At 37.5% G+C, this 144179-nt stretch overlaps 1 long non-coding RNA gene across 3 annotated transcripts; it reads left to right on the forward strand.

Moving 5' to 3' along the window:
- The first annotated feature begins 558 nt into the window (after nucleotides 1-558).
- Nucleotides 559-104439, forward strand: LOC135407844 (uncharacterized). 3 transcript variants are annotated; one of them, XR_010427044.1, is made up of 6 exons: nucleotides 559-765; nucleotides 891-1012; nucleotides 15379-15431; nucleotides 21601-21778; nucleotides 29827-29945; nucleotides 99385-104439. It is a non-coding gene; the product is annotated as an uncharacterized LOC135407844 (long non-coding RNA). The 3 variants fall into 3 exon arrangements; XR_010427045.1 differs by lacking the exon at nucleotides 29827-29945 and having other exon boundaries at nucleotides 21577-21778; XR_010427043.1 differs by lacking the exon at nucleotides 29827-29945.
- The last annotated feature ends 39740 nt before the right edge of the window (nucleotides 104440-144179 follow it).

Below are 144179 nucleotides of genomic sequence, written 5' to 3' on the forward strand. Positions count from 1 at the left end.
ACCCTCATCACATCTGTATTTAATATTGACATGCTCTGTGCTCCCATGACACCACGAAGGAGAAAATGCGATCCTGGATAAAGGCTCCACTTGGTTGCAAAGTAAGAATTATGTGGCAAATCTGGTCACAGAAAAGGAGGTAGAAGCGCACACTACACCTCCGGAAACAGAGGGTGTGGATGCGTTACTCTGGCCCCTCGTTTTCTCCCTTTTGTTCTCATTACTGCCTGGAAGGCCACTCTCTAAACGAGCCAGGCAGACTTCAAGAACCCTGCCACAGCCCGGTAAAATCACGCCCCACTTTAGGGCCGAGCTCAGGGTGTCAGCGGACGCACCCGTCACCAGGCCCCGCGTGGGTAGCCGTCGGGGGCGCGCAGCCTGCGCGGAGGCGGTCTCGGCCCGGCGGCGGCTCGGTGGCACTCGGAGGCGGCCCGCCAGGTGGCAGCAGGACCCCGCGGGACGGTCTGTGCCGGGAGGAACCCGGGCTGTGCCCGCCGCCGCCGCGGGGCCGCGCTGCTGCTCCGCCTCTGCCCGCCTGGGGAAGGGGCCGCTGGAGCGCCCGCCCGGGGCACGGCGCTCCCCCCGCGGGGGCAGCGCAGCCGCCGCGGTACAGCCCGACCTCGGGGGGTTCCGCCGGCCCGGAGTTGGGGGGTCTGCGGGGATGCGGCTCCGGGTTTAAACTGCGCTCGAGAGCGATGTGCTCATCAGTTTGCTGCAATTAGCGCTATAACCCGTGCCAGCGCAACCCGCGGTAAAGACAAAGCTGTACGCAAATCTCCTTCCCCTTGCCCATCCCCTGCTCCCGGGCTCTGGCGCCGTTCCCCAGCCTGTTTTTAATGATACGGTGCGCGGAGTAACTTGAAATTGATTACAAGTTTCTTGACTAAAAGGCAGGGGGAGGCGGTGTCATCCGGCGGGTTCGGCACTCGGAGCCGTGGCCACCTGCGCGTGGCCGTCACGGGACAGGGGAACCCGGCTGCCGCCGCGGGCAGGGCTGCGGAGCCCGGCGAAGGTACGAACCGGGGCGAGGGCTCGGGGACGGAGGGCTGCGGGCTGAGGAGGACCCGGGCGGGGGCGGTCTCTGCCTGCCTCCAGGTGGAGGAGTGCTTTTTGGGGTGGAGTGCGTGTGTATGTGTGTGTCCGCCTGTGTCTATGGGGAGTTTGTAGGTCTCCTGCCTAGGGCTCCGAATTTCCGTCTGCATGCTCTACTTTTTTTGAAGATCTACATGATTTCTTCTCCTAGAAGCTGGCTTGTTGCTTTCTGGCATATAGTTATCTAACTCCCATCCCCGAAGATAAGTGTTTCAAAATACTGAGAGGACTTGACTACAAAACGTGCTGTACTGTGAGGAGGATAGAAGGAAGGATGTGAGGGTAGTGCAATTCTTAAAAATACAGTAACTAGTTATTGTATTAGGTTATATATATGCATATGTTATATACATATATAATAGAGAATTCTGTGTAATCCAATCACAGGAAAAATAATAAGGGGTCTTTTCGACAGGACTTTCATCTGCATATCTCCTTTTCTGTCTCACGCACGTCTTTCTGTTTGCCTCCTCTATATTCTGCTTTTATTGTGAGAAGTTTATTAATGCGACATGTCAACGTTGCTGGCTTCAGACTGCACCACTTTTTTACAAAACTAGACTGAAAAAATTTCCCCAAACCTCCACTTAATGGCACAACTGGTATGTATAAATAAAATCTTCATTTTTTAAAGTGACGTGGATGTGGTTTACTCTGTAGCCTCAGTAATTTAAACAGCACCTATCTGCTGCAGATAGAGTTGCTATGCATCTCTCTACTAGTGAGTTTGAAAATTCGAACTAGGCTTTGATTTATTTCCTCTCTATCAGTGATTAATGCGCCGTAATTAGCTAATCTCAAAGCCATTATTTACAACTGGGACAGACAAAGGGGAAAAACTGATGATACAGCACTTAACTCTATTTGAAATTATGAAACGGAAAATAATGTTTAGGTCTCGTCTCGGAACCGGATAGCCAGCCCAATAACAACAACAATAATAATAACAACAACAACAGCAAGAACAACAACTTAATCCATTAATTATGGCTGATTTTTTTTTCGGCCGAGAATGTACTCACATCATCTCTGAGTTAAAAAAAAAAAAAAAATGAAAAAAGAAAAAAAGAAAATAAGCGTCTGCTGTGAGCCTCCTCTCTCCCCCTTTGTTGAGGAGGGAAACTAAATTCGTGTCGGCCAAATGCGCGGGTGGTGGGTGCGCGGGTGGATAGAAAGCCCACGGCTACACGCGCAGTGGGGCTCAACCCACGCGTTCCCGCTGGGGGGATCCGCTGGCGTTCGCCATTCCCGCCGCCCCCAGCCCCGCCCGACCCGGGGTGCCGGGTAACCCGAGTGCGGCGGGGGTTGGTGGGCGCTGTGAAATTGGCCGGGGGGCGGCGGACCCCCCGGGACAGTGGCCGTCCGTGGGCCGCCCGTGGAGACCGAAGTCGCCGTGCGGCGGCGGAGGCTGCCGGCCGGTGTCCCCCGGTTTTCCTCAAGGTTTTGCCGGAAGAGTACCGGCTCCGTTAAATACTGAGATTTTTTCCCCTTTCTCTTCCTTTTTGACTGTGGGAATATGGCTTTCTAATATCTTAATCCCCTCGGCCCTCACCATCCCCAGGAAGATAGACGAGTTTCGTTTGATCTGGAAATGAGAGGGAAAGAAGGAAAAAAATCTTTGAAAATAGCAGGGAGGGAAAGAAGAAATTCGATTAGGAAATTTAAATATTAAGAAAAAAAAAAAGGAAGAGAAAAGAAGAGAAGAAGAGAAGAGAAGAGAAGAGAAGAGAAGAGAAGAGAAGAGAAGAGAAGAGAAGAGAAGAGAAGAGAAGAGAAGAGAAGAGAAGAGAAGAGAAGAGAAGAGAAGAGAAGAGAAGAGAAGAGAAGAGAAGAGAAGAGAAGAGAAGAGAAGAGAAGAGAAGAGAGAGAAGAGAAGAGAAGAGAAGAGAAGAGAAGAGAAGAGAAGAGAAAGAGAAGAGAAGAGAAGAGAAGAGAAGAAGAGAAGAGAGAGAGAATAACAAAACCCGAGGGGCGCTGGGGATAGTCGGCAGACCAAAGGCTGCATGGTTGTGAGCAGGCGCTGATTGTCCAAAGAGAAGTGCAAATGTTCTTTGTTCCGAGTTGCCTTGTCAGGGGCGTACAAACAGTCATCCTATATAGTAAAAAAAATACTAGCACTCTGAGGAATAGGAAAAAAAAAAAAAAAAGAAAAGGAAGAAAAAGAAGGAAAAAGAGAATCTATCAAAGCCTCCCCACTCTGTGTATCAATCCTGGGGTAAAAAGAAAATCCCGAAACAACATAATCTGCAACCTTTCCAGTTGCTATTCTCTCTCCCCTTCGCTCCCTCCCCCTTGCTCCCTCCCAAACAAACAATGAATTACAGATGATCGCCCCGTGCTCGTTGTAACGCGGCGACATGGAACAAACTGGGAGGGACCAGGCACGGTAGGGAAGTGAAGAGCTGCAGGGATGGATACCCAGGGCAGTGTGGGACTAGCCCAATTTGACAGGGCCAAAATCTCCTAGCCCTTCCTTCTTCTTCTTTCTTTCCTCCCCTCCTTCTTGTCTAATGAAGGATTGATTGAGACATGACGCTTACTGATTGAGACATGACGCATTGAGTAATGCCTGATGCTACTTAGCTCTTGAAAAAAAGAATCCAGGCTCTAAACTCCAAAGAATTTTGCATGGGATTTTGGTGCTGAGAAATGCTTCTGTTTTGTCCTAAATCCATCCACAAGGGAGGGGGTTGGGTAGGTGGACATATGTTTAATTTGAAGCAATAAATACACGGATCTGTGGCTGTTTGGGGCTTTACATTTTTAAAGATTATTAATCCCACCTTCACCCCCACCTTTCCAATTCGACTGTAAAGAAATGGATTAGGAATGGTATCAAGAAGGATTATTCATTTATATGAGGCAGATGGAGCTGTACAGTAGGATTTCAAAGAAACAAAGAAAATGGTTCTCTAAATGGTTGTTTGGCATGAATTATTTGGTGGATTTGCAAACAAGCAAGACGAAGCACTGTACAGCGAGATGTAGAGGAAACCCATCTGGCACCTTCTGCATCCCTGTCTGGGGTCTGCAGATGTTTCCAGACAGGTAGCGTCGGAGTCCCTGAGCAGAGCTGGCCAGAAAGGCCAGGGGAGCATCAGGCTGCTCTTCTTTCGGCACTGAGAGCCTCCCGCATGCCCGAGCTGAGGGGCTCCACGGCCCCGCCGGGGCATGGGGCTGGCCTGGGGATTGCTGATGCCTGCACCTGCGGGACGGGCCGCAGGCGGGACTCTGCACAGATGGAACACTATAGGCTCTGTGGGACACATGCCACAGGGCATGGACCTGGTGGGGTCCTGCCTGCTCTCCCTTGCTCCTCACCCAGCTCTCCTCCTTCCCATCAACCGTTGGCAAAGTTCAGGGCTGAGAGGGCAAACAACGTAGAAGTGACAAACTTTCTGAAGTGTTTTCATCCCGATCCACCCCCCCCCTTGCATTTCTGTTTGTCCCGGAATTTTTCAAGTCAGCCCGGCGCTGAAATCTCCGGCCATTTCAAGCAGTTACAAATGTGATTGACGTGTATGTTAATGGTTTGTTTTTGTGCAAAGCAGCTCTGCAAATTTCCAACACAAACACATTGTGCAGATCAGATGTTAGGTATAAAAATGGTTTATTGATTGAAATAATAGAAGCATTATTTTGATTTGTCCTGACATGCTGACTGATTTATAGATTCCTACCCCATTGATTTCTTCTTGTCCGGGCAGAGGGAAATGATCAAATCTCATGAAAATGCCCTTTTGTGCTAATTAGGAACCTGAGGTGTACATTTCTTTCTTTCTCTCTTTCTTTCTCTCTCTTTCTTTCTCTCTTTGTTTCTCTCTTTCTTTCTTTCTTCTCTCTTTCTTTCTTTCTTTCTTTCTTTCTTTCTTTCTTTCTTTCTTTCTTTCTTTCTTTCTTCTTTCTTTCTTTCTTTCTTTCTTTCTTTCTTTCTTTCTTTCTTTCTTTCTTTCTTTCTTTCTTTCTTTCTTTCTTTCTTTTCTTTCTTTCTTCTTCTTTCTTTCTTCTTTCTTTCTTTCTTTCTTTCTTTCTTTCTTTCTCTTCTTTCTCTCCTCTCTCTCTCTCTCTCTCTCTCTTCTCTTTCTTTCTTTCTTTCTTCTTTCTTTCTTTCTCTCTCTTCTCTCTTTCTCTCTTTCTCTCTTTCTCTCTTTCTTTCTCTCTTTCTCTCTTTCCTTCTTTCTCTTTCCTTCTTTTCTTTCTTTCTTTCTTTCTTTCTTTCTTTCTCTCTCTCTCTTTCTTTCTTTCTTTCTTTCTTTCTTTCTTTCTTTCTTTCTTCTTCTTTCTTCTTTCTTTCTTCTTCTTTCTTTCTTTCTTTCTTTCTTTCTTTCTTTCTTTCTTTTCTTTTTTCTTTCTTTTTTCTTTCTTTCTTTCTTTCTTCTTTCTTTCTTTCTTTCTTTCTTTCTTTCTTTCTTTCTTCTTTCTCTTTCTTTCTCTCTTTCTTTCTTTCTTTCTTTCTTTCTTTCTTTCTTTCTTTCTTTCTTTCTTTCTTTCTTTCTTTCTTCTTTCTTTCTTTCTTCTTTCTTCTTTCTTTCTTTCTTTTCTTCTTTCCTTCTTTCCTTCTTTCCTTCTTTCCTTCTTTCCTTCTTTCTTTCCTTCTTTCCTTCTTTCCTTCTCTCTTTCTCTCTTTCTCTCTCTCTCTCTCTTTTTCTCTCTCTCTTTCTCTCTCTCTCTTTCTCTCTCTCTCTCTCTCCCTTTCTCCTTTCTCTCTTTCTCTCTTCTTTCTCCTTTCTCTCTTTCTTTCTCCTTTCTCTCTCTTTCTCTCTGATGGGATTTACCAGATTTATTCTCTCCTCCCTGGACTCGGTGCGTGTATATATATATTTTATCTTCTTTACATCTGTTTTCACTTTGCACTTTCGATAAGCTGTAGCAGACAATAGTGAGAGAAACATCTGAAAATGCAAGGAGACAGAGTTGCATATGTGTTTCTTTTATGTGGGTTAGTCGGAGAAAACAACAAAAGGACAGCTGGAGGGGGGGTGTGTGGAATAAAACACACAGTTACAAAGGGAGTTGTGACCCTGTAAGAGGGAAAGGCGGGTACAACGAAAAACGAAAGCAAAAAGTAAGGAAGAACAGTAAAAGTAAAGCGGGAAAAAGTGTCAAAGAAAACTGATCGACAGCAAGAATAAGAAGTTAAAAGCCAGTTCGGCTGGATGTTCCTTAGCCTTTTTTTGAAGAAGAGTTAGGGAAAAGATATCTCGGTAAGGATAAACAAACTGGGAAGACGCACCTGCCGAAAATACGTATCTGATCTCTCTACACAGATGTGTGTGTGTGTTTATCCATCCATAAATTTATGTAGGGATATCTAGAGCATCCCAACACTAATTGCAATCCTACGTCGAAGAGGTAAATCTCGCAATTCTCTCTTTTATGAACAGAGAATCGAATCTACTGAGTAGCCAGAAACAGTGACATCCCAGGCAGTATTAGTTTTTCTGAACTTTCTGTGTGGTTGTTTGTTTGGTTGGGTTTTTTTTGTTTGGTTGGTTTTTTTGTTGTTTTTTTTTTTGGTGTTGGAGGAGACAGGGTTCAGTGGGAGACAACCAGATGGGGAGGGAGGGTAATCCCATTGTCTGTTCGCCAGAAGATCTCGTTTTGCCCTGGAAAAGACGATCAAACGCAGCCAGGGTCCACTCAGGAAAGTAAAAGGAATGGCGGTGGGGGGGGGGGAGGAGGGGTAGCGGGGGGGAGGGAATAAGAGTGGGTGCATGTGGATTTAATAGCAGTGAAAGTATTACAGGAGGATCAGATTTAGCGAGCGAGCGAGAGGGAGCTTTCGAACATCTGTCTAATGCAGCCAATAGAAGTGACATTAGTGATATTGGAAAGAGAGAGACATCGCCGCCGATCGGGCTGGGATTACGGAAGCCTTTTCCAATCCGATTAGCCGCTGCCCCTCTCCTGCCAGAGGCAGAGTTCAAACCCTAGCCCGGGCCAGCACCACCCCCCCGCCGGGAGCCGTCCCGCTCCGAGACCCCAGCGCCTCTCGGCCTCGGCTCTGCCCAGGCCCTCCTGTCGCTGTTCTCCCTCTTCCCACCACCTCCGGCAGCCCCGGCTCAGCCCCTCCGCAAAACGACTCCGGTGGGGTAGAGCCGCAGCCCGGCGGTGCCGAACAAGCCTCTCGGGTTTAATATTCATCGATACACCGCGATGAAATTCCACCCCAATCCCGGGGAAACCATTATTCTCCAGCTAATTGTAATTTACAATTACGCGTTACACCTCATCACGTAGGAGGTTAGGAAACAAGATTCTTCCATATAATTATTGTCCCTCCTAATCCTATTCCACCGCATATCACCTCGCACCCCAAAGTCCTATTGTTCCCTTCTACCCATTGTACTAGTCATTTAAACTAAAAAAAAAAAAAAAAAAAATCCCAGTCTGCATAATTTTAGATATCACACCCACGCTCCTAAACGCTCAGCAAAACGTATCAATGGGTTATAACTCCGGTAGAAGGGCTGCACCGGGCAGGGTTCGTACAGCACCGAGTTCCCCTCTCCGGGCCGGCGGGCGGCTGCCGGGGCTTCCGTGTCGGGGTGCCCTCTGCTTTTTGATGGCTTGACAGGTATTTTCCCCTCTAATTTGCTTATCTAGTCGAATAGTTTAAAAGCTTTTCTTAATTAATGGCAGGGAAGTTACACAGAAACATACATTTATAAGCTCCTTGCACCGAAGTAAACATCTGCCCACACGTACCATATAACTTACAATCCTTGCTTAACTGTAGCTGTAGCCTTTAAAGCAAAGAGCATCTCTCTAGCTCTCCAGTGCGGGGAAAATGCCTGCAGTTTGTACCTCCAGGCACTACAACATGCCTCAGCCCAACTGAAAGCAACACTGCAGCTGGAGTGCAGCCGTCCACAGAGGAGTGTCACTGCCTGCAGCTCTGCCAGGGACGCTGTCAGGGGCTGCCGTGGGGCTCTCGAGTACTATCAGGTTCAACCTTGTGCCTGACTCTTCACAAGCTGTTTCACCACCCGGTAGGAGCTACTCGAAGCATGACTCAAAGGCTGACTAGCATTCACCTCATGAATTACAGAAAATTGATGCCCTGCTTAAAATTCACAGCAGTGAATTTCTAACGTTCACGTTTCTATGTGACAGTCATCTTACAGGGAGATAACATCTAACGGCTCCTGAGTTTCCCCCTTGTAACACTGTGGGAATAACATGGCAAAGGCCAAAAAGTCTCTCCGTCACTCATTCACACACAGAGCACACACCAGAGTATTGTGCAGTTTCACTATTTGTAACACATCAGTATAATATCTATATCTGAGAAGCTACACTGGTGGTATTTTGTTGTTGTTGTTTGATTGTTTGGTACTTTTTTTTTAATGGACATTAAAATCTTTCTTCTTATAGTCCCAGGTGGGCTAATTTTACTAATCTTTCATCTCTACGTATCAGACACCAAAGTGATTATGCACTAAAAAATTCCAAATTTTAATAATAACAACAATCTAGTCTGTATCAGCCTCTTAATTAAATATAGCTGGGGCAAACAGCTGATGTTAGAATTAGGAGATATCACCGTTGAAGAGGGTGTATTATGAGGCCTATATAAAGTCTTCTTGGTTTGCCACCCTTTGATCTCTGAACCTTCATCATTCAAACAAACAGGTAGGCAAGCAAGGAGTTTATGCAAATTGCTCATAACAATTCTTCTTTTCCACAGTCTTCAGCATTTATTTTCAAATCAAAAGTTCATAAACTTATCCTGGGAATTCAAATAGTCTTAAGAAGAACAAATCCTATCCTACCATCAAGGCCTATGCTCATTTTGTTCCTGTATTTCTCTTTATTGTATAGTTGTGCTTCTTTTAAATGATACACTTTGGAGCTATTATTTTCATATTAACTCTCTAGTGTTCTTAATAAAGCAAATAGTTTGCATCATTCTTTGTTCTGAAATAGAGGGTTTTACACTATGTGAATATTTTCAGAGGCCGGCCAGTAGGAGACAGCGACAGTTTGGGGATCATAGCGTCTCTCTACTATGTACATGTGCCATTCAGAACACTAGAGAATTTCAGCACAAATTTGTGCTTCTGGAGAGAGCAAGACAATCAATATCTTGAATCTTTTTTCTGTATCCCCAAATTTCGTATGAAATATGTTCATAGGTTAACATGGAGTGCCCTAAACTGGTTTCTTCTATTTAATGTTTCCTAATTTTTCATTGGAGCTTTTTACCATACATATTTTTAAATTTTAACACATATCTAAAGTAACAAAATTAAAGTAAAATTAAAGTTACAACAGATTCAGTTTGTAGGAATTGAAAGGTAAAAATACATATCTCTACTATTTAATAAAATTATGGATTTTACCCTGCAGTGGGCAGTAAGTATTTTTTTCCAAAATTTTCCATTATTTTTATTGAGTTTTATTTATATGTTGCAATTTTTGAAAAACTTATCTGAGATACTCCATATGGGCATGCAGTGGATTCCAAAATGCACACACTCTGATGTGGAATAATACCCATTTTAAAGCTCTCTTCTGCCATCAGTGAAATGCTCAAATTCCTCCTTACATCCATGACACTTCAGAATGGCACGTGCCTTGTATTGGGAACTCTGGGACTGAGAAAATGAATATGATATTGAATATAAAAATATCAAGATCAGAAACCACTGCTCTATAAGAGTAATTTTTTGCCAACACGGAGAATATCTAGGTGCAATTGTCTGTAGATGAGACCAAGTCAGGTTGCAGGATCCTCTACTGAGATGAATTTTCTCATCATGAAAGAAGAGCTATTTTTACTTGTGTTAGCTGAACACCAGTGTCATACAGCACATGTATTCCAGAGTAGTCATGGACAAGTGGAGTGACTTTTAGAGAATAATTAATTAGCAGACTGTGTTTTGGATATTATTGCAGCTGTTCCTGCTGATTCTGTCAGAGGCCAAACCCTCTTGGGCCACACATTATGCAACCCTGGAACCAGAAAGCTGGTCCCTGCTTGGTGTTTCTTTTGGAAGCAGGAAACCCTGCCTTCTGTTTGGTTTGTTTGCTAGTGACTCTGGTGCTAAGAGCACCACAGCACCTGAACTTCAAGTGCAGTAGAATTAGCTGAAACTTCACAGATTAGATAAAATATCTGAGGTAACTCTCAGGACAAAAAAAAAAAAAAATAAGAGAGAAATGTGAAAGAAAAGACAGAGAGAAAAAAATATGTGTTAGAGGAAAGAAGTGCATGGTGAAAAATACTGATGAAAAACAAGGCAGCGGAACTTCACATAACATGTTTTTCTTTTACCATGCAGTATTTTCCAGTAGTTCTTTGGAAGAGATAATTCTTTGTCCCACAATCTCCTCTTCTCCCTTAGATATTTATGGATTCCCCAGACTGCCATGGTCAATTACACCAAGGAAGAATGGGACTGGGAGAACTAAGAAAGTCTCAGCACACAGAGGGAAGAGTACATATTCAAGAAATCGTGAACTGGCCCACAGTCTTACCTCTGCAAAATCATCTTTGAATCTCACCTGTGTATTGACGCATGCACACACATGCACATCACACACGTCCTTTGAACTGCTTCTCAGCAAATATTGATTGAACAGCCTGTTGTGCCAACATATCATATTAGGAGCTTTACTAGAGAAAAGAAGAAAGAGTGAAGGACTGAGATGGAAGGGTATTATCGATGTCTACATTTGACTGCCTATAAATGAGCCAGGTAAACCTCAACAGTGGTGTCTTTACACTCCACAAAGTGTACCGTGTTTTTGATCAGGACTGGAGAGGGTTAGAAAGGGATGGATTCTTAATGGTACTCTTTTGCACCCATTTTAAAGTGTGCTTTGAAGACTTGGGAAGAATACAAAACATATAGCATTGGCACTGTTTAGCACTGCTGTGGGCAGGGCACCCTCAGACAGCTGATGCATCCTTTCTCATATTGCTCTGTCAGGGCAACCCCTAACTTGGAAAGTAACTGAGAAAACTGTTTCCTGTTTTACACTGGAGTAAATCAAATATACCTCAGTAAAAGTCCATGTAGCTTTACTGATGCAAGTCTGTTTTGTAAGCAAAGTGAGAGTCAAGCCCTATTTCACCAGTCAATGCAAAGCGATAATTTGTAATTTGGGCTGTTCAACTGCTGCCACAATTTTTGAGCCTGGGCCCAGTGGTGCTTAGGAACTAGTACATGCAGAGATGAGAAGAGGGCTGGTGTGGGGTGTGGTATTCCTGTTCACACCAGGAAGTGAGTGGGCATTTCTCGTGTATCCTGACATGGGACAAGTGGAGAACAGCTCAGAGGCTGGAGCAGTAGTCTGGGATGCTAGGTAGTGTTTCTCCACCCCTTACTAGGTAGACTGTGTGAAACACTGTGAATACCAAGATTTCTAATATTTACCAAGTGAAAAAATGTATCAATGCTTTGTGATGGCCAGATTAACTGAAAACATTATTTCTCCTGTCTAGTCTGAACTCCCTTTCTCTGCTTACTATCACTTGTCATCAGGGACAGCTTTTCAGTTCTGTTTCCTGGGAGTGATCATTGTTTGGATATATCTTTTTGAATATTTGCAGGAGATTGTAACCTGATTGACTAAAAAGATAAATAAATAAAAAAGCAAGAAGCTTGCTTTGCCAAGCAATATAATTCTGGAAATAAGTCTGGTTCTGTGTGCATGGGTCTGAATGCAGTTTTCATTTCACCATGTGTCCAAATGGGGAAAGGATGAATAGAGGATGTGACATCATACGTAGCAGTAGGACACAGCCATTCACTTGGAACATCATGAGCTGTGCTAAAAGGAAGAACCTGTTTATAAATAAATTGTGTTTTAGGTGTTCCTCAATTTTAGCAGTAGAATGAGGTGCACCCAAGTGAGATCATTGTAAGTTTCCCATCCTTCCCCTGGCCTGGAATTCACTCATCAGCAAATAGAAACCAAGTCTCCATTGTGGCAGCACTGCAGATAAGTAACTGCTTGGCCATCTATTGCAGAAAATGGTGTCCTATACTTTCTGTTGGTTTTATTCCCACAAATTTCAACCCACACAATTGAGGGGAATTATCTGTTTCTAACAAAAGCCCAAGCATTTGGTAAAACAAAAAGTCCCATTTAATCAGGTGTATTTTTATTCTCACTACCTTTTTGTTCTCTAAAATTGTTCTCTGTTCAGCACTAGTGCTATTATTCAACTATGAAATAGCAGGGCTTTGTTTGTTATTTCCTGCAAATGTTAGTATCCTGAGTGCTTGTATCTCAGATCTACTCAGGGGTAGACTTTGCCTGTTGTGCTTTCAAAATTCAGGAGATTAGCATTAAGCTTTGGCAATGATTTATGCTGTTACCAAAAATCTTTGGACAAATGTGGAATGTAAAAAAACCTAACCTGATGCTAATGACATTTCTGGGCCAAATTCATCTGTCATAAATGGCAGAACAAGTTGCATGCAGGATGTGTGTTGATCAGAGACAGATCGATGAGGCATGTATATCTATAACAGGGTAATTTGTCTGAAGCTGGCTTTGAAAGTGTAAAATGAGGATAGATCAAGCTGGTGGAACAACTGTGTGAGCCTATGCGGTGTGTGAGTGTGTGCATATCGGGGAAAGTAAAGCTTTATCCCACACTGGCAGTAGGAAAAAGCCTTAATCCGGATTTATTTGCATTTCATTTCAGAGTGACGTAAAACAGTCTTAGGGCCTATCTGTAGTGCACGAGGGAATCGGTTTGAGACATTCGTGTGCTGAGAGACAGAGAGCTCAGAAAGCAAGTCAGCCCTGTGAAGTGGTAGCACCATGTGGGGGGAGACCCTTGGCTCCAGTACTGCAGAGGAGCTTGGCTGCTTGGTGGAGCCACCACAGGCTGTGAGGAGGGGCTCCAGTGCCACCCACACACCAGTCCTTCCACACACACCTACACACTGTCATCCCTTCTTCCCCTTGCCATCAGTGCTTCAGTACTTCAGTCCCTTGACCAGTTTCATTTTTTTACACTCAACCTCTAATTATAGCCTTCAGATGCTCATTTGCTATATACTCTTCCTGGATTGTTGTAACCCTCCTAACCCATCTATAACACAAGCCTGCCCCAGCTGCCCAATGTTTCCAGCGCTTCCCTGTTCCTATGTGTGCAATCCTGGTGTGGAGCATGCACAAGACAGTTCCCATTTTGTGACTGCAGTCTGAGGCTTACAAAACAGAAGCGAGATGTGTTAGATGTTGTCTCCTGATACCTTAAGATCGGCTGAGACAATGAAACACATATTTCTTTAGTTGAAAGCAACTTCTCCATTTGCTGTAGAGCTTTTGCATTGCTGCCCTAGCAGTGATTAAGGCAGCCACCATGTGAACCTTTGAACTGTGGACAAACTACAGAATACGTTACAACTAATGAATGCATTAAAGCTCTCTAGTTCTGGTGAAATGAAAGGCACAATTCAGCGTCTAGTTGTGAAATAGCTGGAGACAATAGAAGTCACATCTGGAGGTATATAGACCTGAGCAAAGTATTGTTCAAGAAAGATTGAATGAGCCTGTAAAGGGATGCAAACTGAAGTTACCCCTCCATTCTTCCAGCCTCTTCTCCTCACCTTTGTACCTCTCCTCTGCGCTGGTACATGTGTTAGTGTAATGCACCAGCAACTGGAACAGGGAATAGTGTGGCTAAAAACCACCTAGTGAAAAAATCACCTAAAATATACAATAGTTCAGTAGCATAAAGTCACTGAATAGCTAGCACTATGAAGCCATAGCTAGCAAGATCCCTGGCACCAGTCTAAAATCCAGAGGAATGAGTAGTCATTTGACATGCTGTGTGGAAAAGAGAAAGTGTGAGAGGAATATGACTCTGGGTAGAAGCAAGGGAAAGACATTTTCAGAAGTAGAGTTGACTAAGAAAACACACAGTTGGGAAAATGAAAAGGCTTTATGCTTCTAAGCCATGTGATGCCCTGACAGCTCACACTCAGTCATGAACATGGTTGCAGCAATGAAACGTTTGTTTGGTAGAACACATTTCCATCAGAAACTATTCTATAAAAACTTTATATTGTGTAACTGCTCATGTCCTGGCATTCAGGCTAGGTTGCACATTTTTAAAGCCCACAATCTTCCAACATATGTGTTGCCACAGAGGATGTCCTGAAAGCTGGTATCAGAGTAGAGACCTTTAAATGACCCCAATGACATCTGCCTTTGTATGACTTGAGAATTGACCTGAGACCTAGGATAGAAATGCCTCCGAGACTGTACTTCCCTCTGCACACAATGCTTAATATAAGATGATATTTATTCTGTTTCAGTATAAATTTAAATAATATAAATTTCTTAATGCTAGTATAAAAAATACAGAAAAGTAAATATGCACGCTTTGACAAATATCAGGTACATATAAATGTACCAGGACACTTAATATTTCCAGAAGCAATAAAATTCTAGTATGCCTTACGAATCCTGAAATGAGATAAAGCAAGTGTCATTATGAAATGATCGTGGGGGTGATGCTGTTTTCTAATGAACTATAGTCAAAATCATCTGGCTATTCTTATTTTTAATCATGTTCTGCTGTGGATTGTTTTCCATAAGCTTTCTGGAAGACACTTTCCCCCTTAATAAAATAAATTAATATTCATTTATCATAATGAAATTCAAAGTAACTTTCAGTTTAGGGTTTTAGCTTCTGATAACAATTTCTTATGTAAAGCAGATGATATTTTAAGTCTCCCTCTCTTGCTTGCTCAAAGAAGAGTGTAAAGGGCTTTAGTTGGCTATCTAGAATGTTTGACTTTTTTATTTTAGCAAGCTGTAATTTAATTAATTTATAATATTTAAGATGTTAGCACCAAAGTCCATTTGATAAAATTAAATTTATGTGTTATTGATGAGGAAGACACTTAAGGATTTCAGTGATTCTTAAAAATATTTACATTTTTCTTCTGACGTTTTGTTTTACATTGTATTTTATAGGTCTTCATTTTTACTTGATGTAGGTTTTGAACTTCAGATTTATGTCTCAACACCTCGCAACAAATTTTGTAAATATTCTGTGGGAGCTTGGTCCTGAAACATAAACACTTCTTCTTATTGAGGCACTGAGGAAAAACAGACCCCCTTATTTATTATGTGATATCCAGAAGGCTAAGGAGATTTTGATCTCTTTTTTCAGGAACATCTTCTTCAGTAAGAATAATGAAATGCCATCATGCTAAGGTGAATCATAATAAATGTTATGTCTTGGCTGACACCAAAAAATAAATCAAGGAAAGTTGTGAGAAATATTGGTGATTTTTTTTTCCACAGAGATTTGGACTGGCTTTATAAATTAAACAGTATGCGATGACAGCTTTGGAGAGGTAAGTAAACCATTCGGTAGATAATCCCCATAGTAACAAAAAAAGGTTTAACCATCTCAAACCAAAATAGCACATCTGGACTTGGCTGTGTCACATGGCAATAGGGAACATTTTATTGTTGTCAAAATTCACAGCACACAAGAAAACTGTGCACAGTTTAATACTTGTTAGCAGAAATCAGTGAAGTGCAAGCAATGTGTTCAGGAGGATTCTGATTCTGTAAATCATTATCTATTTACTCACCTTTATGCTGTGTAAGGGTCCTGTTGCGATTCATCTGCTCTTTGCAACTTAGGAAAAAAAAGCAGGCTTTCACTTAATGAGTATGGAGTCCAATCCTGAAAATTCTTGCTCATGACAACAGTCCTAAATCATTAGCAGAATTCATTTGAGTAATAGCTGATGCACTGCATTCCTAATTAGCAGTATTTAGTTTTAATTGCACTAAACTTCAAAGCTGAAGACCTATTTTACAAGACAAATTCTTTAGAGTGCTAAATCAAAGATGAAATTATTTAATCTGTGTGGGTGCTGAAACTCAGAGATAAAGAGTGAACTGCTGAAGAGAATGCAAAATTTTCTTCAGTATGGACAAGGCTGTGTGTGACACTCCATATCTCCCCCTGAGAACAAAAAGGAGTGGTGGCTCTACTTTGCATCTTGTTCAAGCTGCATGAACTCTGGGTCAAGCCTTGCTAAACTGAGTGTGTAGCTGACAGCGGAAGGTATCCCCAGGGTGGTTTTTAAAAGCTGTGTGGGGTCCAGCTGCTGCCTTATCACAAAACTCACTTTTGGCTTCACTATAGGGTATAAATTTGCCCTTGTCTAAGGCTGCAAATACTTAGGGAAGGAAACAGGTATAATCTTCATTCTGTCTTTATCCTGAAATTGTCATTCCAGCCAGGTCATTGGCATAGAGGGATATAGCAATTTTTAGGTATGGGCTGTGGCATAAATTGTGTCTCACTGAGAAACTGTTTCAGGGTTTGTGCTTCCTGAGGCTTTTCCTGGACTGGGATCTTAATGTATCTCTTTTTGCTCAGACCTGAGATCAGAGACATAATTTGGGTCTCCAGAGCTATGAAATCCTGTGTCACTGGTCAGTTCTCTGGGACTCTCTGAGATCTTTGTACACAGTCTAAATATCCTGAAGGCAGTCAACTCTGACAGACTTTGCTAGTATGATTTCATCTCATCTTCATCTGTACCTCAATACTGCTAAAGCTACAACACTCAGGAGTTAGCTCAGTCTACTTGGTCAGTTCAATCCTTTTCATTCTTTAGAATGTACCAGGAGAGTTAAAAGGGCCAACATGGGTTCCAGAATTGGAACTAGATAGATCTCTAGATTTATGTCAATAATAGTAACAGACAGCAAATTTCACACAGCATCATTTCTGGCACCACCTCCTTCCTCATTGTGCCACAGCATGATGATGCTAACCTATTTCTCTTAAGCTCTACTACTTTCCTTTTAGCTCCAGGACAGGTCCCTGGACATATCTAGCACCATAAAATCCTGTGGATGGGGATGCTCTTGTGTGAATGGGTTCTTCTTCTCCTTCCCATGATTTTAAAGGAAGGACTTTGCCCATAGCAAACTCTCCCAGTGCAAAAATCTTTAACCATGATTCAGACCTCTCTAAAGAATTCTACTATGAAGGAAGAATCACAAACTCACAGAATCACAGAATATGCTGTGTTGGAAGGGACCCATAAGGATCATTGAGTCCAACCCTTAATCCTTCACAAGACAGTCCTCAAGATTCACACCATGTGCCTGAGAATATCATCCAAACACTTCTTGAACTCTGTCAGGCTTGGTGCTGTGACTACTTCCCTGGGGAGCCTGTTCCAGTACCCAAACACTCTGTGGGTGAAGAACCCTTTTCTAATATCCAAAACAAACCTCCCCAACACAATTTCAGGCCATTCCTTTGAGTTCTGTCACTGGTCATCAAAGAGGAGAGATCAGTGTCTCCTTCTCATGAGGAAGTTGTAGACTGCAGTGAGGTCTCCCCTCAGTCTCCTCTTCTCCAGCTGAACAGACCAAGTGCCCTCAGCAGCTCCTCATATGGCTTCCCCTCAAAGTCCTTCAGCATCTTCACAGCCCTCCTTTGGACACTCTCTAACAGCTTTATAACTTTTTTATATTGTGGTGCCCCAAATTGCACACAATGTTCAAGGTGAGGCCACACCAGTGCAGAGTAGAGTGAGGCAATCCCCTCCCTCAACCCGCTGGTGATGCTTTGCCTGATGCCCCCCCAGGACATGGTTGGCCCTCCTGGCTGCCAGGGCTCTGCTGACTCGTATTCAACTTGCCATCAACCAGGACCCCCAGGTCCCTTTCCATGGCACTGCTTTCCATCATCTCATTCCCCAGTCTGTACGAACATTGAGGGTTGCTTCTCCCAGGTGAAAAATCCAGCACTTTCCCTTGTTCAACTTCATACAACTGGTGATTGCCCAGTGCTCTAATTAGCTGAGGTCTCTCTGCAGGGCCTCCCTGCCTTTGAGGGAGTCAACAGCTCCTCCCAGTTTTGTATCATCTGCAAACTTGCTTACTGTCCCTTCAAGTCCTGTGTCCAAGTCATTTATGAAGATGTTGAAGAGCACAGGGCCTAAGATGGAGCCCTGTGGAACCCCACTGGTGACAGGTTGCCAATCTGATGTCACCCCATTCACTAGAACTCTCTGTGCTCCCTGTGAGCCCATTGCTCACCCACCACATGATGTGTTTATCCAGCTGTGTACTGGACATTTTGTCCAGAAGGATCCTGGGAGAGACAGTATCAAAAGCTTTTACTGAAATGCAAAAAGATTACATCAACTGGCTTCCCTTGATCAACTGTGTGGCCTACCTTGTAATAAAAGCAAATCAGGTTGGATAAGCAGGACTTTCCTCTCATGAAGCTGTGCTGTCTGTGACCAGTGACTGCATTGTCCTCCAGGTGTTTTTCAATACCTCCCAGAATAATCTTCTCCATAACTTTACCAGGCACTGAAGTGAGACTGACAAGCCTGTAGTTTCCAGAGTCCTCCTTCTTGCCTTTCTTGAAAATCAGGACAATGTTCACCAGCTTCCAGTCAGCTGGTGCCTCTCTGGATTCCCAAGACCGTTCAAAAACCACCTAGAGAGGTTTTATGATGACGTCAGCAGCAATCTGAGGATTCTGGAATGAATCCTGTCAGGCCCCATAGTTTGTAGGGACCCAGCTGAAGCAGCAAATCCCACACAATTTCGGGGTTGGCTGGGAATTGATCATTCTCGCAGTCATGGTCCTCCAGCTCCAGGCACTGACACTCCCTTGGTCTGTCATTCATGTTGAAGACAGAGTCAAAGAATGAGTTAAACACTTCTGCCTCATTTCTGTTCCTGTTTGGAAGGTGACCATCCTCATCCTATAACAGGTTGATGATATTTCTATACTGCCTATTGCCATTAATGTATTTGAAAAAACTCTTTTTATTGTGCCTCACATTTCTGGCCAGCTGCAACTCCAGTTGAGCTTTGGCCAGACAAATTTTCTCCCTATAACAGCAAGCAGCATCTCTGAATTCTTCCCACGTCACTTGAGCTTGCTTCCACTGGACATATACCTTCCTTTTTTGCCTTATTTCCAAGAGAAGATTCCTGTTCACTCAAGCTGGCCTTGTGCTTTGCATGCTGGACTTGTCTGTTTCCATTAAATGCACCAAAAATGTTCCCTAATCCTGACCTAAAGGGATGGCTGCAGTCAGAAGCCAGGATTTGTAAAGTCTTTGCACAACAATGTATGCGATAACAAATGATTTGACATAAATCCTTCCAAAACAAAAAAGGCATGCATGGTAGAGACAGGTTTATAAAGCTGGGTGAGGAAGCAAGGTCAGTACCTCTAATCTAAATGCAGCAATCCTTGCGTTGCAGCGCAAGAAGCCTTCTAAGCAATCTTTCCACAGCTTGCTGAAATTATGCACTTCGCAATCTTTGCTTTCATGCTTCCTTTGTTAAATAATTCAGTGGGGATATTTTGGATGTGATTCTCATTGGCACATGTTTATCTTTTAACACAAATGTTTCCACCATCTCTTGTGCCTCCCTTCGGCTGTGTGAGTGTGCCAGGCATTGTTTGTGGCTGGAGTGGAGAGCACTTGTGTAATTACTTCTATTACACTGCACAACAACATCCTTTACAATTTAAGGTTGCCAGTGCTTTGGCAGCTCTGAGATCGCAACTCAGACTTTAATAATGTGTTGCTAAAAAAGGGGATTAAATGTTGTTTATACATTACATTTCTGGACACTGCAAATTTCACTTGCACCTGCAAATGGCTTACTGATAAATATATACTGGTAGAACTTCAACAGCAGCAGGCCAGTGAGTTAGATAAATACAACAAACACCATAAGCATTGAAGGTTAGTTTTTTCCTGGCTCTCACACTCCAGTACATATCAACTCCTTTCTTAAAACAGATTAAAAATAAATAAATCCTCTTTGCAAGGTAAAAAAAAAAAAAAAGGCATATTCAAAACACAAAATAAATTTATGTTGGAGTCTATCACAGTTATCTACTAGGTTTCCTGCCTCTTGGATGTTAATTATGATTGACTCAAAATTTGTGGTCAATTTTTAAGTATAAAAGCATCTCATATGACTGGTTGCCAATTCTGAAATCTAAAGGCCTTGCTTTATGTTGCTGTAGTAGAACTGAAAATATAATTAAAGTTTGACCTTCAACTTTAATCCTATAAACAGAGAATTTGCTTACTTTACCTTGGAAACGGATGTGATTCATCACAGTAGCCCATAAATAACACCTCAAATTGTTAGACCAATCAATGAAAATAAGTTATTGTAAAATAATGTGACTGTAAAGTCTCTATGTAAACTACTTTAATGTTATTTTAGAATGAGGAGGGCTTAAAGCTTGAGGTAAATATTTTTAAGGAGAATAGTTACTATGTAATAAATGCAGTAAACATCAAACATATTTGGTCTAAACAAGCTTTTTTTTCATGAAAAGTACCTTAAGGTAAATAAGCATTAAAGTTACAGAGGAAGAATTGGGCTCCGCTTAGATCAAGACTGCAAATGGCAGGTTAACTAAATTGTCTGTTGCTTATCACCATGGCTGAAATAAAAACAGAGGGTGAACTCTTGTCCACATGGGAGCCCACAGGAACAGTGCAGTCATGAAAATGCTATGTTTCAGACCTCAAAGCTGAAAGCAGAAGTTCTGAGATCTGAAAGGAATTAATTAAGTCTCCACTTTTTATTTGTGGATACTGACTCTGCAGTCTGACAACAACAATTTAAATAGAAGCTGCTGTTTCATGGCTTAGGTTTTTAACAGAAATACCCAGATAATGGAGCATTTCACAAAAGATGTCTTTTTGGCTGTAAAAATTCTTATTTTAAAATTCTTTCATGTAGCAGCATAGTACTCATTCAAACAATATTTAACACTCATTTAAACAGACTATACGGGGATATTGAAATGAATGGAATATCAAAATAAATAACCTAACTTTGGTTCATGTGTATTGTTGGATTTTACTGTCCACTTAACCAAAAAGCTATTTTACTGAAGAGAAGGCTGAAGTTGATTTTAGCCTGCTATATCAGAATCAGAGCTTGTCTGTCCAACATTTAGGTCTACCAGCTAAAGTTTTTGCACTCCTTATGTCAGTGACAGTGGAGATGACAAAATACAAACAACATTTTTCATCCTATTTTAGTAAAAACTTTTTGTTTGTACATGATGGAGTCTTTAAAGATAAATAATTAATGTGTGAATAAACTGTACTGTTGTTCAGTAACACTTGGAGGTGGTGGAGTTATATCTAACGACAGGTGTGTACCTTCCTTTTTACCTTTCATTGGTGCCATAAAAATAATAGAAAAATAATTTCTTTTTACCCTATACAGGAATCACTCTGCTGAGATTATATTGTAAATATGTAGAGAAAGAATGTAATATAAACAATTATTGTTGTGTAAATAATTTTCTGACAGAGCAGCTCTTTAGTATTGTTTGCACAAATGTGACTGTGTTTTCATTTGTTAATATAAATGGAATATAGCTGGAGTCAAAAGCATTCTGGATTTGCATGATGACAGCCAGCACCCTCTCCTGGCCTTTCTCTTTGTCATTTATAGTTTATTTATTTACTTGAACCTCAGATCTCGTGGGAGGAAATGAGGAAATGTCAGGAATCCCACGTGGACTCAGTGAATCTCTGCCAATAACAAGGACCCCAAGAGCTACTCCCTGGAAGCCTCTGCCCCCAAGGAAACACCACCTTCCTCATCGATCACAATATCTCAGTCCATGTGCAGCCATTGCAGTCTTGTGCCACAGGTATGGATCCACCAGTGTTACAAGTGGGACCCCCAGTGCTGGAGGGGTGAGTGGCCTCCCACCGAGCACAGGGTGCTGCTTTCAAAGAGGTCTGGCCTTGTAGCAATAGCAAAGCCAAGAGGACACCTTTGTTTGAATACGAATTATTACTAGAGGGCGAAGAACTGCGGCTGAGGTCTAAGCATGCAGGACTCTAAAGATAAAAGCCCATCCCAAGTAACTCAGCTTAAGTAGAAAACTAAAGATGGCACAAGGGTGGAGCAGAGGGGTGACTCTGTGCTGCACATCTAACCAAAGCAGCTACCTTTTCATCCAAGTCTAGCCACTCTTGGCAGATGGAGAGGCTCCTGTGGGGTAAGAGGAGTAAGACCCATCTCATATGCAGAGGGAGGGTGCTGTGACCCTGTGCCATTCATCTCCTCTGATCAACAGTCCCACGGTCAGGGTAGCCCAAGGGAACAGCAGCTTGACTTACATGATGTCCTATGGAGGGAGTGTAGCTGTTTTGAGAAGGTTTGAGGAATGATAATGAAACAATTTCCAAACTGTTTATGTATAACTTCCTGCAAATCTGCAACACAGAAAGAGAGAAAGCACAGAGGTGCCTTCCTGATGATTTTACAAATGGCTTTGCCATTCCCATCTGCCTGGGATCTACACTTCCAGCTCTCATGTCTTGGCTGTAAAATGAACTTACTACTGCAGTCAGTATTTGAAGACATACTTCAATATATTATAATTGAAAGGACCTTTTAAAGAGTGATCTCCATAGACAACAAAGCTTACTTCCTATTTCCCTTTTATGGACTATCACATTAGACAACTGAATGTTAAAAATCATCTCTACGCTCACAAAACTTTTTAATGGCATCCCTACTGAAGTGTCACTTAAAGCAACCAGCACATAATTTTCTGTGGTCTGCTTTAATACTGTTTCTGGTTTTACACATATTTATTTTGTGTTTGAAGATTTATTTGGGAAAAGAGAGACTTCTGATATGAGTACTGTAGTATTGATTCTTCAATAAGTGACAGGCAGATTAAAACAAGTAAATTCTACTTAAAGTAGAGTGAAAATTTAAATTACTGAGTTTGGGAATGGAGAAGAGACTTCTTTAGAATGTTTTAATTTACCTTTCATCTGATGAAAAAAATATTTTTTTTAAGAAAATAATGAACACTCAACAACTTTTTGTTGTTGTTATTGCTATTTTTGTTTTCTTAAAAGAAACATCTCTTTTAAGACAGAATAGCAGTATCATGTCATTACTGCTTTCTCTTGCATCTCTCTCTTCTCATCCAGACATATGTTATGGGTCAGAAAACTTTTTTGTCATTTATACTGATAATGTAACTAATTCACCTATGCATGCTGTACTGGTGTCATAAAACATGCCAGTTTATCTCACACATTACCCATCATGTTGTGGAAAACAGAGCCTGAAATATCAGAAAGAAATTTGAAGAACAGACAACTGTGATTGAGCCAAGAGGAGTGGTGCTGGGGTTTATAGATGTAGTTAATACTACTGTGAGCAGTGCTATTGCTGGTAATCCTGACAGTCAAAAAAAAAAAAAAAGTCACTTACCAAGTTCCTTGTGTTGGGTTGAGCAACTCACTAAAAATAAATCATCCATTCCTTTCTACTGCCATGAAATAGAGGAGAAATATAAGTAGTTAACAGAAAGGTTGACCTTAGAGATTCTGTTGCCCCAGAACTGACGAGATTATAGGGAAGGGAGAGTTTATAGCAGAGATTTTAGAAACAAATGCTTTAAGATTTCATTATACATTTTGTAAAAAAAACCCTGAAAAACATTCAGTCCTCTGGGACATGTTTCATGACTGGTATATAACCTTCCGTCAAGCTCAGCTCTCATAAAATCTCACGCTGTGTTTGTATTGCTTTATGGTAAGCTCTTGCTATTTTGCAGCAAAACTGCAAACAACTGGTACTGGAGTAAGCTTGCTACCTGAACATTTAATTTTTCACAAAGAAGCAGAAGAAAAATAGGTATACACTCCATGGGACAGCAGACAAGATCGCTGCTCATGCTGACACCAAGAGACCAATAAATTAATTAACTTATTTATAAAATCTAATTATTATTAATCATCTCTATGGTATTTTTTATGCAGATTGTGGATGGAAGATGGAATAGTACAAACCAGCCATCACTCTTTCATGAGAAAGATGACACTTAAATCCCAGGCACAATACTTTAAAGGGGGTGTTAGAAAACCATATATTTCTACTGTAAAGGTGAATTCCTACCATCTCTGAATATACACACAGCTGTGAAGTACCACAGTTTGGTCTTTTAAGTTGTGTTGAGTAGTCTCTATATAGTTATTCTAGCTTTTTTCAGACTTGAGTTAATGAAATTATTTCCATGTTGAATTAAAACTAAATTTTTCAGGGAATTCACAACCAAATTGGTATTCAGCAGGTCTCTCTCACCAATCCTAGCATGTCTGCTAAAGGAAATTACCTACTTTATTGATACAGCTGAAGCAGAAGTGTATATAACATACGGTGTAAGTTTTAAAACACTTCAAAAACTACATCATGAAAAGGCATCATAACACATATTCACTTCATACTTGATGGTAGAAGTAAGATCAAACTCCATGGAATTTAACAATACTTGATATTCCTCTAAAAATGACTTAATTTGCATCCAGGTTTTTGTCATGTTTCAGGCCTTCACTAATGTTACTGTTTTCCAAAAAGTCTGGATTCTTTTAGATGAAGAGGCAGAATTGGCCTTCAGCAATTTATTTGATAGAAAATAATTCAAAAGTATATGAGAGGTAATAAATAAAACTGAACTTTCATTCCCTTTTTCAGCTTTGCTGTGATATATTTTTGGAATAGATTTACATTTATGACTAAGGATAGTGTCATCAATAATTCACCCTTCAGCAAAATGCATTATGTTATAAATTTAATAGCACAGCAGATCAGACTATTCTAATTTTAAGATTGTGGCATTAAAAAAAAAAACTTTTTACTGAGAGAGATGTGATACTTGTCTGTGAGAAGTGTCTTGTCACTTATCCTCCAAGAGTTATTTCAACAGGTCAATATCCAGATAAAATACTAAAGTAATTTTTCTCTTGTTAGAAAATGTTTTGAAGTTGTGTTACTTTCTGTCCTTTTAATTGAAAGATATAGAGATCAATAACTTTTGGGTGCATCTCAGAATTTTGATTTTTTAAGGTGGACATAAAAATATACCCTCTAGGACTTTGTAACTCTTTTGACAGATGGAAAAAAATTAATTGACATTAAAATAACCAAAATATTTTAAATTGAAAGAATGACATAATTTAATAATTAGCAGGAAAAAAAAAATCACTTCCATTAATTTATAAAGAGACTGCTATCTGGTAAATTTGATGTTATAATTTGAAAATGATTATATAAAGTTCAAACTTTTAAATTGTATTATACAATTTACATTTGAAAATATTTTAATGCAGTTTCATGACTTTAAAATAATGAAGCAGAAATGGATTATTACCCTTTTCGCTCTGTAGTAACAGAGGACTTCTCTCAATATTTTTGTATTTCTATCATTTCAAACATCAATGATGACAGAAGAGAATATGTCTTTTTCAATCAATTCTTTAATTGTTTCTCCACTTCTAGGAAGAATGAATACATCAATGTCAATATAGAAAACTTTAATATGATGAGCCATTTTAGCTACAGGGGAAATTTGTGAAACAAAACTTTAACGTGCTGTTGTAGTCAATGAGTAGTGCTGTTCTGTTCCTTCCACAGAAGCCATCTTGCAGATCTCTGAATTCCTTAGCAATTAAAACAGTCAACAAAACAATTACACATTAAAAATAATTCAGTACACTTGCTCTTAGATGCTATGATAGAATTATATTTATGACTAATTCCATTTTCATGTTGCCTTTCATCTGATGAAGTGACAAGTATATTTGAGTAATTTATTTTGCCTAAACTCGAGTCAGCCTTATGGTAATTATCTATATGAAAATTTTGTTCACTCATTTTGGAAAATGTAAAACCTCTTCTGCAGTACAAAACTTGTTTATAGACTGCTATCATGGGAATTTTTGTCACCATTATGATTTACATGGGACTGCAGCTTAATCATGCCTGTATCATGATCACTGCTTGGCACTTGTATGCTGGTATGTATTTCCCAAGTCTGTTTCCTATGTAATCCATTATCAAAATGAAGAGAAACATGGAATAAAACAATATTTAAACACCAGATGACTGCATATGAAGAGAAATCCTCACTGAAATACTTTTAGGTAGTCTATAAAAAATTTTCAGGATTATACTGATTATTTCATTCATACTTTAACAAAATTCTGTGAAAAGTCAATCCCTCCATTTTTTGTGTTTTCTGTACACTATCTAAACAACAGTCATTATTAGAGATGTCAGCCAACCAGATATCTCTTGAGAAAATTCCTCCAGTAAAATAAACTTAGGTTTTTGTATTTGACTTTTCCTCATCTGGGTAACAAATTTAATGTAAATCTTATAGTCAGGACGATATTTTAATAAGCAAAAGTCACAAAAATGGGATACATTTGAATGTACTGTTGATATAACATGAAAAGAAAACCCTTTTCCACCAAATCTATTTGTTTAGTTCATCCTATGGTTAATAGATCCCTAGTAAGACTTAACCTATTTGTTTTGTTCTAGGGATAGATTGAAATATTCTGTGAGGGTTTCATTTTCCCAATGACCACAGAGGGTGTTAGACAGGTAGTTTAAAAAGTAGCCTCATGTTTGAATGGGTAGACTTAGATATGAGGACTATCAACCCTAGTTTTTTCAATTTTGAATCTGAACTGTGAATGTGGCACAAACAACAATTACATTGCTTACTGTAATATGGCTTCAAAAGCTTAACTGATTGATTCTGCTTTATCCTTACATGCATTATAAATGAATAAGGAAAAGATATTTCCTCTGAGTTAGAACATGATATTTCCAAGAAAATGCTTTCTGTGATCAGTGAGTTCAAAGAAATAGTGTGCCAGTCTTCCTTGTGAATGTTTGGTGCTATTATAATATAAAAAAATTTCATATTAGTGCATGTTCTGTTCTCGGTGAGATCTTGAAACAGTTATTACGTCTGATCAACTTCTACTGTTGCTACTTAGGTATTGTCAGTGATCTGTTGCATTCCATTACTAAGGTTTTTGACACTGCAATACTAAATATTTTACCACTTAATTTTTACATTCTTTATAACCATATAGAACTCCAGCCCTCGTACAGAAATCCATAAAAGCTATAGAGGAAACAGGAACTGCCAATAGAAAGATCAAGACTGTATCTGAATTTGGAGGTGGAAGAGAAACTTCTGAGGCTTTATGAGCTACAGACCCTCTTTTAGGAAAAGAGTATTAAGTCAAAGCAGTTCATCTTCATTTCTGCCTTCCTTTCAAAAATGAAACCTCTCCCTATTGCTGTGTCTGACAGTCATCTAAATGACCAACAGGAGAGACCTGGAACAGCAGATGGGAATCAGTCTGAAAGAAGCCTCTTAATTACTACTTTTTCATACCAACCCTGTCTCCGTGTGGTTGTGTGGCTTGGAAAAACAACCTCTCTTGCTCTTTCTTTTTTTAGCTACTTTTTTTTCCCCTAAAATAATCAAGATTATTGAGAGGATGATGAGACTTCTTTCCTCCCATCCCAGTGTGTTGGTATTCAGTAACTGTCTTAGTATCTACAGAAGGCAACATAATCTCCGGGTTTCGTGGTTTAAACCAAGCTGACAACACACAGCCTCTCACTCATTCCCCCACATCAGGAAAAGAATCAGAAGAGTAAAAGTGAGAAAACTCATGGGTTGAGATACAGAGAGTTTAATAGAGAAAGCAAAAGTTGTGCACATAAACCTCTGTGCACATAAACAAGGGATTCGTTCACTACTCCTCATGGGCAGACAGCTGTTGTGCCATCCTCAGAACAGCAGACTTGGGAAGACAAATATGTGCCTCTGAATGTCCCCTCCTTCCTCCTTCTTCCCTTAGCTTTATATACTAAGCATGATGTCATATGGTACACAACATCCCTGTGGTCAGTTGGGGTCACCTATCCCAACTGCATCCCCTCCCAACTTCTTGTGCATCCCCATCCTACTCACTGATGGGGTGGGGTGAGGAGCAGAAAAGAAAGGCCTTGGATGTATGCCAGAGCTGCTCAGCAGTAACAAAAACATCCCAGTATTATCAACAGACATTTCAACACAAATTAAAAATATAATTCCATACAAGCCAGTATGGAAAAAATTAATTCTAAGCCAAAGAATTACCTTTGTCCTTAATTTCTATTTTGTTAATATTCCCTCGACCGGCAACAGCATTTCACATGTTAGGAAGCACCGAAGACAATACTCAACTTCTGGTCTTCTGTTTTGATGGATGTCTTCTCCTTCTATTCAATATTTATTAAACATAGATATTCAACATATTCAAATCACATAAACTAGAGGAAATCTCCCTTAGGAAAGAAGTAATTGTAGTACTCCAAATCATGGTGTTTTATTCCAGAAATTGCACAGCTTGTGGCAGGTCTGATCTAATCCTTCAAGGAAGGCTGCATGGTCACATGGATTTTTCTGAACTATGGGATCAGGATCTGCATCATCTGTGGGTTGTTGGGGGGCTACAGGTTCACCACTCCAACATCTCCTAGGAAATAGTTGCCAGCTGAGTTTTCACATAGTTTACAGCTGACTCCCATTTTAAATTACAGTTGACACAAGCTGCAGTGGTTTGTTAGTTGGTTGTGACTGGCTTCCAGAGTAATTCCTGAGGAGGAGAAGACAATATAGTTCTTGATAGTTTCCTACCCTGAAAGTCAAATTTTTAATTTTCATCTCCGAACTTCCACGTTTATTCAAGATATTAAGTAAATTTGATATATTTTTCTATAAATTTCTTTCTGAATCAGAGAAAAACACACCAAAAATGCAATGAATTCTCTTCTTGCCCAGAAGTGGAAAGCCAGTAACAATACATTATGCATCTAAAAAGCATTTCATTAAAGTTAATATCAGAATATACTGCTAGTTATAGATCATTTAATTGTTATGTATTAAGCATAAGATTAAGCATAAGATATCTCTAACATTCTTTTCAAGCTTTCATATTCTTGAAATTTATTATATCAATCGTCAGCTGCGATGACATCACAAGATGAATTCAAAGCGGTGATTACTTTAGTATTTAAAATGCTTTGAGTGTACCAATTATTCAGGCTGCTAAGTGAAAGTAAAAATGTCAGCTTAGCTCTGTATAATCCCATAATGTTTAAAGGTTCATGAATTACACATGGACCAGAGAGAAAGAGAGAAGCTAGATTTTGACTAAAAGACATTTTCTGTGCGAAATATGCTGAAACCAGATCTTTTAAAATGTTCTAGTGATTAATCAGAGTGATTTAAAACACTTGTCCCTGTATCTGAATTCACTTTCAGCATAAAGCTTTCCAGTATTTATTGTGAATTTTAAGTAAACAGGGTGTGTCTAATGTTTTATAGATATTCATCTGTAAAATGTAAGGACCCAGGTCTTGGATTTTTTGCTTTTTGAACCAAGCTGAGAAATGCAAGCACCAATAATATGTGACTGAGCCTCAAAATTTTGTTTGTTTGTTTTTAAATCCTGTTTCATGGTGTCACTCATGAATAACTCAGCTGAACATTGAGGTACTTCAGAAGCAAGGTTATGTTTCCTCTTCTGGTACCAGATAATGGAGGTAGAAGAAACTAGTCTTGAGAAGAGATTCAGTCAAGTAGATCCCTGCAGAAAAGTATTACTATAGGCTGATGAAGAATTAGAGGGCCAAGGAGTAAACATAGAACCATAGAATAAATTAGACTGGAAAAGGTCTTAAAGTCATCTAATTCAACTGTTGACATAACACTGCCAAGTTCACCGTTAAACCATGTCCCTAAGTGCCACATCTGCATGTCTTCTAAATACCTCCAGGGATGGTGACTCAACCACTTGTTTGGGCATCTTGTTCCAGTGTGTGGCAACCCTTTCTATGAAGAAATTTCTTCTAATGTCCAGTCTGAATCTCCCCTAGCACAACCTGTTATCTGAGAGAAGAGACTGAACTCCCACCTCACTGCAACCTCCTGTCAGGTAGTTGGAAAGAGCGATAAGGTCACCCCTGAGCCTCCTTTTCTTCAGGCTAAACATCCTCAGCTCTCTCAGCCACTCCTCATATCATTTCTGCTCCAGACCCTTCACCTTCTCTGGACACTGCTGCATGGTGGTTCTCTGTGGTGCCACATGGGTTTGTTGTGATTCAAGGGCAGAACTTCACCTTATTGAACCTCACACCATTGGCCTCAACTCAACCTGTTCAGATCCCTCTACAGAGCTTTCTTACCTTCAGCAGATCAGCATTCCCATCCAGCTTGGTGTCATCTGCAAACTGATTGAGGGTCCACTCGATTCTGTCATTCAGATCAATAAAGATATTAAACTGGACTGGCCCAAATATTGAGCCCTGGGGGACCCAACTAGTGACTGACTGTGAACCGGATTTATCTCCATTCACCACCACTCTCTGACCCAGCCATCCAGATAGTTTTTTACCTAGTGAAGAATACCCCTTCCCAAGCTATCAGGAGACTTTCTCCAGGAAAGTACTGTGGGAAATGGTGTTGGAGGCTTCCCTAAAATTCAGGCAGGCAACATCCACAGCCTTTCCCTCATATGCTAAGCAGGTCACCCTGTCATAGAGGAAAATCATGCTGGCCAAGCAAAACTTGCCTTTAACAAACCCATGTTAGCTGGTCCTGATCCCCTGATTGTCCTGCATGTGCCATGTGATGACATTAAGGATGATCTGCTCCATGATCTTCTCCCACCACAGGGGTCAGACTGACAGGCCTGTAGCTCCCATGAGCCTCCTTCTTGTAGATGGATGTCACATCTGCAACCTCTGGTTAACTGAACCTGCCCAGTTAACCAGGACTGCTAGTAAATGATGGAGAGTGGCTCAGTGGGCACTTCTACCTGCTTCCCCGATACCCTTGGGTGGATCCCATCCTGCCCCATAGATCTGTGTGTGTCTGAGTGGTGTAGCAGACAACTGACCACATCCCCTTGGATTATGGGGCTTCATTCTGCTCCCTGTACCTCTCTTCCAGCTCAGGGAGCTTGGTACCAGAAAAACAACTAGTCTTATTATTAATGAGCGAGGCAAAGAAGGCATTTTGCCTGTGCTTTCCTCACCCTTTTTCACTGTGTTTCCCCCCACATCCAATAAATGTGGATCCAATTTCTTCAGTGTTGCTTATAAAATAACGAAGGGGAAGGATTGATTCTTTGTTCTTTTATGCTCTCCCTTTTACCAATGCCATCTATAAATATTACTACTCTTGTACTTCTTGTGACAGGAATAAAAAACATTCATTGTTTAACTATCTGTTTAACTAATCAGAAAATGTTCAGGAGACATTTTCATATTCACTTTTAGCTCTTATAGCTTAAAAAATGAAGAATGTCCCTTTTCCTGCGCGGATTTGAAAATCCTTTCTTCTTTATGCCAATCTTTCTAGTGCTTTCTGTTGTAAATCCTAGATTAGCTGTGTTAAATGGTGCTGCATATTTCATACAGGGCACTGCCAACCCAAATCAATGAAGAAACAGACAAAACTTCTGTTTTGCAGCTTTGCAACACCTTTGGAGAGCTTTACTGAAGCAAAACAATTCAAAATGAGTGCAAGAATCTCTCTGTCTGGATATAAGTAATACGGTCTAACTCAATTACAGACAAGCCATGCATCAGATGTATCAGATATGCAAACTTCAATCTATGAAGGTTTGTTTTAGTTTCTCTTCAGATATATGGGTAGTATAGTGACAGATCTGGTTGAGCCTATAAATCTTTGATGAGTGTAATGCATTTGTGGATTGTTTGTATTTCAATAGTTCAGAATAGAAGTTCCATTATGAAAGGATCACACTGTCTTTGATTATGAAGGATAATTAACTTGTCTTAGAGATCTTGTCTGGTTACAGCAAATTGTGTTTGGTCTCAGAATGAATTTCACATTTTTCTTCAAAAAGACTTCACTGGTGAAATGCTGCAGAGGCATTAGTGGCAGGAGTGACTAGTTCTTGAAGGTTTTGGTTTGAGAAATTCTGACATGCAAGCAACTGCAATGCATCTGTTCACAGAAGATGCACAAAATATTGTGATCCACCTGGTTTTCAAGTCTTTCAGAACCTGAGGAAAATTGAAAACTGTGGTGGGAGTCATGTATTGGATGTAAATATAATCCAAGAAATATTATTATTCTACTCTATGGGGGCTTCCAAGTGTCTTTAAAATAAGACTGATATGAGGACTTATAATACAAATAATAAAGAATACATCTAGTATTTCCTGGGTGAATATTCATAATTTTCAGGTGGAAGTGGTCACTCTCCAAGTGATTTCATTGATCTACAATGTGTCATCCCCATTTAGTTCATATTGGTGATGATTTTGGCATACTTTTGATGGTTTCCAAGCTCAACTCTCTTCAGGCATATTCTGAACCTTCTTTGAAGACAGAACAGGAGGGTAAAATGAGAAGAATTTTTTCTCAGGTTATCAGTTACACTCAGGTTATCATCTTCTCTGGTTCAAGGTCAGATATCAGTGTGACTTTTGGTAAGCTAAAATGGTTTTATAAAGATTTGACTACACAAAAAAATAAACTCCTGCTGTTCAGGTCTCTCTGTTGGTGATAATCATAATTAAAAATGCAATTCATGTATTCACAATGATTATGCTTATTGACTTTCTTGAAATACCTTTCAAAAGTCTTATGAAAATTTAAAATCTGAGTTAAATTCTAAAATGCATTGGTTCTGGTTTACAATGTTTTATGCTATATTAAGCTATTATAAAAGTGTGCTATTCATTCATACTGTGAACCAGAGCTGCTACTTAGTATTACTCTTTAAAATGATTCATTAAGGACTTGAATCTGTGTCAGCCATGTTATTTGCAGTAAGCATTATCAGATTTAGGTGATGTTATTAAGTGATGACGAAATAAAGACAGCTGTGTTGCTAGCATATCTGTGATGTATACTTGGAAGAAAGATTGAACATATTCTTAAAGCGCAAAAAAAATGCTTGAAAGTATCAACATATCAAGGCATTACATAATTTACAAGTTCGCAATATAATGAGATGAAAAACCAGAAAAAAAAGGGCAAATTTCAATATCTTGGGTAAAAAATGCATCCAAGATTTTTCAGAAGATAGGTGAGATTTTTTTTTGTCCTCTGTATACTGTCAATACAGTGTATACTGTAAATGCCAGGGAAGGAGACAACAGGACTAGGTGATTCTGATCCGAAAACCCATGTAGGCAAAAAGGGAAAAATCTTGCAGGTGACTTCACTGCATTTTTAACTGCAGACATAGCAGTCTGATCAGATTACAGTATCCTGATAGAAATAATTGGAATGATACATTTTTTCAAAAGTAGGCTCGGTCAACTCCGTAAATGGTTTCCATCACCATTGCATGATATGCTACTAAGAAATACTGACGAAAGTAGAAAATGTAGAAAAATATTTAAAACGTGATGGTGAAGATTTCTTCTGAAATTAAGTAACAGTTAACAGTATAATGATTCCCTAGCAAAAGAGTGGGTAGACTTTGAGTAAACTGTGAATATATGAAAACTTGCTAAGAAAAAAGTTTGGACTGAATTATTTAACGACTAAATAAAAGCAGAACTGAGAAGTCTGTACTGAGTAAAGGAAGTAATTCAACTTAATTTCAGGAATACAAATAGAAATAAAACCTATGACTATGGTTTTGCAAATGAATAGGTAAGAAGCATTAATTAAACTGTTTAAAAATAAATTAGAAACACATGCAGACATGCTGTCTCTCCCTGGAGGGAGGTAGATGGAATAACAAGTGTCTGCAACCTTGAATTTGCCAGCAAATCTATGCAATAGGCAGAAATAAGCTCCACGTTTTATTATACTGCTCAGTGATTCAATTTTTTTTAATCCAATTATTTGTCATTTGCTGGACTTCTCCTTCAATAATAATGATGCTAAAATTAAAAAAAAAATTGAGGTGTCAGATTAGTTTCTAAAGTAAAGCAACGTAGAAATATAATGACACCAAAGACTGAAATATATGCAAACATAACGAGTTTATAGAATGGCACCTTTCTGCATTCAAGCAGAGCTGTAAAAAGAGAAACTCAACCCATGTGCAGTTCCAGTGCAAATTGTAATCAATATCTGTGATTTTTAAAAGTATACTTAGGTTTTTGGCGTCATCATTGATTGTGTAATATTTTATCTGTTTTAGCACAAGTACATAAAATGACAGTGTTCTGATGGAGTGCTTCCTCCAGTCTGTGCAAACAACTTTACTGTAGTGAGTTGTTTGAAAATTTAGTAGGTGCAATAATTATGTAAATATTAAAAGCATACTGATAGACACTTAAAACACATAGCTAGGTTTGCTTACCTCTTTTGCTTACAGTAGACTTGAGACAATGTATTTCTTATTCTGAGGTGATTATTAGTATCTCAAGATATTATGATAAAGCAATGTATTTTATTTTAAAATTATAAGGGAAAAAAAACAAGCCCAAAATATTTCTATAAGAGTGCTGTGTAATAGTGTCTTCTCCTAGGCACGTGAAACTTACATAAACTAACACAGGAGCTGAATGTAACTCTTCATGTAAACAGAAGGGAATAGCACATAAAATTCTTTTCAGGTGGGATGGAAGTTGAGTTAGCAGTGCCTTCAAGCCCCAGAGTACTTATCAGTATACGCAGAAGGACACGCAGTTCAGAGGATTCTTTAGAATATTTTGCTTTGTTTTATTCAAGAAATTTAAAGCAAGTATTTCCCACAGCAGCTGTGTGAATATCACTAGTATTTATATCGATTTAATTGTTATAAAATCATGTATTTTTATAGAATTGTCATTAACCTGCAAGCAATAACCTTTTACATGTTTAAAGTGATTACAGTGCTTGTTATTATAGACCACTTTCAATGCTGTTCATTTAGTATGCTGTGTTTTTAACACAAATGTAATCCACTCTGCATTTTCCATTTAAAATGCATAAGGCAAAGTGCATCATAACAGGATGTAACTACGTATTAATCAAATTAGCACAACACTTCAAAGGCCCTGGCTTTTTACTAGGCTACTGTTAGACCACAATTCATGATGGAAAGAAACAGCGTAATGAAAGGCTTGGCAAGGGAGTTGTTTATTTTCTTTTCAGAAAGATATATTGTAGGTTAATTTTCATGATGGGAAAAAATGTGGAGGAAAAGTAACAGTAAGCATTAAGCTAAAGCACAGTAAATGGAATTTAAAATACTACTATGGTTTTGCTATTGACAAGCACAAATGTAGTAATTAGTTGATGACACAACAGAGCTCAAATGACCTATTTTTTAATTATTGAAAATTCATGACCCAAAGAAAGAAAAGTCAGATTATTCAAAATTCACCTCGTGAAACAGAAACAGCTGGGAAGGTTCTTCCCTTATCATACATTTAACTTACTACATAAACATGAGACCCTGCAGCTAATACTTTTTAACTACCGTTTCTCAACAATTTCAAGTTGATAAACTGATTTTCAGTTTATGATCATTTTAGATTATCTTTCAGAATAAAAAAAAGAGGTCTTGTGACATACAAGACTCCTACCTTGAATAGTCATGATTTAGGAAATTCAGTCTAATATACTTCCAGTGGACTACAGCAAAGCATCAGGAATGCACAAAGCAACGGTGTCTGCATTGCTCTCCTTGCAATGTAAGGGCTTGGTGTAAAATGTGAAAATGATTCTCCAGCTTGGATACTCTAACATCATTAGAGTTTCAGCTGAAATTAAAATGATTTATGCTAATTTTTAGAAATTCTTTTTAAATGTGTTCATATGTATTTGCCTCTTAAACCCATTTCCATTTTCCTTGTTTATGTTTTTAGGCTGCAGGGTAGTTTGGAATTCAGTCTGAAAGTGAAGGGTGAAACTCCCATTGACTTTAGCTCCAGCAGGACTGACTTATTGTATTCAACAAAGTCTTCCCCAAAACCAATAATTCCCCTGTCTTCCAGATTCAGCTATCCACTCTCTTGTTACTCATTTGTTTATTTACACAAACTTCTATGCATGCAAGCTATTAATGCTGTTTTTAAATCAGTATATAGTCATTACACCCTTTTCTATTTATTCCCAGTAGATGAAGGAAATAGTACTCAATCCTCTTTGTCCTTTGTAAAATATATAAGAGATCTCTGTGGCCTTATCTTTGTTTTTATTATTGAAGTGCATTAGTAATAGCAAAGTCTATATGAACACCTTTTTGGAGATGCTGAAATTTTATCCTATGGAAACCTGCTTTGACATACTTGATTTGACAAGCACACAGGCTCTTGGTAGAGAAAATCACTGAGGAAATGTTATTTTAAGTTATGATGATAATGCTTCCAAAAGGAAGATTGAAGATGACAGGATAAATCTTTAGGAACCTTTCAATTATGAAAGAATGCAGTCAGTGCAAATTTTGAAACTGTTCAAAGATTAAAAATATTAAAAATAGAATTACTGCTAAGAGTACATGTATCTTTTTTATGTGATATCTGTATTATAGACATGGCATATATGTAAGAATTTTATACAAATAATAACACAAATCTGTATTAGTTGTGGTATATGTATGTATATGGTGGATAGGATTATTAAATAATACAAATTTTAAATGGTACTAGAATCATCTGTTGACAAAAAGCCAATTTAAGATATATTTTGAGGAAGAAGCTTAGTATTTAAATAGATCTTCTGCTCTCTGCTAAATTAAAAGTAAAAAATAAAAAAATAAAAAATTATTGAAATGGAACCCTAAATCAGCTACATTAATATTTCTTAATGTTTGATAGTTAAATGTGATATTTTTAACAATTGTACTGTCAGGATTTTTTGCTTAGTTTATTTCTATTTCCTGTTTGGGAGAAGCTAGATTACTATTAAAAATTCTATACGTACTGACATAGATGAATGCAGTCACAATAAAAATAGCTGTTATTATTGACTTTTATATGAGAACTGCACAACACACACAAAATTTCCTGTAAAAATTTCAATAATTTAAGTCACTCCATGAGACCATTACAACTGAAGAGCTGGTATCAAGTAATGATTGGATACATTATTGCAGTATTCACATTTGGTTCTGACTCTGCTATGTGCTGAATAAGAAATATTTTCTTCTGAAAATTTCCAGCTAACTTTCGTTTTAAGTTTTAACTTAAGCTTACAAATTAAGTTATCATTTTATATCATGTCCATCACAATGACTTCATAGAAACTGCTTATATAATGTCTGATAGTATTCTGCTGTCATTGGGAATGACCAGGATTAAATAAAAGGCTAAATTTTGACCTTAATCATGAAAAACTCTCATGGAGATGGCTGAGTAGAATTGTACATTTAAACAAAGAGAAATTTAAATGGCAAAACCTATAATGTCATTTAGCTATCTCTTTGTATCATTCTCTGTGGTATAATCTTTCTATGTTCCCTCTAGATGACTTCTAAATCATTCAAATCATTCCATCACATCACTAGAGAGAGTCTTTTTTATATCTGACAGTCCTTGAAGCTTGAGAATATCTCTTTGTTTTAATGATATGTTTTCTCAATTTGATCCTTTTACTTCTAGGCTGAATTTTAGCTAAATGAATTGGTTATCAAAATAGGAAGATGAATCCTTTTTTTTCTGTCTCAAACTGTCCAAATGATTCAGAGAACACTAAGCAAAAATGACTTGCAGGACATTTTGCAGGTATGTGTTGAGTATGACAACCCTGAAAGGAAAAAGCAATTCTGAATAAATGTCTTCTTCCTAAAAAATTGTGTACTAGAAGTCCAATGAAATTTCAGATAACTAACGTGTTTATGGGAATATAAATGCAGTACTCAGAAATTTCTCCCAGACAGAAATCCAGTGATACTTCTGTAATGGGAACAGAGGAATCATGCTTCAGTGCCTCTCTCAGGGAGAAGGGGACTATCTGGTCACTGCTTCACAAAAAGAAAAGATCACAGTAAAGCTTTGATGGAGAACATATGTTCCATACCTTGTCTAGCAATTGGGTTGCCTGAACTAGGCTCTTTTAGACCACTGAAGTTCCCCTTATACCAATACAACAAGGACAGAGAACATGAAGTTACTGAACTGGTCTGGATATAAAGGAGAGAGTCCTATATATGAGGGTGCAGAACAATTTCAGCAAAAGCTGCTGTTCTAGTAGTGAAGGAAGTTTTTAAAACTGTTTGTCTTTTGTATCACCACTTAGGCAGCACAGATCAGAAGACTGAATGTAGAGCACCTCAGGGAGAATTATATTGTTTTAGTGAAAGGTAAAAATGTTTTTTAAAATTAATTTAAAAAGAGAGGAAGAACAATACTGGTAATGAACAGAGTGGTTTTTATAGGAAAGACCACTTTATGGCAAGAAGAATGGTATTGTATTTTACTTATATAACTTTCCTTTGGAAATATGACCAGAGGAACACTTCCAAAAACAAGAAGTAGATTGCATAGTGAGAATTCAGGTATCTCCTTGAGAGAAGCTCTATTGTCTAGGAAAAGTCTTTTTTTGATACTTCAGGTAAAATGAATCTTTCAAACTCTTGAAATTCTTTTTGAATTGAGTTTTCCATTTTGTCAGTGATTTTATAGACTTTCTAACAAAATTTAAGACCGATACAAAATTTTTTGATTTTGTATTTATTTTCAGTTCCCCCTAATTAACTTCATTCTTCTCTGAAATGAAGTAGTCTTGGGTGAAATTCTTCTGCCTTTATTTACATACAAAAAGAAAGTATCCAATGTTTCAACAATACTTGTATTTATTATTTGTTTCATCATAGGCAAAAAGCAAATTATTTAACCCCACCCCACAGGTAATTTTCAAGACAGGAATATCTAGCTTGCATAGTGTCTTGCATACAAATATATTTGGTTTACACATCACATTGAGTGTTCTATTTAAAAGTAGGTCACAAAATTTAAGTTATTCCATCAATAGGAGCAGAACTTTCAGGACTGTTTCTACAATCATTACTTAGGATACAGAACACATGCAGGAAATTGCACTATTTATTTTTGCTCTGCAAACCGCTCAAGTTCAAGAATTAGAGATAAGAATAAATAAACTAATTTAAAATAAAATACCATGTGTCACTGAAAAGTTTTTATTACCCTAGGCATGCAATTATCTCAGTTGCCAGACAGTTATATTTCAAATATTCACAAAATTTGACATACAGAAACAATATTCTTGTTTATTCTTCAATCTCAAGTTTTGTAAACCTCCATAAAATCAAGCTAAATCTAATGTTTATATTTCTAAACAACTGAAAGGGTTGCAATCCAACTACATTTTTAATATTCACTATTTTTAAGGATATTTTCTCATGGTATAAGCTGAAAAGGATACAGTCAAGATTCAGTTCTAAACATTAATGTACATTACTGCATCAGTGTTTCAACTCTTCAATCGTTAAACTTTCAAAAGGTTTAGTCTAAAGCTGAAACTTTATCACATTCTGTTGTTAGCACAAGTAATTGTTATGTCATCCTTAACTATTCAGAATGAGAGATTTTCACTATACGCTTGCACAGAATTGTGCTAACATCTCCTTATCCTAAAAATGTCAAAATTGTACTTGTTTTATTAAATTTAAGGATTTTTATGAGAGACTCATCTGTTCTCTTTCTGTGTATGGTATGAAAGTATGACAAGGATCCATTAAAACAGAGCATACAGTTTTTTCAGAGTTTGGTGAATGCAGAGATGAAAACCCTCCTATTATAGCCAGTTTGACACTTTGAGGTTCAAAGCTGAAAGGTTCACTTTGAGGTTGAGCTGGAAATGCTGTTTCCTTCTGTTTTGTGATATCTGGAAAGTAAATTCTGATTTACTTGGTCTGAATACAGGCTTTTAGTCATAAAATAAGTAGAAGATGAAATACTATCAGGTATTGAAGCCTTTGTATAATAGAGCCCAAAAGGCTTTGTTAAAGAATTATATTGCAAATATTTTTGTTAAAAAACCCCAGCCTTTCAATGTAGAAATTTTTCTGTTTCAAACTTTAGTAGGACTTTTAGCATCAGAATTTACTATTTTGAAAATATCATCAAAATACCAAACTGTGTAAAATGATTTTAGGGCATCCAATCATTACAGCGTTTTCTTTTAGCTCTATATGTGTCTAATGTTTATCTTTTGGTATCTCTCTATTAGCTTTTTGTATTCCAGGCAACACCTGTTGCCATTCATATGTAGTAGCCAGTTGGTGGCCCTGAAGATTTACTTAATGTGGTTGCTGTTCTCTTTGTCATTCTCCCCTGGGTTGTGATATGTCAGATACCTGAGACTGACCTAAAAAACTTGTTACTCATGGCTGGGAAGAAGCTTTGAAAAAAATTCCCTTTACCCTTTCCCTCTTTTATTCACAGTGTATAGTGAGGGACTAGCCACCTTTTACTTGCTTTCAGTCCTGTTGGAGCAGGACAGTACTGGTAATAACTAGAAGTCCTACTTAGGAGATTTCAAACACATTTCCCAGAGCAGAAGGTTTAGATAAAGTCTGGTGTCCATCTAAAATGAAACAAATATTCTAAACTTTTGGCTAGTTTTGTTCATTGTGAATATAAATGTGCTGTAGTCAACCAGTTAATAACCTACTTAAGCAAAATTTGCTTAATAAAAAAAGGCTGTAATTATGTACAGCTGTACACCATTAATATTCTTGGATAGAGCTTTCTGCAATACAGGAAGATATAAAGTAAATGAACAAGTCATGACGTAAGACGATGCGATGCATAACCGTTTCCTTAGTTCCAAAAATGCATTTATTGATTTTATTTTCACATGTTCAGAAGAATACATTGTCAGCTGCATACATTAGCACTCAGCCCATGCCGAGCCACTAAAAGTTACCCTAATAGATCCCACTACAAATAAAATGCTGTTGCAATATGTAGAATTACATCTCTTCTTCAGATATACAAATAAATATAGTCTTCACAGGGTGGTGTTAGCAGTGTTAGAATACTTCAGTTGCCATTGGTAACAACAGGCATGATAATACTTTTGGGATGAATTATGTATTAATTGTTTTGCTGAAAAAGTGGAGATGAACTTTATTTATGGCTGGGTTTCTCTAAAAGGGTTAGAAGGGTTGCTCTTCTATTGTGCTCACCAGGTTTTCAAATCAATATTTATACATTTTCTGCAATGCTAATGCAACCCTATCCATTTGTTAAAATAAACAATAAAACCTGACCTATTTATGGTGCTCTATATATGTTGTACCAGCTACTCTATAAACATCACTGTAGAGAATTAACGCTACGAATTCAATGGTATAATTTATCAAATATGCTGTCTGAAATTTAAAGACCCTGTTCTATGGTCCTTTCATGTATGTAGCTCTCTGAAGTGATGTGGGTGTCTGTATGACAATGGGTTACGGGACTGTACAAGATGATTACTCTCCACCAAAATCTGTAAACTTATTGGAAACTTTAAAACCCAGACATAGGTACAAAGATCAGGCTAGATTCTCTGCTAATGTCCAGAAAAGTAGCCATTTTGAATCCAACGTTATACCTTCTGAAGAGATAATTCATGGCTTTGAGAATATATCTCCATTCTAAATTGCTAGATTTCTTAATACTCTTCCCATCACTCCTCAACTTTGACCCTGCAGAATCACTGCCTACTGAAATGAGAGGGGGTTTTAGCCTACATGGCTCATTCATCTTTAAATCTTTTCTTCGATCTCCTTTCCTTTTTAAAACCAGGACTGCTGACAACTGCCCCGAGTGTTAGCTGAGTGAGTAGCCTTAATTTATCTTATTAGAATCCAAGCCCCAACCACCAACCTCATTTCACCTCAGACCTTTTCCACACATTTATTAAAAATGACTTATGTCCCTCTCAGACAATTTGCATAGAAAAGATATGTCAAGTGCTTAAGTGCAACAGATCCTAGATTCAATAAACCCATATCACAATTTTCACTATCTCATAATATTAAAAATTAATTTTAGATATATAATGAGAAAAGTTCTTATATTATAAGTAAGAACTGTAAGTAGATATATTGGGAAATTTCCTTTTGCATAATATGAGAATATGTAGGTGTATAACAGTGAGATTGACTGATTCTTCTGTAATGTTTTTGTGCAAAATAAGAGCAATTGCACTGACTACAACTAAATCTAGAGCAGATTTTGGTTGATATATTTGAAATAATAGATTCAAGGTTTGAAAATTTTTTTTTTCAGGACCAGATATAGGTAACTAAGTGTCTCTGAAGCTTTGCATTTAGTATCTCCCTATGCTTACAGGAAATTTAAATATATACTTTTAAAAAACTTAGCTGTTTTATTTTGCATCAGTAGAACATATGCAGAATACTCCTCTCTGTTAAAGTTAATGGCAGTCTCACTTCAGCATGTAGTGTTGACTTATATTCTGCACGGGTCTTCTCTAAGGAAGGTAAAATTGGTAACTGAAACATAGTGGCCAAAAATCCAAAAGCAGACCTTCAAGGTCAAAAGACATCTTTATGACAAGCAAGACCCAGCTTTATGCTTTATGCTTCTTAACTTCAGCTACTGCAATTTGTTCTAAGGTAGGTCTCAGCTTTCTTCTACAGTCACCATAGAAAGCAGATAGACACAGATATCAGACGGATATGACTGGACAGGTTCATCTTCTTGAAGTTACATGGATAGATTACGCTTTGGATGTTTGAGTCTCCCAATGACCTTCAAAGAGCACAAACAGATGTTTTATACTGGTTATTTTAGCTTAAGATAACCAAAACTAGGTGATGAATCCAGCCCTGACCCACCTGAGTATTGGAAGCTCTGGAGTTTTAGGCCCTTACTGTTCCAACAGAGGAATCGTCTCACTGATGGAACACTGACTGGTAAAACACAATGCAAGAATGAACTAAAGATGACTTGTCAAACATACAATATTTCCATTATAATACTTCAAGTCTGTGAGTACAGACTTTACTGATCCCATCTACAGATCAGATTTAGCTCTAAGGTGGATATGCAGAGCTCTCTGCAAGTGCAGAAGAAGCTGGCTGCTCCACCTGAGGAATGGCAGACGCAGCCTCAGTCCTGCAATAACACCACTTTTATGGACTAAACTGATAGCAAACTCGACACGGGTAGATTCAAGATCGGAGTGATACTGAAAGAGCAAACATTTAAAGATATTGGACATCTCTATTCCTTTAATAAGCAAAAGCAACTGATAAGGATTTGATGAAAACCAACTGTTTTTTATATGTACATAGGCATAGCTTCCCTTATAAATGAATTTAAATTGTTTGGTTTTAATTTTTGAATATTAAATATGGTGCTTAAGAAAAAAACCCACTACCCTCAGACGTAACTACCTTTGTTGCTAATATTTTGAAAATATGAGGAGAATAAACAACTAAAAGAAGTTTTAAGAGCCTCTCTAGTTCTCATTGTTCTTGTCATTCTTACCCTTTCCTTTTTTCTTCAAGATAGCATTCAACCTTCTGGCTAAAGTTAAATTTAAAGATGCATTTAAGATTAGTTATTAGGAAAGTAAAGTACTTAACTTATTTGAACTGATTGCTGATAAAAAGCCTTTCAATATCACTCAGTATGCACTCTAAATACTTGAGGGGCAGGGGAAGATACAAGTGCTCCCTCACTACACCGAGAAGAGGCTGGCTGCACTCTGAAGTTGCTGTCCCACATGCTACAGTTGACAAGATCCCTGTATTATCTGTTCTGCAAGTGGAGTACTCACACATATCATTGCAGGAGCTATCACTGTTACTTTTCCTCATATCGTATTTAAGGAGACTCTTTAAGATATCCACTTCTTCCTCCAATTTAAGTGTGGCATTAAACACAGTTATTCGTATTCACAATCGACACAGGCAAAATACTGAAAGATAAATGATTTGTAGGGTTTGCTAAGAGAACCATTTTGTGATTTGCTAGACAGTAATATCATCATCAGGTTTTATACACTTATCCAAAAAATATATATATACACATGTCATTAGCCAAATTTGGAAAAGTCCATTTATTTCTATAATGAAAAAAACCCACAAAAATATGTACATGAAAAGTGGAGGAAAAGAATCACAAGACTATCCATCAGCCTTTACACTTCTTGTGATGTCTCTAATTATAGAAGATGGAATTATACTTTTCTGGGTATGATATATTTAATAATACTGTTTCTGACAAACAACTGAATAAGGGTAAATGAAAGGGTAGGGCTGTCTGTATTATTCAGGTCTTTCTATTATTTTTAAGGTTCTTGCTGGTCTTTTCCAACCTTTTGAATTAACACAGAAATACAGATATATCTAGACAAATTAAATTATGTGTAAAACAATCTCAGACATGAAATACTCTGTCTCTTACAGTTTCTCTAAATGCTGTTATAAAACACATTTGTATGAAATGTTATTTAGCCGTCAAAATATTTTTGTATCAATGGAATTGCTCAAAAATTAGAAAACTGGCAAAGCATTCTGTATAAGTCTAGAGAGTTCATAATTTTTATCTAATAACTTCTGTGAAAATGTTGACTGTATTTAGTTTTTGTCACTAGTCAGTATTCTGAACTTTTGTGGAGGATAGTTGCACTTTTAATTTTTCTTGTTTTTCTCTTGTCTTCTTCTCCTCCTATTTCTGTGAAATGTATTTTTTTATTTCTTTAATATGTTTTGTCACTTAGAAGATGGAAAATCTTTTTTTATTTGAAAGCTAGAAAGGACAGAATAATGTAAAACTAAAAGTAAAAAACCCATCCAGTTTCTCTAAAAAAATTGAAAAATCTCAAAAATTTAAAATTTTAGGCCAAAAGCCTGTTATTTAAATAATTATTAATTGTTTTGCTTCAGTTTCTGGACATGATTTTTCAGACACTATTCCATTTTTTTGTAAGAATTTCAGCACCATGTCAGAATTGATAGATAAAGGTATTAATAAAAAATCTCTAACCAACTATTTCAAGTTTGTGAGTTGCATCATGTTGTTTACACACATCAATGTAAAGCTTACAACTAAAAACAGGAAATAACTTAGTATAGATTAGCTTGAAATTAACATTGAGCTTGTCTTAGAGTTCAAAACAGGCAGTTCTAAGAATGTATTCAGTTTTCCTCTACAGATGTGAAATGCCATGTAATTTGCCTTATGTGCAGATGAGACAGTACACAAGGCTGAGCACAGGTGGGTTTTACACCTGGGAAAACCAGCAGGAAACCAGTACATGGCTCCACATGCTACCATTCTGCAAGATTCAGACTTCTTGTGCTGTACCACCTCTGCCCCTAGTACAGAAACAGCAGCGGGCATGTGGCCACAGCTGTGCCCATGGCACGATCCCCAGTGTGGTTCAAGGGATTTCAAGTTAATGTTGCCTTTTGGCATTGACTGTACAGCTATCTAAAATCCCACAGCTTTGGAAGGTGAACACAATCATCCAGGATGGCTGGCTGTACCTATTCCCCACTTGCCTCCCCATCCTCTTCTGCAGCCGAGTGCTAACTCTTGTGGTGGTGCAGAGGAGCAGGTGGCAGCTACCTAATGTCTTGCTGTGAAGCCACATGGACACATTTTTCCTGCATGCAGACACCCCAGGGTCTTCTGCCTTTAGCACAGGCCCATCTGCTGCTCTCTGCTGCACATGCTGGAAAGGATACTACTGCTTAAAGAAGTGGGCAGTAAATCTGTGACACGCATACCTGGGACCAAAATGCCATCTGACATAAACAATTTGAAGCTGGGAGTTGCTGTGCTCTTTCTCAACAATTTCAGGGTCTGTCCCAGATTATGGACATGGTTTTGAACTATACCAGAATTGAAAGTTTTAAAAAAATAATTTAATTGATATTTTGATGATTTTCTTGGAGATGCACTGTATATGCAAGCACTATGCTGTACCTATCATTACACTCTCTCTGAGGCTTCTATTTTTTGAACAAATTCAGATAGAAACTCAGTGTTTCTCTCCTTCTGTGCATGACTATATCAAGATAGACCAATTAAATTCAGGAGAAATCTATGATGTATTCTTCAAATGTAGTACTATAAATATAGCTAATATATTACAATGCTACTTTGCTTTTGATCAGCTTAGGCTTAAATAATTCAAGACAGAAAACAAAGACTGATGTTTAAGTTAGGTCCTCTAATCTTCCAGGTCATGATCCTGCACTTATGAACACTGATTTTAGTTAGCCGTGGATTGGCTTCCAGAAAACCACTTCCTTGTGAAACTTCATCCCTTTAACTGGATCCGTGATCCCACAGGCCTGTGGGAAGAGTCACACTGTCTTTACCAACTGTGAAAAGACCAAATATGTGTGTGTCTTCATAAATGAATGTGTGAGCACCAAATCCAACCCGATTTCAGCAAATAGAAATGAGATCTGTCTACTTTCTTGACTTTTTTTTAATAACACTAAGCAAGCACAATGACACTCCTCTAGAAGTTTTGAAGGTCACAAACTCACCCTTGGTACCTGTCATGTAGAAGAAAATGTGAAACAAGCATTACCATACACTAAGTATTAGATTTCCCTTAATAGGAGACTTCTTCAGCTGATCTGTTGATATCTATGTTTTTAATTAATATTTTTCTATTCCTTTAAAAATTAATCATATTTGAGATTTTCTTTCTTTCTTTCTTTCTTTCTCTCTTTCTTTCTTTCTCTCTCTCTTTCTTTCTTTCTTTCTCTCTCTTTCTCTCTTTCTTTCTTTCTTTCTTTCTTTCTTTCTTTCTTTCTTTCTTTCTTTCTTTCCTTCTTTCTTTCTTTTCTTTCTTTTCTTCCTTTCTTTCTTTCTTTCTTTCTTTCTTTCTTTCTTTCTTTCTTTCTTTCTTTCTTTCTTTCTTTCTTTCTTTCTTTCTTTCTTTCTTTCTTTCTTTCCTTCTTTCCTTCTTTCCTTCTTTCCTTCTTTCTTTCTTTCTTTCTTTCTTTCTTTCTTTCTTTCTTTCTTTCTTTCTTTCTTTCTTTCTTTCTTTCTTTCTTTCTTTCTTTCTTTCTTTCTTTCTTTCTTTCTTTCTTTCTTTCTTTCTTTCTTTCTTTCTTTCTTTCTTTCTTTCTTTCTTTCTTTCTTTCTTTCTTTCTTTCTTTCTTTCTTTCTTTCTTTCTTTCTTTCTTTCTTTCTTTTCTTTCTTTCTTTCTTTCTTTCTTTCTTTCTTTCTTTCTTTCTTTCCACTGGAGGAATAATTGCAGTTCTTTTCAAATCTCCTAGGAAATTTTTCAGCTATGCAAAGTTATAACAAGATGTGACATCCAGTCTTAGCTAATCAGTGTTCAACACAGACCCACTACTGCAGTGCAGGGGGTGACACTTTCAATTTGCCCGTGACACTGACCAGGTTTATAAGGAACAGTGAGTGAAGGGAGAAAATAGCATAAAAATACTTAAATTTTTATAGAAAAGGTATAACTTGGTAAGAAAGCACTATCATAAATTCAAAAAAACTATATCTTAATGATACACTTAGAGTAAATCATTTGCCTTGAGAGACAGGAGGTCTCTGGTGACCTGTATGGCAGCCACAAGAGACTACCAGGCTAGCTACTTTGAGCTAAATGTACTCTCATATTAATATTTTAAAATGCCATAATGCCTCTCTGAAAACCTCAGAGGACAGATACATCAATTTGCGAGGTCTTCACTCCAGGAAATAGAAACAGGGATAATCTGCCATTAAAAGAAATAGTTCATTATGTCTGCTTCTTGGGAGCACATAAACTATGTCCCTCACATACTTATGTTGCAAATCCTCACTTTAATGTGAAGGGAAGCACCATGCCCCAGAGCTTTATTGTCCCACTGTTTATTAGTACAAAAAGGTTTCTTGTGGTATGAAATCTTAAGCTTGTTGCAGTAATCAATCAGCTTCAAAGAGTCTCTTCCCTGAGCTAGAATCATTACAAATAAATCAATTAAACATAAAGTTCCTATTTTCAGGAGGATCACAATACAGAAAACCAGAAGTGTATCATAGTTAGAGAAAGGGATTTTACTAGGTTGGGGCTTCTAATACAAGACCCCTTTCATTTATTTTTTTTTGGTGCAAGGGTGAGAGATTTGTTTTTATTCTAGTTAAATGTAGAGTATTCCTCTCTTCAATGCCTATTTCAACATGAGAAATTTATATATTTATGAAAAAAATAAGGACTACTACTTAACACTTACCTAGATGTAGAAAGAAATAAGAAATTAATTTGCATTGCTTTGGCTATTAAAGACACAAAATCAGAGAGGAATGAAATAAAATGTGTGAATAAAACAAATTTTTATTTTATTGGTTTATCTGCTGGAGGAGGTACCAAATATTAGGACATATATGGAATTTTTTTCTTGAGAGTTTCTGTTTTATTGGTATTCAAATATATTCTTGAGATTTCCCATAGCATTAAGCAAAGGCCAACAGTGATAACAGTATTCAATTCTATTCTATTCCATTTACAAATTTAATAATATTGTCACCTTTTTTTACTGTGTAAACTGGCTACTCACTGAAATGTTTTGATTACCTGGATTTTAATTTTATGGGAAAGGGATGGATGTGTTGCTCTTAAAAAGCACATTCATACTGGTTACACTTATTTTTGTCAAAGACATGAAAGAAGGAGCCTTTTTGTCTTGATATGAGAGGTGATGTTCTGATCCTGAGATCTGTGACGATCTTAAGTTTCAAATTTATATGATCATATACTGTCTGCTTATTGCAAAATATTATTATTGCAACATATTTCTGACATATGGTCTGCATGTCAGTGTTCTGTAGAAAAAAAGGTGGGTTTAAGTGTAATAGAGCTGCTGCCTTTGAGCACTGTTTCTGCTGTGCAAGTTGGAAGCTATATTGTAAAGGAGTCAGCAAAACACAGCAGAGGGAGGACAGACTTTGATGTAAGTATTCCCCTGGATAACTACAGCTAGTTGCTGTTTCTGACAGATAAATGTCCTGTGGACAAAGCAGATGCATGGTCATATATGGCTGCTGGGCATAGTCTTGTTTTATTGTGTACACAACCCAAGATTTCCTAAGCAGAGCCTCAAGTCTGATTTATAACAACTACGAGGGATTACAACAGAATGGTGTTCCGAAAGCCAGACTAAAGGCTTGATGAATCAGTGTCTAAATCGATCATTTCTGTTCCACTTGCAGTTTAGACTCAATTTTGACAATTTTCTCCATGAAAAAATATTCAAAACAAATATTTTGTTTTGGATCATCTCAAAGAAAATTGTCATGTTTATTTACTGCACTGATGCCAAACATTTTGTTCCAATAAACCAACCAACTGCATTTTTTGACTGAGCACTTAGCATTGGGGAAATTTTAGCCTGAACTTACCTGCTGAGTTTCTTGAAGAGTTACATCTTCCACTGCAAAAAGCAGTTTTCTGGTGACTAATGATGTGCTATCAGCTTACATCACTGCTGGTGCACCATAGGAGACAACTTTTGACTTGATGGCAAAAGGGACAAACTGATTTAACTGCAGTGTTCATTCATTGTACTTAACAGGGTTCCCAAGTTTTGAACAATAATCACCCTTACCTTTCAAAGGTAATTTTTAAGCTTACATAAATCTGAACAATTTCCTAATGGTGTTTATATCTTTTCATTTACTATAGGCGGAGCTCAGGATGTGTAGGTTCTTCAGTCAAACCACTCAGTTAATTCCTAATGTTATGTAGAATGATTCAGGATTGGAGAAATACTTTCTAAAGTACATAAGTTTTTACTTGGTTTCCAAGCAAGGTAATCTCCAGATGACTTGTATTCTGAGTGTAGCAAAATAAGTTACCTATATCATCTGGATGATCAGGCAAAGATGATAACACCCATTCAAATTCAGTTTGTGACATTTTTACCTTTTTATCCTACACAAGCATATTTCAGAGAAACAGAGAGGAGTTGATCCATTCCAAGTAAATTCTGAGTATATAGTCTTGCAAGGAGGTGGAATGGTTTAGATAGTGGAACTATAATCTTGCAAATATATACTGTTTTCAGTATGAAAAAAATCATAATCGTGTGGAAAGCAAAAAGACTTATTTATCTTCTCCTTTAATCTTAATGGACATTTATCAGAGAAAATCAGTATACTTCTAATGATGGAGTTCACCATCCCTGCAGAATTCAGTACAAAGAACTGCAGCAGTCCAAACTACTGTCCTTACTCTGCTCGAAAGGAGATTTCCTAGAGCCAGGAAATGATATCTGAATGCACGAATTTGTATTTTCCAGTTGAATCTCTCCATGAAGAGTCACGTTCATATCGTGCCCTCTTACATGTTGGAAAAAGATCACCAGAGTGACTGGGGAACCTCCATCCTTGAAGTTTTTAACACCAGACTATACAAAGCCCTAAACAATCTGGTCTGAACTCAGTATTGACCATATTTAAGGCAGGAGGTCAAGTCCTCCCAAGGTGCCTTCCAGACAGAAAGTTTTGGTGATTTCACAATTCTGTCACCTGCTCTAAAAGAACCCCCACAAAGACATCCAGAGGTACTCCAGGAATTATTGGAGAATTAGAGTTCCTGCCAGGATTTCTTCTTTTTATAATACTGTTCTGATCCTGGCAAGACAGTGGATAAAAAATATTGTTATAAATACTGTGAACAAAAAGAATTGCTATGAATTAGCACAATCAATCAATCAATCAATTAATTAATGAGTTCTGTAATGATGAAGAGTAGAAATAAAGTAAGATGAGACAATATTTGTGCAGAACATATGTGCCATGTAAAGAGCAAAATATTTAATCTTCTTACAGCTACCACCATTTATCAGTTTACCTAGTCCTATGTCTGTGACTGCAATGCTTGTAAAATGGTAGTGCTAAAAATAGCTGGCCCCAGAGGGCTTTCTAGGCTAGTGATGCCAAAGAATTAATTTTCACTGAGATGCAAAATTAAGGTTTTGTTCCAAGAAAAAAGGAGAATAAAATAACATAGTGGTAAATCTGTGTGAAAGGAACCAGCATCAGCAAAGCTATCTTCCCTTGTGAAAAACAAAACCAGCTAAAAGCCTTTAGTAATATCCACTAGTTCCTTGATACATAATACACTGCGCATATGGTGAAACGTCCAAGTGCTCTTCCAGACCCACAAAAGAAACAAAGGTACAGAAAAACCACTTACTATAACACTAATACTTCCAGAGGCTTGGCACTAATTCTGTCACTCTATTCAGAGAAAAGTATGAAGCATTCAGCTACATTTTGCTTTGAGTTACCAGATGATGCTTCTCAGAGAGAAAAAATATCTTCTATGAATAATAGCATACGTGCTCTATTTGCTTACTTCTCTGAGATAAGGTTGCATCAGAACCTCTAGTTTCTATAACACACCTGCTCTGATAAAAAACAAAAGAAGTTAGGGGTAGAAAGAAAATAGACTTGTGATGATCTTAGAAGGCTTGTTGAATACTTTATCTGAATACTTGAAAGCCTTCCACAGATGTATTACCTTTGGAATTTCATATCTTCTGACCCCACAACTATAAAAAAAATCATCTCTATGCAGCTAAGAGATAAGCATTTCGTTAATGAACACTAGATACAATTTTACTTTCAGGGCCAGGCATTTTATTTATTTATAGGGAACTTTTATTTGCACCCATAGATTGTACTTAACTGTCACTTTGCCTAAGCTAAGAATAAGCTGGGGAAGCCTGTTTCCAGAGGTCTGAGGTATATACCTTGTTCATGTATCTATGAGCTAAGGTCCATATTTCTAAAATAAATGAATCCTCTTAAAGATGATTTTGACATTGTTGATGAAGAATTGATGATCTTCTGAGAACACTCTGAGAACTGTCCAGCAGATGAATGTTAATTTAGACAAATGCTAAGTGGAAATTTTTGCCTTCGCTAATTGCCATGACAAAACCTCTGTGTTTGATATTTTCAGATCCCTAAGATATGGTTTGCTGCTAGGTACACTCCCGTGAAACACAAATTGTGTTTCACGGGAGAGTACCTAGCAGAAACCATATTTTGGGATCCTGAAATATCACATTCTCCAGCAGGTCTTCCTGTAGATGGTCTAACTTTGCGACAGGAACATTTTCACTTAGATATGTATTTTATGTGTACTACAGTCAAGGGAAAATTATTCATTGATTTCTGAATATTTAAAGCAACCTTAATCAGATTATTAGTAAAATAAAACATATTTTTCTTATAAATCATCATGGCTGGGCTTTGCGAACGAAGATTTGGGAAGGCTCTATCCACATTCGTTACAGGCACGTTGGTGACTTATGAGGCCAATACGAGACAGACATATCCGATTGCAAAAGGCACAGCAGAAAGACTCCTTAGATGGTGTATTCTGCAAAACACGGTTCTTTCTGCGTTGCCTTTTCTCCTCAAGGGTGATCCTGCGTGTGTTCTCAAAGGAGACAGCTGCGTTATAGATGGTGTGTCTCCAGGCCTCCTGACTGGAGGCCAGAGTAGACCAGTTATGGTGATCAATATGGCCAAGGCTGAGATGTTGTTTCAGGGACTCCTTGTATCTTTTCTTCGGGGCTCCTCTCTTGCGGCAGCCGGTGGCAAGTTCACCATAAAGCAAGATCTTAGGGAGGTGGTGGTCCTTCATCCTGGAGACGTGCCCTGCCCAACACAACTGTGTTCTCAGCAACATGGCCTCAATACTTGTGACTGCTGCTTGCTCTAGAACAGATGTATTGGTCACATAATCTGACCAGTGGATGTTTAAGATTCTCACTCCTACCCTATTCACAGTCTTTTTTAGCATGATGCTCCAAAGGGCCACAGCAGATCTCAATGATCAGGATGGTATCTACATTCGATATCGTACTGATGGAAGCCTATTCAATCTAAGGCGTCTGAAGGCCCACACCAAGACCTTAAACCATCTTGTCTTAGAAATAGTGGGGGGAAAAAATTACAAAGACTACTACTATGTCATTCTGCCTGTGACTCTTGTAGTTCAGTCACATACCCCAATATCTTACTGCATGACAGAGAGACATTAATTTAATCAATAGTATTTTCAAAATGTTCCTGCCTTTTGTCCATTAACTCTGGTACTGCCTTCCCTACACTTGGCCCATGCACCTCAAAAAGGTTCTCACTCTCTTACAGTGGATGATAGACAGAGAAATGAGAGCACTTTTTATAGTGTCCCAGAACCTGAATTTACTGCACTTAACTCAAGGAATGCTTGCTGGTAACTGTTACTCTGTCACCTTGAATTCAAGTTAACAAAGCAAAAGCAGAGTACATAAAACTACTGTCATATTCAGAATATAATTTTTTTAGAAAAAGTGTTAAGTAGAGGTAAAGGGAAAATGTTTGTAACTTACACAAAGATTACATTAGAAGGTCTCTTTTTCCATCAGCCTGGCAATAACCTTTTCATGGTGCTCCTGTCTTAACAAAGGGTCTTAGAAGAGCATCCTTGACAAAGATGCTCTTACAACCAAACTCTTTTTGCTTGTTCTTTAGGAGATCTAAGACCCATTTAATATTTCTTTCTGAATCTCCCTTTAAATTCACTCTTTTGTTAGGGGAATGTCTTTTAACTAGCAGAGGGCTTTTTCCTTTCTGTATTTATGTGGATGTCTCTTTTCCCAGCACACTCCTCTCTGGCAGTTAGTAAACAACTCTGTGTTTATACAGAGTGTAAGAGTTCCTCCTATCTGTAGTGTCAATTTGACATTCTTCAGTCTAGCACATGGTTGTAGTTATATATATATATATAACTGTTATAAAAATCTGTAGATTGAAATTATGCATAATTCAAACTGCTAAGCAGGCTAATTTAACATAGTTTATGATTTGCTGCTGACTGAGACCCTACCTGTTGGCAGACAAATATCTTGGGATGACAACCGAAATGGCATGATTAATAACAAAACCATTTTTAAATAACCACCTTTATTCTGCTACAATGTAAAGATACATTAAGAAGAAATATAGCTGGACCATGTTATTTTAAACACAGTAATACACTTAGGTTTTTACTAATATATTATGTTACTAATGCCTTAATACAGCCAGAGTCTTCAGTTGCAGCCACCAAAGTACAGCAATTTGTTATCTGAGAAGTAAATTAGAAAGTTCGATTCTTTGGACATTATCTGGAGTAAATAGATGCTCAACAAGAAAGATCACTAAGGGCCACAGTACTGTGAAACCATATCCTTATGGAATAAAGGGCACTTAATGTCTCCAAAAGTATCAACATCTGCAGCACAACATGAAGTGGAAAAGGGGGATCATTTGGCACTGCATTGTGAACTGCCCTGGCAGCCTTTGGAAAAATAATAGAGATGTTACTAAAATGACTTGTGGCAAGGGGCCAAATGCTGACATTTTTTACACAGCTGGACCTACTACTTAACCCAATGAAGTTCTGCATGAATTTCAGTATGGGGCATGAATTTATCTATTTATTATATATTCATTTTAATAATCTGCTTGACCTTGTACTTTCTAAGCTTTGAATAAAATCTATTCAATTCTCTGAAAAGCTAAGCTTGCTGCAGCCATCTTATGAAGTTTAGTATTATTCAATGCTGTCTTCATTTTGCTGCATATAATGGTCCTATTCTTCACCATTCATGAATTATGTAGGTCAGTACATACACATGCCAGGAAAACCATTCTAGCACCCCATACAATCATGTATTTTGTATATGTAACATCATACATTATTGTGATTCTCTCAGAAATATTTTGGGGAAATACTAGAATGTTAAAATGACTATTTTTGTTTGTCTGCCTCTGTAATGTCAAGTGAATTCGTTGTCATGAATACAACTGTGCAGAGATAGGGAAGGAAAAAATAAAAAATGGAAAAAGGTGCAAAAATAGATGCTTGGCCAAAAACAGCTTTGCTATACAAAAATCATAATGCTGTGTTATGATTTGACTTTGCAGATCTATGGGTTTGTATACTCTAAGATTATTTTTCATTGTAATGATATAAATGTAAGGTTTATTAGAAATCTTCCTGTGCAATGATTAATTAAATAAAGGAGGTTCACTAACACTCTGCCCTCATTGTGGGTTCACTGTTTTTTTTCCCAGATCTTAAGCATGGTTTGCAAGCACTGCTACTGGTAGTCCAGATCAGATGAAGAATCAAAGATTTCTTGGATCTGGGATGTTAAAGCTTTGCTACCACTGACACTAAGTCAAAGCTGGGGGACAATTCATTTCAGGGCTAAGAAAACTTTTTGAATCATAATTGCTATTTGTCCATGCTTCCAAATTTCAAATTTTGTTTAATTTTCATTATTTTATTTTGTATCATAACACACAAGCCCTGAAAAATTGCCTAATTACTGATCTTTTTTTGTCTCTGAAATGCTTGTTTATCAAGTGAATTAATGAAGAGACAGATCAGGGTTTTTTTTAATAATTTTCTCATTAATTAGACAATGGAAGACAAGATTTCATGGATAGACAAAGGGCCATAGAAAGATGTTAATTTCTTAATTTTTTATGTGTGTTCAAAGAAATAAGAAATCTTCTGAAGCTGCTCAGGACATACAGATTTTCAGAGATAGTCCTTGAAGCAACATATATAGAGATGATGAGGTGGAAAAAAGTATTTTTCATTACTTCAAGACTTACATAATATGGTTGATGCATTACTGCCTGAAACAGGACTAAAACAGCATTTATTGTATATGCTAGTGTATTTTTTAAACATTTAGCTTGATATATTTTAGCATTTATCTTGAAGAATTTTTCAAAGTTTTGAAAACACACAAATCACTGCTTCAGGAGCAAAGCTCTGAAACAAACCTGTGACATGTTTACACACAAGGAAAAAATGCTTGTGTGTGGGGCTGGAGCATTGTTTGGTTGTTTAATCTCATGGGACTAAACAGGGAAACCATAAGTACTCGAGTTCATCCTTGTTAATGTGGTATATGCAAGAAAGATTTACTGGCTGATTGTGGCCACCAGAACACACTTTTTGATGCTATTATCAGCTATCAGTCATTATCAGCTTTCAAGTCATTATGTATATTTAAACAGAGACACAGCCCACCATCTAATTCCACAGTCCAGAAAAATTTGGAAATTCCATCTTTTACCAATTATTGTAACAAAGAAATATATTTCAGTCTATTCCATTAAATTTACTCTTAATATTAATTAAAAGGGTGCTGAACATACAATACAAATCAGATGACCTGCTTATCATCCTGAGAGAAACACAGGTGGCAGAAGAAAAACACATTTCATTTTCTTATGCAAAACCTAGAGGGTTCATCTGCCTCCCTACTCTTCTCTCCACTTACCTATACAAAAAAAAATTGGTTTTAGACATAAAATCATATATACAAAATGAAAACCTTAGACTCTGAACCTTGTAGTTTGTATAGATATGCAGATTGTCAATCATTTTATGCACAATGTATAACTGCACATTTTTACTGATTCTTCTTTGAGTGATAACAGTATGCAAATATTTATGACCTCATTTTTTGGGATACAGAATCCTCCAGTTCAGTCTTTAAGAGATCCTATGACACATACTCATTCTTTTGACCACTAAGTAGTTTTTTCTAAGTTCAAAACACACGGGAAAGTTGGTCACATCTTTCATGTCTGTAACTATTTTTTTCTAAGTCAAAGTGGTTTTATTTGGTTTTAGTATGTAATTTCATTTACAGGGGTCAACACTCAACCAGGAATCCAACACTGGTCATTAGCCACTTTCACATGAATCTATACAGTCACAAGTACAACATCCAGCCTCTGTCAGGACTGAATCAGAGGGCTCTCTTTCTCGTTGTCTCTTCTAAACCTTAAAATTTCAGAAAATCACTGTTGAAACCTTTTCCTTCATGCTTTCATACCTGTCTTATTCCATCAAGATCACTTTTTAAAGGCATCTCTGCACTACTGAAAATCAAAGCAGTACCAAAACTGGTTGTGAGGACTGCCAGTTTCTCAGAATAGCCAGACTGATCAGTCTTTGAATGAAAAAGATAAATCAATAAGTTCATCTAGTTATTTTATGATTTCACAGCTAAACCTCTATGTATTTGTAAGTAAACAAAGATAAACACATGCTTTAGCAAATATGCTTAGACTTTGGAAAGAGGGAATATTCTAAGAACAAAACACAATTGCTCTAACAAAACTGAAATCTATAAAGAGATCATGAATTGGACCTTTTAGTGTAGTTTATTGCTTGTAAAACGTGTTGTCTATAAGAACATCTTGCATGCTCAGTGCAAGTCCTAGCTATTATGATATGTGGTCTAAATCAACTAATAATGTCATAAAGCACCTATAGGTTGTTAGGTAAGATGCTATTGAAATATGGAGAAAGAGTACTTATATTAATTCAGTTATGTAAGACAATTATGAAAATTTATTTCATAAAATAACATTAGAAAAAGAAACGTCTGACATTTGCTTTGTCCTCTCTGATTGTCCATCCTATGTGGCTTTCTGTCTTTTCAGTTAAGTGGTGTTTCAGTTTAGAGGGATGTAAAGTCATATTTTAAAAATAAGTACGGGCTTTTATTAGACATTTTAGTCCAGTTTAAGTCTTCCCTACCAGGTCCTGACATTTTATAGTTCTACAATTAGCCTTTTCCCAAGGGCGTTCTCCCACATGGTGACAAAACATTTCTATTTCTGGAAACAAAATAACACTAGTCTTGTAAGAACAAAAAAAGTGGTGTTGTTTCTAGATATACACCATATATCATTTTGCTTCTCTACAGAATTTCACCTTGATATTTGATCTTTTTTTCTTGCTTCATTTTTAACAGAATAACACATTATTTCTTCATTTCTTTTGCGATGGTATAAAAAGTTGTTAAGTATAATTAGAAATTATGCTTCAGCTGAATAAAATTTTTTTGGCTCATACCTAGTATCATGACAAACAGGGATAATTACTTCTTTTTTATTCTCCAGCAGTCAGCTGAACTTGCTTCTCACAGTTGCTGTTTTTCAGCTTTCTGGCACTGTGGGTCTCTCTTTTATTGTCTCTCTGAGGTAGACTGGATCCTCTTTCCTCAGAGGAGGAGCCAGAAAAGGAAAAAGTCTATGAATTCCTCTCAGTGAGAGTTTTTACTATTGCAAGGCCTCATTTCCCAAGTGGTGCACCTTTCTTCTTTTTATTTTCTTTCTTTCTCTCTTCTCCTTCTGGGTGCAAGTGTGTCTACCTATCTACATTAACCAGTTGCAAGGGAGCAACCTGTTAAAAAGGAGACTTTTGTGGTAGTGGGAAGAATATATGACTGAGTGAAAATTATTAGCCTCTGACATACTGGAGGTCAGTCCAAATGATCTATTGGTCCCCTTGGACTTAAATTTTACAGGACTTTATAGGTCTATTATTTTAACACAAATTATAAATAAAACTTAATCACTATCTTTCATAGTTTTCCTGGTGACGGATGGTGGTAGAAGATGGATTATTCAGTTGATTCATTTGGAGTAGGCCTACGATATGGACTAAAGAAAAACTATTAGTTATTTGGACTCCCACCTACTGCAGAACATGCAGGATTTGTATGGTATTCACTGGCAAATTACATCAGTAAGGAAAACTGTACATTGGACTGTATTAGGAGGAGTGTAGCTAGCAGAATAGGGTGGGTTTGTTCTGTGTTCAGCATTGGTGATGCCACTCCTGGAAAGTCCACTTTTGGGACTTCTGGTTGAAGGCGTGTTCTGGAAAATGGGAAGAATCCATCAGAGAGTTTCCAGTGTGACTAAGGGCCCCTAGAGTGAGGGTTTCATGCAGTTGGGCTTACTAGTCTGGTGAGGAGAAGACTGAGGAGAAAGCTAATATCTTTTTACTGTTACCTGAAAGGTTCCCAGTGACAGAACCAAGCTCTTCTTCTAGAGGAAAATAGCAAGCAGAATGGGCAGTTGTGGCTTTTTCACTAAGATGTTTATCCAGGAAGATAGTAAAATCTCCATCTGGAAGTTTTTATGAGATTCAGATAAAGAAAATCTAGAGTAACCTGAATTACCACTGATGTCCTGCTGCACACAGGAGGCTGGATCTCCAGAGGTTCTTTTCAGGTAAAGTTTATGTGACTATATGGCACTTTTTTTTTGCAAATATTTGGAAATCCATGAGGCTACAGAAACTACTCTACTTCACCATAAACACTAGAGTGAAGTATCAGGCATTAATACAGTACTGCTGTAAACAGGGGACATGCAACCATGAATGTATCAGGTTTTGTGGGAATATGTACAAATGTACAGTAAACTCCCTGGTAAATCTACCTCCAAAGTTTTAATATTTTAAGGAAACTGAATACCAAGACTTCGTCAAATTACCATTGCTTCTTCAGCAATTCAGAAAGATGATATTGTTACATACAGTATGTACGCAAGAGAATGAATTTCTCATGTAGAAATGTTTTCAGATAAAAAAGTAGTTTACACAACAAATCAGCCATAATTTATCTAGATCATGCAGATGATTCAAAAAATTTGAAACGGAGTGGTTTTTTTTCATTAATACAAGCTCAAGTTTCAGTCCCCATTCACTTGAATTTACATATGTGGGACATTCTCAAAAAATAAGATAGAATCATGCATACTTGTTAGCATTTGTATGATCAGACCCTAATGGATATGATAGGGTCATAGGAACAAGAGATGATACAAAATTTCAGCTTTTATAACGTCAGCCAACCCTTTACCATGATTTGGCACACAAAGGATACTACACAAAACAACTGCAAACAGAAAAATGTGACAATGTGTGGTAAGATTTCTATGTCAAAACAACATCAGAACATTCAAAGAAACCATTTATGATGTCAATGAAAGAACTACCATTCTACTAATTCACATTACTTCTCTTTTCCTTATTTAATTATTTATGTGCTTTACAGGAATGCAGCTTTCTCAATAGATGGTACCACCTTGGAACAATTTCTATTGCTGCCCTCTTATAAGTCAGGTCAAGTATGTGTCATACACATCTGCATATTTTTAAAATGGAGTTTAATCCTGTGAAATTCTAGGTATGACAACTTTGTATAAGGAACAATGCTGTATAAGGAACATGATTTTATTTCGAATCATGATTCACAGCCTTTAGGAGGAACCTCAAGAAACAGCCAGTCAAATGACAGATGTGAAAATGCTATTGTAATTTAAGACAACAAAATATTCCTCCTTCAGTCTTTGTATCAGATTGAATATTCTGATGCCTAATATTTATTTTAAATTCTATTTTCATAGATATAAAAGCAGTGAATTTTTAATCATAACTTGACACAATCGAACACAATATAAAAGTCTGTGACCCTTTCAACCAGTAGCCACATTTAAGGCCAAAGCCTGTCAGAAACTTTGTGCTTGATTTTGTACTGTATGTCTCCAATATTCTTGAGGTAATAATGTGCTATTAATTTCTTATTTTAAAGATAATTATAATTCAGGATCATGAGGTAGCCTTACAATATTAGATAAACAATATTCTCATGAGGTTTTGGAGGAGCTGACTTAAGCAAGGAAATCCTAATTGATACTCCTACTGAATGCCCCAGTCGTGCTTCTTTGTCTGCATTAGCATGATACGGGGTCAATCAATTTGTAATGGTTAATATTTTTCCAAATGTATTACAATCATTTCACTCCATGAGCAGCAACTCAAATCAGTTACAGAAACTGAAGACTTTAAATCCCAACTGCAATCAGAAATGGAAATTTGTTTCTTCCATCCAAATAAAGGCATTATTGTTATTGTGTGTTTGCTGTAAACCAGTGTAAAGCAGAAAAATATTAGCTCATTTAAGATAGTCTAAGTAATATCATTTGCCTAACTGCACTCTGCCTATCTGTCTTTCTCCAGCAGTTTCAGCTGAATAATTTTGCCCCCTTCGTCTGGTTTAAACTCCAGTGACTTCCCCAGATGATTCTTCCTTCCTCTTTCCTCACCTCGTTCAGACACACACAAAGGCAAAAAGCTGAGAGAATAAATGATCTTGTACCGTGTTCTGAAGGTCAACGGATACAGGATTTGTAAGCCCAGTTGAGAAAAAATTTCCGAAGTCAAGAGCTTTGGTAAAGTGTGCAACAGCACTTTAAATTGAACTTTGGCTCTATTTTAACGTATATAGAATGGGTTCTGTTAAACTACAGTTTTCTGGAAGAGAATGCTTTTTTTCCCATAAGCAGCAGTATTAAGAGCCTTTATCTCACATCCTTTTTTTTTTTAGCACTGCTGTCAGAACCTCTTCAAGCTGAAACCCAAATGTTTTGAAAAGGCTGTGACTTACAAATGTTACCATCTGGACATTTTAAGGAACAGTTTAAAAACCCATGGATATCTAAGACATGTTCAATTCAACTACAATGCTGAGTAGTTTTTTTCTTTCCATCTTCAGCTCTTTGAGCTTTTTCTCTTTGTGGCAATAAAAAGACATGTTTTGTGTCATTTCACTTTGGAACTGAGGAGTTAGAATTTTAATGTAATGTGTAAGAGCAGTTCCTGAAAGGGCCTGTTCACTGGTTTAGTTAGAAGAAGTTGCTAAACTGCTTGGATTTATAATGATGCAGCTACTTAAGTTAACATTTTTAAGTGTTAATATCAGGAGGGAAGGAAAGATGATCACAAGTTTATCCAATGAATAATCTTAAAAAATGAAAACAAATTTCAGTTTATATAAGGAAAAAATAAAATTATTTCCAATTTTATTTGAAAAGCATGTATTTTTATTTTCAGGCATTGAATTTTGACCATAAAAAGACTGATTTTGGTTTGATTTTTTAATTAACCATGGAAATGGTTATAAGAAACAAAATGGTATTAAGAATGTAAATAATTCCAGTAGTATATTTTGAAAGGATATTTTGCTCCCATGAATCCTTTAAAAATAAATGCTTAAGAAATATTATAAAAAAAGTCAAAGGACAAGAATTTAACTGAATGTTATAGTTATATTGAAATAGAAGCACTCAAAAGAGATTTTATTAACATTCTATCTGAATATTCCTGGTATGTTGTATTTCTTTTGACTGACTGAGATATTTAAGCTCAATCATCACCACAATATATTTATAATATAATCATTAAGTTAAAAGCAGGAATTCTCACTGGAAAGATGAGCTATATTATGTTAATCACTGAAACTTAGAGTACATTTCTTTCAATGATTTTCCAGAGCACTTGGCCTATTCTGGTGAGTTAAGTTTTGCACATGTGGATAGGCAGAGAAGTTAGAATTTTTACTGGAGTTTAAGTACCTTTCCACATTAAAGCATTACAAACATCAAATAATGCTGCTGATGTGAATCTCTCACTCATGTATCTGAGGATTTCCACCACATAGATTTGTGTCTTTTGTACTTTTTTCTTCCTTCCCTCTTTTCCCCCCACCTTCTCTGTGCCAGGTCTGCCTCCAGTACTTAAGGTTTTGCCTTGCTTTTAGTTCTTTATTTCTCAATATGTTCTTCTCTTTGAATAACCCTCTTGCTTTACACAGTCATCTTTTTTCTTTAAATAGCTCACTGAACTGTAACTGTGTAGGAATTGATTGGGAGTACATCAATGGCTCTGTGCTCCACAGGGAACTACTGAGGGCCAAGTTATCACTGTGCTCTGACACAGCTGGTTCCTGTTAACTTGAGTCTGAGATGCTGTATAGGTAACATTAGGGTAGGTAAGCAATAAGCAGTGCTATGAGACCTTTGCATCTCATGGCTTTTCCTAGTGTAAAGGCAATACTAGATTAAAATATACATGTAAAACTAAACAAGAACGACTATGGCTCATCTAACTGTAAGGACTGTGTGACTCACTATATGTGAGTATGCTACTTTGCACCTGGAGGTTGTAAGGCTACCAGTCAGACCACAGTGTGTGCTGCAATTTGGCTGTGGGAGCAGCTTGAGTCTGCCTGCACTGAGGTACCCCTGTGGCTGGAAAATCAGCGTGTGATGAAGTATTCATACATGCCATGCAAACGCAGGCATTGTTATCACTCCCTTTTGTAGAGTCACTGGAGCACATAGTTCTGGAGAAAGAAAGGAGGGAAAGTTAAGGGTTTTATAGAATAGTATGGTATTGCATAGTATAGCCTGGTGTAGTCCAGCATGGTGTTCATGTAGCAAAGCATAGTACTGTGTAGCATAGCATGGCATGGTTAGTGATGTATTGTGTAGTGTAGTGTATTATAGTGTGGTGTGATGTCGTAGAGTGTGGTGTGGTCTGTTTTGGTACAGTGTCAGATTACAATTTATGGAATGAAATAGAGAACTATAGTGCTAAATGTGTCCCTGTGTTTGTTTTTTCTTAATCTAATCAATAAGTGGGCTGAAGATGCTAAATCCAGATTTTAATCCATAAATCATGTCTGGTTTATCAAACATGCCATTTCAGTTCTAGTGAGAGAATCAAATACAACTCAGTACCAGCCAGCTTCAAAAATATCAGTACATATCACATACACAAATGATCTTAATTAACTGAAAAAAATGGTTAATCTTAAATTAAACTTGTTAATTGAGCAAGACAGGCTCTTTTATGCTATAGCAGCTGTTACATTATGATGTAATCTAAGGCTGTGAGAAGAACCACAGAATCTCAGGATCACAGAATCATTTAGGTTGGAAAAAGCCTACAAGATCCAGTCTTTGGAGTCCAGTCTTTGGCTGATCACCACCTTATCAACTAGATCATGGCACTAAGTGCCACTGCAGTCATTTCTTGAACATCTCCAGGGATGATATCTCTTCTACCTCCCTGGACAGCCTGTTCCAATGCTTGACAACCCTTGCAGTGAAGAATTTCTTCCTGATGCTCAACCTGAACCTCCTCTGGCGCAGCTTGAAGTCATTTCCTCTTGTCCTGTCACTGATTGCCTGGGAGAAGAAGCTGAACCCCACATCACTACAACCTCCTGTCAGGTAATTGTAGAGAGTGATAAGGTCTCCTCTGACTCTACTTTTCTCCAGGCTAAACCCCAGCTCCCTCAGCCTCTCCTCATAGGACTTATTCTCTAGAACTTTCACCCTTCTCTGGACTGGCTCCAGCACCTCAATGTCTTTCTTGTAGTGAGGGGCTCAAAAGTGAACACAAGGCTCAAGGTGCAACCTCATCACTACCATGCACAGAGGGCAATCATATCACTGGTCCTGCTGGCCACACTATTGCTGATATAAGACATTATGCCATTGACTTTCCTGCCTACCTGGGCACACCACTGGTTCCTGTTCAACTGCTGACAACCAGCATCCCCAGATCCTTTTCCACTGGGCCTCTTTCCAGCCACTCTTCCCAGCCTATAAGGCACTGCATGGGGCTGTTGTGATGCAACGTTTGTGACTTGGCAGTTGGCCTTGTAGAATGTCATCCTGTTGGGCTCAGACCATCCATTCAGCCTGTCCATATACTTCTGCACAGCCTTATTACCTTCCAGCAAATCAACACTCCCACCAAACACAGTGTTGTCCACAAACTTACTGAGGGTGTACTTGATCCCCTCATCCACTCGTTCAGATCATTAATAAATATATTGTTCCCTACACTGAGCCTTGGGAAACCCACTAGTGACTGGCTGCCAACTGCATCAGCAGTCTCTGGGCCCAGCTACTCAGCCATTTTTTTACCAAGTGAAGAGTGCAACTGTCCAAGCTTGGGGGCTGCCAGCTCTTCCAGGAGTATGCCATGGTAGATGGTGTCAAAGGCTTTACTGTAGACAACATCCACAGCCTTCCCCTCATCCACTAAGTGGATCAACTGGTCACAAAAATAGATCAGGTTGGCCAGGCAGGACCTGCCCTTCCTAAACCTGTGCTGTCTGCGTTTGGTTGATTGATTGTTCTGTATGTGTTGTATGATCAGTCTCAAGCTGACCTGCTCCATAACCTTCTTGGCCACCAAGGTCAGGTTGACAGGTCTGTAGTTCCCCAGATCTTCCTTCTGCCCCTTCTTGGGGTGGGCATTACACTGGCCAAGCTCTAGTCATCTGGAACCTCCCCAGTTAGCCAAGACTGACGATAAATGATAGAGAGTGGCTTGCTGAGCTCTTCCACCAGTTCCCTCAGATCCAGATTCATCCTCAGATGAATGAATCCCATCTGGTCCCATAGACTTGTGAGTGTCTAATGGCTCAGCAGGTCACTAACTACTTCCTTCTGGATTGCAGGGGGTCCCTTATTCTCCCTGTCCCTGTCTAACAGCTCAGGAGGCCAGTTGTCCTGAGAATCACAGGTCTTACTGTTGAAGACTGAGGCAAAGAAGACATTAAGTACCTCAGCCTTCTCCTCATCCTTGGTGACAATGTTATCTACTGTGTCCAATAAGGGATGGAGATTTTCCTTGTCTCGCCATTTGTATTTATAAAAACACTTTTTCTCATCTTTCATGGCAGTGGCTAGATTGAAAGAACCACGAACAGGTGATAATGTCCAGAGATTTCAAATGTTTTTTGGTGGGCAGGAAAACCACAGCTTCCGTCTTTAAAAAAAGAAGTAAAATAAAGACATTATAACATGGTAGATATTATTTTCAAAAACGTCACTCCTATGATGGACTATTTAGATAAAACACTGAAACTACAGGCAGTAATGAATTTACTGCTCCATTAAAGAGGAGTACTTGGCAGAAACATGGCTATGGTGAACACAGCTTGCAAATTGTGTGTGGAAGATGAACAGTCTTCATTAGAATAAATAAATGTACAAGATTATACTACAGCTATGGGGAATATGCTCCTCATTTGGCTAGTTCTGGATAATTTTGGTGTCTTTTTTCTAAAAATATTTTTTATTTGGTGCAATTTTTCCTCCTTTCCTCCTGCTGAGAAAGCAGGCACGAATTCCTGTGGAGCTCAGCAGGCACATCGTTCCTAACTTCCAGCCTGCTGATGTTGCTTGACCTGTGGAGAGAGTCAGCAACATAGTAAAGAAGGAATTTGTAGTTCAGACAGAGACCAAGTGTACTGCCATGCTTAGACTCATGAAACGGGAGATCTCACACATTTTTGCAAAGATGTAGAGAGTGAAGCAGGCTAATTTTATTTACAGAACTAACTCTTGATAGACAAGACCAACATGTTGCAAATACTATCTTCTTGCATTTGTCTGTTATCTATGCTTATGCTTATCTTGGTCTCAGTCATTCAGTCTGCACTGTAGCTGTCTTTCATTAATAGCTATGCCCAGTACACAGCCCTGAGTTCTGCAAAACACAGTAAACTGTATTTCCTGCATTTCAAGTCAGAGAAAACATATGAGGAGAAAGACATTTCTATTATACTGGTATTTGTGTTTTTCCCTTAATAAGAGTTATCTGTGTATATACTTGAAGGGGAAAATTGCAGAGATTAACTGAAATTTAGTCTTAAAAACAAATGATAGAATGTAAAGTTATAATGACAAACTCAAATCAAAAACAGGGGTTTGAAGAATAATTTCTGAATTTTTCATTCACATGAAACAAGCAAAAAAACCAGGAGTTCAAAGAAGGGTAAGAACTTTCAGGTAACTGTCTGCTTTAAAACTGTTCTTGTACAGTCTTTTTTGTAAGATTCAATTGCCCGTGTAAAACAATTTGTTTTGAACCTATGGTAGTAGAAGAACAGAAAACCCACTAGAAAAATTCTCTGCGTCACCAAGGGGATTCTTTGAACTGACATAATGGTTAATACCTAAGAAGGAAGGAAGAAAGTTAAAGAGTTCTGACATACCTGTAAAATTCATCATACTGCTTATGCAGAATGACTAATTAAGCTGCTAGCTTGCAAAATATGATTGTGGATTTCAGTTAAAATAAGAAATTGTGACTGTTGAGCTGCGAGAAGATGATCTTACATAACCAAACAATTCAGAAGACAGCTTTTAAGCTTAACTCAGCTGCATAACTCTCTACGTATACTTTCTTATCCATTCCAGCTGTGAGATGAAGCTCATTAGCTTAGAACTTGGATATGGGAAGGAATCAATAGCTAACTAACATGTTGTACTCAACAACTGGAATAATTTAGTAAAACAAATGATGTGGGCAATTCTCAAGTGCTTCAGGGAAAAGTCCAGTGAGTGAGTTTAACTAAATATTCTTTTGACTGTCAGGACTAACCTGATAGACGTTACCCTGAAGTGCTGAGATTCCATTTTGGCAGCTCTGACATGGAGTAATTCCTGGAGGAGACATGATGGATAAGCTGGAGGAAGGAGCATCCTAAACTGCCCGAGCTGTTTGGTAAGAGTTTAGATGTCAAAGTCCTAATATTGTTTATTAGGATCTTTATGTCAGCTGAATCACAGCAGCTCAGATGATAGATACCTTATATGACTGTCATACTTCATTTGGGTTTGGTCACACCAATATGCTTATACACAGAGAGATCTACTTCAAGGATAGTCGTTATCAAGTATGATAATTACTAGTGAGGATAATAAGATCCACTTAAACAGGCATGGAAAAGTTTAACACATAAAACTTTTGAAAGTTTACTTGTACCTGAGAAGTTTTTATTTCTTTGCCTGCTAGAGATAACCACCCTGATTTACTTAATATTTTAAAGAAATTAACTCAGTTGCATACAGTAATTCTTATTTATACTGGCACTATTCACGAGATACATGAGACATTGGTGGAATTTGAACAAGCTGTCTTGTCATTAAATTCAATAAGAAGTGGAGGAGCTGAACATCTTTAAAAAGAAGAGTGTCAGCTCAATGGCTAAGGATCTTGTCTCATGGGAACTTATAAAAATAAAACCGGTTATGTTATAGTTTGGCAATCATTTAGGCCAATGAAGAAATGCTATTCTTTTAACTCAGTGCTGCTGTGTTTAGATTCTGCCTCAAAGCATGTGAATGATTATTAAAGTATTTTCAGTTTTTAATGTTGCAACTGACTTTCACTGCAATTTAAACTCATACGTTGTAGGACAAAGAAAAAGAAGACAATATTAAAGATGAGTTAGGACATGTTGGCAGAGGCAGAGGGAGCTCCTGACTCCTGGAATTGTGCTGAACACTTCGTCAGTTCTTGGGAAGAGCAGTAGTCCTGGTCCTGGTCCTGCTCCTGGTCCTAGTCCTGGTCCCTGAACAGAAGTGAGCTCACTCACATCTTAGAGCTTGTTTCAATTCAAAATACAATACAAAATGTAACTCAAGCGATATGCTAAGCGATAGAAGAATACAACCTACAGATGGGTATTTAAACCCACGGTTTCTAGAATGGCTAAAAAGCTAGATAAAATATTTTATAATTCTTGCAAGTTGATCTTATTTTCCCTTTAGTAAGTGGGAAAGCTGACTTTGAACACTATTAAACAAGGACTATAATTAAAAATCCACTAAAAAAAAAAGAGGTGACTTTACCCTTTGAGGATTTTGGAAATACTGCTAATAATCTGCCTAGAGATTGTATAGGAACTTAAGTAACATCTTTAATTATTTTTCAGCAATTTTTTTCTACCGAATCAAATGCTGAAGTTTCAGTGAGCTTATGGAGATAACTATGCTGTGTGTTCACTTACAACTACATACAGTGTACTGCAGTCTCCTACCATAAAGCCATCTATGATATGACTTTTCTCTGAAAAGTGTTTGTCTCTAGGGATTACAGTTCTTTTAACTGTCAAGAAGTTTAAAATGTTTCTTAGATGAAAGCAGATGTTCACTTACAATTGAGGATGGTTGAATTTTGATGGATTAAAATGCTTATTTTTATCATTTTCTGAAAAGGGGAAAAAAAATCAACCTGTGGGTATTTACGACTGTGTGTGCGCACGTATATACTTTGTGTACTGCGCTCTCATTGACAAATCATAGGCTAGAAATCACAAAGTCCATCAGTGGTTTAGTTTTTACAAAAGTTTTAAAATATTTGAACAAAAAACTTTGAATGCTCAAATATTGTGAACTTTTTTTTTTAATATAATGTTCAAAACGTAGAATAATGAATTGGATTGATATCTTACTTTTATAATGTGAATAAATATGAACGTATAAATCCTTCAATTTACTGCTACTTCAGTGGAGAAGAAGTCACATAAAATATCGTATTCCTTATAGCTGAAGACTGCTGGCTTTCTATACCCTTTCTTTTGCTAATTTGCACATTCTTTCTTATTTTAGTTAATGGTGCTTAATCCTTTGATTTTACTTTTTACTGGATTAGATCCTGTACTTAATAGCAAAACTTGTATGGTTTCATGGACTTGAATGAAATGGCTAGACACAGCTTGTACTACCACACCTTTATTAACCAACTTGCGTTATATTTGTGCCATGATGTTCCAATGTAAATCTTGTAAAATATCAAACTATGTCCAAATTTCCTGGACTACAGTTTTTCTCTCTCTGAAAGGTGCTCTGTCAAGAGGTACATTGTTCAGTATATTTCCTGATGCTACAGATTTGCAAGCATAATACAAAGGTCCCCCTGTTCTTTGATATCGTATATATACAATTTTTTTAACTTTTTGTTTCTTTTTTTCAATAAAGAGTTTTGGAAAAAGTGATAATATCTTTTATTATCTGTAACTGTTGTTGCATGCATGGTTATATTTTTGTGTCTTTAGCAAACATTACCCTTTTCATTCATACATATTTGGTTGCCCAGCTTACACAAACTTTTCTTTACAGAAATTTTGAGATTCATTTGACCTTATTAAACTGAAATGAAAATCTGAGAACTTAAATACTAAAATGATACAAGAATTCAGCTTGATAATTTTAATCTCAAAATTCATGTTATGAATGATTCAGACATTGTGAGGTGAACAATGCATATGAAAAAAGGAAAAATATTTCATAATGCTACTGCTGAATCCTGACTTCCATAAAACCATAATATTGGCATCCTGTCTCTCCCATAACAGTGAGTTATTCTGAAACATTTGTCATTTTCTATTGTTAGAATCTTTACTATTTTTCTTACTTTTGTCTACCTGTTATTATAAAGGTATAAGAAATTCAACTGCTGTATTCCCAAGACACATTCAAAAACATAACTACCTATTACTCATGCCAAAATTCCAAACTAATTGGATTTGGAGTTTCATGCCAGATCAATAATAAAAATAAGCCATAACTTTTTAATGGAGTGTAATCTAAACTTCTCAGTTTCTGGAGAATAACAACTGCTTCTGGCTTGGATTCATGTTTATTTCCTTCCATACATTTCTTCCATACATTTTTCTTCCACACATTTCCTTCCATAGCATTTGTTTAGTTGTAGACTAGGTTGTCCTAAGAGAAAGAGAAAATAAGAAATTTTCTGTCTGTTAAAGACTAATATTGGTCCCATAAACGAAGATTCTATCTTAAAAGATGTCTTGATCTTTTCAAAGTTTTCATAGAAATACTAGTTTCTGGACAAGAAGAAGGGTCTCACTTGATGTTCTCAGCATTTTTCTCATTCTGCTGTAGTTCATCTCTAAATTGTTATTACACATGACAAAGATTGCACCTGAACAGAAAGTGAATAAGCATTCCCTAGTTGTCAGAGTCCAGAAGTGTGAGGATTACTTCTATGATGTGGTTATTACAGTCATCCAGGCAGGTGAAGTGAGAGATTGGATATGGGAGTAATGTAATTTGACAGCTCTTTTCGTCTTATAAACTTAAGAGAGATGCAGAAGATCTGGGGTGTAACGTGGAGCCATTCCAGCTTTCCTGAAAGTATTTGGAGAGGGAAAATTCAGGGTGACAGATTTAGAAGTTATGTCAATTAACTAGTAGACTTGACATAAAAATCATGCAAATGGAAATATACGTAGAACACTATCATCTTAAGAAGAATTCATTTTGATGTTTTGAGAAGATACAAATTATCTCAGAAAAAAACGATTACAATGTTAATTAAGGAGAATATTTCAAAGCAGCGTTAAATGGAAGAGCAGAAAAATAAAAGTTAACATCAGGTGACATCACTAACTAACATGAAATCTGACTTTCATTACAAAAATTGGCTGTAAAATACTTAAAAACAGAATCATCAGAGTGGCATGAACTTTGTTGTTTGTTTTTGTTTGTTTGTTTCCTTACTCACTTGCAAGGTAGATGTAGGCTCCAATCTCTTCAATAAAGAAATAGACACATCCACCTGCAGCCTTTAAATTACTCTCAGCAGTCCTGGGCCAGGGAGGTGAAACAGATAATGAAGCTAAGTCTCATAGTCAGGGGGACTAGGTCCTGGAGGGAAGTGGGATTTAAGATTCAGTCTCATCAACAGAGTTTCTTTTCTGACTGCTTCTAAGGAACTGCTCTTTTTTGACTCTTGTAGTTCCCTCTCTGAGACTGGTATTCCTCTGCAACATCTCATCTGTTGTTTGTCCTTACTGCAGGGGCAACAACTTCGACAAGTTCAGCTTCATGACTCCTAGCAAATGGGTATCAAATTACTTTCTGTATGCAACTCTAGATCACAGCACTGGACTCAAGGCTAGGCTAGTGGCTTAGGTTATTAATTTTACTACCTCCTTATCTTCTGTCCTAGAGTATAGGTGGACCGAGATGTAATTTTATACGCTGTGATAACACAATTCATATGTTTTTTTTCCTCTATATAATGTTATACTAGCACTACAGCTCCTAGTACTGCTATTACTATCTCTAAAGATACAGCTAGTATTACTTAGTAGCATATTTAGTGCTCTTAGTATTAAATATGACAGATCTGAGAATCTAGTCATAAATAAATCCTTTTCTTCAGTAGCCTAGATCCCACTCTATCAAAAGAAAGTCACATGTTAAAGTAACAAGAAAGGAACAGGGCACATCTTTCAAAGGAGCTGTATAGTTACAGAGCAGTAATGAAGAGTTAGTCTATATAACCATAGTAATTTTGCAATATCTATCAGACACCCACCAATATATTTGGATTACAGAGTCTTTTTGCACTGTGGCAGCAATAACCATAGAATCAGAATGATTTAGGTTGAAAAAGATCTCCAAGATAATTGAGTCCAAATATTAAACTACCACCACTGCGTTCACCACTAAAGCATATCCCCAAGTACTACATCTACACATCTTTTAAATACCCCCAGGCATAGTGATTCTCCCATTTCCTTGAGTAACTTGTTCCAATGTCTGACCACTGTTTCAGAGAAGTACTTTTTCCTAATATCTAATCTAAATCTCCCCTGGCACAACTTGAGGCTTTTTCGTCTTGTCCTGTTATTTGTTATCTGGGATAGGAGAACAACCCCTCTGTGGCTACAGCTTCCTTTCAGGTAGTTGTAGAGAGTTATAAGTCCCCCTGAGCCTCCTTTTCTCCAGTCTAAACATCCCCAATTCCATCAGCCACTCCTCTTAGGACTTATGCTCTAGTACCTTCACCAGATTTGTTGCCCTTTTCTGGACTGTATATGACATTGTCATGTCATGTCATGTCATGCCATGTCATGTCATATCATGACTGGACTGCTCAACAGTGTATCAGTCTGTCCCTGTTCTGAAGTAAGGATCTTCTGTTATATTAAGGCTGCTATGTACTGATACAAAATAGAAATTTGCGGTGACAATTACATGGTCCAAAGCTGGTCTTTGAATCATCACAGCTTATTTAGATCTCAACATATGGCTTCTGTGTTGTACGTTCAAGGAGGCAGGATGCGAATATATGTATTTAAAGCACAGCACTATGGTCGTCTCCTGTTCTCTGATACTATGTCCTCTGGGCTAATCTGAAAGAGAAGTGATGATGCTGCCATGGGCCAACCATGCCAGGGTCCCTGCTGGAAGGCATGCTTTCTAGCCATAGCCACAACCAGATCCATGCTCTCTGTCTTGGTGCTGCACTCCCACGTGTTTTGGAAGCTGGACTAAATGAACCTAATTTCCAATAAAGTTCAAAGGAACTAAAATCCCTGTGAAAATACTGTCTTTTGTTTAGATATTTAGGTGTTTTATTTAAATATACTTAAGACATTTAGAGGCTTCACTTAAAAACATGTGTACTTAAAAATCATTGACTTTAACTAAAGGAAAGCTAAGAAAATTTGTTCATCATTCTATCATAGGTCAAGGGCTTTAGAGTTCAATAAAATCAGATTTTTCTGATCTATTTCAAGCTAAAGTCTTCAGAGATGTCAAATCATGGTACGTACAGAGCTCTTTATAATGACCTCTGAGTACTCCTCTATTCTTGGCAACTCTCTGTTGCTCTTCTTGAGGCAGCAATAACTGGTCAAAAGTATTCTAGTTCTTCCAAGATTGGGCACTTCACAATTCCGTAAAAGATTCTTGATGAAGTAGAAAACTATTTAAATACATTATTAACACTTTACAGTTCAGATCAATGAACTTCTTTTGTCCCTTCTCAGAAGAGAATCCTTGTCACAGGAGTCAGTTTGTGTTGATTTAGAAATTGCTCCAAAATGAGCACTTTAACTTTCTTGCTATCGGTTTACCAAATCCTTATAGACCACTCAGAATTTGTAGTGGGAAAGTAAATCAAAATACATCCAGTGTTCTTCCGTTTCTCCAGTATGCAGAAAGTAACTGGAGTGCCCAAAACTCTGAAAAAGATAGAAGAAAAATTAACAGGTATCACTAAAACAGTTTGCATCTTGTATTGTAATGACTGAAAAATGTATAATAAACATAGGACAATATTTTACAGACACTTGTCAGAGACCTAAGTCATTTGGGAAGTAGGTAAAGGGTAAATGGGGGTTGCTTCACATGCATGTCCCCTAAAATATAAAATGTCTTCACATATGAACATATATAGAAGTAATGAAACCTCTAAAAGTGAGTAAAAAATTGTCTTTATATAGAAATAGGAAATTATTAGATATCATATACATGTAAAAGTGATGGAAACTTTTAAGTAGGCAGAATACAATTATTTGTTTTGGAGTTCAGCCAGCAAACAGCTCCTTTGCTATTAGACCTAAAGGAACATGTGTAGGGCTGTCTGTGTGGTAAAAGAGAAAGCTATGCTACAGGGTAAATGCTAAAGGCATACCACTTCTAGTAATCAGGCAGTGATCAGGCAGATCAGTCATATTATAACATCTCTCTGCGCTCTGCATAGGTTTATTTTTAGCTTTTTCAGCATTTTGTTGCACTGGACACAGACAAAGGGAAAAGATCCTCTATTAATGACAGAGCATTTTTTCCTGATGGGTATTTTGTAACTATCTTTGATGAAAAGTGATAGGCTCTTATCCAGGGCTTTGGTGAGGTGGACAGACTCTTAAGGGAAAAAAAGTATTGCGAAATTTCACGCTCAGCATTATGTTATTTGCAAGTTGCAATTCTGAGTCTGGAGACTGGAAAAATACAGAGGGAAAAAATTTGTGTTGCAAAAGGACAAGTATTAATTTGACATTATAAAGAAAATATTTTTCACCTGGTTATGAATGTCCACTTTCTCTTTTTGTAAAAAGACCTTTTTCTTTTGCTTTTCAAACACTTTCAGCTTGCATTTAAAATTTCACTGGGTGACAGAGAAGGAAACAATACCAAGCATACAATTGCATCAGGTCTCATCTTGACCTTCCCATTACACATCCTTGGCAGTCAGTCATGTGTCATGATCCTTTCCTACCCTGACATCTGCTCTAACTTCAAAAGATGAAAGCCATCAGACTTCTAAGAATTGCTCTGCCTTCCCAGAAAAACACTGTAGTATATACCAATATTTTCCATTTCCACACATACAACCATTTCCACAAAATGACACGAAGATTATGTCATTCTGTTCAGAAATCCTAGTGGTTTGTACCCTTTTCATGTGACGCATACCTCCATCTTTGGAAACACGATGCAGAATCCACAGGACACTGTGAAATATCTCCTCCTGCATAATTGTCTTGTATGTCTCATGTTACAATTACACTGCCATTTCTCATGAGGCCCAAGAACTGAAAAAAAAAAAAAAAAAAAGTCTTACCTGTTTTCTGTGGTTCTCCTTCCTTAATACACTTAGATGGTATATTTTTTTCAATACTCAGTCTCTGCCAATTGCTGTTCATTTGGGCAGTTCAGGATCATGAGTTTGTACCTTGAAAAGAACATCTGAGATTTAGAAAAATACATAGAAAACTTGGTATTTTTGGAAGAACAGTTCTCTTAGCTTCTGCCGCCTTCAGGCCTGGTCTCTGACTCTGAACCAAAGCTTAGTAGTCCTAGGAAATAGGTAAATGGACAATATTGCTTGGCAGGAATAAGGGTGTCAAAGCATGGATACATGGCATGTCTTGAAAGAAATGCCAGGCTCTCCTGTCAGAGAAACTCACAGGGCTCATCTCTTCCTTTCATATATTCATGCTTTATGACATGCTCCTGTCCTTGAAGCTCCACACAGATGATAACTGTGACAGCAGTCACTTTCACCTGAGATATGCACAAAAAAGCGGTTTTCTGATAAATATTGCTTCATCTTGCCATGAGCTCCCATTGAAATGAACAGTTACATAGCACCAACTTTATTGAACAAAGACATTGAAAACAAATTAAAGCTCACTTGGCAGGGAATTCTGCAATTCCCTTTCCTCTGTGTGCTGTGTCTGCTTAATATCTGATCGCTAGTACTCAAACCTAATATGGAATACTACATCAAAATCATTATTTCTAGATATGGCCACACACAAAACCTTTTTGTGAGACATTGTTTTTTATGCAACTTCAGGCAGAGCAGCATTTGGCTACTTTTGTCAAAGCTCTTTGGCCCTGAATAGGGTATCAGTTGTACAGCACTCAGATAAGTAGCCTATTTTTAGAGGAGATACAATGATTACATGCAAAACAGGATGCTACTTTATTTACATTACAGCTAAAAAGAGCTTTACTTTTGCCTTCAAAAGGGACAAAATGTTATCTACGCATCCACAGCAACACCTATAAAACGAAAAACTTTTCCTACTGTTTGAAAAAGAAAAAAAAAAAGAGATCCTCAATAGAACCATTGACTCTCCACACTGGCTTAGTCCTGCCTGGTAGCAAACAGTAGAAAGGGAATGAGAAACAGATTCAGATTTTTCCAAGTTTCAATGTTTTGTTGATAAGGTGACCAAAACAACTATTGCCAGATAAGGAGCCTGCAGTCTGCTTCAAAATCCTTGTTCAAATTCCTCCCTGGTCCATGGAGTTTGGATCAGGCCTTCAGAAGCCACACATGTAAAAACCATTGTTGTTTTGGCATCTTACATGTTTTTCCTACTTAGTATCAAATTTTCAGAAATAAAGGATTAAAGATTAGGAACAATGCTCTGGAAAAATGGTTTGTACAGATGACAGGGATTGAAAATCATGTCCATGTGGGCCAGAAAGCTCCTTACAGATCTCACATAAGCTGCAGAGATGCAGCCTGAATCTCTAGAAAGCAGACATTCCCTGCCACAATTTTAAAAAGAGGCACTTACCAAGCCTACATATTGTTCAGTCGCTACAAACACTTCTATTTTTTTCTTGATTTCTAAAAAGATATTTTGCTCATGCCATATTAGAATGACAATGGCATCTAAGTCAAGGCTAAGCCCACAGCAGAGTGATGAGCATCCTGTCTGAGTGTGGTGTACATGTATATAGCCACAGCACAAAGCACTGTATTATCTTTGTACCTCCCCTGGACGTTTGCTGTAATCATCAAGCAATACTATATTCAACAGTAAAAATTAAGTATAAAAACACTTGTAGATTGGAATGTTGTATTAAAAAAAAAAATAAAAAGAATGAAGAGAATAAGAATTAAATCCTTTCTTATATGTGTTGTACATTTTCTTCACATGCACACATGGAAGCAGATACAGGCACAAACACCAGACATTGAATAGACTGTTTGATACTTAATCAGAATGCAGCTATTTAGATATTTGTTTGGTCTGTCTCTGGATTTTTCATTAAAAATATGTGGTTAACAGCAGCCAACCTGATTTGCATGTGTGTGTGTGTGTCTGATTTGTTCACTGCTATGCCTCCTGTGTCCTACATCTTAATCACATCCAGGCACCCGCCCCATTACATTACCAGAAAGGAAGTGATGGACATCCCTTGACTCTCTTCATGACCCTCTGATAATCCTGTTTCACACACAGGCTCCCTGCTGTATGAAACACAAAAGCTGCCACTGTAGTTCTTTACTTCCAGTCGATATTCTGACAGACTTGATCTAGCAAATTAGTATGCCGTGGTAGGGGCACGACAAAAGACCCTTTTGACACACTCTGAATCGATACAAAGGCCAACAGAGAGCCATTTCACCGTAGTTCTGTTATTTTTCCCCTTTTGATGACCCTTCTTCTCTTTTTTTTTTTTCTTAGCTTGTATGACCTTGTCAGATTTAAAAACATAATGTTAGAAAAGTCATCCTTGGACAGGAGAAGAAAAATCTAAACATGCAGAAATGCAAGCATACCAATGTAAAATTAAAATACAGATAGATCAGAGGAATAGAGATTTTCTTCTGTGAATTTTTTTGTCTTTCAAACTGCTTAAGTCCCTGCATGCATCCAATGTCAGAGTGTAGAATTAAACAGTGTTCTAGCCATGAATGCTGTGTTACATTTATTTATTTTTATTCTTTCTTTTTGAAAAAGATGAACTGTTTATCTTGGGATATTAAAAATGTATAACTTAGTCACATTTCTTGGTATTAAGGATCTTGCAATAGCATCAAGTATTTTACAATCAAAATAATAGTCATATTTACTTAATTTCTAAGTGCTTATGCTGTGAAATTTAAATGAATTTATGCTGATATTTATCATACTATACAAGCAAAATACTTTCCATCGTGTGCCACATGTATAAAAAAAAACCCTATAAAGAGCATCTTATTTTGTATCTGAAAGTTTTTCTGCAGACATTTCACTTGTTCAAAATTGTGATGTATTCACAGAGAAACCACAGAATTAATTGACTTGCATGTTTAAGCAATATTTTTGTATGTATTTCTCTATCTCTGCAAGAATTACTCATTTCAGAGCCACTCTAATTTAAATTAGGTTTACACCTTTACCAATATAATTTCTTTTATGGTAGCCCAATCTCTGTAACAGATTTACATTTCAGTCTTTAGGAAATAAAGAATAAATGAGGATGACAACTATTTATCTCATAATTGATACTTATGTGTGACTGTATGCAGGTACACACAAACACTAGAGCTTTCCCTTATCATAATTTTAAAGGTGTAATTATGTCATAATAAGTCCTAATTCTTGTAATTTACATGCTTTCTTATTGTTCTGAAAGAATGATCTATCCTCTTTAATGAAAAACAAGTACTCAGATATTCCATATTTTCTTTCTCATAATAACAAACTAAAAAATACCTACTCAAACTCACTCTCTAAGACTAATCTTTGAATTTTAAGTTTTCAAGCTGAAAGAAAACTTCAGTCAATAAAAATGAGACATTCCCAGCTTTAGAAAGCACTTTACTGTAGCTCACAAAGAAGTATTTTCCAAAAATACAGGTGCACAAATTACTCCTAGTGTTTGCTGTACAGTATGTACATTTGACCTCTGCTGCACTCCAGCATATTTCAACACATAAACCTTGTTCTCTCAAATAGAAATACTATATAAACACAAGAGATAAAGCATATTGTGTAAGAAATTCAGGCCACTTCAGAAAACTCAGATTGATAACAGAGACAAAATTACACTAGCAGCTTTATCTAGCCCAGATTACCAGACTCAACCTCCTTCCAAAAAGCCCACAAAGCACAAGGTGACATATGCAGCTACCAGATGCCAATGGCCCACAGAAAACTTTTACACCAACTCTGATCCCCACCAAGAGAAAATTTTATTGAGAAATATGTCATATTTCACTGAGACAGAGAACTCTGTCCCAAGATGAATGTAACACAAATTTGTATGAAGCAAGAACTACCCTTGATCTTATCATAGTATATGTATGCACATGATCTTTGTGAAGTCCACATTTGCAGAGCAATAGTTTGCATTGCAACTCCAAACCATTAATACAGAACACTGTCACTATGTACAGCCCTTCTCTGACATATATTAGTATTCTTCCTTCTAGGAAAAAAACCCTATGGTATATGATAATTATTTTAAAAGAAGTTAGGCTAACAAGCTGCAGCATGACTTCATATCATGAGCAGCAATGGATGTATATTGCCATGGAAGTCGGATGTTCTTTCTTTTCCCTCAGTAGACAACCAACCAAAACAAATACAATAGTCCTCCAGTTTGGCATAGCAAACTCAGCATGGTAATTATGTGTCTCAAATAAAACACTTCTACTAGTAAAAATGACTTTTAAGAAACCTGTTTTGCAATTACATCTGCCTTTTTCTACCCAAGCAAAATCTGGGTTTATGGGCAGCTCAAATCTGAGACTCACAGTATGACAGGTACATTACTGGAGGCTGAAATGATCTGTAAGGAGGAAAGGAACAAAAGCAAAAGGTGGAGGGATTTTGCTGGCATTGCTTCCTCCCAGCCACACATGTTAGTGCATACTTTATTACAAAAATCTAATAAGGGACAGGCTACAACCACTCCTTTTGCTCACTACTTAACCATTTTCCTCAAAATTTGCCTCTAGTGTGGTACGGCTGGATCTGTTCAGCAAGGAAAGATACCGAAATACTAGTAAATTTAAATACATCCAGAACCTTTTTCTGGAACTAATACCAGCTGTCAAGGAATAACAAGCCTCTGCAAGGTTCAATCCTCCTATACACCAGAAGGGAAAGGTAACATCTAGACTGGGAAAGTTGCCTGGCCATTACTTCTGTATGAGGGAATTGTTGGGAAAGACCTTGTTGCCATGGGCTACAAGTATAAGAGGGACTCTTGCAACACTGACAGCACAGGTGCTGCTGAATTCCTGGGCCTACTAGTATTCCTAGGCACTGTTTAATGGCATAGATATCATCTTCTGCTCCCATAACTCAACTAATCCTAGTCTTTTCCACTTCATATTATACTTCCCGTGTGGCTCTCAGTGTCTATTCTTCCATGTTTCAGAATAAAAAGGGGCAATCTGCCTGGTTAAAAATGCATCTGTAGGTCTTACTGTAATTTATCAGGAGTTTCACTTCTGAGCAGCCGCACTCACTTCAGGACAGTCAGTTCTAATTTGTAGTTGCTTGAAATCAGAATCAGCCCACTATGCATTGACTAAACCTATCACTTGAACATCAATTTTTAACTTCTGCCAAGCAAATGCCCTATTTTGGCGTTTGTCTTCTCTTAGTCTAGTCATCTCAAAAAGATCTTTATCAAAATAAAGATAGAAGGATTCAACCCAGGGAAAGTGAAATCTTTAATTTCATATATTGGATAAAGGCAATGTGGTGTGCTACTCACCCATATATGCGTTTCCAAATTAGTGTTACATATTTCTGCTTACTGTTTGCCTCATCTAATATACTATTACTACAATTTTTTATCTGTATGTTTATATTGCAGTCCTATCTACCCCTCCTAAGCACATCATAGTTTACATTTAGCATCATACCTGCAAAAGAGGAAAAGAAATCATTCCATTTTAAATCTTTCCCTACTTGCAATATATTTTCCTACAGCTTCAGTAAATGAATCATGATGTTTATTTCATTCTAATCCAAGAATCTCAAGCAACTGACACAGTGTGTAGCCAGCTAAATGTCAACCGCTATTAATAGGAACATGTAAACATAATCCAATATTTAAAAAACAAACACTCAAGAACTGGTGTCTTGCTGTACCTCTAGAATCAGCTCCTCAGCTGGCATGAATCCACATGGCAGAAGCACTAAACTGTGGCACATTATGTGTCTGTCAATGAGGGTGGCAAAATTCAATTTTTTAGTTGACGGTGGACCCAGTGTGCTTCACTAGAGCATGCAGATGAAAGCCTCAGGCTGGCCAGATGAAAGCAGGAAGATGTACGGTCAGAGCATCTTAAAAAACATATAGTGTTTAGTCCCTTCTGCCAGTCACTGAGTGTGAGATTTAAGTAGAGTGAAAGGATGAAATAGAATGACATAAAGTAAGCAAAGGGAAGGCAAGAGTGATGATTTCTTTACAGTTTATTCAAGGACTCTCAGCTGTTTTTTCATCACTTATACTTCAATTGAATCCTTGCCATTATCTAATTGTATCAGAGCAGTTTGGATAGTGGTAGCAAGACTGTATTTCTGAAATTATTCCTCTGCCCTATAATAAAATGAGAAAATATCTACTTTACCGTTCTAGAGAAACTGTTGAAATTCTACCAGGAAATGTCAGGAGCCAGCATACAGTTTTTCTCCCTACACTGAATGAAAGCCATACCATTGGACTGGCTGAATTTGCACTGATTTTTACTGCCTCTGTGCTAAATGGCTGACCAGTGTCTCCCCTTCCACAGCTTAATGGCCAGAGGTGACAACATCTGAGAGTGACATCAAGTAAAAAGCTTTGTGAGAACAAGGCTTGGGAAGAAAATTGCAAATCCAAAGATGAATGGAAAGAAATGAAGTTTTCAGCTGAACTTGTTTGGTCAAATTAAACATTTCTTTTAAAGGATGATTTCATGAAACAATATCTTCCTCCCTTCACAATATTTTCCTCTCAATTGCTAGCAAACCCTATCTGCACCCTCCGCTCCCCCCAAAACAATGAAAACAAATATGCAACAAGCTTCCTGTTCACTATATCTTAAAGAGTAACAAGAGAGAGAGAAATCAAATGTTTGTTTTCACATCCTCAAAAACCAGAAGAAAATAAATAAATAAACAAAGAACCTTGAGATCCCTTTCAGGAAAAATAAACAAATCAACATTCCTTTCAGGTCACCTCTGAAACTTCAGACTGCCTTTTGTACTGAATTGTACTCATATTCTCTTACTAATCTCCTCACATATTACAAATTTCACAAGTGACTTGTGATGCTGAATTGCTATAGCTATTTGTACAATTCCCATGTTATTCATTGTTTGCCTGTTTGCTTTATCCAAATTGGAGAGAATGCACTTTAAAAGTAGCTGTCAAAGTGTGACTCATCTGGAAAGTCAGTAATTACTTTTCATGAAGTAATATGCCAGAACACACAGAACTCATAAGAATTGGACAAGGTATTGGAATATATGAACATAGATTCCTATTCACCACTTTTCACAGTTCAAATAATTGTAAAAACCTTTTTTGAGTATAGAAGCAAATGCATAAATCCACTCCTTAAGTGCAAAGGAAAAAGTACATTTTCCAGAATATATATATTTTTAAAAGAGCTTTCAAGAAAATATTGAAGGAAAAAAACTACATTTTTAGGCATATTTTGAAGTGTTTAATATTAAAATAGTTGCCTAAACCTTGCTCTCCTTTAGTTTTAGATTAAAACGAAACTGTATTAGAAGAATAACTTCTTTTAGCTTTTATTAAGAAAAATATCAGAATAATATAGACAGAGATGACATCAAAAGAACAGAGAATTAATAGCTTTAGTCCTTATCTTTTACCTAAAGCATTCACAGTTTCCATTTATAACACCTTAGCTCTACAGTTCAGTCGTAGACCACAAAGCACTAGAACATCTATCACAAGGGAGCAACACAGCCTTGCTTCCAAAAGGAAATAACAAATATATGAGTCTTCTCTTGTCATCTGTGCCTTTAAACACAACCTTGGTATAGGTGTGGTAACCCATTCTGATAGTTTTAGAAATAAATAGAAAATAAAAGACGTATATTTACTCTCAAACAAAAATGATTGGATTCATTATAACTTGATCCAATAAACAAACAAATTGCATTTTGCCTCAGTGGACTGGCAATGGAAAAGTAGACCTGCTCAGCTACGCTTTTGTTGTGACACGTAATATGCATCACAGGGGGAAGTCTTAATGGGTATTTAGGGGGACATGACAACCCCATTAGGTTCCCTGATAAATCTGCCCTGCGGTAAATGACTATCCTCACCATGGAGATTTCATGGCTGAGCACAACAGCAAAAGAGAAGGAAAAAGAAAGTTGTGGACAGGGACAGTATCTGTGAAAGTTATAATAAATCAGAAGGTTTGTTTGTATAGGGGTGGAAAGCCCACTGGAAATTACCAGCTTTTAAGCTTTTAATTATTTTCTTTATTATTAAAACAGAACAGTTTTTGACAATGCAATAGCCCAAACTTCTCATCAGTTATCTGACCATGACTTCCTTTGACATTTTTCTAATTCAGAAGCACTTGAGATACTGAATATTCTCAAGCATGCAGCATTAAAAACCTGAAGAGTATAACTAAGGGCCAAGTGCTTTCCAAAAATAATAATTTTCTTTCATTTATCTCCACTATGTTAAATCTCTCCAAATACGGCTGCATTTGTTTGTATAATTATACAGTTTTTATTTCCCAGAAGAGGATCTTTTGCACCTATGGGCAGTGTGTCTTTTTATATATCTACACTGATGCTTCTGATCTTTAAATCTCTGCCTATCACTTGCCTATATTGCTTCTTTTCTTCTTCCTCTCTGTCCTTGAGCAATCAGGTCAATAGCTACAGCCCAGCTTGGCAGCTGTTAGAGCAAGATGTCAAATGTTGAAATATATATTCTTCCTGCAATGGCATCATGGCCTGTGGCTAGTCCTTTGTATGGATTCGCTGCCAGCAATGTGGCTGTGTTCAGTGCTGAGTGCTTGCGGGTGTAGAACTGCCTGTAGGGTTATATCAAAGTCACACTTATGTAGCTGACTATGTTGCTTTCGCTCCTTAGATGGCATCATCTTCTGGCACTGATTTAGTGGCAAAATATTTTCTTGTATCCATTTTTATGCTGTGTGCCAAACGATCTCACAACCCACATCGACTTGTCTCTTGGAATTAGTCTTGTGTTATTCCATTCCCTTCTTGTGAAGAAAATGTTATTAAACCTGGAATTATATAAATCAAACAAATAGAAAAAAATTAAGCTCATTTTTAAATTAAATTCAAATTAAAATTGAATATGTATACTTAGAGTTTTAGTCATTGTCTTCATACAGGCATCTATTCCTTTTGTTCAAATATTTTTGACTTTGATGTATAATTAAGCAACCAATCTTGCTTTGGCCACTCAAAAATGATTTATCCATCCGGATAGCTGCGCTATCACAAAATCTAATCCTCATTTGCTAAAATTCTAGGAGCAAAACTATTTTTGAAGTCATAAATACTCCCAGAAGCGTATTAATCATTGACAATAATCTTCACAAAAGGCATGAAAATTTTAACCAAATTCCACTTCATTTTTTCAAAGAACCTAAAAAATTATCAGGTTATTTTTCCTCAGAATCTTTCAGAAATTATGTAAATATTAATAGGGCTAGAGTTTTTGTGAATTCTGTTTTGAAAAATTTTGTTTTGGAAATGTCTCTGTGCCTACATGGGAATAAGGAAGGCTCAATGAAATACTCCATTCATTATTGTATTTGGAAAATCTTCATTCATGTGCACAGACATTACTAGGAAATATCATAATAAGCAAGATAAATCAGTAAAACCAAAAATTCTCAATTTACTTCTATTTTGGTAAAATTCATACCTGAGTACACAGAACATCATTTTATTACTGAGACATTTTACCTATTGTAATAATTTGAACTAATGTAAAGCTCTGATACAGAAATTGCATTATATTCTGGCACACTCTAATAAATTCAGTCATGTATTCTGTGAATCCTGGTGTATGTACTCCACAATGTATCAAAAAGTTAATACATATAATTTTTATTAATTATTTATACACATATTTGGGTCCATTCTGAACTACCAGCATTCTCCCCACAGACAGTTTCACTCAGTCAAAATTTAGCCCTTTATTCTTTTAGTGGTCTGTGTGTATCCCTACGTGGAACTTGCTTTATGCATCTCATTAATAGGAGCAATAGAGGAAAACAAATGTCCAACTAGCAAATTTGCTAATAATATGTTCATTTAATACCCACATGAATGTTAAAACTGCTGAAATCAACTAATTTACAAATAAAATACAAAACATGGCAGTGAAGTATTTTATTCTCTTCTAGAAGCAAAAATAGCATGGACGTTTTTATATTTCATCTCAAAATGCTACCATAGGGATCTGACCTAGATTTAAACTCTTATCTCCAGAGATGAAAGATCTCCACATTAATCTACTGTTTCTTGAACACGTGGCTTTACATGCATCAAGAGGGGGGCAGCTCATGAAGTTGAACTTCAGCTGCTTATCTTTTGCTCTTCACTAGAACAGGACAGCGAAATGATCCCTCTCCTTTCTCATCCCATCCCCCAAAACAGGAAAAAAAAAGAAAGAAGCTTAATCCTTTCTGGTACAAATTTCCCTAATATTCAATAATCACTCCCTGTCTCCTTCCCTGTGGGAGACGTCTGGTAACATCTGTGCCAGCATATGTTAGACATCTCTGAGTGGGTCACTACCTCATTTGGTCACCGACTCCTTTATCACCTAGAGAGACAGCAACATCCCTCCACAACACAGTGCTCCACAAGCCACAGCACTGTCATGTCTCTCTCAATAAACTTGGTTCAGTAAACTTTAACCCATTCTCTGTACACTTTAACCCACTAACTGCGCTTAACCCACTCTTAACTGAATCCTTTTCACAGTGGGGTTAATATGAGTGAAAGAAGCTCTATCATGTATATTGCTTTAAAACAAGCCCTCTGATGCTAATTTCAGACCTGTACCTAAGAGGAAAGGAAGAAAAAAACCAGGTCCTTATAGTTCACTTAATATGCTTTAAATGCTTTGTATAATACATATGTAATTTGCAAATAGGTGGTATTTCAAATCTCACTTGTGATTCTCTTCTTTTAAGGTAGAACTAGGCTAATGTAAAATTTTGCTTTACACGCTGGTCAGAAAAACTGTCAAATAACTGAATCTGGGGTTCAACAGTCAGTTCAGCTTTATCAAATATTGAAATAGCTAGAACTTAAATATTATCTAAAATGGGAGTTTCTAGGCCTTGAAGTATAATTCCTAATTAGAAAAATGAAACTAAATAAACACCCTCTGAAACTGTACCATATGTTGCTAAAGCTCCCTCCACTTCATTCATCATCAGTTCCTCTGCACAAGAGCTAGCCCTTCACTGCCCTCTGAACAAATTATCAGGCAGATTAAAGAAATGCTGATCTAGAGAACTCAGTTCTCTTCTATATGATGATGCACTACGAGATGACTAAAAATTTTTTGAGTCATAAAGACTGATGCACTTACAGACATGATAATGATCAAAAAGTTTCTGAAGTGCATTATGTTCATGCTGTTGGGTTTAAACATAATCAATCATTATCATAATAACGGGCATTGTAAAACCTTCTTCCTCTCTGAAATCTCTGGATTACTAAATCTGTATTGGGAGACCAGCAATGGTGATTTCATGCATTATTTTTTTAACAGAATGATTCTTATAAGATGGCAAAAAGTGGAAGAGAAAGATTGTTCTTGGTTATTATGGTGTAAGTTAAGAGTCATAGCAGGATAGTTGCGAATAGAATATGGCCCAAAGTGTTTAAAATATACAGTCCTTGTTAAGATTCAGACATTGAAGGACAGCTGAGCTCATGGGTGCCAGAATACTGCTGATTTTAGAAACCTGAGACAACAGGGGTTAATCCTGGAAAACCTGATAGATCTGTATGTGTAGTAGTAGCATGAACAGTGCTGCTGTAATTGCATTTTCTTTCTTTCTTGTTAGATAGAAAATAATCAATATCCAAGGAGAAGCTGCATAAGAAATTTACAATGATTTGTAGTGCTATTTGACAGGGTATGACTTTTTTGACTCTTAAGTCAATTGTCTGATTTAAAATTATTTCTGAACTACTTTCTATAGTACGCATTAAAATTTGTCTGAGAAGGGACTGTCAAGCAAAGGATATTTCATAGTGTTTTCAGGAGCATGTTTGAATAATCATGCTGAATTTCTTTTTGCTACTGAGTACCTTAATAAAGAATCAATACTGCAGCAGGCCCCAGAGGAGTGAATCTCCACGCAGTCTTTTATGTGGTTCAGCTGACAGTGAGAATATCGTGTAAAGATGTGCACAAGCATTTCAGCAGACTTGTCCTCTTACTGATTAGACCTAGGGAGATATTTGATTACTGAATAGATGGGCAACATGCTTTGCCATCTATTCCCAATTTAATTAGCAATTTTGTTACACTGTGACTGACAAGTTATTAGGGTTTTGCATTTGAAGGATAAAGTACGAGGTGAAATAAAACAAAAAATTAGAAAATAAGAATGAAACGTTGGAGAATAATATTCTCTTATCTTTACAATTGTGGAGTACTGTGGTGGCAATCATATCTGATGAGAAGAGGTTTTGAGTGAAGACGTGTCCTAACTGTTTTCATAAAAAGATTTGAGTTGCCATTTATGTTCAAGATTTAGTTTATATCTGTGCTCTGCCCTTGCATAAATCCACACAAACTCAACAGGAGTACTAAAAGGTAAATTATTGAAAATTAGTTTACATAGCTTTAGCTGTACCTTGTCTGCTCTACCTTTCAAGCCCTAAATTGAATATTTGTCTGCATATATTGGTGTTTATAATCTAAGAGAGTTGTGTAATCTAAAGGACTGATCAGACAGCAGTTGGTGGGGTACCAGAGTATGAAATAAAATAGAAAAAGTTTTCATTCTATGATTCTTTAAAACATCCTTCTTTTTTTCCAAGATTGGACATACAGGAGAATATAGGTCACAACAGGGAAAAAATGGAGAGACTAATATAGGAAAGAAGGTCTGTTTTTATGTAGCTATTTTAATGTGATAGGAACACAGCTGCAGCTCCTGTCTCTGACTCTGTGGGACATCTAAGGCAAATACAGGCAGGTAGGACAAATGCTGATCTGGCTGAACACTGATTCCACCAAAAAAGAACTAAATGCACGTTGGACTAAACAGTCTGAATTTATCAACAGTATCTCGTCAAAATGGAGATGAAAGGGATAATTTCATAGAGTTTTTCTGTATTGAATTGCAGAATTGTGTAAATGTTCGTGTGCGTATAGATAAGACCTGCAGGCACCTAAAATATATTCAGATCCTTTACTGAATTTACCTCTAGCAGTAGATCACATAGATTACCAAATTTATGTAATAGAGACTTTTATTTTAATACTTTATTAGAAAATTATATATAGCGAGCAACTAATTTTTGTCAGTGCTTTTCAGTGCTTTTTTTCAAAAAAAAACCAGTGTCCATATATGAAGAAAAATATTTCTGATTTCCACGTTAAATTTCTGCTATAAGTAGGGATATTGCTCTTGGTCACAAGTATTATTTTTGCGTATTTCGGGATCAATATCTGGGCCTTCCAAACTTTCTCTTTACTTTAAGGATAAATTAACTCATACAAATTTATTGTTTGGTGTACATGTCTAAGAAAGGGATTACTGTTATGAGTGCTTCCTTTCATGGTACTGATGTTGTAGATTTCTACCCAATGTCTATTTTATATACTCTGATGCTGCTCTAGAATTTGTTGTTCACTAAGTAACACCAAAAAAAAAAATCCAAGAAGTAGAAAATCAAGAATATTTTTGTTCCTCACAGTTTTTTATTAAATAATTCACTAACTGAAGAAATATATTAAGAGTACATTGAGTACTCATTATATCTGAAAAAAAATTCTTTTAATTCCTGAGGAAGATTTTTTTTTAAAATTTGCCACACTCTTATCGTATACTCCAGAAGAGTTTAGTATTTAATTTCCTATCCGCCTCCCAGCTGGCAGAAAAATTTTGCCTCTTTTGATTTGTACTCATTAAGAGATAGGAGTGACCGCTCGCTCTGTGTGATGCAGTAACAATAGACGCAACCTTCAAAATGCATCACTTTAGAACTGAGGGCTGGAAGGAGTTATTACATTCAAAAGAGGATTTTTTCATTTAGTATATAACTTTCAGAAAGAGTCTAATACTATACTAAAATACAAATTTTCATAGCACACTAGTCATAATATTGGACCACTGTATGACATGACATTTCTTAACATGTCAGTGAAATTGTAAATGTTTTTATCATGAAAGAAAAATGTAAAGAGAATATGAGGGTCACAGTATTTGAACACATGGTGTCTTCCCGCTGAAATCCATAGGAAAGCTTTGTTGAATTTAGAGAGTTAGATTGTGTCTAAAAATTCATGGTGTACAACCATGAGCCAAACGGTTGATGCAGACTGGAGGCAGTAAAACGTGGACAGAAGTGACTGTTGAAGGCTACTTCTACTGCTACCACCTCCCAGGAGTCTCACTGCCAGGTCATCTTGGCACACTTCCTATTTCACACCCACTCCTGCTCACATTCTTATTCCTCTCTTAGTCCCCAGTCTCAGCTCAGCTCCCACGCTCACCACTCCAGCCAAGGGCTGTCTATTACTACTTTGTGAATAGTGATAGAGAATTGTTGAGAACACCCTCATACCACATATCTATGGTCTCCTTTAAAGCAGTGTAAAATTGGCTAATGCAGAACCCTGCTGTTTTCAGGGCAGGGTCAGCAGAGCTTTACACCACCTGTATGTTTCTTGCTATGGCTCGTACTCTACCTGTGGTAACCAATCTTGCACTAGAAGACTCTGTCTCATAAAGGTACATAAATCTCTGTAAAGTCAAGGGATTCAGATCAAGAGCAGCTAAAAAGATATGTCCATGTGCAGAAGAGACCTCCAATTTTAGAGTCTGGTTTGAGATCTGGCTTGATTTTAAGACTGCCTGAAAGCTGAAATTTGAGTGGAAGATTCCCCAACGTAAGGATGCAGCCATTCTTGACTACCCGTACATTCCAACTATGAAATAATAAGGCTTTCAACTTAGTAAATACTTAAAAATTACATTCTACTCACATTTTTCTCGTTAAGGCCACGCTGTTTTGTTAGAGGTGGTTTTCCATTTCTGCTGTCACTCTTAAAACTTTGCTGCAATGCTACACTGTGACTCACATGACCCAAATGAGAACAATGAGAGAGAAAGCTGTTTTTCAGAAGCCATATAACTCAGGAGAGTGGAATAGCTTCTTCAACACTATGCCAGTGAATTCATATTATATTCCTGCCAAGTTTGTGACATTGCATTCTCCTATACCCTGTGGATAAAATATGTCAGAGTTCTTGACTGTGTATATGGGTATGCATATGCATATATATGTGTGTATATGTATATTTTTGGATGTTACGTGCTTTTTTCTTCTGCATTTTCATGTCTGTGCTTATGTATTTTCACCTAAGCTATTTTAATTTCTCCATTCATCATTGAAACAAAGAGGTTTCTCAGGAATTGCAGTCTTGTCCAAAATGCAGAATGGTGACAAGAATACTTTGTTTGCTTGTTTGCAGTAAGTTATAGCGAGGTGATGGTGTGCAGTTGCTACTCGGGTACATGCGGAACTTCCATGCAAAGTGATAGGCACTAAAGCCATGCCAACTCTGGGTATGCATCCTGTAATGTTACATTTTAAACCAGGATCATAAGGTGTTTAACAGGAACACCCAGAAGGTTGAGAAATGCTCAATAAAAAATTGTCACTGCTGCCTACATTCAGAATAATTTTTATTTTCTCAAATCTGAAACACCACAAAACAGAACAAAAAAAGCCTAATTCTGCAAGCTTACCACACAAGATCTTCCTGGTTAAATGGTTCAATATGACACAACTTCACTTCAGTATTATTGACAAAAGAGTGCATTCATCAATAAATATGTCATCTCTTCTGCTTCGTGATTCTACTTTGCCTGTAAACATTCAGTCTTCTGAATAAACATACCTACTGAGGGACTCTATTAGTTCTGCATTCAAAAGATAATCATTAAGCATAGGCAAAATTTGCTTAGAAATGCATAATCTCTTAACACTAATACTAAAGTGAACCTTAAAAGTAAGGTTAATTGATGCCATTAAATCATACATATTAAAATTACATAGTTATTATTTTTTAATTTCTTTATTTATCATTAATGTCACAGAATGGTAGCCAGAGGAGTAGGCAGTTCTTTTACCAGATTCTCCCAATCTGAAAACAACCCAAATGTGAACAGGGTAGAGGGGCAGCATACTGGTAATAATGCATTAGGAGTGTTTTTTCCTTCTATTGCCCTCAAGTTCGGTAGCAGGATATGTAGCATTGGTTATTCATTCAATTTCTTCATCAGCAGAAGTAGGTTTGAAGGAAGAATCTGAGTCATGAGAGGTTTGCAGTCTGATGGAGGCTTGTCAAAGGTACTGTTTTTGTGGGAGACACCTGGCACCACTAACAAAGCGAAGTTCAGAATTAAGTTCAAACTGGACTTGTATTTCATATGCAAACTTCAGATAATTCTTATTCTTCATTGGGTCTTATTTATAGTAGAAGGAAGGACTGGGAAACTTAACCCTTTCAGTTAGTAGCTCCAAATTCACAGTAATATAACTCACACTGAAAACCAGAACTGACATCTTCCTCATTTCTGTGTAGCTAACTTATATTCATGTATTGGAAATTGTGCATGTAGCAAAGATTATGTGGACTAAAATTAATTTTCACGAACATGTGTCTTAGGCCATTTTCATTAATTGTAGGCATGTACATCACTTTCTTATATAAAAATAAACTGACTTTTAGCAGGTCAGATATTATAATTATAGTTGTCTAGTATCTTAGATTTTCTCTCTCAGTTATATACATGTATATGCAAACACAGAGAAGTAGAAGAGAGACAGGGAGGGAGGGACAGAGAAAGAGAGAACATCTCTTACTATCTTGATCAATATGTAAAAACTTGCCATTACACTGTACTAAGTCAGCATAAGACTGACCTTGTCTCTAATGTCAAAATTTGTCCCCTCATTTTTCACAGCAAAGCATCAGATGGACTAATGCACTTGTCTCTGGGACAACACTTTTTTTTCTTTTGAGAGTATTTGTAATGGTGATGGAAGATGACATTGAGGCTTTATGGATGAATTTGAACTTCCTGGAAAGGGTGAATAAGAGCTGATCAGAGACATCCTATAAAATTGCATTGTTCAAGTCACAGAGAATGGGTGAAAAATCTGTTTTACCTTGCAGGGAAATTCTGGTTTTGATAACTGATTTGAAGCCTGAGTAACTAGCAATTAGTAAAATCAAAGGTTCTTTGTTAAAAAAAAAAGGAAGTTGAATTATGAAAATGGGAGACCATAATTATCTGCTAATAATTCCCAAGTTTAAAAATGTAGCTGGTGATTTAACGTAGTCATATTTTGATATAAGTTTTAGTTGGAGATAATTTTAAAAAAAAATAAAACCACCATAATGCCATTACCTTTTGAAGGTCTGATTTTTCTATACTTTAAGACTCCTTTTCCTTCTCAGTTTTAAAATTTGCATTGTCTGGACGGAATAAAAAAGTCATAGAACCAGAGAAAACCACGCTCTGCTTTCAGAAGATCATTACTAACCAGATTATAGTAATGATGGAGACTAGGGACTCAGTTGTGAGTCTACTTACACATTTTCACAGGTAGATTAAAGATGTAAAGAGCAACTTTTTCACAAGTTACTAATATTTGTTAAGCATGCATGTAACCTGCAGCAGAAAACCAGCTGCCACACAGTTATGTCTCCTCTCAACTATGCAACGTGTTGGAAAGTACAGAAAGGCTGGGGAAAGACAATCTTGGCATTGTTGAGACTAAATAGAGCTACAAGAAGCTGGCAATCAGCATTTCATTCTCTTTGAGACCTCAGAAAAGAAGCAGGTGCTATTGTTGGCATTGTGGGGACCAAGCATTGCTAGGATAGCAATTCCTGTTTGCTGACCAGCACCTTGATCATTCAGTGGTGCCTCTGGAAGTTTAGCTGGAGAATAGGGAATTGTGCATGAGATGTACAAAACATGATGGAGAAGCTGCATGCATGGGCTTATGCAGGCACGTGGGACATGGGCAGGTGCATGGCAGGGCAGAGAAGCAGATGAGCTGGGAGGAGGTTTACTCTTCACAGTATTTTGCCCAATATACATTCATGCATTTTCAGTGAGAAGGAGAGTTCTGACTGCATGCTTTCAGAAACACAGGTAGTTTCTTCACAGCAAGCGAGGGTTTTTAATCCAATGTTTCTGGTTTTTCCCTTAAATATCTGTTTTCCCTTTTGTGGCAAAAGGCCTTGTTTTGTACAGTAATAATGATTCTCTTAGGATAGCTGCTTTTTGGAGGACAATTAGAAAGTATAAGACTGGTATGATTTTGGCAGTAAAATTGCCAAGAACTACATAAAATAAAGGCAACGATATCAATAAAAAAAGATGAAAGAAAGCAGAAAAACCTTCATCTGGGGTAGAAATGCAGGCCTGAATCTGGGGCTGAGGAGAAAGAGTTTTCTGTGCCAACATCTTACAGGATTGGGCCCAAATTTAGCCTACAGCAAATCTTGTCATAAAACTGACTTTGTAACAGGCATTTGTTATTCCACTATTTACAGCAATTGCCTTAGGGTAATTTGAGCATTTCAACTCCTGGAAAAATAGCTAACATGATATAATATGTATTTATTAGCACACAAACATTGTAAATTGTTGATATTTCCTTGTTTCAAGACAATTGTTAAAAGTGAAAAAACAAGGCAGTCTTGTCTTATATCTGACAGTTTCAGCTCCTGGCACACTAAACTCTTGTTTGATAAGCTGTGTTCATTCCATATTTGTGTAATACCCTGGAAGAAATTAGGTTGCAATGAAGTCCGTTTTTGTCACTGCATGTAGCAATGAATATCACACCCAGCAGGGTACAGTGGCACCTGGCTGTCCAGACCCAGTGTAGCACAAAGCCATCTGGGGGTAATTACAACAAGGTATTCTTTAAAGACCAGATGGGACCAAGGAACAGAAGCCCCTATCCCTCCCAGTCATTTACAACATAATTCCTTTCAATGATATACTTAATCCTCCCACCAGCTACGCTTTTCAGCTTGCTGTTGTCACTGTTCCTTTATGTTAATTCACTTGAGAGACACAGAAAGGGAGAGAGAGCGGAGAGGGAGAGCGAGCCACCGGTGCCTCAAGGGGCTGAAAGAAATTATTCATCCTTAAATTGTTTCCACTACACCAAGTACAGTAACAGTTGTGTTGTTTTTTTTTTTAAAGTGGGCTGAAATTATCCTAAAGAAGGTCAATGCTATAGCCCTGTGCAACACCAGCTGAGTTTTATTCAGCCACCTGTTAGATAGGAGTGTTCTGCACATGCTCATGATGCATTTAACCAGTTTAAAGGGTCTTTTTATTGACTAGCAGCCTCCCTACATTCAAAGTGCTCAAGCCATGGCCCTGCTTTGTGATCATATGTGGCACATAAGACTTAATTCAATTATGTTGTAAGCCTATCCAGTTTGTATCAGTGCCCTTTCACTTTTGTGTCATTTGTCTTGTATCTTGTAAAGAGTTGGAAGTTTTTTTGTGGGTTTTTTTTGTTGTGTTTTGTTTTGCTTGTTTTGTTTTGGGGTTTTTTTGGAGGAAAAGCCATGCACTAGATGAAAATTGCCTTTATTTCATCATTCGGGTTTGCACTGCAGATGTACAGGCTACAATTTAAGAAAAACACAAAAAAGTATTTTTATTAATACAAAAGTAACAGAACAAAAGAAGAGGTCTTCTACAATTTTAAAATCAAACATATACCCATACATATAAAGAAGGTCAGGCAGACAACCCAAACATATTTCAAATAAGAAACAAATAGAGAGATGAATAAAGAGAGAAAAATAAGCAAATGTATTTAATAGTTTTAAAATTACAAACCACGAAGGTCTGGATATTGCTATCTTTCTTTACAAGTTGTTTATTGGTTTTAAAGAAACTGTACAGGAAGTGACTTCTCAACAGGAGTAAACTTCAAAATATTTTGGCCTTGCTTATGTTGCTACATGGCCCCTGAATTCATGATCAATGTGCAAGTAAACTGAAAATTTTCAAATAAAGGGTTTTTTAAAAGTACGCAGCAAGTTATTGCTACTATTTAGTTAATCTGTATGAATACTACAAATGAGATAAGAAGATGTCTTTTGACCTTGAGTTACTTCGGTGTGACAATCTTGAAGTTCAACATCTTATTATCATAAGGTTTACTTTCAGTCACTTTTCCAAAATTCTGACCAAATGTTTAAGGAAGTACAAATCCTGACATTTCAACAAGCCATGAAGCATGTCCTTATGGTCATTTAAAATAGCTTCAAATGCATAAAAATCTGTCTTTCACTGAAAAACTGCAGAGGAAGCTTTCTGCATACAGAGATAACAAACGCAAACTGAAATCACACAGTACCAAGAAGAGTGGGACAGGCAGAAGGGAGATTGAGTTGTTTTTAAAATTTGGTTTATAAAGACTAAATTAATTTTTGCTGGAAGCTGAAATCAATAAAAATAACGTGCTATTATGAAATGTATTTTTACCTTATTATAATGCCTTTTACATTAAACATTTATGATGTGAAACCACAGTTATAAAATCCTGTCTGTACTGAAGATGTGTGTGTGGATTCCATCATAGGAATAGATAAACATATCTTTGTTAGACTGGGATAAACATTCATTGATATCTCTTCCCTCTCCTTTTTCCACAGAGCAAAAGTCAGAGAAAGGGCAGTAGTGCCAAGTTACTTACCAGTCTGCATGGTAAATAGGTATCAGTTGCTGATGTATCAGCCTCAGCACTGAAACACTCTGACCATGAAAGACCTTTCATTTTCTGCCTTCGTAATAGCTTTCCTCCAAGTCCTTAAAAGAACTTGTCATGATTGTGAACAACTTCTGTCTTGCATTTGATGCTTTTCTGACTAACATTATCCACAAACAGATTGTTGTTTTGATCGTTTTCTTCCACTAGTCTTAAAGGTTTCAGAAAGATTTTTAAAAGATTCCTGAAAAGCTTAACTGAATTAGGAAGAAGGATAAATTGTCTGGAGAATACTAACCATCTAGTTTTATGTGGATCTCTTAGTAGCATGTGAATCCCACAGACATAGACCACAACTGTATTTCTAGCTCCTCATCAAATAATGCAACCTTTATTATGGAAAAGAGCTCCTGAAGGAAGAACTGGAGTATTTAATTTTTTACAAAAAATGAAGAGATAATTACTGAGAAAAACATACAGCAAAGTATTTAAAATATAATTTTACATATGTGAAGACTTACATGGATCTCAGCATTAGAATGAAGCTGATCCTTCCTCTCTTTCAAAAGTGACTGCCATGAAACTGTTAGATTCCGATTTCAGCCTAATACCCTCCTTACCAAGAAAACACATATATTTACTTAATAAGTTCTCGAATTATATATAAAGAACCTGGCTAATCAAGTTGTACAGAAATCAACTTAGTAATATCCAAATACCAATACTTGCAGCTTTAAGCCAGGTTTCAGGAAAGTTGATGGAAAAAAAGGACTGTGCTAATAACTTGTCACCTTGTTTCTATTCTACTGTATCACTTCTCTAATGATGATGGTGACTGATTAGGTCACATTTATGCGTATTTCTAACAATACCTCTGAACCAAACTGTTCATGTATATGAATAAATTTTTTGCCAATAACAATTACATATTCTTGATCACAGTGAACTGCTATATCTCAAAAATGCTTACTTTTTAACAAATTGCAAACAATAACAATACACCTCATGTCAAAAATCACAGCTATATATATAAAAGATAGACTAATGTAATAACCTTCCTTATCATCTTCCCAATCCCTAGAGAGTCAGAGAAATAACTTGTGGTTATTTGCTTAGATATAAGGGTGTGCCAGTTGATTTAATCCAAATAAAACTTACACTTGAATCTATCTAGTCTCCAGCACAACTCAGCCCCCTTTAAAATGTAAACTATTCCAGTGCAATCTCTGACTTCTGTATCTACCCTGATGTTCACTTCTTTGGTTTTTTTGCATTTTGATTATTTCAGTTCAGTCTCCTATGACCTTTGGTTTGCCTAGAAGTGCCTTTGTAAAGTAGAGTATTGGTGAAAGCCTTTAAATCATTTGGTATTCCTGGTACATTGGTTGTGATACCAGGAAATACTGTGCTATCTCAGGTATGCTGCCCTTGCACCATAGGAGACTAGTGTTAGAAAGTCCCATTTTCATGCATCATAGGAAAACTTAGTGGGAAAGCAGTCATAAAATAATGAAGGAAAAAAATAAGAGAGTTCAGAACTACTGAGAAAGGAAGTCTGTGTTCAGTTTCATGCAAAAAACCTAACTCTTTATCTTTTGCATTTAGAGTGAAGTTATACTTAAATAAAATCCCTAAATGTGACTTTAGAAAGGTGTCCTCTCCTCTTAGTATCAACAGGGAGCTTTTCTCTCCTTTCTTTTGAAAAGATATGCAGATGAAAGAGGCTGTGAATCCCTTTCCCCCTCATCATCCCCTCCTTCTCTTCTAAAGGAGTGGTGTTTTAATGGAAGGTTGCTCTGAAGTCTCCATGCAACCTTCTCTTCTCTGGGCTGCATAGCCCCAACTTTCTCAGCCTGTCTTTGCAGGGGAGGTGCTTCAGTCCTCTTATCATTCTGACCTCCTCTGGACTTGCTTCAACAGTTCCATGTCTTTCTTCTGTTGGGGCATCCAGAGCTGGATGCAGCATTCCAGGTGGGTTCTCACAAGAGCAGAGTAGAGGGGTAGAATCACCTCACTCAATTGCTGGCCATGGTCCTTTTGATGCAGCCCAGGATTTCATTGGCTTTCTGGGCTGCAAGCACACATTGCCAGCTCGTGTTGAGTTTTACATCAACCATCTCTCATAAGTCTTTCTCCATTCTTTCTCAATCATTTCTCCACCCAACCTGCATGTGTGTCTATGATTGCCACAATCCATGTGAAGGACCTTGCACTATGTATTGTTGAACTTCATGAGGTTTGTATTGGCCCACCTCTTCAGCCTGTCAAGGTCTCTCTGGAGGGCATCCTTCCCTCCAGCATGTTGACCACGTCACACAGCTTGGTGTTATCAGCAAATTTGTTGAGGGTGTGCTTGATCCCACAATCCATGTCATCAACAGAAATGTTGAACAGGATTGGCCTCAGTACCGATCCCCGAGGAACATCACTCATCACTGGTCTCTGCGTGGACAACAAGACCACGACTCTTTTTGCTGCCATCCAGTCAATTCTTTATCCACCAAGTAGTCCACCCATCAAATCCTTGTCTCTCCAATTTAGAGACAAGGATGTCATGTGGGACAGTGTCAAATGCCTTGCATAAGTCCAGATAGACTATGTCAGTTGTTCTGCCCCTGTCCATCAACACTGTAGACTCATCATAGAAGGTCACCAGATATGTTAGGCATGGTTTCCACTTTGTAAAACCATGTTGGCTGTTACCTCTTTGTTTTCCCTGTATTTTAGCATAGTTTCCGGAGAATCTGCTCCACGATCTCGCCTGGCACAGAGGTGAGACTGACTAATCTTAGTTCCCCAGATCTTCCGCTTTTCTCTTTCTAAAAATTGGGGTTATATTTCCCTTTTTCCAGTTACCAGGGACTTTATCTGACTGATACGATTTTTCAAAAATGATGAAGAGTGGCTTAGCAACGTCAGTTCCCTCAGGACCTGTAGATGAACCTTATTGGGTCCCATGGACTTGTGCACATTCAGATTCCTTAGACGGTCTCAGACTTTATCCTCTCCTAAAGTGGGTTTAGGGTCTTCATTCTTCCAGGCCCTCTATTTGCCTTTCTGAACTTTTGTGACCTGGCTAGAGCAATCTCAAACAGACCATCACTACACTGGGCATTCTGAAGTCATCAAAGAAGACGAAGACAGAAAAAGCCGCTACTAATCTGGAGTGATTCTGACTGTTTGTCATGTGAATATTTCCACATTTTAAAAGGCAAACAATGAGATAGATACTCTAATGACCATGCTATATGGGAACTAAAGAGAAAAGTTTCTGATAGCTCTTTTCCACATAGTTCTTTGCAGAAATATTTTGTCTGGGTTCTACTTTCTGGACTGCAGGATATCTCCTTAGTTTAATATGGAGAAAATTGGGTTTTATTTTCAGAGACAGGACATGTCAGTTTAGGAATTATCAGAATACCTCCAAACATATAAAATGGGAATAGAGTGAGAAAGCAAGTCAGTAGTTTCTTTGCTGACTTGATTGGGGCTTTTTTTTACATTGCATAGTGCCCTGAATTGAATTTAATGTTAGTACTGCTTGGTTAGCTAGATCCCTGTCTTGGTGAATCCATTCATACTTGTAGCTTACTTGGTAGTTAAGCTCAATCAAAACTCTAGAAAAAGAGAGGGAATTGCCAAGAACCTGTAAAAAACCAGTGAAATGATAACAGACTTCTGTATATTTTACGGGTCATAAAAAAATATATTTCTGTACATCTCGTTGCTACATGTTCTCTAAGAAAATAAAGAGTTTTAGAATTTCATTTTGTAATAAAGTCTTTGAGTTTGAAATTAAGGTTTTTCTATTAAAAATATAAATATAGAAAAAAATGAGGAAGTGCTTAAAGTTGTAATCAACATATATTATAATTATTTCCCCAAAAGTCTACTACTTACATATTTTGATCTTTTTTTCCTTCTATTTTACAGTGTCCAGCACAGACATCTCTCTTAATACAAGATTATATGTGGTATCCAAAATCAGATATGTTGAAGATACACACCTCCATTTGAAAAAAAGTCCAGCAAGTCTGAATGTTCTCAATGAGGAACACCAAGTCCATTGCTTTGGATAACAGTTAATTCAGATGCAAATCTAATGTGAAATATGAGAATGTCTAATGATGATGAGGTGGAAACTATGCTGATCTTTTCTAATCACATCGTGAATAAAACAACATTTAAGAAAAATGCAAGGTTCCTAATTTCTGGATATGGATTTAATTTATTTAGCAAACTAAATACAATTTCTTCTAAAACTAGTAGATGGCCATTCACATTGCTGTTGCAGAATGACATTAAAGGGATTAGACTAATTTTCTTAAGAAATGTTGAAGGTGGATGTTATTCATGTAACATATCCACAGCAGAAACATTGTATAAGTCAAGAAAGAGATTCATAATGACTGGCTTTACTTTCAGGAATAGAATGGTCAATATAATTTCATTCTTTCCTTTTTCTAGTCCTTTTTCTAACTTCTTCAGCGTGACATCATACCCTGTATAAAATCTTTGCTCTTGACTTATATGGCAAAGGAAATTGGTTTGGATCTGTTTTCCTCTAGATTTTGAACACTGATAAGATCAATATAAACGTGTACGAAAGGAAGACTGAAGCTGTTTCAGTAAATTTAACAGTCCCAGAAAATGTTTGCAAGTGCTAGAAAATTATCACTTACACTGTTGAATCACTGGTGAATTTCTGATTTCGTTTGACAACTAGCCCTCACCAAAACAATGCAGAGGGGCAGAGGGCAGTATAGTCCAGGCACCAGCCCCAGCTGGCAGTCAGGTTGAAGCTGTCTTTTTCTGCAGAAGAGATTTAATAGTATGAATGTAAGTTGTTCTGAGATTAATGTCGCTAAATATCATCTCATCAAATGCTCAGCACTAGAATCCAAAGTACTGCATTTTGTGTATGTAAGCTCTTGACTATGTTACTCTCCCTTAAACAATGCACTTGGTACTCATTTTAGTGAAAAGATTCTTTCAGAAGAAAAGAAAGTAGCTCTCCTTCATTGAGATCTCTGCTATCTATGGCAACTGGAAATAATTTTCAGAATCCTGGTAGCCTAGGTAAAGAATACCTACTTTCCCTCACTACTATCAGGGAAAACTGTGCTTACAGCTACCAGTATGAAGATTTAAATGACAAGTCTTCAAGAAAATGAAGAGTAACAAAAAATATTGTTGCTATGCAAATGTTGCAAACTTAGGACATGTGAACTAAATGCATACTTAGGAAAGGGACAGCATATTTAAGAATAACTATATCATTAAGTGGATGGATTAGGAATCAAATGTGTTCCCCTACAAAAATAAAAAAAAAATATTTTTTAAGAGTTTAAAATCCAAAAGAGTGGAAAGACAAAAAAAAAAAAAAAACAACTGGGCAGTAAAGGAAAAAGTGCTGGCTTGTAAAATATATAAACTCCTACCTAATAATAATAAAAATCATCTTGTCAAGGGTTGTATCTGTGAGCCTTATAAAGCACTAAGTCTTTGGGAAACGTGAAAGACTAGAGAAGCAGAGCACTCTGTGGAAAAGGGGTGCACTGGAAATGCGAATGGAGACAGAGGGAGAAAAAAGACAACAGAAAATAAGCTTATAATCACACTAAAAGTTTTCTTTTTTTTTTAGTAAGTTATATAGTAAGTTGAATTAAAAAAAAAAAGTGACCATGAAAACCTGCATTTCTTACATTTGCATATAAATTGCTTATAGCAATTGCTTCCTGAAAGGTCACCAGCAAGCTGGATATGCCAAGACATAGGAGAAAACCCTTCCCAGTGAGGGAAGAGCTACCAAAGTATCAAGGAGTGATGGCAACTAGACGATATTGATATGGTCCTTCACAGTCTGCATACCTCTGTTCCCCTCTCAGCCTGGTGCAGAATCAACACTAGGGCATGCAAATAAAATAGCCAAGTTTTCTGTTTTATAAAGTCTTTGCTTGCACTTTGTGCTGGAGGACTCCAGATGGTGCTGGTACCAGTCACCTCATGCTCAAGCAGCCTCTGCCATCTTCTGCATCATACTGGTTGCTCTGGAGCAGGGGGATTTTGATCCACGAATAATATATCTGAGTCAAATTCCACTGTTTCCACATGAGTTTAAAGTCAGACTGCATAGGGCAATTTTTACCTTTGAACCAATTTAAATGAGACCAAAACTGAGGGTAAAATATCCTGTTACTCTGAAAGGACCTGCCATGGGGAAAAAGAATTGTTACTGACAAAAATTATTCAAAGCAAAAATTTCCTTTAAATTTTACAAGCTCTCTCTGAAATCAAACTGTTTTTTTCAGAGTGTTGAAAACAATGAAATATCATAATGTTTAGCAGAAGAAATTTACATTTTCTGGTGTATTTAAACTCCTCGATTCATTAACTTTCCTCTGAGATGTTCTTACATATCAAACAGCAGGTCTGATCTTGCAGGCCCTTTTGTTGGTCAACATTCTGTTTTCATATTTATTTCCATAGAATGTTTGTATAAAAAGAATAATAAAATCCCGTTTAATATCTGTTATGATTGATGAAAAAAAACAGGTTCCTAAAACCAAATTAATTTTGCTTCCCTGAGAATCTGAAAGTATCTCTTATCATGTGCAGCCGTCTCTACAAACCACCCAAGGTGATCTGTTTGCTCGCATTTCTTTTAATTGCTTATTCATCAGTTTATTAGGTTATTAGAGAACCTGCTACTAGATAGCTCATGAGAGCATGCCCATGTTTCTGAGTAATGTGCCACAGAGATAGTGAAATAGCCTTTGGAGAGCTGCCCTGATTCCTGTAGCTCAGAGCATGGCTCTGCGCAGTTGCCCTGGCTAATTCACACTACTTTTTGAATAGGGAAATTAAAGTATCCCTGAACTCCCCTGTATTTCATGCAGATTATTTGTATTTTGTCTTCTAATTCTCTTAAAGCACTGAGTATCTTTGTGTTCTGTTGTACTTATTTAGAAAAATAAGTATGTGAACCAATATATACAAATTAATATAATAACATCCAGAGGTCACAGGAGCCAACTCTGCAAAGTACTGAGCAGCCCCTTTTCAACTTCACTGGTAATATAAGATGGTCTGAGCTTCCCAAACACTTCTATAGATCAATCTATTCTGGTCTTTTAATTGACTGTAACTGAAGAATACATCTCTTTACTGTTTACTGAAACTAAGTTTTCTTCAGTTGTTAACATCAGTGTAGTCCACTGAAAATTCACTACTAATGTTTATGTAGGTATAACAAAAGTGTGGTTTTGCTTTACTGTTTTCTACATGACACATCTCCTTTCTTCTCTTTCCCCAACTTTCTTTATAATTCCTTTGGAAATAGCTGAAAACTGCACTTTCGAATATTTGTAAAGTTGATTAAAAATAAGCAGTCTTTTAAATGATGTTGCTTACTGAATCCATTAATACTTGGTAAGGAGAGAGCTCAAAAGGTTCTTCTAAGTGATAAATGTATAAATCCATTTTAGGCTTCATAAAATAAAGCTTATTGATATGTATCTTACTATGCAGTTTTTCAGTTGCTGCAGGGTTAATTTTTATTTTTGTTTTAAGTAACTGTTCCATAAATATTAAAGTACATCTCTTCTTAAAGGAAAAAAAGGAAAAGTACAATCTGGGTGCTAGGATGCTAGTAAGAAGCAATAAATTATTACTGTAATGACATGCTAATTAAAATTTTGCTTGTAACTCATGTAAGTGTTTGAAGCCCAGCAAATTTCTCTTTTCATTTGTGAAGTGTGAAGGTAAATTGCCCAGTGACAGTGGGACATCGCTAACAAGTACAAATTGAATAACATGCTATCTTGCTCTATTAGTCCTGACTAGCATGTCTGAATTAGATATTCAGCACACTCCCCATTGTAGGCCTGATTGATAAATGCTAAGGAGAATTTGTCAAAACAACAGGGGCTACACCCAGTGGGACATCAATATGCTCCATTTAGTCACCCACCCGGCATTTCCTACATAGGATTGTCACATAAAATTAAGACTAGCCGCTAACCAGCCATCAAGCTTGCAGCAGACACTAGGCAGCCTGTGTTCTGTATGCATATTAGTCACATGCTTAACAATTTGGGCTGTCATGACTGAAGCATGCAGTGACCTCTGGAGCAGAGGTTGAATTTTGCAACTACACTAGACATCATGCTCAGCTGTTCAAGATTTTAGGCCATTTCCTGCCTGATCTGTGCACAGATGCACTGCCCTAAGCTACAATCTGTGGCCTAGTCCAAATGACAAATGGCACAGCATAGATTATTGCATTATATATTAAGTACTACAAGTCTGTAAATTATAAGTAAACTACTGTTCAGCCTGAACGTCTGCTGCAACTTTTAAAACATTTTCCTTCATAAAGCCTGTTATGTGCAGTACCAATAAATATTTGGAAAACAAAGGCATCAAAGTTTAAATACTGAAATAGACTGTTTTCTCTGCAATTAGCTGCCTGAATATGAAAGAGTTTTTTCCAGCTTCAATTCACTAAGTTGAAGCTGGACTTGTTTCGCCTCCATTCCTCTCCTTTTCACTGAGAATTATTAGCAAATTAAGATTTTCTGTGGGCTCTATATGTTGAACAATTTTTGCCAGATAAATGGTTGAGGCCAGCCATTTTACATAGTTCTTTCAGTATGGATTAGACATGCAATATTCAAAGCTAATAAATATAAATAAGAAAACTAAACATCCTCAGTTCTGAGGAATTTAATTTGTAGTTCTATAATGCTTAGTCTCTGTTTATGTACTGAAGTTCTTGTTTACACATGGAACAGCTGTAAAGAATATAAAGAACCTATCTGGAAGGAAAAGCGTTCACTGCTTTTCCTGTTACTGAGCTGCAATATTTCATTTGTCTAAGTGGGATTTTTGTGTTTCCTACCTGTGGTTTGTACTCCAGTCAGTTGTGTAATATCAACAATCAAATTTTTGGTGTTAGGATGGAAAGAAGAAAGAAATAAAGAGACAAAGGGGGGGGAGGGAGAGAGAAGGAAGGAAGGAAGGAAGGGGACCAATTTTTGACTATTTAAAATCAGTGGGTATTTACCTCAAATAGGTAAATATTGCTTTCTTTTCGTGGTATGATAAGACATTAAATTGACAGGAGCTGTTGACTCCCTCAAGGACAGAGAAGACCTGCAGAGAGACCTCAACTAATTAGAGAGATGGGCAATCACGAACCAGCTGAAGTTTAACAAGGGTAGGTGCCAGATTCTACACCTGGTAGGGGTAACCCTGGTTGTGTTTATAGACTAGGGAAGGAGAAACTGGAGAATAGCGCTGTGGAAAGGGACCTGGAGGTCCTGGTTGATGGCAAGTTGAATATGAGTCAGCAGTGCCCTGGCAGCCAGGAGGGCCAACCATGTCCTGGGGGGGCATCAGGCAGAGCATGACCAGGTGGTTGAGGGAGGGGATTGTCCCGCTCTGCTCTGCACTGGGGCAGCCTCACCTTGAACATTGTGTGCAATTTTGGGCACTGCAACATAGAAAAGACATTAAGGTATTAAAGAGTGTCCAAAGGAGGGCCACAAAGATGGTGAAGTGTCTGGTGTGGAAGCCTTATGAGGAATGGCTGAGGTTACTTCATTTGTTTACCCTGGAGAAGAGGAGACTAAGGGGAGACCTCATTCTAGTCTTCAACATCTCCATGAGCAGAAGTGGAGGGGCATGTACTGATCTCTTCACTCTCATGACCAGTGACAGGGCTAGAGGAAAGGCAGGAGTCTGTATCAGAGGAGGTTTAGATTGGATATCAGGAAAAAGTATTTCACCCAGAGGGTGGTTGGGCAGTGGAACAGGCTCCCCAGGGAATTGGTCACAACACCAAGCCTGACAGAGTTCGAGAAGCATTTGGATAATGCTTTCAGGCACATGGTATGTTTCTTGGGGTGTCCTGTACAGGGCCAGAAGTTGGGCTCAGTGATCCTGATAGGTCCCTTCCAACCCAACAGATTCTATGATTTTGTGATAACAGAATAGTTTATACAAGTTGTCTCTTTCTCTTTTGGTTGTTGAACTCAAAGTGGAAGATGAGTAAAAGAAGAGAAGAAAACTCTTGGGTTTAAGATAGATGTAGGATCTAGAAATAGGAAAGGAATAAAAAAAAGGCAGTTTAAATCTAAGATAATTAATTCCAGTGGGGTTTCATTAGATTTTCAATATTGTAAAGAAGGAAATTACCTTGCCCTGTCAAAAAACACCTTTTCTGTTTGCTCTCTTGATGCTAATCTTTTATTAGAAGACATATCCCTTAGCATACACCAGTCTTCTGACAATCAGCTATGTTCAAGTTAAGTTGCATGTATTTGCCTTTAAAGAACACAATTTTGGCCTGCTCCCTCTGATAAACTCACAATTGAAATGCCACCTAATCTAAGTGAATTAGTGAGTGAATTCTTCAGTGATACAAAACACTGCACAGTAGAGGTGATGGCAGATAACCTTTCAGGCTCTTATTTAGCTAATAAACTGGAAAGCCTTCCACAGACTGTGAAAATGAGATTTGTAATATTTCTGCAATCTAGTTATTCAGATATATTTAAGAATTATTACAGCCATATGCCAACTGATTCTCTAGTTAATACTCATTTATAAGTTATTGACAGACTCATGTACTGACTAACAAAAAAAAGTTCTCCATGAAGATTCCACAGGAAAAAAATGGAATCTGAAAGAGTTGCTGAAGTTTTTTTCCTGAAATACAGAAGAACATGCTTACATTTGTTGGTGCAAAGGTAAAGAGAATGTATGGGAACCAAATGACCTCAGCTGAATGTTATGAATGAATGACGGATCTTCTAAAGAAAAGAAAGAAGGAACCATAAGCATGGAAAATCATCAGGAAAAGCAGATACCCAGGAATTTTTTCTGGGAAATGAGAATTGGGAGTATAAACTGAGGCATGTACGTGCAGAAGGGCTTGATCAGTCTTTCCTAGAACAATCCAATTCAGCAAACTGTGTACATTATTTCAACTCACATGAACAATGCTAATGAATAAGGTTTGAGTCCCAACAATAAACAAAATCTGCAGGGTAGGGAACAATTCAAAGAAAGTGCTACTCCTGGGTTCTGGTCCTGGCTGTTAAGTATTAGGGGGAAATAATACTAGAAGGAGATCTCCTATAGAAACCTGAACTTAACACTCTCCTCCAGTAATGATGCAAAAATACGTGGCATGAGCTCTGTACACAACATTACATGTTTGTGTGCATGCAGTAGGTGATGTATATATAAATATTTTCTGCAATGAAAAAAATGCTTTTTTTTTTCTGGAAGAATGTACATGGGCATTAAAATGGGAACTGGTGGCTCATGATGATATCATAAAAAGCTGAAGTATAAGAGAATGAGAATTTTTCCAAACTACCAGATAAAAGCAGACTGTAGCATGTTAAGAAAATGAGGTAACTACTCACTGAAAAAAAATTAAAAAATCAAATGTTGTGTTATGAAAGCAATATCCTTACAATGGGCCAACAGATAACCTTGCTTTTCAATTGTTGCTGATTTTTATGCTTGAAGGAGGTTAGCAGTTAAACCTTTTGCTTGTCTTAGTTGACATTTTGAATTTGCCACAGCTGACCACCAACTTATATAAAATAGACTTTTGTTTGAAACATGTAACTCAAAAAACAGTCTTACTGATCTACCTGCATAGGCATTCATTCATAACCTGAGAAACACAAAAAGCAAAATAATTTCTTTTCCAAGCCCTCCTGGCAAAAATTTCTTGAGCAGTTTCACTCCACAGGAAGGCTAAAGCTAGTTAATAGTAATGTCAGCTCCACTGAAAACAGCAGCCTGCTCACATTGCCTGGGGCAACACACAGATGATGGATAGTGTAACAGATGAATCTTCTCCTCATCTCCATTCTAATCTCACTCTACTAATTGTCATCAATACCATCAGTGTCAGTAGCCTAAACTACTGCTCTCAGCTTGTGAGCTCCTCTGGAAGCTCTGGCCCTGCTTCTCCTCCTGGGGTTTGCCCCTCTGCCTGTGCAATCTGTGGTGGTACCCCATGAAGAGGCCCTGCTGCCCGGGCATGGGGAAGAGATGATGGAGATGGGTCTGAGGCCTGGGCTTTGGAGGGTGTCCCGCATCTGGCTGATGCACAAGTTGCAGTGTGGTAAGAACCTTGCTGTGGCTGATGTGCCATGAAAAATGCTATAAATAAATGATGAATAATATGCCAATATTATTTTGTGTTTGTCATTTCCTACATACTCTAAAAGATCATTATGATTCTAAAGGTCAAGCATTCAAAACTTAGGAAAAACAAAAAAATGGAGCAGTTCTGCAACCTGAACACAAGCCTGTGTATGAGACCACTATTCACTGCAGAAATTAGCAGTTTCCATAAAACACAAGCTTTGTGCAGCTCCATTATGAACTGGAGGCCCTGTCTGCAGCGCTAGAACTATCCCACCATCCAGCACATTGTTGCATGTATCATATAGTGTTCCCTATACAATTAGTTCAGAACATTAGTTTCCCCTTGGTTTCTCTTCAATGATCAGACTTTGGCAGAAAGTATCCACAGACATTAATAAATAATTGTTTAAAATCACTTTAAAGAGAATAATTATGTATCTTTTCTCAAAGGACAGGGAAACAGACACAAAAGCAGAGAGAAACTGAGATACAAAAATATTAGTGTCACATCATATAATTTTGTCATATATAATATGAAAAATTAGGGTCTGTACTTTCAGAATGTTTCATATTTTTTGTCACATAGGTGTTTCCATCTGGACAGCACAAAATGTTAAGTACTGAGTTAGTACAACACTGTTAATACAGTTCATTATCACAACAGAAGTAGGTCATAATGCAAAGAAAAGCCTCTTTAAAAAGAATCCTTGTTAGTGTAGGTGTTTTTAAAGTGGATAATACTATTTTCAGGTGGGTCTGCACACATGAATTCCCTCTGAAGTCCGCAAGAATTTTCTCCTTATGTCAGAGTTGAATAAATGAAGACACTATGTTACAAGTAGAGGTAAATTCACTGACATTCTTGTGACTGTCTTGGTGCACGTATAGATGAGGCTGGAGACACTGATACAAGTGTGTGTTTTCTTACTGCATTTTTTTATGTCTTAGTCTACAATTTCTACTTAAGAGACTGTATTCTTGACTTCCTTATTACCCCAGGCTAATTGTATTCACAGCATCTTTCTCTCGCAGGTTGCCAGGGGCAGGCCCTGCTACTGGCAGAAAGAACATTTGCTCTGCTGCCTTCCTGATACTCTCTCATGGCCTCTACTTTTCCTGCTGTGCTTTGAATGCCAGTGGAGAGCAGAAATCACATGGAGAGGAATTTACTCTGAGCTCTGCACCACATCACTGCTGATGTTTATTCTGGATGGGCTGAACTGTTGTGTCTAGAGATTGCCTTCCATTTCATCAAGGGAGGCAGCTACTGCCTGGACCTTAAAAGAATGCAAAACCAATCAGTGCATATTCATTGAATTTTGAAAAAAAAAAGGCAAGAGTCATGATCAAAATATTCATAAAGGAAAGAGTCATAGCAGAGCAATTATTTTGATGGGGAATATATAGTAATTTCCACTTGGAAAGATAACAATAAACTGCAGTTCAAAACTTGAAAGAGTAGAGTCAGAAATCTCTTTGGTAGCAAGATGCTGTCTAAAGCTGGAGGAGAGTGAAAAAAGCAATCCAGGAAAGATGTGTTTAGCTTCCAGGCATGCCTGTGGAATAAAGAAGCTAAGCAGGGGAAGTGGAGAGAGAGAGAGGCTAGCAGCTACTGGTGCAAGTGGTGCAACAGGCCTCTTTTACGTAAGGGCAGGGAAGTTTGGCCAGAGTGAGAGAATGGATTGGAAGTTCTCTTCTAGGGAGCAATGTTCTGAAAGTAAGGGACAGTGTGAATAACAGGAGAGGAGATAGAAGAGATGGATGAGGAAGTGGGAGGGGGGAAAGCTATCAGGTACAGCTCGGGATTGTGATGAACTCTAGTGGTGCATTTTTCTTCAGAAGTTTGGTGCTAAAAGAGATAAAATGCTGCAGGATGTTAATGGCCCCTAGGGGAAGAAGGGGATATAGGAGTGTGGAGAGGAGAATAAATTACCTGTGGATTCACTTGTTGGTAAGAAACATTTCATCTCCCATCCACAGAATCATGGGTTGCCTTTTTCCATACAAGGGTTAAAATTTACATCACTACTGGAGATCTGTTTAAAAGTGTGTGCAGGTTAAATACACTGAATCCTCATCCCATACACAGTAAGGCAGCTACAAGTCAAACATAATGACAGTGCTGATTAATTAGGTTCTCCTACCCCCAGCACTTGAGAGTGATTTATTGAGACACATCTCTAACCTGATCCATTGTGCTGACTGGATTAATGGAGTGAGCTAGAGAAATTCACTGGCAATGTTAGATACAGAGCAGGAAAGCATTAACCCTTGGAGCTTCCTTATCTAGCCTATTGACAGAATATTAATTATGACAAAACATACATGTCTCACCTAATTATCTTTTGATAACTAGGCATATATTTTTATTCATGCATGATGAAGTTACTGGAGTGAAAATCATTTACGCATAAACATTTTAGGAAAATGTGGAGATAACGCTGAATTTACAGGATCCACTGTAAACAGGAGACTATAAATGTCTTCCTTTAATTTGTGACAATTTACTTTAGATTATTAGAACAATTGATGGAGCAAGCAAAAAAAAGTTATTTTGGAATATAAATTGAGGCATCATTAGGTTGCATATATACAAACACTCATGATGCATTATAAATGCTGTGTTTTCCCTGGACTTGTCTCTAACAGGCTTATCTTCTCAAGCTTGGGCCCATTTCATGCAGTTAAACGGCATTCCCTAAACCCCACTTATATTCCAGGTTAATAGTTTACTCAGAACTGCAGATATCAGCTCCTTGTGATTATAACTCAGGCTGCCTGAGCTATTTTTAATATCTCAGATATCTAAGACAAGGCAGGAGCATCCCATGAAATGGGAAGCATGAGTCTCCAAACAGGAGACTCAGGGGCTTCAGAAATTTCAGACACATCTTCGTAGGGGAGCAGGATCACCATATCTCACATAGGCAGTGTCTGCTTTCAGCAGTAAACGGGGCTACGAGTGTAATTTATTTGTCTAATATTGCATATGCTATTTCACATTTACAAGATGATATTCTTCAGTCATCAAAAGTAAATACGAATGATTCCTGGTTCAGTGAACTTCTCAATAATTTGAAAGATAGTTCTGTGCAAAAAAAACAGATAGACAACAAAAAGGAAAAGAAATTTTGTTTCAAGATTTTCAAAATTAATCACTGCTGGTTTTAATTTTGATTTGACAGAGAGATGGAGGGAAAATAAGGTGATTTTTTTTCATTTTTTGCCAAATAAATATTAAAACCACACAAAGTTTAAAGTTTCCTATTTGGGGATTAAATTAAGAGACACAGAGATACATCTTGTTACAGCTGTTCTGCTTACACTATGAAAAACATAGATCAGCACCACAAGGCCAGTCATTTCAGTTTGTAACTAAGCTGCTACTGTAGAAAGATATAGGGTGTGTGACTGTAAAAAACAGAATCATGGAATAGACTCATAGAATATTTTGGGTTGGAAGCAATCTTTAAAGGTCTTCTAGTCCAACTCCCTTGTAATCAGCAGGGACACCTTCCACTAGATCAGGTTGCCAATAGCCCTGTGCAAGCTTATCTAGAGTGTTTTCATGGACAAAGCATCTACACCCTCTCTAGGCAACCTGTTCCAGTGTTTCACTACCATTCTCGTAAAAAATTTATTCCTTATATCTAGTCAGAATCTGCCCTCCTTTAATTTAAAACCATTACCCCTTGTCCTGTCTCTAGAGGCCACACTAAAAGGTCTGTCCCCATCTTTCTTATAAGCCTCCTTCAAGTATTGAAATGCTGCAAAAAGTTCTCCCAAGAGCCCTTTTTTCTCCGGGCTGAACAACACCAACTGTCAGCCTGCACTCATAGGAGAGGTGTTCCAGCCCTCTGATCATTTCTATAACCCTCCACTGGATCTGCTCCAACAGATCCATGACTTCCAGCATCCCTCTTCCTACTCCCTGCTCTTTTATTCCAAGCGTCTACAATGGAAGCACTTTTTTTCAGAGGAATAGATTATTCTACCACAAAGTCTGTGGGGTTTTTGTGCACCAAGATGTGGGTCTTGTGCAGGTAGATTGTTGGAGGATAATTCGACCATCTCTACTTCATTCAATGTGCATTTTTGTGATAACAGTGTTGACTTACCATCAACCCAGATGATCTAGCTCTGTATAATGTCACATACTGTGTCATATTTGACCACAGACCTTTCTCTGTATATCTTAATGTTTCTCTTCCAGGAATTTACTGCTATGAGCACAATGAAGGAGAACAGAAGTATACTCAGAATACTCAGATTGCTTATTGTTTTCTGAGCCAGAAGAAAGTAAATCCATTCCTCTTAGTACTTTCTTTATATAAATAATTCACATGCGGACAGAGCTACAGTGCCTTAATTAGTACTTTTATTCTGTATTTTTATGCTTTGTAAACTGGCTTTTTTTGCAAGCTCTTTCCTTGCAAAACCAAGGACAAGCTATGACAGAACTGGGCCAAGGACAAGCTGTATCAGAATTATAGGCTTAAGTTATCTCTTAGAAATGCAAGACCTTTCCAAGATGGATTAAATTCAGCTAAAATGATCAGGACTTCACCATTGTCTTAGCCTTTTGCCCTCAGGAAACTGAAGAGAATAGAAAAAAAGTTTTCCAGACTGGGAAATCACTCTTGTCACCCCATGACTGAACCATCTGCCAGGCAGACGGAGGGGACCATGAGATACAGGAGCAATCTCTGCAGAAGTGGCCTTGCCCTGACATCTGGCAGGGCAGACTGGATTTCCCTTGATGCAAAACTCTTGAAACATCTAGTGACCAAGTGTGAGGCAGAAAATGGTTGTTCAGTAAGAAGTACTTAATTAGAATGTAAAGGTTTAGTAACAAATGATTTTTTTATTTGTCACTTTGTGCTCTGGATAGCATGACAATAAGGGACACTTTGAGGAAGCTGAGCATCAGGGCACTTTTTCATTTTAAGTAGTCACTGGGATTTATAATTTGGCTGCCTGAGAGGAATCTGTGCTGCAAATACTTGTATCAATCAGAGAATATGAAACAGCGACAAGAAGAATAGGACATGAGAAAAACATACCATTTTAAGCATCAAAGAGAAGATTCAAGTTATATATTAGAGGCTGGTACAGGGGAATGGCTAAATCACCTCTCAGGATCCCTTTTTAATTTTTTTTTTTAATGAATACTGCTGATATCTGCTAGTTCGCTTTTTTGTTTGTTTTTCTGTTTTTTTTTTTCACACAGTAATAAGTGTCGTTTTGGAGGGGGTGGAGAAAGATAAAAATTGCTTGCTTAAATTATTTTCTCTGCTCACAATCAATCTTGAATTATTCATAGTAGGAATAGGGAAGGAAGTAGGAGACTGCAAAATGTCAAGGTTCAAGCTGTGTCATTGTGTGCAAAATCCTCTCTAACAGTAATGCTAAAGGTAAGTATAATGTTGGCAGGAATGCTACAAGAAAGGTTCCTTGCTGTGTGTCATATACTTGTTCCCTAACCAGTGTTAGAAGTCAGAGTTAAGTGGAACACAGGTCTGTTCCAATACAGCAATACTTAGAGACCATAAGTAAAAATAATTTCAGGATACTTATGGTGTTTTATATATATATGTGTATATATGTATGTGTATGTGTACTTATAAATGTTGTATGTACAAATATAGTATAGATACTGTATAAATCACACATATTTAAGTAGGATGTAAAGTTTGCATTCTAAGTCAGTACCTTTCATTTGGTGCCTAAATTCCATTTCCCTTACTAATCCCCAACTCATTGAAATCTTGAGAATATTTTATACTGGAAAAATTCAGTCTGTAAGAAAGTAAGTATAGTGTCTTTCTGCGGATCACAGAACCCTTCCATTTACCCTCTTCACAACCAGTTTTACCTTTGGACAATCTTGCTTCTACACATCCTTGGCATATGGCCTAAGACATTCTCTAGCCTACAAAGGCCTGAGGTACAAAGCCACATCAGATTTTTCTTGAAACCCCACTTGTGCATCCTCTCTCCCTGTGGCTGTCTCCCTGAGAGCAGTTGGCGCTGCCTGATGCTTTTGAGCTGATTTTTATTAAGCACATCTTTTTGTTCCTTATCTCAGAGTTGTACATTTTGTTGTGGTTACACTGGCTAGTAACTGGTGTGATTCTTGGCCCAGATAGAGGTATGAGAGATTGGAATCTTCAGCCTGAGTTGTACAGTTGCACGTGACAGGGGCTAATTGGTGACCAGCTGCATAGGGCAGGGAAGCAGAAAGTCAATAGATGGAATGGATAGAGCACACACATCCCCTCTGTGATTGCATTTAGGGTGGGAGTTAGCAGCAGAAACATAGAAGCCAGAGCTATTTAGGACATCAGAGACGTCTGCAAAAATTGGGATATCTGACACAGGACATAGGAGAGATTGCACCCTTATGGAGCAACACCTGGAAATCAGAAGGTACATGCCAAGTGTCTCAGACTAGAAACCTGATTTAAGTGATCCTTTCAGGTCATTTACATATGTGTATGTATTATATGTGTAAGTTTTATCTCATAGGTAGTACAAGTGAGTAAAGTTGGAAAAAACTCATGAGACATTGTTATAGGACTTTGCACGGAGGTTAGAGCAGGGAGTCACCTTTGTGTAACCCACAGTGCAGGCTGGCAGATAGGAAAAAGAATGCTTTTACATGTTTGCACAGTTTCTGTCTCAATGAGATTGTAACCATAATGAATTTGTGAGCCATGATAAAAGTTCCTAGCTGACAACACAGTAAAAATAAAGTACTTCAGAGAAAATAAAAGCTAAGATGAACTTGGGGACAATTTTCTGTAGAGAGAAAAGAACATTTTGTATCTAACTGAAAAGGCAGAGTATGGGCACAAACCCAAGTGTTTTTAACTTGCTTCACATCAATTGTTTTATGTTAACTGTACATTTGTGCACATTTTCCCCAAGGAAAATGCTTGATAGGCTGCCCTTTTTGCATGGAATGAGAAACTATTTCTCATAATTTCAGTTTACTGCATTAAAAAGGCCAAGCACACATGTGATATTGAAGGATAATGAAAAATATATACAACCTAGGCTTGACTATAATCATCAGGAATGGAAGATGAGCAACTGAGACTGTTCCTGAGACACCTTTGATGATCCAAAACCTCAGCTGGTTGGAGATCAGTGGTATATAAACCCAAACTAATGATATTTTTAATTGAAGGAACATTTGCATGGAATCAAAGTCCATTTGCTGTAACTGGCCTGATATTACTGTCCTTTGCAAACAGTGATCTCTCACTGTTTTGCTGATTTCATGCATTTCAGTTATTTCTATAAATAAAAATTGCATGCAGGAGGTTTTCTTCCTCTCTGAAAAATATGTTACATCCCTTTAGAAAATTGAAGCAACTCGTATATTGTTCTAAGACGTTAATATTTTGCTCAGGTTTAAGCGTGTGCTAGAGTTTGCTATATTCCCTTTAGAAAAGTGCTTAAGTTTTCCTAAATTGAATAGGATTTGAGCACTTATGTTGTTTCCTGAATTGGAGTCTTTCTGAGATTCATTCAATCAAATGCAAAATCTTTATTCATGCCTCTATAAAACACATCAATTTTAAAGCCAAAATAAGCCACTAGAACACATAGTCCACCTGGTCTATAATAAACCAAAGAACTCACACAGATATGCCAATGTAAGGTAAAATATACCATATAAACTGCTAGATTAAAAGGAGTAAAGCACTTAAGCAGCTGAGGAAGCAGAATTTCATTTTAACATGATACATTAAGGCAATACAATATTGATATAAAATACAAACCATATATGTTGCTCTTACTCAAGTAGCAAGGCACTTTCAAGCAGTGGATAGTAATAATTCCTGGCTAAATGGAATCTCTTTTTAAGCATTAGGGAAGGGAAGAACAGAGAATGAAGTAACCTAAAAGTCTTTAATGGGGAGATTTCCTTCCAGATGCTACTGCAACTGGCTTTGGGGATCAAAAACTCTCAACTGGTGCAACATTACTGATGAGCACTTTTTTTTTGTTGAGATTCTTATTGGGTACTCCGTATGCATTGTTACGGGATGAGATCAGCTTCCAGTTGTCCAATTAGGAATGTGAATAACATCTGCCACATTTGGTTTGTTCACTCATGTGAACACCCAGGAGAGTGAAATACATAGCGGACTGCTTTGTTAGGAGAAGGGGCAAGGTAGCATACTTCATAATTTTATCATTTCATTAGCTAAGGTGATATGCTTATATTAGAGAAGGTAGGATGAATAAACATACTTTGCACCTGATGAGAAACTGAAACAGCTTATAAAAACCTCTGTTCCTGAAGGCTTTTTGTGACTCAAACTGAGATCAGTCCCCTTCATAGCCACTTCATCAGAACAAATCAGAATCTTTTTGAAGGGGTAGGCAACTGATCCCAGTGCCAGTACCACCTGTTTGGTGGGTATGTTTTTTTTTTTCTTCTGTGCTGTAAAAGCTTTGTGGTTCTATAAAAAGATAGCAATGAGAGAGGTAATGACTTGAAGTTATAGACAAGAAATTCAGAACTATTAGCAATATTGGCACTCTACACCCTTTCCACAGAGTCAGTAAACAGGTTAAAGGGAAGTTGCATTCCATCAGGATCCATAGTTTTTCTATTAGTGCCAGACCTTCCATTTGTTCAGGAAAGGTTCAAAAGGCAAACATGACTACTCTACTGTATACATCCTTCATACTGACTAATTAATGGAGAAGAAAAATGAAGAAGGGGAAGGTATTCTCCCATGTAGCTAGCTGAACATTAATTTTTACTTTCTTCTTTTTATTTTTTTTTAACCAGTGAAAGTCTTCCAGCTTCTAATAGTATTTTCTCTATATACACTCATATTGTCACTGCAAAACATTAATCAAATCAGTCCTAAATTTTTACTGGAAAATCTTTTTAATACTAGATCACATTTCCAGTGATATGGACTCAGTTATGAAAGTACAATACTCAGATCTGAGCAAAGACATCAACTTTTGACAACAAGTGAAGCTCTTAAAATACCATTCCTGCTTGGCCAGTGCAGCTACAGCTCTCAGAGGTCCATCTTCTGCTCAACTACAGGACACAGTACTTCAGTAAGACTTGAAGGAACATGTATGTTTTCTCCTGGTGGAATATGATGTGCAAATATGATTCCAAATTAAAATAAACAATGTTTGTGTGAGTTCTAACTGTTGTCTAAGATTTTCATGATAGTTCCCTTTGTGCAGGTAGAATTTAAATGCTTTTGTTTCAAGGATTTGGGGGTTTATATATATATATATATATACACACACACACATATATATTTCTAATACTTCGGTTAATGATATCATCAAAGGTTTCCCCTGCAATGATATTTTATTCCACAGTGCTGAGCTCCACCTTTTAGTTTTATGCTACTTGATTTCACTGGATGTGCTCTCTACCCTTTCAAGATTATTTGTTTTGGGCAAGAAGCCAATGGTGTTAATGCGTGGAAACCAGGTAGCTGTTGGGACTACTGCAGCAGCATGTCTAATTTTGTTGTATTAAAGCTGTCACAAAACATTAAGTAAGAGATTATATGAAGTATGTGGAGGGCAAATAGTTTATAATGTAATAAACTAATAAAATTTTAAACAAGTTAAGACATGATCTCTTTTATATTGTTTTTTTTTTTTCCACTCTGTTTTTCCTGCTTTACTCATGTCATTCCCCCTCATTTTCTAAAGCATTGCTGAAAATCCAGGTGGAGTTGTGAACACATATCTGTCTATCTATCTCTTTATATATATTTAAAGGTTTTTTCCAGTAATGCCACAAAGATCCTTTATGCATTTCTCTTCCCCTGGTTATCTTTTTAATGCTCACGGGGAAAAAATAACTTGGACAACCTCAGTGTTCTTTGCCAACACAGTGAAGTTTTAATCTTGCTTAGGTCTTCCAGATGTTACAGCAATACAATAAAATCACAAATGGAGATACTTCTTTGGCACAAATACATTTTTAGCTCCATTTTATAAATAAAATATTCATCAGGAATAGAGTGTTATGCCATGTCCATTTCAGAAAATAGAAGCTAGAGGAAATAGTACATTCTGTCTGAAGACAAGGAAATGGAAAGTCCTGACTTGATAGCAAAGATGGTGCTACTGTACAGATTCCCTAAGATGTCTCAAGATGTAATATGGAGTAAAAAAAAAATTCAAGATTTAGAATAAGTAATTGCAGAAATATCTATATGAGAGAATAAAGCTAGATATCAATTAATTTACCTACACTATTGAGCTGCTTTGGCCATCTTTTTATATGGATCCTACTGCCTGGTCATTCATATTTCACATATATTCCTTTTTCTGCAGGAGGTCTGGAGCGAAGGCTAAAGGAAAAATCCATTGAGATGCCACACTTGCATATCTGGGTCTGTTACAATGCTTCATCATTAAAAGTAAAGATACCTGCAGGCAGAAGGTGGTTCATAACACCCATCTCTCTCCTAACTGCTATTCTTTCCACATTAATAAACTAACTCAGGTATTTAGGCAGTGTGACTACTTCCTTTCATCCCACGAAAGCTAAATGAAATTTAGCTTTTAGGAATGGCGGTTAAGTGATTGCTCCAGACTCAGTACTGTTGTGTTTTGCTCTTGAATTTAGCATGTGGATGTAGCCTGATTAAACCATGATTTGAGGGTCAAAGACGTATGGTGGCATAGGAAAAGGTAGCTGTCTATACAGTTTCAGTAAGACGATGTTTACACAAAAGACCCCAAATGTAGCAGTATCGCAGATCTTTCAAGGGAATTTCTGCTCATGTCTCTTCTCTGAAAGGCTTTCTCTGCAGATTTCTACTAACCCTAACAGTTATTGTTAATGAAAACAATAACTTTCCCTGACTCACTGACACTTTCGTCCCTGATTCTCTTACATTTAATTTCGAAAAAGGGGAAAGCTTGTGTTGTTCGGCCTTAAAACAAGGGAGTGGGATTGCAAACTGTGATTAATAGATAATTTAAAAAAGTGTTAGCCACCACTTGCTTTTTATCTGAACATTGAATCTGACAATGTCTGTTGCACGCGCTGTGAGAGACTGAAGACTGAAACCATGATGAAACATAAGCTAAAGAATAACTTGTAGAAATCTAATTTTGTCATACTGTCTTCATTGAAAGGATTCTGGAACCCAGAAAACAGAGACAGAGGAAGGAGGGGAAGGCAGGGTATGTATTTTCCCTCCTGCATCCTTCCTTTAGTTCCCTGATAACAGTATTGACTGAGTGGCAGCAGCTCACAATGGAGGAGTAGTGATCAGCAATTTGCCCTAATTCTTCCTTCCTCGAAGATGTGAGACAACCCAGGTGGCCAAAATCTGGCCCTAGAGTTCCCCAGGAAAAGTCAAACTGGAAATGTTGTAACATAGAGTTGGGCTTTTAAAGTGTGAAGAAGATGCAGGATGAGACTCAGGCAGAGATTTCTGATGTGTAGCTAATGCACTGTAATTGCAGTCCCAATTAGACTTGGCACAGCTATGGCTCCAAGCTGCTCATACAGATTGTCAGTAATGTAAAGGTGCAAAACCAGATAATAAGAGATGAGATAGTAAAAATAGGTATCTGTAAAAATTCGGTCAGCTGTAGGATTTTTGAACAAGATACTTTGGGATCATTGTTACCAGCCTAATGCATTTTAATTCAACCTTTGCTCAAGTACTGTACCCACTAAAAGTGTAAAATTTAGAGCACCCATTGCTAGAGTTAGTTTCTGTTGTGGAAACCCAGAACCCAGAGTAACTTTAATTTACTTACTTAGTTCCAATAATAGTCTCCCAACAGTGTTATCTAGGCCATAAGTTATTACACTTTTATATTTATTTTTCATTAATTTTATCCAGAGATTTAATAAACACTACAGATCCAGAAATTGTAATTATAGTTTTGGAAAACATACTCAGCTGTGCTCATTTAGGTGAATGGTTGGCTTTTGAACTGAATTCAGTAACAGAGAACTGCTTCTGATAATGTAGATTTCGAAAATTAGAGGCATGGAAGTGTCTAACAAAGCTACAACAAGCCTGGTATAAAGAATCATCGTATCCTGTTGCTGAAACAGTTAACGAGTAATTTGGCACACCACTGGGAAATAATTTCTCCTATTTGAGTGGGGATAGAACTAGCATTCAACCTTGAAAATATATTTCATTCAAAATACTGTTCATAGAATTTTTTTACTTAAAAGAATTCATAAACTCTAACAAAGCTATTTCAGCAGAAATATTGAAATGGAAAAAGGGACTTTTCATCCTGCATTCATCTGCCATTGTTGAAATTCTTTACATTTTACTATCAAGAAAACTACATAAGTACTAGCCTTGTTTAAAAGAATAGGGCTCAGTGAGTATTACACAAGACTCTTGACAGTTTGTTTCCTTCAGGTACCATCATTTTACATTTGAATTTGACCCAAGTGATGTGCTGAGAAGTGTTCAGCTGATAAAAAAGAGTCTTCTGTGAAGCTGTCATATTTTTGGCTCATTTTAATAGGCAGTGGTTTCATGTCAAAGAGACACTTCACATTTGTTACAATTGGCAGCATTGTTATTTTTTTTCAGGAAGCTATAAAGCCCTGATTGGAGCTGCAGCAAGCTTGTCACCAGAGACTCAGACTCAAGCTCTTTTGGTTGTACAAGTCCTCTGCAATTTGCTTGGCAGGAAACTGGCATGAAAATTGTGCCACTGAACTAACAAGACGGAAAAACTCCTTGAAGATGGTGGAATTTTGGACACTCTCACATTAACTGTTGAGACTGAAATCACTGCATAACCTTCCTTATTTCATATGTGGATTTTAATCTGATTCTCCTTGGAAATGTAGTTTATGCAGCTGTGTTGTTTACCTGCTGGTTGCCCTATAATAATACTTCTTTCTTTATTACTGGCTATATTGAAGCAAATTCAAAAGGCAGGAGTAGTAGAAAAATATGTTTCTGTAAATTTCACAAAAATCAATGTAAATAGAGGAAAGATCCAAATCAGTGCTGCTGTTGAGGAATAAATATTACATGTTGTGCTTGGCAGTAGGCTGTTGGCCAAATGTTACAGGAGTGCTGGTCAGCACACAGCTTGGGAAGTAGCCATAGCATGAGCTGCTATCTGTGAGTGAAGGTATACTAGGGACTAGGGAGGAGAAAGGACTTACTGTGATTTGAGGATAGAAGTCAAGAAATTTGTGTGACAAGGATTAGGAATCAGGATTTTTTAATTGCATTGTTCTCCAACAACTTTATCTAGTCTTAAATGTATTATAGTAGCAGAAAGTTTAACACTGTAATAACAGGAGTAAGAAAACTGAAATATTTTACATATAAGAGAAACAGGGAACACCCCCCCCCAACCCTCTTTCTCTTTCTATGAGTGTGCTCAATTAAAAGGGAAACAAAAGGCACTGAAGGTTATTTTCTCTTGAAGCTTGTTGATTTCATACCATAGTTTGATTTGCTGGGTGAGCAGTGAGTAATAAGAAATATATTGAGAGAAAAATATTAATTTGTATTACAAATAATTCCTGTATACAGGTATTATTTCTAAAATTGTGTTTCAAAATTTCATAGGTGAAACTCAGTCTGAATCTATCCATCCTAAGACAAAAGCTCATCACCACAGTTCAAGGCTTAGAAGTATTTTCAATATAAATTACTACTGTGAAGTCAAAAAGTATTTCCTTTGTAAAAATATGGGGGGTTGAAATACACTGAGGGGACAGTGGTTAAGGCAACACACTTCAATGGTCTGAAGTTAGCAAGTATTCCTCACAAAATATTCCTTTTCCTGCAGAGTCTTGCCTCCCACAGAGGCTGTTTAGGCACATCAGTCAGACAGAATCATTGCAGTTCACTGCCACTTGGCAACACAGGAGGGTCTAGTTGGACAGTAGAATTTACCCACAATGCAGCTTTTGGAAAGGACATGCCTGCAGTGTTTTTGGAAGCCTAGGACACTTGCTAGCTCATTAGAAAACAAAATTATGTCCCCAATGTCCCCAACCCTCTCTCCACCATTCTCCTTGATGACTGAGATTATATCTCACTGAACTCAGAAGTCTTAGCCATGAACTTCAAGGCATTAATATAAACAATTGCCAAAACTCTGAAGCAGATATTTATGTGCATACATTGCTACCATACACTCTCTGATGGCAAACCATTACAGAAATTTTTCCTCTCTTTTAAAAAAATGGAACTTTTTAATGTTAATAAAAGCCTTAGAGCTTATTAGCATTAAAAGTTAAATGCTGTTAATAGGTTGCTAGAATCACATCTGCATGAAATCACTAGGAGTCTTTTTGTTATCTTCCAGGATGAGATGATGAACTGCTGAAAGAGGAGGAAAGAATTGTTATGGATCTCAAATTTCACTACATGTAAAAAAAAAATAATCCCACTGTCAAATATATAAAAAACCAATGAAAAATTAGTAGCTGATCTGGCTGATCTGTTGATCTGATAATACTTTTATAAGCTTCATTGTGACTTTCAATGTAATTGATTTCAAGACTAAGATTTGCAGGATACAAACCATAAACTGTTAGTGGCAAGCTGAGAATTTTCTCTTTGTTGTTTAAACATCACATGACAGTTCTTGCTAGTGAGATAGCTGTTTCACTTTAAAAGTCCTAAACGGTGTAAATGGGTGTTTTAATCTTATTCAAATGTTTTGAAAATCCTAATTCTCACTAATTACTAGACAAATGGTATGCAGTGAAATGAAGAATGAGTGTTAAAATAAAATGGTTTATAATACCTGGCACAATTCCCAGAAATCAAGGCATTTCACTTCCTTGATGCACTGACAAATATGCTTTTGGTTTTTCCCTTAGTCAGTGTAAACAAACATTATGATGGTGGCTAGGGTGAAGGAAGAAGGTCTTGGGGTCGGGCTGGCTTTGTCCTTGTTTACAGCACATCTCCACCCCCTTGTTACTCCCAAACTCTTCTGCACATCTCATTTCCCACATTACTGCAGCATAAAGGAAGTTTAAAAGAGCTGCATGTATACTTCACAGGAAGGTAATAAGGCATTGCAAGAATAACTTCACACTTCGCTCGTCTGTCAAGGGGGTCTCCCCTTCCCAACAATACCCCAATGTTTTGTTAGGTAGGCTCCAGCCCACTTAGCCAGCGAGGAGGCACGGGTGGAATGCCAGGTATGTCTACAGAGCAAAGCAGTGCAGGCAGCCTGACGCCAGGAGAGAATAGGCAGGTACCTATTGAGTTACAGGATTTCTACAAATCTAATCCATGTGTAATGTGAGACTTATTACAGAGTCAGCCTCTGCCAGGGCTGTGAAAAGTCTGGGGATATGAACAGCCCCAGAAACAATGATCCCAGTTAACTCATTGCAACCCAACATTGGTTAACCAAAACTAATGCTCTCGTGTCCTAGTAATTAATTTCTTAAACAGTGATTACAAGCTGTATCTTATCAAGTATTTAATAGCAAATGCAAGAAATTACTGATAAGACTGTGGGTGACATTGTGTCTACTGCAACACCACATATTTCTAGTAAGGTTTATAGTTATTGACCAAAATGTGTAATATATGGGAAAGCATTTAACATAGGAGGCATTTTAATGCATTTGAGATAATAAAACTACTCTCAACTGATGATAACAATAGAAAGGGAGGGAAAAATTCAAATGTTTCCAAATCTGCAAAATATCAATATTTGTTGATATTTTGGGCACACTGCAAATAACCTGCAGCATTTAAAAATGACTGTCTGCTACAAATCTGCAGAGTTCTTCAGTCATTGTTACTTTGGATGAGAGCCCTGATAGCCCATTTGATATCTACTCATTAGACATCTTTTTAGTCATGCATCTTTGGTATTGTATATTCTCAGCTGATAGCCTTTCTCTCACTTGATATGTTACCTGACTTTGGCAAATAATCTTCTCTTAATCAGTTAATATTTAATTTGGATTCCTTTGATCATAAAAAAAATAAAATTATTTTATATTGTGATCAAGGAATACTCACATTTCTAGAAATGCTCTGTAATTGTTCAGATTATATTTGAAATCCAGAAACTCAGAAATGGTAATAAACAATGTTGCATCCACACTCAAAGTTGTACCTTGCAATAGACTAGTGATTTTTTTCGTTCCCTCAGGCTGTTTAATGGCTACATGGCACCTTTAAAGAAGGTCAACTGCTATGGGGTCTGATACTATCAGTTCATCCGTGATACCCATTTGGCCATTTATTGACACATATATTTTACTCTAGCAACCAAAAACAAACAAGACTTTGGAAGAATAATGGCCCAGTCATTATAGAAGTTGAAAATTGGTTCAGGCTACATTAAGAATTCTTATTTTGCCCAATTAGCAACCATTTTGTGATTTGATAAAATCAGAACTTTGGAGATCACTTGTAATTAAGATTTCTCCTTGCTACTAGAATTGCAAAGTAGAAATGCTTTTGGTGCTTTGTACATTGAATGTGAATATAGAGAATCCATTTAACTTTTCATGTATTTGACCCAGGTGATGTGGTAAGATTGTGTCTCTTATTTTTAATTGTTTACATAATTTGAGAATCTCCTGTGTCTAATATTGGAAGAAGTGGGCAGAACATAAGGATTTCAGGATGTCTAATGATAATGAAGTCTAAAAATTTCTTTAACTACCTGGATGCCTAATGAGAGACTTGGGCCAGATCAAAAAAAGTCCTTATAAGCTGCAGAACCTAACATTGCAGTGTCATGTCTTGAGCACTAGATCCCAGTATGGTTGCAATTGATGCTCACTGTTAGATGTTTGAAGAAGGCACTGTATCTCCTAACAGGTTTCGCAGGGGCTGCCATGCTGTGGAGGACACTGTGCAAACCAGCCAGGTGGAAAATGTTAAAGGCATGAGTTTACTAAATGCTTTATCACTAGCTTGACAACCCAATTGTTCTGTATGGCCTGGAAAAAAGTTTCATAGCAATTTTCCAAACTTTCTGAAAAGATGGAACAAGGATTGTTCCTTTCTTCATTCGGCTTCTTGGATCTGCTATGCAAACTAAGGATCTTAAAACCATCCCTCACAAGTAGAAGCCTCAATGACCTTTGACTGTAAGTAGTGACAACAAAAACTTGAACAGAATATGGCATTTTGGAACATCATTTACACTGCTTACATACAATTCCAGTATTTCATCTATCTCAACCAACAAGAATAAAGTCATTTATTTCCTCCTCACCCAAAAAATATTAATGAAATATCAAAGAAGTTCTTCTTCTTGATACGGTAGTTGCAAATGCTTGTATATTACATTTCTTAAAATTTATGACATTGTATCTCAGCAGAAACTTTTAACCTCATTTTCTGAAGATCTGGAGAAAGGTTTGATGCTTAACATTTAGGTTGTTACATGAGGTCTCAGCTTGTGTAGTGTTCTTTACTCCTCCTTTTGAGTAGTCTTATACCTGCTTAACCTCTTTGGTAGGTAAAAAGACATTGTTAATCAATGCTTACATTGTGTAGCCCCCTTAGAAATAGCATTCAAAACCTAGAAAAGTAGGAATGTACAGGGTAATTTACCATAATCTTCTCAATGCTAGGAACTCTTTTGATTGGAATGATAATGCATTTGAAAAGGTAGCAACTTTTAAGACAGTTGCTATAAGCTATAAGAACATTAAACCAATGAGAGTGTAGCTGCTTAAAAAAAAAAAAAAAAGGGCAGTAAAACGGAGAGTTTCAATAACCTCACCTAATAGGTTCCACCAAATGTTACAAAGTGCTATTACATGTGGGCTTTTTGTAATCAAAAACAAAATTTTATAGCAATTTTATAGCAATTTTGCCTTTCTGATATTTGATGGATGGTGTTTCCTTCAGGTGGGATATGTGTGTGTGTTTTTTCTGCTGGAGATAGACCCTGTAACATTTTCGTATTGTCTGAGCATGAGGCTTTTAAATTTAGATAAGGTATAGTTACATTAACATGTGAGTAAATGTATTGAGATAGCCAGCTTCCTACCTCCCTGTTAGTCACATGCGCAACTGTTCATAAGCAGTGTCCATGCTAATCGGTCAAATTTAGTATCCCAGAATATCTGCAAAATAGGATTCTATAAGAAATAGGAAAAATCTGCCCCTTTAAGGTCATACACCTGAAAATACTGAAAATATTGTTTCCACATCTACATTTAAATTATTCTAGTTCTGCTCTAAATTTAATTTGTGTGTGAGAATTTTTCTTTAATAACTCTGAGATTTAAAATTTTGATTTTATATTTCTAAACATTTTGCAAAAGCATAAATGATAAATCTCTTGCGTGTTAATTTCCAACCCACAACATTTTCTTTCCTGATAACCACTGGAACCTTTTAAATACAAACCAGATAATTCATAAATAACTCATTTAAATACTATTTAAAACACAAATAAGAAATTTGGCCCAATGACTTTTATATAATATTGAGGGTGTATGTAAATGCATTGCTTGGAAGAGGTGCATGATTGCAAGGTCAGTGAAGCCTTTGTGAAGACTAGAAGGCCAAGCATCCCTGTGTTGGTGAGCTGAATTAGTTGACTAACAACAAACTAGTACAGCTGAAAGCAAAAGCTGTATAGGGTAGTCACCAGAGCTGTTTAATAGCCCACCATTTTTTTGGTGCTTTTTAGAAAATACACTGAATATATTCCTGTAAAAATGTTCAAACCAAACACTGTGAGAAGTTAGGAATTTTGCTTCACATTTTCTACCAATCAATCTTTATGAGTCTTTGAAAAACAGTTATTTGTATTTCATTGATAACTTTTTGCAAGACCATTTGCACTTTGCTGGAAGATGTTTATGTATCTGAAATACAGAAGATTTAAAAACTTTTAAAAGTTAAATACATGTATATTATTTCCCATAGTCACAATGCACTTATAAATTTATGGGATGTGTCAATTATTTTGCAAAGCTGACAGCTACCTGGAAATATTTTCCTAACAGTTTTCTTGATTCCTCACCAACATCCTCAAGGCTAAGCCTCAGGTCCCATTTTGGACATATTTGGAAGCAACTGACAGAAACCAGCTGGTCCTGCAATCATCTCTGCTGCTAATCTCTATGCTGGGCTCAGGATTGCAAGAACAGAGCTCTGGGCATCTGTGGCACAGCTCATGCTCAGTTGGAGTTGGAGGCTGAGACCTTTGGAAACTGTTCAAGGTCAGTTGGCAAAGTGTGATACCTCCAGCTCTGCATTCCGGAGTTCAAGTTCAGGTGGTCTCTTCATGGAAGCCTGGTGGAATATGCAGATGGAGGGCTAGTTAATTTTTGATCTACCTGGCTTTAACCATGCAACCGTACACAGGAGCTAGTTTTTAAAGTTCTGATTTACAAGTGTGTAAATGATTTTTTTCTCCTTGTTGGCAGAAATTTAGGCTCTTTGGGAGTCTCTCTCCCAGTAATGAAACTAAAGACTGAGAACCAGTGCCAGTGTTCGCACAAGCAACATTATAGGTTGGACTTGATGATCTCAGAGGTCTTTTCCAGCCTGGTTGATTCTGTGATTCTGTCAGTTGTTCTGTTTTGTGGGATTCTCTGAAGTTTCTTTTGTAATGCCTGAGAAATGTATGTTACCCATGGCTTTAATTAAAAACCAAAACCAACTCTTCTTAAAAGCTATATTCAGTCATAAATGCTAAAACAGTGGCAGAATGTGGTAGATCTGGCTATAAATTTCTTTGAACTGACTTTGTAGCTTCAGAAAAACTGTGTTGCTTGGAGCCTGTACTGGTCTCTAACCATGTTATACTGGAAACAGGTTCTATGAACAAAAAGGAAAGGAAGGCACTGCCTCTTGCTTTGGAAATATCATTAGAGCTCTTCACTGCTGTGGACCTCTGTGCTGGCTTTTACTGGGGTAAAGTTAATTTTCTTCACAGTAGCTCGTATGGGGCTGGGTTTTGAATTTGTGCTGGAAGCAGTACTGATAAGACAGAGATGTTCTAATTACTGCTGAGCAGTGCTTACATAGTATCGACACCTTTTCTGCTCTTCACCCCATCCCATCAGCAAGGAGGCTGGGGCTGCATGAGAAGTTGGGAGGGGACATATGCACGACAACTGACCCCAACTGACCTCAGGGATGTTTCATTTCATATGTCATTATGCTCAGTATATAAACTAGGGAAGAAGGTGGGAGGGGAGGAGAAAATTCAGTGATGGCAGTCTTCCCAAGTCACCTTTATGCATGATGGAGCCCTGATATCCTGGGGATGGCTGAACACCTGCCTGCAGGTGAGAAGTGGTGAATGAATTTGTTGTTTTTCTTTGCTTGCATGAGTGACTTTTGCTTTCCCTATTAAACTATCTGTATTTCAACCCACAAGTTTTCTCATTTTTACTCTTTCAGTTCTCTTCTCCATCACACTGGTAAGAAAGTGATTGAGTTGCTGCAATCAACTAGTTATCAGCTAGGCCAGAACAACAACATGATAAATTCTTAGACTCAAGAGCAATCTCCACTTGGTCTCAGCAACACTCTGATAGGTCTGCCTTCTTCGATGCATCCAATGGAGCAGGAACACAGTCTCCTTCTATCCCAGACACAAGCTGGGTCTTCTGTCTCCCCAGGGTGCAGAAGGGCCTACACTATATCTCCATCACATGCCTTGCTTGTAGAATGATGCTTGTATTCAGTTTCAGCTCTCTTGAAGAGCAGTCAGTGCCAGGCTTTTATAGAAACAAAAGCCTAAACCATCCTTTTGCATGCACTGGGCTGCATGCAGGCTCAGGTATTGGTTACTGCTGCCTCATATAGTCTGATTTCTGCTTACAAGCTTTGCTTTGCAAATGTTGTCACTCAGCCTTCTTGCAGGCAGAGATTATGGCAAGATCAAATGATTGAAGGATCTGGACATCTCAGCGGAAGTTAAAATACCTTTGCCTTAATCTAATTGTGCTTTCTCTTAACCCTGACTCTTTTGCACAGATCCCAAGTCAGCTAATGCTCAGCTGTCGTGTCAGAAGTGCTGCCACCTGCCCAACCCTGGCATCCTGAGCTGATGAATATCACCAATTGCCTCTGGCATAAAAGAATGGCCGTTTCTCAAATGATCAGCCTGGAAAAGAGCTTGTGTATCTTAATGAAATCCTTAAGATGGGCTTTTAAAATTAGATTTACAAACTCACAGCCTGGTGAGGAATAATATTTGCAAATATTTAAGTGAAGATCCAGAAGTATCCACTCCTGAATATAAGAAAAGGCAAAATAATTATTAATGCCGTTATCACTGTCCAGCATTTAGAAGGATAGCATTTCTACTGCTTAGCCAACAGAAAAGCTTATTTCAGGGAAGTTATGATCACCAGTCAGCAAACCCGCTCTAGAAGTGCAGGAAGGTATTGGCAGCCTCCCAGAATATTTCCAGCCAGCATTAAGAGCAGCTACTCATGGAGAGGCAGCTGGAAAAGGCTAACATAAAAAAATACCACCACATGAACTGTGAAAAGGAAGTCTCCTGTTTATAAAAGTTAGTTGCAGTTATCTTTCTAGGAGAGTAAAGGCTGCAGAAAGTCTAACAGCTCAAAAGCTGAAATGTTTTATTAATTTATTTGCTTGTTCATACATACTGCTGAGTGTGGCTAAAGCCTGATTTACAGCTAGAGAGAAAAACCATGAATGAAATATATATTTTTTTTATTGGAAATAATGATAACTGTTAGGAAACTCTGGAAATAATGATACATTTCTACTCCAGACATAGAACTGAGATCTGCTTCTATACTTAACTAAATCATTACTTTTGACTCATAGAGATTATTTCATTTCCAGACACAATTTAAAACTGTACAGCAGTATGACTTGCAAATATTTGCAAATTAGTGCTCCATTTTTAATTTGTATTTACAGTGCAAAAAATATACTAGAAATATCTTCACCCTGCCTCTTCTGTTCACCCTTTCTATAATCTAAAGAGAACAATTCCTCCTATAATCTAAAGAGAACAGCATGAGACAATAAATTTTCAGTCAGTTTTGATGCAATGTCTGTTTTTAAGCATCTGATTTCTTTTCTTCGGGTTGGAGAAATTTTTTTGAAAGACAAAGCTACATTTTTTAATGAAATCTAAACCAAGACTCTTTGTCTCATACACTAATAAATTTATTATTTCCTCTGCTAATAATTGCATTTAGGTTTTTAGCAGGTTATTTTAAATTTTGATATCTAATAGAACCTTTATTTATTATATAGAAATATTGAAATTAATTTGCACAATGATATTCACAGTGTTAACAACTCTGATATCCTTAGAACTTCTCTTACCATTATATTTTCCCCGGTAAAATTCCCCCTGAATAAAATATATACCATTACAGGGTTTTGCTACTTCCAAAAAGCTGGATTTTTCCTTGGTTTATGTATTTATGCTTGCAAATGTAAGAAAACCAAGCAGATAAATACAGAAAAAATGTTTTTTAATGATGAATATTCATTAATGGAAACAGTTTATCCTATCATGTATACAGCTGATGAGTCACATAATCTAAAGGCCCATATGTAATATGGATGGGTTTTTTCAAATGCTTGTTGCAAAAAAAGATTTTTGAGACCTTAGCATTTGATCTGAATTATTACAACTGGAACTATGTTTTCTAACTGAAAAAAGATTGGAATTTTTGCTATTTGAATTTTATTTTTAAAATTAGTTAGAATAGTAAAATGATAGCCATTGTATATATAAGGTTCTGCGTTATAAGCAAGGTCCTTACATTGATTTATAGAATCTTACAAAGGTAACCCAGGGGGGGATGTGGTCTGATGTATTTGTGTTGTTGGAACAAGTAAGTAGATGCTTGCTCAGGCTCTGTGGCAGTGGAACAACCATGCTTTGGCCTCTGATTTCTCCTATATACTGGAACAAGAGACTAATATTTAGAAAGGGTCAGGGCAGGAGGGACAGTGGCTATGGTTGGCCCTACCTCACCCTTACTCCTCCTCAAGCAGAAAGCCCAGCTGCACCAGGAGCTCTTCGTCACACCTCCATCTCTCTCTGTGACTCAATCCCAGCTGAAAAGATAAAACCCCAGCTTTCCCAACTAGGAAGATGAATTGAGTTTTTTCTTATAGCTCTTTCAGGCACCCCTGGAAATGCTATTGACTGTGCAAGAGCTTGGACTGTTGTTTGTTTGGATTATCTGGTACACATTTTTATCTCCTAAATCACAGGCTTTAAGACAAATACTTGAAACAAATGTTTGGGTGTTGGCTTCATCTTTCTGTCTCTTGCCAGTGGAAATAAATAGTTTTTCTGTGTAGCTGAGATTGCACTAATACATTTAGAAATACTTACATTACAAACTGAGTGAGATACTTTTACTCTGACCTGTCTGGGGAGTATAAAAAAGAAAAACTAGTCCTATGTTTTAGGCATTTATAATTGTACATACACTTAATTGCTGTTGCGACTGCTCCATTTTTCCCACTTGCACATACTGGTGGGCCCAAAGCTCTTACTGTAGCTGCTCAGTGGAGAGAAGAAAGACTAAAAAGCATCTGCCCTATATTTTATTCAAATATGTTTCTTATCAGTGATGTGGGAAAAAGTTGGAACTGAAGAAGGAAGCAGCTTTCGTCTGTCTGCACTGCGTGCCCAAGGGGATGCTGAAGAACTCATAACATGTTATGAATGGAGGTACAGTAATTCCAAAATGCTGTCTGATTTCCCTCCCCTAATAAAGTAAGCTCTCCTACGCATCTTAGCATAATGACTGCTGCACAAACCATAAAAAGTCTTTGAACTATTGCTTAATCTTTCTATGGCCCAGTAGTTAGTTAAAATGTCAAAGACTACTTTAGGTTAAAAAATAATGTATTCTTTTAAGGACTAATATCTTCTACTTTTGCCAATAAGATGGAGTTATTTCATACTGTATCTTGTTGAGTCTCATATGACAGACCTCATTTTGTCCAATTCACAGAGAAAAGAAAATCTACTTCATGTTTAGGAATAATGCATTAAATTTGCATGACAGCACATCAGTCTGAAGGTTCCAGTTCAAACCTAATGTATTGGCCAAGGTGCCCACTGTCCCAGCATGGAGGGGGGTGCTTCTCCCCTCCCAGGATTAGTGATTCTGGGGTCAGTTTCTAGACTGTTTGTGAACTGGATGTGATGAGGGAAACATAAAGACATTTTCACCATCACCATTTACTTGTAGGCATGGAGTAAGCACCTCCATAAGGAAAATGCAGTTGCAGCATGTTCATTGACATTTAGCAGCCATTCAGCCTAGGGACTCTGAATCACACTTTATGTATTCAGTAAGTTTGCCTGAAACCTGATGTCATCACAGAATGGTTTGGGTTGGAAGGGACCATAAAGACCAAAATTCATACTTTGACATCCCTGACAGAAGCACATGCACATGTGCTTGACTCCTGTGGGAGTGAGGACAGTCTGAAGTGTTTCAGCTGATGTTTCAATGTATTGCTTTTATTTTCCTGGGCTTCAATAGAACAGCCAACTCTCTTTAATTAGTTTCCTATTTTGATCTGAACAACGCTGCGTTAATCTGCTGGGGATTTTCACTTTTAATTGTTTTAAATCAACATCTAAATTAGCATGAGCTTTTCCAGCAGAAGCACTGTTAGATCATATTGAAGAAGTTAATGAAGAAAACTAGCTTTTCTTGGGAGAGTGTAAGGAGGAACTTGCTTATATGTTGTACTTTCATAGATAAGTTAAACTGGTATGAGCTGACAGTCCTCTAAATTTAAAGCTGTATATTTTGATCATTGTATGTCCTTCTGTGAATGAACTCTTCTAGTATGAAGATACAGTTTTTTTCTATTTAGCCAATATCACTTTCAAAACTATTTAATCTAAACAAAGAAATACAAAAATATTCACTCATATTTGTAATAAGGGTGTCCAATTGGAAAGTAATCATAGAATCACAGAATCATAGAGTCAAGTTCTTAGATTCTATTCAAGTTCTCTGAGATCATCAAGTCCAACCCTTGATCCAACACCACTGTGGTTACAAGATCATGGCACTAACTGCCACATCCGGTCTCATCTTAAAAACCTCCAGGGACAGTGAATACACCACCTCTCTGGGAAGCCCATTCCAATGCCTAATTACTCTCTCTGTAAAAACTTTCTTCCTAATATCCAATCTAAACCTTCCTTGACAGAGCTTAAGACCATGCCCTCTTATCTTGCTGCTGGTTCCCTGGGAGAAGAGACTGATCCCCACCTGGCTACAACCTCCTTTCAGGGAGTTGTAGAGAGTGATGAGGTCTCCCCTGAGCCTCCTCTTCTCCAGGCCAAACAACCCCAGCTCCCTCAGCCTCTCCTCACAGGACTTGTGCTCCAGTCCCTTCACCAGCCTTGTTGCTCTTCTCTGGACCTGCTCCAGCACCTCAATATTCTTCCTGAACTGAGGGGCCCAGAGCTGGACACAGTACTCAAGGTGTGGCCTCACCAGCGCTGAGGACAGGGGAAGAATCACTTCCCTGGACCTGCTGGCCACACTGTTCCTGACACAGGCCAGGATGCCATTGGCCTTCTTGGCCACCTGGGCACACTGCTGGCTCATGTTCAGCTTCCTGTCAATCCAAACTCCCAGCTCCCTCTCTGCCTGGCTGCTCTCCAGCCACTCTGTCCCCAGCCTGTAGCGCTGCATGGGGTTGTTGTGGCCAAAGTGCAGGACCCGGCACTTGGCCTTGTTGAACCTCATCCTATTGGAATCAGACCATCTCTCCAGCTTATCCAGGTCACTGAAGAGCCCTCCTGCCTTCCAGCAGATCAACATCCCCCCCCAGCTTAGTGTCATCTGCAGATTTGTTAATGTTACACCTGATTCCCTCATCCAGATACATAGATAAAGATATTAATATCAATAAAGATATTAAATAGAACTGGGCCCAGCACTGATCCCTGGGGGACACCATTAGTGACCGGCCACCAGCTGGGTGCAGCGCTGTTCACCACCACTCTCTGGGCCCAGCCCTCCAGCCAGTTCTTAATTCAGCACAGAGTGCCCCTGTCCCAGCTATGGGCTGTCAGCTTTTTCAGGAGAATGCTATGGGGGATACATCAATATTGGTGACAAAATTCTTCCCTTGAAAAACTCCACATCTTTAATGACTTAGAAGTATGTATTAAAATATTAATGGATTATGTGTATGTTTTCATGCTCTACAGACACATTTTTTTAAAAAAAAATTTAAGTCGTACCTTTATCAGAAAACTAAGCCACTGAGTAAGAAGCTTCATTTTTGTATCGGTGGCCACAAATGAATGACCCTGTAAAGTCATAGGCCTGAAACTTTTCATTTATTCTTGGAAAAAATATTGAGTCTTGATACCTACAGTCTTCATTAATAAGAAACCAGACTGATTATTTTTTATTGAATATCAGATTAAATAACATTCATGAACTGTTTGTATACATTCATAAAAAACATTCATGAACTGTTTGTATACAACTATTCTGCTTTCTGATTTTCTTTATTGTTTTTCTTGTTTTAAATTACCAGTCTAAACCAGATGACATTAATTTTTCCACAGATTGCTCTTTCTCTCTCAGAGAAACAACCTAACAGAGATTGTCAAAATCTCCAGCTCTAGAATTAATAATAGTTAAAACTAAATTGCAGTCAATTTACCCATATATTTTTTATGATCATTGGAAAAATCTCCAAAGTAAATAAAGTGTCATGGTTTGAGATGACCCCCCCCTGGGAGTCAAGGGCTCAGAGGTGATTGGGTACCAGGGCAGTGCTCCCTGGAGAGCGAATCACCGCTCGTCTTGTTCGCTTCTGCTAAAAATCAGATATACACAACCACTGGAAGCTGCTGGGAGTTTTTTGTTGTTGGTGTCTGCTGCGTGTAGATGTAGAAGGCCGGGGGTGGCTGGGCTCCTTCTTCCCCCCTCCGGGGGGGGAGGGGAGCCCTGTGGCCCCCAACTCTGCCTAGGCCAGAGTTAGAGACAGTATTTAAAGTGAATATTTGTGAGGGATGTGACTCACAGCACCTGAGGTAAGAGGAGAAAGGCAGGCCCTGCAGCCAAGCCCTCTTCCCCCATCTTTTTGCAGTTAAGCTGTGGAGGGGGGGCCTTTTTCTTTCCCTCCACTGTAAAGTGGAGGAGAGGCTCAGCATTTGAAGCAGAGCCAAGTGGACGGGCTGGTAACAAATCAGCTCGGCACTCTGGAGAAAATCCCAGGTGAAATTGGAGACGGGTCAAGGGCTCGGGAGTTGCCCTGCCAAGGCTTGACTGGGGGCAGCTGAAAACCGACTTGGAGGAAGGAAGATTCCAAACGCCTACTGTGATAAGCTACACTACAGCAACAGCAAACCAAAGTATGAGACTGAGAAAGAGAGATCACACAGCAGACTGAGGAGAAAGGACTCAAAGCTACTTTCTGGGACTTTGTGAGGAGAAAGACTGCAGCAAACAGCTGAAGGTTGGTTAGGGAGTGTTCAGGGGCCCAGAACACTACCGCGAGAGAGAGACTGCATTACCCAGCAGCCTTGAAAGGCTCTTCCTGGACTAAAGTTAAAGGGAGGGGCTTGAAAGGACTGATAGAAATGTAATATATATATATATATATATATATATATATAGTTGCCTTTAGTTTGTATAGTATTTATTCGTGTAAAATAAATGTATATACTTCCCCTTCCCCCTATAGAAGCCTCTGGCCTGAAACTTTCTCTCCGGTGTTGGGATAAATTGTGGGAAGGGGTGGGGGAAGCCTGGAAATTGGATTTTGGATTTCTGATGTGGCTCAGACTGCCACATTTAACGGTGCCGTGACTCGGAATGTAATGATGTAATGGTCTGAGAGCCCCAAAATCCAATTCTCGAGTCCAAGCCTCCCTCCCACATCTCAGCCCTGTTTGAGATGGGTTTTCCAGACAAAAACATGAGACTCAATATGGGGAGAAAGGGATTATATTACAATGACTGTACAAATAAATATTATAACACATCATATACAATCTTAACTATCTCTTCTATGATGAAGCAGTATTTACAATGGACCAAATCTCTTCTCCCTCCAAATAAAAGTCCAGGAGGGAAGAAGGAAGAGATCCTTTCTACTCTCAGAGCAGCAGTCTCTCCAGGGTAGCAGTCTACCTCTCTCTCTCCTATGCAGCAGCTGTGACTGGATCTTTTCTCATTACACATGAGGTAGGCCTCCAAGCCCCTCTCGGCCCTTCAACTCAGGCGAGGGTCTTTTTCTTCCGTGGGCTGTGTTCACCAGGACAAAGGTCGCTTCACCACGTCATATCAACAAAGTGCAGAAGCCTTCGTGATGGTCCTTATCCTCAGAGGATTCAAACTTCCTTGCAGAGCTCCCATACTCTGATCTCAGGCTGCTAGCTTAGCAGTAATAGGGGGGGCGAAGCCCTTCTCCATGTTCCTTTTGGCCGTCCCGGTCCAGCTCCAGGAACCCTGAGCTTCTCAGCTCCTTTCTCTGCAGTGCATGCTGCATTTTAGGACTTCCTTCCAGTAGGAGTCCACCCCCTCCACTTTAGGAGGGATCTGAAAAAGAAGTTTGGGGATTTTGTTTTTTAGTTCTTACTCAAACTCTCTCTATAGATTTTAGTTCTGCTCTGTCTCCACCAGACATCTCTCTGTGTCTCTCTTCCTTGGCTGCAATGCCAGCTTGCTGCTTCTCCAGTTCTTATCTGTTCTGGCTCTCTGCCACTGCTCTCTGGTCAGTGCTGTTTCTGCCGCTGCTCCGTCTGCCCACTCATGGTGGAGAAAACTGCTTCAGCTTTCTAGCTACAGATACTTAGCCCAGTTTAACACTGTTCCAAGTCCCTGTAGCCCCCCAGCCGGGGCTGGGGGGGCCTAGCCCCCAGCAGGGCTCCTCGTGGCTTTTACAACATGGCCACTTTCTCCAATAACACCTACAACCCCCTTCTTTTCCAGTCTGGGTGATATGCCTATATTTTGCAGAAGCGCTCATTGGTTCAACCCCAAGGGTAACCACCCCCTAGGGGGTTACCATTTTATAACTTCAGGGGGAAAACTTTTTTTCCCCCACCACATAAAGGTAGCTATTCAGGACTCAGTTTTCATATTAGTGGAAATACAAGAAGTTATGCACTTTTTTGTTGCTTCTGTATTAGTGAATAATTCCTCTTTCAGGCTGCGGCAATTCCTCTCTCATTTTGCTGGATGAATGTGGGGGAAAACAAAGAAGAGGAGGCAGGATGGAATGAACTGAAATGTTTCAAGGAGTTGGAATTTTATAAGTCGTCATGGTGAAGATGAATTGGTAGGCAAAGGGCACGTGAGATGGTCAAAGGTGGTTATAAATAAATGGGGTAGTTCCTCAATTTATCATGTGGCTATCATCCATACACACCCGATATATGTCCATCTATCTTGTCCTTGGATCTGGCTAAACTGCTTGTATATCCAGAAAGATAGGACGAATCAAAGGAAAAGGCATAAGCTTGTAAATATGTGTCTACTCTTTTGTATGCTAATCTTTTCCTGGGTCTCAAATACCTATCTACTCTAAGTAACAGGATAACTGCATAATAACTTTTTAGTTACTATCATGCTTAGAAAACAGTAAAGTCAGTCAGCTCATTAGTCTGAAACCTTTAAGACAACAGTTCAGTTAGAAAGACTAGAACTGAAAAATCTCTAAAAATGAGCACCATTATACAGCAGGAGCTATTACTGAGATGATTTGGGAACTTTAGTCTTTCCTAGGAGGATTTCTAAAATGCTGTAGCACAAACATGTTAACCTTTTATGATGTCTGTCTCATAGTTTGAATTTGAAATATTATTTAATATGTATCTGCTGACAGTGGGACTATCTTTAATAAGCAAGCCCTACCAGGTTATCAAAATCTCAGAAATTTTTCCAAGTATCTGAAAAATATTTTATTCTATTCAATTAAACCCCTCTTTTTAATTTATCTTTAAAAATTAGTTACTGGAACTAATGCAATTTCAAATTAAAAGTTATCTAAACTAAAAATAATTTATTTTTTCACTTTCAAAGTAAAAAGCAAGAACATTTCACCACTACTGTTTTTCTTCAATTCCAAATTCCTGGAATTGAAGAAACCTGTTTTTCAGAGAATTTTATACGCAACCTTCGAGAAAAGATGATTTGGTAAAAAAAACATCCAAACACACATAGTTGTGATCCACAATTAAAATATGCTTATTGACTTGCATGAATTTTTGGTAAACTACAGTAGAATCCTAAATCTAAATATTTCATTTTGGTTTATTTCTTTTTCATTCTGGAGCATGTAGAGCTGTCATGGATAAATGAAAACAGAATGAACTAGATGGATATCTAAAGGAGTAGGAAGTCTGACCTCTAACGGATAGGGCACAAAGAACTAAGAAAGATGATTAAACTAAGCTGTCAGAAGACTGTACTTCACCCAGTTACTCTATTAACTTCCAGCTCAAAATTTTTCATACAGAATTGTAGTTTCATACTCCCCAGGAAATAATGATCTTCATAACAAGCTTTTGATTAGTGCTAAGATATTACAACACTGTTTCTAGGAAAAGCCTCTTTTTAAAATGTATTCTTCCTTCAGCATTTTTGGTTGGAATTTTCAAACACCAAGATCCAAGCCCTGGGAGCTGAGCACTAATTCTCGCAGGTTATAATTATCTGATTTTCGAGAATTATCAGTTCCCCAATAGCTGATCTAAGAATAAATGTCTGTCTGCATAACCCATCTGATTATAGGTCATGTGAGGAGCTCATTGGAAATCTTTATAAAGTGCCCAGGCACCTTTGCTGAGCGCATTTACTCTCAGGCTCCTGGTGGTGATGGTAGACCAGACTACATCTTCTCTGGAGGATGCCTAATGTCACACAAGCACCTGTAAGTAAGTTTAGTTGTTTAGAAAGACACTGGTTCTAAGAGCATTGGTACTGAGCCCAGTTACAGGGTACCCCTCGTAGATGAGTCCAGGCATACATCTTCCTCAGAAAAATCTACGCACAGCTATAAGTAAACATCTACATACAAGTCTGCTTGGAAATCTGGCTGCTCCCACTTACTGGGATATAAAAGAGGACCCATTTTCAATATATTTGTGGAATAATTTCAGTCTAGAAATAGATAAGAGAATGTAAAACATATAGTAGACTGCATATGATCTTACATTACAGGAACGTTTTCCTCCTATTGAGTAATATTATTTCATAACAGAAGACAGGAACCCAAGAATCAATTCATTTATAAGGACCAGTTTCAAATGCAACAGCTGACATGCCCTGACACTGACTGCTAGTTACCCTGAGTTTAACTATGCCCTTAAAGTGGATTCACTTTAGATTGCTTAGCTAATCCCTTTTGTTATTGTCAGAGTATCATGAGAGGATGGGGGAGAAGGAGAGAGAGAGATGATGATTTATGAGTGATTCTAACTTGCAAAAGTCTTTCTAGTCCAAAACATCCTGAGGTTTGCTTAGTATGACTTTGTGCACCTTTAAATACTTAAATTGTCATTTTAACTTTTTGTGTTTTTTAAACATAGTTGTTCAGTTTCTTATCCTTTTCTTTGGTATGGCTTTAATGAATGGATTATGACGGTCAGTTTGTAATGCCATGAATGAAAGATTTAGGACTGCTAATCTTAAGAACGCTGCTTGGCGCCAGTAGACAAACAATGAACTCCCCAATTGTTATCTCAACCATACTAAGCTTTCACTTCTTACCTGTCTTCAAAGACTGTCAGTTCACTCATGTAGTCCAGAAAGTATTAGGTACAATCTTCTCAAGAAGGTGTTTTGTATTTCCTGACTTTTTGGGAGAGGAGTTTATGATACTTTTGTCTATGCTGTATGAAAGCTGAACTGAAATACTTGCATTTGCAAAGATTGACCTGGTTTAAAAAACAAACTTTTAAGATTTTGCCATAAAACACAGTATTGATCTGGTATGAAATTTAAGAGATTCAGTTAAAAATTGTATTATGACTTTATTTTATAATATTAACTCTTTAATACCTTTATTGTTTATTTGGAATAACCTCCACCAAAAAAATTATCATAATGCACAGAAATTATACAAGGGAGTAGTATAAAGTTAATGTATGTGCTCGGTTATAAACATTCCTCACTCTCTTATGTACCGGCAACAGAATATACACCTTGTAACACATACATGCTACAATAAATCGCGTGCTTTTATCTCGTAAGCTGCCACAAGGCTCCTACGTGAAGTCGAGTGATTGAAGGTACAATAATACTTCTCAGACCCTTAAAACTGTGTCTACGAAAAAATGCCTTTCTTAAAAGGATTTGTGATAATTCATTAAATAGTCGTATATTTTAATGAGTTTTTGCAGAAATGTACATCAAGGTGAGAACAATAACCTTTTGTTTCTAAATATTTTACCTCACTCAACTGCAGTTGAATGTATACTGAAGTGTAAGGACAGGGTATTTAGTAGTACAAAAGAAACCCTCTCAAAATGAAAACTCCACTTTGATGGGAAAACTACAACATTACTTGACTAAATATAAAGCACTGCATTTTTTTTGCATTAATATTCATGTGAGAGGTGTTAGCTGAATAAATAATATCCTACAAATCAATTCAAGACTTTGACTTACAAAAATTGGAGACTTCCTTGACCAGACTCTTGTAATGGTTTTCCTGTTGGTTATTGGAAATTCCAGGATGCTCAAAATATAGGTAATAAAACTGCCATATGCTATTTTTGAAAATTCAGGGGAAAAAAAAACCAGTCTTACTTTACTCTTTCTGTGGAAAATGTCTACAACTAAAATTTTTTAAATTTTTTAAAGTTTTACAACTCTACTTTCAAAAATGACACAAACTTTCTTATATAGAAAAAAAGACAGCAGAAAAGTTTACTGAATTATACTATGTATTTTATTCTGAAATTATTTGTAATTTGCATCATTCTGAAAATTACAGGAGGACTGCAGATAAACTGTTCAAGTACAAATTAATTTATTTTACCTTAAAATGCATAGATTATAATTTTTTTATCACATCCAATTTAAGTCCCCAGAACTGAGAAAGGAGGAGAAAAATGTTTGATAGAATTAACTGTTTATGGTGTAAATAGATACATGCAGTATATATCCTAATCAGACTGATAAGTTGCTGTGCCTTTCCCACTCTCCTGCATTGCAGAACATGTGATCATGATGTTCATCCTCTTTCCTTCACCCAGTGAGAAGTTGTTATGATTAATTTTTTTAATAATCACCTCAGGACAACCCTACCTGGGCAGTGAGATTGGACCTCCAGAAGTCCCTTCTGATCTCAGCTGTTCTGTAAGTCTTTGGTTCAGTGAAATCCTCCGAGTGTTTTTTTTAATAAAGTCCATTTGATTTTAGAGGTCTGAGCTCATATAGTTTCTATTTATAGCAAATATGACCTGTTTGTGACTGCCCTCCAAGTAAAACTGTATACCTTTTGTTTAGATCCCTACTTAAACTCAACAGTTTAGGTTTTGAGATCTTCCAATGGAAGCAAATTACAGAAAGACAAAGAAAATATTTCTTATTCACCTATTCACCCTGGCAAGTATTCCTCTGCCTTGCTCAGCTTGTCAAAGTTTAGAGAGCCCTTGGAAAAGCTTTTAGATTCAGAACTGCCTTAGGGTGTATGTACATTCAAGCTCAAAGCTGAAAACAGAAGGTGACTCTTCAATGAAAAAATGAACAAACCTCTCCCTCCCCCAAACTTTAATAAGTAGCTAAAAATATATTTAAAGACAATTCAGGGAAAATTGCCATTTATTTTTAAATTCATTGCTATGGCTTGTCCTTAGTGTTTTTTCCTTTGTATTCTCATTTTTATGTTTCTTCCTCTTGTTTTTCAATTTTCATACCTTAAGTGTTGTGGTTTTATTGCCCTATATTGACTTGAGATTTAGTTTTCTGCAATAATTTTTCTGTAGTTTGTCCTTAATCATTATATCATGTCATGGTCCCTTATCTAAAAAATTTATCGTTATTATTCACCACAAGCAAAGAGGAAAAAAAAGTTTGGTAGCAGCAACTGGAACACAAAGTTACAAAACAACAGCAAAACAACAACCCTACAGCATTTTTTTTCTTTTTCCTAACCAAATGAATATTCTTTTGGAGCAACAAAATTCACTCTGATTTTGCCCCCTTTGTGTAGTTTCTTTTCCGCTCATTGATAGTTGCTACACTGAATAATGAACATGGAGAGAGATGTCATTAACTAGGCTTCGTAAGTGGAACAGGGTATTTTTAGAAGTACAGGAATTTTCAGCCCACCTATTGAAATGAAGGTTTTCAAATGGAGATGAGGGTAAAGCCCTATGGAGAGCCTGAATCAGGAGTTGCTATGATAGATAATCTGGAATGAGAGGCAGGGAATGTGAAAGAAACAGATGTCAAGTGCTAATATTAAGCCTTATTAAAGGCTACATACCCAAATAACCTTCCCTAGAATTTTACCATTAAAAGTTAATGAACCAACATGAGTGTTAGTATGAATCTCCTGCAGAAATTATTATCTGGTCGTAATAATAAATTATTGATTTTGCAACTCTTGCTAAGTAGTATTTAGATATATGAATCCTAAAAATGATTTCATAAAGAATTAATATCATTTTATTCTATTTGAACTGCTACAAAAAAACCCTCCCACAGTTCCATCAGTATTTATAATGGCTATGTTAGCTCAGTAGCTCTATGCTGTGATCTCTATCAGACAGAAATGTTGTGTCTACATGAGCTGATGGAGGCATAGGAAGTAGTGTGGGAGAAAGGGCTGACTGCCCCAAGGCCATAGTGTCATGCACTCCAGCATGGCTGTAAGATGGACAGTTCCACAGGGCTGGGGCAGATTTAAAAGGTACCTATGTCACATTTTTCACCTTTGTAGACTGCAGATAGTAGTCTCTTCTCTCATGCAACTAATGAGAGACTTCTTTTACTGAAACTGCATTGAACAGCACAGAAAGAGAATCAGTACCTGGGAATATGTGCTATGTGGATTATAATTTTATTAATTATCAGGAAGCTATCCAATAGTAATTTTCCCATGTATATAATCACATCTCCTGCTTTTCTGATTAAATAGCAAGAAAATGAATTGAAGCAGAAAAACATTTATGCAACTGACCATCTCGTTTGTCTCATTTCAAACTGTTTTTCAGTATAAGAGTTTCAATCCTTCAGTATTCACCTGTGTAAAGCATACTGCCCAGTTATGGAAGGCTACCACAACACAGGAATTGCCATATGGGTTTGGGCCCAAAGTATATCCATCTTTGTAGCCATCTTCAGCTGTTAACTTCTTCATAGTCAGCATCTGTGACAAAAATGTGAGAATACGTTCTGATTGTATCATTTCAGACTTTGAGTCAGAAATTAGATTCTTGTGTTTAATGTCTTTACTAGACATTTTTAGTCACTTTGCCTATTTTGTTTTACTCCTATTAGCACCCTATATGCTCCTTGGGTAGGAAACTACCAGACAAATCTCCAGTCCTTCAGTCAAAGGAAGAAGAGGTGTAGAGAACAAGAAAATCTTCTCACTGATTCACTGGCACTTCAGCTCACATTCCAGGTCCTTAGCATAGAGCCCACACCTCTACATCCAGTTACAGTTCTGATTTCTCTAGTGCTGATGCATTCTCATGGCAAAAGGATTCACTTCTAACCTTGGCTTTGAGATGGGCGATTGGAGAATGGACAACCTACTTAGCAAGAAGAGATGCTGAATATTCCTTTGTTTAATCTAGGAAATAAAGAGCTGAAGAGAGAACATGGTCAGTGCCTACAAATATACCAGAAATTCAAGTGTCAGAGTGGGACAGACAGCTGCCTCAGTTACACGGTGGTGTGCTTAAAAGATTAAGATAACATATAGATTAAGCTTAATCTCTCTAATATGACTCCTAAGGGGGAAAAGTTCACTATTCAGGAAGGGAATAGTTTTTAAGAAGCCTTTGGAATGTCTACAGGATTTGCTAGAGGCACTTCAATTTTATTCTGTTGCACTAGCCTATTAGATCACAACTCAAACTGATTTTTAAACCTCTCTAGTGAACTCTCAGTTCTCTGCATCCTCATTTGGAAATGAAGTTGCCATGTCACTTCATCAAGTAGTTCTTCCTTTGCTTTCCTCCATCTGTGGTTTGAACTGGGAATTCCACCCTTTTCTTGGCTGTAGTCTGATTGTTGTCCTTGTAGCATGTGTACCCATGTGCTATCAAACTGATAAAACATGTCCGTGTATGTAGAAATTATTAAGCTTCTTTTTCTAGAACTTGCAGTCAGTCAATCACAAAAATGTTTCTTGAAATTCAGAGACGTTTGAAATCCTAAATGTACCAAGGAAATCACTCCTCTAAAAGATCACTTCATCTCTGGTGGTGAGTTGGAATGAAAATACACGTGGCATAGAGGTAGACATGCAAATAAATAGGTTTTCACACAGCACTTGGCAAACCACATCAGTATATTATAGCATAATCCCAAATTATGTGTTTTCCATATAGGGTAAAAAATTACAGCCAAGTCTATCTTAATGTGCCATAGATGG

Source organism: Pseudopipra pipra, chromosome Z, assembly GCF_036250125.1.
Source record: "Pseudopipra pipra isolate bDixPip1 chromosome Z, bDixPip1.hap1, whole genome shotgun sequence".
NCBI lineage: Eukaryota > Metazoa > Chordata > Aves > Passeriformes > Pipridae > Pseudopipra > Pseudopipra pipra.